This window comes from Rissa tridactyla, chromosome 1, assembly GCF_028500815.1.
Source record: "Rissa tridactyla isolate bRisTri1 chromosome 1, bRisTri1.patW.cur.20221130, whole genome shotgun sequence".
NCBI lineage: Eukaryota > Metazoa > Chordata > Aves > Charadriiformes > Laridae > Rissa > Rissa tridactyla.
This window is the reverse complement of record NC_071466.1, coordinates 135,897,584-136,035,827: the sequence shown is the minus strand read 5'-3', so window position 1 is coordinate 136,035,827 and position 138,244 is coordinate 135,897,584. Positions and strand designations below refer to the sequence as shown.

The following is a 138,244-nucleotide window of genomic DNA, read 5'->3' as shown; positions in this document are numbered from 1 at the left end:
GGAGGCTGGCAGGAGATAAGGAGGAAGCATAGCGAGCTCTCACCCTCTTCTCACTCCTCTCTGTGCTGTCGTTTTGTGGCGTTAGGGCTGGCAGTTATTTCCCCCATTTGCAACCAAGCCAGAAGGAGGAAGATCCTCCTCTTCTTCCTGCAAAGCGAAGCTCATTTGACCCTATCGTGGCGGTAGGTTGGGAGGAGCCATGGCTACACAGAGCCCAATGGAAAGCCTGCATAGCGAAGCCTCCTGCTCCATCTGCCTGGGTTATTTCCAGGACCCTGTCTCCATCCACTGCGGTCACAACTTCTGCCGGCCATGCATTGCCCGCTGCTGGGAAGGGCTGGAGGCACATTTCTCCTGCCTGCAGTGCAGGCAGAAGGCTTTGCAGAAGAGTTTCCATCCCGGCAGAGAGCTGGAAAACATTGCTGAAATCACCAGGCAGCGGGCAGGACGAGGAGGAGGAGGACAGGAGGATGTGTGCAAGCAGCACCAGGAGGCTCTGAAACTCTTCTGCAAGGAGGACCAGCAGCCCCTCTGCATGGTGTACGACAGGTCTCAGGCTCACCGCTTCCATGCCATGGTTCCCGTCAAAGAAGCTGCTTTATAAGGTAAAGCCTGGGAATGTGCTTGTATCTCCCCGCCTCACGGAAAATCCCTTTCCAAGGGCAAAGTGCAGTCGTTCAGCTGCATCTACTGTCTGTGGCGCAGCTGCAAACAGGGATCTTTGGGTGTCATTTACCCATGTGCTTCCTGTTGGCATTTTATTGCATGGATGTTTGGTTTTTTGCAATGATCCTATTGGGATTTCCCCCCCACCCCCTCCCTTAATTTATTCATCTTTGCCAATAGCCTGGGAGAAATGAAAAAAAACCTTGTTAGCTTTTTTCCTCTTTGAACTCTGCTATTGGCTTGACTGTACTGAAATACTGAAAATGATAAATATTCAAAATCTGTAAAAATGCCCAAGAATTTTTTTTTACATGTTTACATCAGTTATTGAGGGTAATTTTGCATATTTATTCTCCTATTCACTGTTTCTTTAGTTGAAAATACAGAAAAATAACTTTTTTCTGTATCTTCCCTTTCTCTGCTCCTTTTCTGCTTTCCTGCTGATCCAAACCTGTTTTCATCATCTTTCTTAACAGAAAATTGAGCATGTGGCAGAGCTGTGCAAACACAGAGCAACACTGTGCAGCATTAATGGGAGGAACTCCTTGCTGCAAGACAGTGATGCTGAAGGTTTCTGTGGATTCAATAAAGCACTTATATAAAAGAACAGTAAATAAATCCACTGAGGGTTATGAAATACAGAGATATTTATCCCAGAGCTACCAATTTCTGGAGGCAGCGAGTGTTTTTGAGGGACATAGTGCTATGCACTTATCTTGCTCTTGCATGCTTCCCTAGGCTATTGATTACTGTTGGTGTTTTGCTCTTCTGCAGAATTTTTCCCATGCTTACAGGTTGCATTTTCTTTGCCCAGCTCTTCAGAGCATCATAGGTTGCTTCTGGACATTCATAGAATCATAGAATAGTTTGGGTTGGAAGGGACCTTAAAGATCATCTAGTTCCAACCCCCCTGCCATGGGCAGGGACACCTCCCACTAGAGCAGGCTGCTCAAAGCCCCATCCAGCCTGGTCTTGAACACTTCCAGGGAAGGGGCATCCACAACTTCTCTGGGCAACCTGTCCCAGTGTCTCACCACCCTCACAGTAAAGAATTTCTTCCTGATATCTAACCAAAATCTCCCCTCTTTCAGTTTAAAACCGTTACTCGTCATCCTATTGCTACATGCCCTGATAAAGAGTCCCTCCCCATCTCTCCTGTAGGCCCCCTTCAGGTATTAGAAGGCCGCTATAAGGTCTCCCCGGAGCCTTCTCTTCTCCAGGCTGAACAACCCCAACTCTCTCAGCCTGTCCTCATAGCAGAGGCGCTCCAGCCCTCTGATCATCTTCGTGGCTCTTCACTGGACTCGTTACAGCAGGTCCACGTCCTTCTTATGCTGACCCCAGAGGTGGACACAGTACTCCAGGTGGGGTCTCACCAGAGTGGAGTAGAGGGGGATAATCACCCCCCTTGACCTGCTGGCCACGCTTCTTTTGATGCAGCCTAGGATGCACTTGGCTTTCGTTCCTCCTCCTCCAGCTCTGCTGCTTGCAGAGGAGCCAGTGTTTAGGCGAAACCTCTCCTATATAAGACAAGGGCAGAAGTAATTGTAAAGGAAAAAGGGATTTTACTCAGTTCCTCTAAGAACATCTTTTCTTTTTCCTCAGGAAGAAATCCAGGCTCACCTACAGGCTTTAAGGAAGAGAGAGAAAAAATCCTGGAAAGCAGAAAAACAAGAGTAAGGAAGAGCTTGTACCTGGTAGGTGCCCTCCAGTAGGAGCCTGGGGAAAGGCGGGTCCCTCCACGCACCTCAGCACTGATGGTGTATTCTGAGGCTGGATCTTGCCTATTTGATTTGCAGAGTGTAGTACCATTTGTTCTGGGCACCTGTGTTTTTCTGGTGGGATTTCATATCAGCTGGAGCTGGGGAGATAACATTGCAGTCTGTACCAGACTGGGTAGAAAGTCCTCCGCCTAGTATCGAGAGATGGGCTGGATGGGTTTTTTCCCCTAAACTCTATAAATCTTCCTCTTACAGAGCCCAGTTGAGGTTGCATCTTTTGGTTTTTCTTCCAGATTAAGCCTCCTGAATAGTCCCTGCTACCACCTAAATCACCAGCAAAATGGTTTAGTGTTAAATTCACCCTTGTATTGACTGCATATCACTGAGGACATGGTATCCTGAGACCAACCTGGTGGCCTGGAAGCACTAATCTGTTTTTCCTGGGTGTGGTAAGATTTTTCTGTAGCCCGCATCATCTCCTGCCCATCTTGTGGAGCTTCACCTGAGGCTACTCTGATTCTTCTGCAAAGGTCATTGCAGCCCCACAGACTCTGTCAGCCCCAGAGATGTGCAACTAATAGAAACTAGAATGACGTAAAAATAATCCATGAGGGAAGTTTTTGCCAGTGTTTCAGGTGCTAAAGTTGTAGAGAGGTTGTGGCATGCCTTCTGCTGCGCAGGGAGGTCTCCTGCCCCTCTTTCATCCCCTTTGCCCTCATCTCTGATCCTGGCAGGAGAAAACCAAAAATGAAGGGGAAGAAGATAGTGTGTGAATTCGAGCAAAGCAGCCCAGCTCACATGGAGGTGCCTCATTAGATGAAAACATTTACTTGGTTGCACTCACATCCTACATCTGGCAGGACTGATTGCCTCCCAACCTGCTCACTCAATGCCATGTTTCCGTGGGAAGTGGTTGCCGGGCGTTTGCTTCCAGTCCTGCCATTCCTGGAGCCTGCAGGGCTTTTCCTGATGGGAATAGTTTTGTTGGAAATGAGACTTGCATCTCCAAACCTGGCCAAGTGACCACAACTGGGAAAGTTATCTCACTTGGTAGCCTTTCAGCTGGGTCACAGTGACCCTGTCTCTAAAACTCCCAGTTGCTGCCATGCAAATAGAAACATATATTTAGCCATGGAGCTTAACAAAAGAGCAGTGGGTTATAAATTGCTTGGAAACATTTCCCTGAGACCTCAGAGTCAGGACAGTGCTTCTTGGAGGGCATGTAGTGATGGGCGGCATGGCAGCACATTAGTGGCAGGGGTCCCAAGGACCCTAACTTGTCCCCCTTTGTGCGCATTGAGTTGCAGCCCCTCTTCCATCACCTACAAGGTTCTGGTTGCACATTCTCCCCCTGTTTTCTTATGCTTTCCCCATCCATGGTCCCACCAAGCCTCAAGTGCTCCTCACCCTCCCGGCAGCCTAAATGTCTATTGTCTCCAGCACTTTTGTGGGAGGGTTGATGGCTTTGCCTAGTGCCCAGCCCTAAGAAGAGAAGGACAAAAGCGGTGAGGTGACAGGCTTCAACAGGTCCCCACAATAAAAATCTGGAAGATTAAAAAGGGAGAAACATGATGCTCCCAGCACATCAGGCCAAGTGTGTCACCACCTCCTGCCCAGGAGACACAGCACAAAGAGCTGACTCGCAGGATTAATGCATCTATGCTGCAGTTTTGCCCAGGACTGGGAAGGAACAGGAAGAGAAACATCCAGCCCCATCAAAGCGATAAAAACAACAGGTTTTTTTAGTTCACTTCAGAAGAAATTCAGGCAGATATTAAGTTTTATGAAGGAAGAGAGAGAAGGTCTCTGAGGAAGGACAGCTACCCTGGAGTGCAGAAAACTGGAGGATCTGGTAGGTGTCAAGTCCTTAGGCAGTAACACACCAACTTTAGGGTCATTTCCTTAGATCCTTTTTGGTTGCTTCGTACCACTACTGTGCTGGTAAGTACACAAATATCATGGCTTTCTGCTCAAGTTCATGCAAGTGTGTTAGTAGCTTTTAACAGCATCTTTCCTCCCAAATCTGTGTTGCCTTTGCCTATCAAGATTGATTTATTTTTTTTCCCCAACAAGGTTTCTCCAGGAATTCAAGAAAAATTAATAGGGATTTGGGTTCATAGGTGATGTCCTGTGGGAAATGCCTTTCCTTGAATTCTTCACTGCTCCTTCATTTGCATCTGAAAAGGGGAGGAGAGAAGCTGAGCTCTGGAAGACTGTGCTGAGATTTCAGTCACACTGCAGGTCCCAGGAGGACATGAGTTCTTCTTGCTTTCACAGCTGGAAGACATGAAAAATGATACTGAGAAGAGGCAGGTGAAAAATGCCACCAAATTCTTGGAGGAGATTTCCTAGCTGGACACCCTGACATAAGGGCAAGAAAAGAAGAATCAGCAATCAGCGAATGAATTCATCCAGTTTACAGCTTTTCAAGGGAAAATTGTAGGGAGGGTCCTCCCCACCAGGTAGCTACTGGCTTAATATTGGTTGACAGACGAATGAATATAAGCCGGCATTGTGCCCAGGTGGCCAAGAAGGCCAATGGCATCCTGGCTTGTATCAGAAGTAGTGTGTCCAGCAGGACTAGGGAAGTGATCGTCCCCCTGTACTCACCACTGATGAGGTCGCACCGCGAATACTGTGTTCAGTTTTGGACCCCTCACTACAAGAGGGTGCTGGAGTGTGTCTAGAGAAGGGAAAAAAAGCTGGTGAGGGGTTTTATGAGGAGCCACTGAGGGAGCTGGCATTGTTCAGCCTGGAAAAAAGGAGGCTGAGGGGAGATCCTATCGCTCTCTGCAACTATCTGAAAGGAGGCTGCAGCGCGATGGGGGTCGGTCTCTTCTCCCATGTAGCAAGTCACAGGACAAGAGGAAATGGCCTCAAGTTGCACCAGGGAGGTTTAGATTGATTGGAACAGGCTGCCCAGGGAAGTATTTGAGTCACCATCCCTGGAATTATTTAAAAGGCGTGTAGATGTGGCACTTAGGAACATGGTTTAGTGGTGGACTTGGCAGTGTTAGGTTGGTGGTTGGACTTGGTGGTCTTAAAGGTCCATTCCAACCTAAATGATTCTATGATTGTATGGCTTAAACTTTACTTTCTGACATGCATTCATTCATCAGAATTTGCTCCCAAGTTATGGACCAAGAAGAACTGTCTTGTTTCAGGTCTAGAGCTGCTTGGATCTAAATTTCTACCAAAGCTTTTCATCAGTTTGCGTCAAGAACTCCCTCTTGATAAGCACAAGGTAGAAGTGTGATTGTGAGTGCAGTCTCTGTATAAAATGACATTATTATCATCAGAACAGAACTGAGAACAGAGTTCTTCCCAAATCAGTTTCCACTGCAAATAAACCAGCAAATCAGCTGTTATAGAATCAGCACATATGGCAGCAGATTTTTATTAATTGGTTAACAACTCCAATAACATAGATGCCTACACATCAAAGTCATGTAAACAGAGCTCAATCACCATATGGAACTAGACCAAGACGATAACGGGCAACAAAGCACGGCAATCCTATTCATGTTCCATATGGCTTCTGTTGACTTCTATCTATTATGCTGAAACTTCTCTGTACGCTATTATGAAGCATCACATACTGCTTTTCAAAATGGATGTATGAAATAAGGAATCCAAGTGTCCTATCAATGGCCCAAAAATATAGAAGGTAGGTAAAGAGAAAAACTGGATTTTTAAAATATTATTTTTTTCTGTATCAGTGTCATGCTTGCTTGAACCCTACTTTATTTTTTTCTGTTTGATGAAGATGGTTAAGCTAAATCTTATTCCACTACCAGGAGTGCCCTTTCTACACTAATGAAACGGGTCCCTTTGTTATAGCACAAGTATTGCAATATTGAACCTTAGAAGAGAAACACAAAGGCTGCTGGCAACAAGTACAAGCAAAGGTATCTATTTACACATTCCTTTATCTGCACAATTCCAAGTGTATAGTACAATGTAGATTCTTTTCCTCTCTAGCAAGACAGATGGACATAGATTCTTATTCCACATTGAAAGGGATAGAGAGACGTAGATACTTTGAGGAATTCACTTGGTAGAAACAAATCACTATTGTGAAAAGCCTGATACTTTTCCTGCTTTCAGCCTGAACATATATATCATTTGGAGCTAATAATTAACAGTTTGGATTTTTCAGACAGATGTGCTAAGTACACCTTTGAAAATCAGACATAGAAGATGGCCCTTGCGGAGTGAATTGCCAATGCAAGTGCTTTTCCAAGTACATGGGGGTACAATCAAAGCACAGTAGCTTTCAAGTCTGGTCTGAGTCTCAGTCAATAAGGGGAAGAGATGAGGGGAAAGCAGAAAGAAGAGCCTTCCATCTAGTGGAAGCTTTTTTTTTAACAGCTGATTCAGAACTATCTGCAATTTTAACAGCAAGCTCAGTCTAGTAACCACCACTCACAGAGCCCTGTGCTTCTGTATATCAGCAGATAACATATAACTGTATAACTGTATAACAGCAGATTGGGATGCTCTACTAATACATGGTCCAGCTTCAAACCACCTTCTCACCTTCCCTGGCATGCTCAACACATGTTAAGCAGGCAGTGTTCAAGTCTAAATTATTTCAGAAAGGAGGTGTGGGGAGCATGGTGTTGCCTTTATTTTTCTTCCTAAAATAGGAAAGTGATCCGAACTGTAATACCTGCTTGAACCTGGAGCTTTTCTTCAGAAATAGAGAAGGTCCTAGAGGCTGGCTGTTGAACCGTATCTTTATACACTACCGGACACACGTCTCATGGTTGGTTTAAGTGCTATTGCCTACTGGTGTTGTCACTTCTACTGGAGTGTTACTGATTTTTTAGCTGGATGAAAGCAAGTTTGATGTCTAGCGTCCAAAGTATGGGAAAGAGTAAGTGAAAATGGGGCAACTGCTATTTGGGATCCACTGGCTATCAGGCAAATGGGTTTTCCATCCTTCTACTGCTGAAAAATGAAGCGAGACAACAAAACTTCCGGCAGCGGGAATGGCCTGCAGTGTAGAATGAGAGAGGCATCACATGCAACTACCACAGCTAGTATTGTTTCCCCATAAATAATTACCTGCTTGAACAATTAACATTAATGCCCTGCACGTAATTCATTTTGACTCAGATCTGGTGCCTCTCCTACGATCCAGTCAAAAGAAGGTAGCGCTGCTTCTTTCCTTGGTGATCTTATAAACCTGAAGTGTGTACCTGCAAAGGATCACCTCCACCTGGAGAGGCACAAAAAAGAAAACTGGTCTACGCCATAAACCGCACACCACTGGGCTTTTTCCGCTCTCCCATCAACGATAGCCTTCCAAAGAAATAGCAGCGGAGGACTTGCATGCTTCATTTCCCTAAACAGATTTATAAACCGCAGCAGCACCCTAGCAGGTGCTGAGGTTTGAAGTTTCCCATTTGCCTTTTTTTTATCTTGAGCAAAGGCAGCTGGTGAACTACAGGGAAATTGCAAACTTTTAAAGAAAGGGCTTAATCCACCATCTGAAATTCACAGAAGCATTAAGTCATTATTCAAATGAAAAGCTGCTTTTACCCATTAACATATTTTTGTCAACAACAAAAAAAGCAAGACGCTGATATGAGAGGAGATATGCACATTCTTATTTATATGGTAATTGAATGGTCAGGGAGTTTGTCTGTTATTTTCCTAAGACATGGTACACGTCAATTAAAACTATGTTGCGCTACTGTTCTAATGGAACCTGGCACCATTAAGAAATCTTTTCTTCTTCCTAAGATGTGATGGGGAAAGAGGCATTGAAAGTCAACCAATTTATGCAACCTACTTTGTAATGTGATTGCTGGCTTTTGCCTTTCTACAGACAAAGCAAAATTAATAATTCTTCTCTGTAACAAGTGACAAGAGAATTATTTCTGTCTATCAAACCCATCGTAAATAGGAGTAAGAATATTGCTTCCCCTCCCATAAATTTGCATATTTAGGGTGTTCTTAGTAAAATCTGGTGTGTTGTAATTCAATGGCTCATATTCTTTGTCAATCAGGCTTCTTTCAAGAGTGAAAATATTTTTAAAAGCCATCGTACAACTGCAATTCTCTTTCGTCCAAGCAATGCATGCTGTAAATCACAGTGCAAAAAAACTCTGGCTTCATTTAGATGGGCAGAGTTCCAGTGACGCTGGTGGTGCCGCGGTTGGGCTGAGCTGGGTCCAAGAAGTCCAGCAAGCTCCTCTGCAAATGCATCATTAACAGAGATAATTGTCAGTGCTGAAGAAGCACCCTGAGAAGACATATCTTACTGTTGTTTAAGTATCCTTTTAATACCCTGGCTTCATCACTCAAGCTGGAGCTGCTGCTTAGCGTTCAAGCCAAGGGAGCCATTTGTCACTGTTTTATGCCTACCTGTCTCTCGATTTATGCAAATTCCCCAGGGCCTCACCAAAAAGAAACCAAAAAGACAAATCACTGTCCAATGGTGTGGGATGATTAGCATTTTTTGCTGAATGTGCTTATACATATGGCACTAGTTTTCCCTGCCTATGCAGCCTCAGCCTGAAAAGGGACAAGTTGAGGTGCAGAAAAGTAAATACCTAAGCGCTATCAGGAATTACAGAGGTCAAACCCATCATTTACAAAAGGGTTTGAGGGGCTGTTGTCAAGAAAATGTGTACAACTTGTAATAATTTTCTGAAAGGTGAATTGCCTAAACCTCAAAGTATCATGTCTAGATAACAAAGATAATGCAAAAGGACAAAGCTCAGGCTCACAGGCTGTTGAACACCCCTCTGCTCTGGACAAGTTTCCAGCATCCTATAAGGAGGACACATCAGAGCATGAGCGTGGAAGACACATTGTATAAACACTTGTCATGCTAAGCACAAGACCAGTCCCTAAACACAGACTCTGTAATCCTGAAGGGGAGAATAAAATACCTTCCCATATAAATGTGCACTGAATCTGTATGCTGCCTTTATCCCATCACACATTTTGGCCATGGAACATCTTTCTGCAAATGTGACTTGCAGAAGGTTTTGTATTTGGGAATAATTGGGGTAGAGTGGCAGTTCTGGTTTTCTGGTATGCATGAAAGATAATGCAGTATTTACAAAGCCCAGTGATGCTGTCATACAAGTTCTCAAATTTGCACCCCTCCTGCAGTGCCCTAAAACATATTCGTTTTTTATTTTTAAAAAAGAGGGGATTCAGAAGACAAAAAGTATTCATAAACCAATGGAATATATGTACTTAAAGATAAATGAGTTGGCCAAAGCAATGCTACACAGTCTAATGATCTTGTAACTGTGCAACTGAAATACTGGGGAACTCGAGAGTGTGACTGATAAGCAAGTAGACTAACATGGATGATATCTATAATCCATCAGTGAAGAAAAAAAGGACCAAGGAAAAGCTATGCTAGTCCCTGAAGTTTTGTAGGATGAGGAGGCGCAGTGGAGGAAGTCGAGATATTTGCAAGTTGATTTGAAGTGTCCGCAGTGGTTAAAGGACTCTGGTCTTAGCTGAACACGTGATTAATGGAGTTAGGACTTCCCATATGGATGAGGTAAGCAGCCAATTAACAAGTGCATACAGAATGATAGAATCATAGAATTGTTACGGTTGGAAGGGATCATCTAGTTCCAACCCCCCTTCCAGGGATGGGGCATCCACCACCTCTCTCTGGGCAACCTGTTCCAGTGTCTCACCACCCTCCTGGTGAAGAACTTCTTCCTAACGTCCAGTCTGAATCGACCCATCTCTAATTTTAATCCGTTCCCTCTAGTCCTACCATTACCCGACATCCTAAAAAGTCCCTCACCAGCTTTCTTGTAGGCCCCCTTAAGATACTGGTAGGCCACTATAAGGTCTCCTCGGAGCCTTCTTTTCTCCAGACTGAACAACCCCAACTCTCTCAGTCTGTCCTCATAGGAGAGGTGCTCCAGCCCTCTGATTGTCCTCGTGGCCCTTCTCTGGACACGTTCCAGCACGTCCATATCTCTCTTGCAGTAGGGGCTCCAGAATTGGACGCAGAAGATGGTGGCACTATGATTGCTCTTTGTATTAATAATAGCAAGTACACAGTACGTGCCCCAGCTTCAAGGGCTTATGGTGTTTGACACTTTTTATACACATAATTGGCAAAAATGCATCCCAGAAAAATGACATGTAACTTCTTACTAATACTAAAAAATTGTACTGCTTTAACTGTATTGATATACTTATTGCAGGACAACTACCTACAGAAACGGATGCTGATGCAAACAGGAATAAGATGTTCTGCCCATGTACTGCCATTTTCATTAATGACCAGGTTTTCAACAAAAGTATTTGGGGTTACCAAAAAAAAAAAAAAAGAAAAAAGAAAAGTGAAACAAAAGCTTAAACCAGATTCATGTATTGTCCTTCAAGAACCCTACTGGTAGTCACGCGTACCAAAATGAGAATGTGTAGATTTAAGCTGGGGAAAGAGGAAGGGAAAGGGGAAGGGAAAGGGGAAAGGAAAGGGAAAGGGGAAAGGGAAGGGAAGGGAAGGGAAGGGAAGGGAAGGGAAGGGAAGGGAAGGGAAGGGAAGGGAAGGGAAGGGAAGGGAAGGGAAGGGGAAAGGGATGTTGCACAGATTTACACTGCGATTGGAATTCTCCCAAGTTACAGAACTGTAAAATTTTATAACATTTACATTTTTAAATCATAATTCATTGAAAAGCAAATGAGCATTGTGCATTGTTCTTGAAAACATTAATTCTGAGTTGCATACTATTACAGAAATATCCCACTTTCCAATACAAGAATTTTTAATAAAAAATTAATTTGTCAAGCATTTCATTTCATTTCATCCATTTAATCACGATCTGAAGATACCACTCTGGAAAACAGAATAAGGGCAACACAAATGCAAGAAAGAAAAATATGAGTACATTTTTCTTACTCAAATAATAATATTTTTTTGATCAGGAAAAATAGGAAATGCTAGCTGAGGAGATGCAATTCTGCCTTCCTTTCAGTTGATGAGGGAAATATGTTTGTTCTATACCCCCTCAAACAGGTAGAGGCCGTGTCCAAAGACAATGTTGGACATTAGAGCCAGTGTACTGGAAAGAAGCCTGCTGACGGCTAATGCTCATCCATGTCTGCAGGTGGGGTGGGGAGGCAGCAGGAACATAGGGACAGAGATTGTGGGCAGCTGCTGAAGTTTTCTATGGCTGAAAATCATTTTTTATAACCAAAGAGCTCGTGGGGAGGAAGGGGCTTCTGGACCAGAAAAATGATTGCAGCTACAAAGCCTGGCAGCGCTGGGGGTGGGTTATACTTTATTCATAGGAAGGTTTGAGAAATCAGTGGAACAAGACAGGGACTCAGAGAAGACAAAATAATGCCATAAAAGAACTGAATGTTGAAAACAAGGAGTTTATGTTTTTTCATGGACTTTTGCATTTTTCATGCATATTTTCACTCTAAGCCCTTGCATGCACTCCTAGAAATCTGCCAAGACAGAAGAGAATGAAACCAATACCATTTTCCCACCTCAACCCTGTGCGAGAGGGTTGTTGTTTTTTTTTGTTCCTTCTGTTTTGATCCCACTCTTTCCTAATGACTTATTCTTCTCATTCATCATGTATGCCATCCTGCCTGCCTCTTGTTCATTTATACATCTCATTGCGCTGCACACCTTCCAGGATACAGAGGTTGCCAGAGTGACGGTGCATATTTCGAGGGTGACAAAAGAAGACATTCATTTAAATAACACACCAAAACTTGTGCTGAATATTCCCAAACACATCAGTACGTGGCAGATAATCATTCTCCTTGACAGCCTCTGAGTACGGAGGTACCAAGTGAAGATTATTCAGAACAGGCTGTGAATGCAAACTGAGTTGTGTTTGAAAACCAGCAAAGTCGAGGCAGCTTGATAACGTATAGTTTGGAGCTCCTGTAGTTATAAGACCCCACGGATCAATTTTTGGAATCCCTGGTCCCATTATAAATTCCACAAACAATATTCTGCTCCTGGATGTTAACATGCTGAGTGTAGCAAGGAATCTGTTTACAGAAGTCCCTGTAGAGACAGCAATGATATTACAAGCATCTGTTGTATTTTCAGAAGTATTACGCTGCCTTTTCTCTCAGGGGTTATTACAATGAACAACCACTGCACATGAAAAAGCCAAAAGCCACTGGAAATAAAGCAGGAAAAATTAAAAGGAAGGTGTACAGTGCTTAGAAATTCTTTGAAAATCTACGTACTTAGGCAGAAACTTTCTTCAGAAAGTCCCAAAAGGGAAATGCTAGATATTCTATAGATTATTCAACCCCTGGGCTATAGCCTTTCATTTCTTTATACGCATTGGAGGAACTCAAGCCTCAGGCTTCACTGTGTTAGGATCTTCACAAATTCAGAACAGAAGGGAACCAGGCCCACAAGAACTTACAATCTAAGAAACGCGCAAAAATCAAGCAGCAAAGCAGAGGCAGCAATGAATTAGGCTATCTTACTAGAAGGTCTTGCGAACAGCGCAGGCCAAGTACTATCTTCTAGCTCATCCTACCAAAAATCTCCAAACCAGTACAATTACAATCAAGTAACTTAAAAAAACCTTTTAGCCTAAAGGAAGGCTCATCTGTGTGTCACACTAATACTCCTTATCCTGTATGTGTGCCTGCATTTTAGCGTATGATAGCAGTTCATCGTTATTTTTTTAAGGTTGATTCTAGCAATAAAGATAGCTGGAGTCTCCAGTGATAGCAGATAAAAACAAATAGCCTTTCCAGTAGTTGAACAGCATGTCTGATGAAGATCTTTGCACAGAAGAGAAAGGATTTTCCAAATCTGCTTATCGTGATTAGTGATAGTTTTAGAACCTCTTATACAGGGTCTTTAGAAGCTGTAAGCTAGATAAATTCCTTGGTACCCAAGCAAAAAGGCCAAAACAAAAAGCAAGGCTGCAAACTTGTGCAAATGAGCCTTTCACTTTGCACTAAAATCTCTAAGCCTACACCGATAATCAAGCATTGTATCGTGAGTTTCAATTAGATTTTCATTCAAGATTTGCCTAGTATGCTTTGATATATTTTCTTTGTGATACTTTACATTTGATCCATCTTTGCCAAAGAGAGGAGGGAATTTTTGGGCACAGTGTGTACTTAGCACGCTTCTCTGTAAGCCCATCAATCAGTACCTATTGTGTCTGTTGCCAATTGGGTATTACTGCTAAATAATATATGCACGTTAAATCCTCTGCTTGGGGAAGTCATTAAAACTGAGATGATCAAAAATCTCCAGACCTACAAGCAGCGCTGCAGCAGTTACTGCCCAGGAGCTTTATCAATAGAAGAGGATTGATACATTGGCTATCTTGCCATCTCAAATTGCCAAAGAGCCAGCACCGTGTGTGCTTCCACACAGAGCAGCTGAAATCTTTATAGAAAGTAATTGGTGGCTCGCCAGTTGAAGCTTAGGTCAAAATCAATGGCGCTGCCAGCTGTCTAGGAATTGCTGCTATCCATGGCTGTAAATTATGATCGGTCACCTTGAGAAAAGCACTGAAAGTTCAAGAACGGACCAAAAGCCTATTTAAGTAGCTCATCATTAATTATATTTAGACAAAACCCCCTGTACTGAGTTCACCCATCTTTCAAGTAATGTAAGTAACTACGAACAGAAAGGGGTCTGTAATTATTTAAAGCTGAAGTGCATCAATCCTTCATACGTTACATAGATTCTACTGAAACATTGGGCTTGTCCCGTTCATCTGTGTTACCACTTGGTCTCTCATTAATGCTTTAAAAGGACAAGACTCCATGTCTCTGAATATCTTTTTCCATCTTTAAGAAGAAATGTGATTTTGCTGAGGACGTGGCTTGTAAGAGAGGGCACACAGTGCTAGAAATGAGCATCCAGCAAGAGAAGAGGAGTGCTATCATTTTCATACAATCAATTTCATTTAGCTTTGTTATTTTTTGGCAAGACACAGGCACAGTTGAAACACCTTGTCCCAGGATGTAAAACGTTAATATCTGTTCACATATTGCTGTTCCAGGGGTATTTGTTTTGCAAAGTAATCTTTAAAAATAGGAAAGTGAGTACCATGAAAGGCAGCATTATTCTGAAGCCTATTTAAGAAAAGCAAATTTCTTTGCTGGAACTCATCCTGCATCATTACCATGATCAAAAGTTAGAGGAGGCTTTTTGATGACATTGCAAATGCCTCTGGCAGATGTGAGACATTGTAGAAAGATGAAGTGTTGTTACAAATAGAGTGATTCCTAAACATTGGAGACTGTCAATTGCCCTCATGTCAAGTGAAGTAAGCCGAGTTACACCAATTAGTGCTAATAATAACATCCTCATCTGGCACAAGGTTTTTAATGAATGTTAGGATAGCAGTGCCTAACAAGCACTCAGGGACAGATCCTTGCCTTGCAAAGTACTCTGCAGAACACACTTATAACCCCGTGGACTAAACAGACAAGGTGATGGCAAGCACCAACTCTACGATTATTACTTTTTCCTCTCATGGGTTTACTATGGAGGTGAAGCGGTATATGGAAATCAAAGCAAAAAAGAAAGGGAACGCTGGAGAAATAAGTGCAAAGAGAATAGGAGATAGGGGTTGAGCAACAGCCAGGTAGCATGAAGGGAGAGAAAACTGAGAGCGAGCTGTTAGTTGTTTGTGGGTTCCTGCTTTCCCCATTTCTGTTGACGGCTGGCGCCGCCTGGCTCTTCCCTCTGGTGTTTCACCACCACCACATGGTTGACGAAGAGACTCTTGGATGCTGCAAGGGAAGCCCCTTTCCCTATTGATGGTTGGAGAGACGTGGCACCCCTCGTGCCGTGCTTACCCTGCTTCTTTTAGAGCGGCTGCAGAAGACAGTAACAGAGGGACTGCTGCAATGCTGCTGGGGTCTCACTCACCCTAACGCTGGAGTAACAGCCTCTGAAAACTACTACCCTCACATCATCCAGACTGTGCTTCATTTTAGCACGTGGCGGGTGGCCTGGGTACTGCAAGCTAGAAAGCATCGCTCAAAATTAAATAGCCTTCACTGGCGGGGGATGGCTCAGCATCTCCCTGGACTGAGCTCAATTTTGCTTTGTAGCAAACAAAGCCAGATGAAAGTAGAAGTCAAGCAGATCTTGCCCTCCAGGGTAATCAAATAAAATAGACTACGCGCAGCTCGTGCTACAATAGGGCCAGTAAAACCAAAAGTGTCAATCAGCTGTTAAGGTAATATATGAAGAAGCAATCTTCAAAACTGAATTAGGAAGCTAATGCATGCATTTCTAGGGAGGGGAAGAAAGGGTTTACTGAGTAGTCCTGAACTTCCAGGTAAGCCCTGGAATTCAACCAGATCTCAATTTTCTAATTGCATTCCCCATAAAACCATATAGTGTTAATGAAAAACAAAGAAGTAATAACATTTGTACTGCATTTTACATCTCAAGATCTAAAACTCACCATCTAGGATTCTAAAATTTTAGTATTTTTTTTTATGCCTCAAAAATTTAGTTTGTTTCATGTTATTGTTATCTATTTCAGAATCAAAACTTATACCTTGATTGAAGATTCTTTGTGTCAATTCATTTGATGTTTTCAAATTCTATCTGGTCTGAGATTGTTTCAATACACAAAAATTTGCTTTAGCATTTCGAGACAGATTTTTATCTTCAGTAAATCTGCCTTTGAATGTGCAAGGTCCACTAGGTGAATGCAGAGTTAGTATCTGGAGCTGCTCGCCAACAGCATGCAGAACGCCGCTGTGGCTGTGAATGTTGCTCAAAGTCCAACATACAAATTTTAGAATACCACAGTTCTGTCCGCATCAGGTATCAAAGCAGCAAACTGGAAATCCAGAGTCTGCCACGCGTTAAGAGCCTGTATTTTCTTTTGGGGGTGTGTGTATGAACTGTAATCACAGCTATTTGCTTTGCGAAGAGCAAAAAATAATCTGCTGCTCTCAGCACTGCAGCTCATTGAATTTCCTCTCACGCACGTGCATTCACATACCCCAACCTGACAAGGCAGAGTTACCACTCTGTATTTATTAAACAAAAAGATAAGGACAGTTGAGCTGATCTCAGTGTTTAAATACGCCATACCGTTTCAATGTCTATAAATCTTGTGAAACAAAGCTGAAAAAATTTAACAGCACTGAATTCAGCTGTTTACACTGGGGCTAAAAAAGGCTCAGCTGGTATTTCCTGACTGCAAGGTCACAGGCACTGTGGTTTCAGAGGAGGAAAAAAAAACTTGCAGGAGCGGGAAAGAGGCATTGTTTAGTTGCAAGACAAGAATATACAGAATACACACTCTAGTAGGGAAAAAACCCAACATTTAAATTAAACTATTCATAACTACCTAGTTTATAAATATGTAACCCGGACCCTTCTGCCTTAATTTTCTTCCCGTTTTTTGCTGTTGCATTTTTAGCTTTCCTGTCTGTAGTCAGGCCCTGATAGTGCAATGAAATCCAGAGCCTACCTTAGGCTCAGGCCTTTCACTCTTAAGTATCTCATTTAAAGAAGGACACCAAGATGTGAGATTTTAAACAGATTCGGTCAAACCTGTGCAAAAGGCTGGCTGGGTGCTTATTTTGGTTGAAACCAAGTTTATTTTTGGTTCAGCTGATATGAGTCAGAGGCAGGTTTGCAGTTTGCGGTGATCTGGCATAAACTAAAATAATAAACTACAGCGAAAATTAGAATTTTAAATGTTAGAAAAAAGTATGCACTTCGAACTGGTAAAATTTTTCTTCTGGTCTACAAGACTTTGATTAAAAGATACTGAAAAAAGAGCTGGGTCTTTGTTATTTGTATAGCTAACCCTTATGTACAGGACATAGGATACACAAGAGCAAAGAGGAAAAAAAACCAAACTCCAACCTGTAGAAAAACTGTTTAGAGGTAGATATACAGTCACAAACATGGTGTCTCTCTTGAAGGTAAAGAAACCTGCATGAGTAAGGACAACAGGCTATTCTTTTTACTATTCTTTTCAGTGCTGTAACATCTTTGAGATGCCCTTAGTGCTTCGCAGTGATTAGGGAAACGGGCCGTTCTTCACTTATGACCTGCAAAGTCTTAAGTACCCTGCAGGAGAAGCTCCACAATAATACAAATACATAAGAAAAGCATTTATGGTCTTACTGAAATACATCATTTGGGCCAAAGAAGCTGAACATCTGCATACGCCTTAACATTTTTTAAATTACTCTTTCAATGTGGAAAAATGAAATCTGCAACATTCCCTTTGTTACAATGGGAATTAGCATGGCTGCTCTCGGTCCTGTGAAGGTGCCTTCAGATTCCCCAGCAATTTTGTGTGGTGGGTTTCTTTCTTTGTTTCTCTCTCAGGGGTAAAACAAAACAATTATCAAGGCTGTAAAGAGAATCTTTGCTACTTTCCTATCTTGAGAGATTCCTTGCTTTGCGGTTTACAACCCCCATTCTGAAGTTGTTAGGTGGTGTAGGTCAATATTGCGGAGTATGTATTTATCTTTGTGCTTCCCACAAGCTGAGCAGAGATTTTTTATCACATCCATTTCAAATTGGAGGGTTTACCCATTTTCTTTCAGAAGACAGAGAGATTACCAAGGACAAAGAATTGTCCAACAAAGTTCTGAACAGGATTGCTACTAAAAGGGGATTTTTTTGGTTTTTTTTTAAAGATGAAGTGAGAGAAGTATAACTAGAGATGGAAGATGAAAGCATCTTTCCTGCTTTGGTGATGAAAGGGAGATACAGCTTAAGAAGTTTTCTGGAGAGGAAGAAGCATATAAGAAGAGATAAATACTTTTTTACAAAAAAAAAACAAACCACAACCCAAAACATTGCTGTGCTTCTATGTAGAGATCAAAACCAGGCCTGCTATTTAGAAAAAAACAGGCAGGCAGGGAGCTCCGTGCAGGCAGGGAGCACTGGAGCCTCGTCCTTTGAGCCGATTCTTATATGCTCATGTTAGTGCTGGCGTGTTATTAGTGCTAACAAAGTTTTCCAAATTTCACGCCTGGCCTGGGCTTCTTGCACGATTCTTTGCACAAACATCAAAGAATGGGATTTTCTTCCTCTGCATAGTGGCCGTTTAAATCTTGCTGGCGTCAAGAGGATCAACACAATTTTTTTTTTGAAGTTTCCACTATTACATGCCCCGGTTCATGATTGAGGAAATGCATAAAATAGTTTGTTTCTTTTTTCTCATAGATAATGTACTGTCCATTTAGAGTCAAAGCAGGGACTTCATCCCATAGTTTGCCAGAAATTTTTGGCAAAAATTTCTCCCACCTTAACATTTCAATTTACTTTTTGTTCTCAACAGGGCAACTTATCCATACTAGTGAAAATTATGGTTTGACCCCATTTCTGTTTCTGCTTATACTTTCTTGAAGACTAACCTTAGCCCAGGGATGCCATGTTTTCTGTACTTCTAATGATCCAGCTCACCATCTGTAGGAGCCTAACAGCTCTGGATAGAAAGCTCTATTGGCTGGTAAATCAATTTATTGTTTCCACACACACCTCCAAAAGTCAAGTCAGCTATAGCATCTGAGAGCTTTGGCTCAGGGACTATGTAAGTAATCAGTACCACGATATCAACTGGAAAAGTGAGACATTTAATAAAATCTGTTTTGGTATCAATCCAGTTCTAGAAGGCCATATATACCTTATATATATCATATATACACCATATATATCTCTATACCAAGAGAACCTCAACCAACAGCTCCTGCAACCAGATCAGCAGGGAGACAGGAAAACAGACAAGGAAAAACAGGTCTCTCTCTCCATGTTCGACCGATACAGTCTGGGCAATGGAAATGAGACTGCCGCTCTGCTATTCTTCTCTGGAGAGAAATTTTAGTTTATTTCTTCCTACCAAAGGACAGAATTCACACTAAGAAAAAAGACCAACAAACAAATCCTCAAAGTGATGAATTGTCAGCAAGTTCTTTGTGGTTGTTATTTGACATATAATGTAATACTTGCAGAAAATAATTTCTCCTTCCCAATCATTGTCAAAAGTCACTAAGCCATTTTTATGGTGTCTTCTACTGATTCAAAAAAATCTGTACACAAGAGACAGCCTTACAGTAGGATAATCCCAACACATGGTAATTTGCTGTCAAATATTTAAAGGGCAGGAGGAAGGGCTGCATAGCACATAGCAGGAGAGAATCCAAAAGGGGATCAAGCTTTGATAATATCTCTCCCTGCCTGCAGTCTGTCTCCAACAGTGTCCCTTCTTGACAGTGTTATTTTATCTTTATAGAGTGCTTTTTATTTTGTGGAGATGAATGCCCAGAGACAAGCCCCCGTGAGTTCAGGGCACAAGGCACCAGCCATCACCATTTAACAGGTAGAAATACGGTGGCATCGCTCTGTAGCTGGAGGTCAGTGAGTCGGCACAGAGCCCCGTGGCAGCGCGTGTCTCAAAGCTGTGCCTGTGCTGTGACACACCGCACCTCTTCATCACCCCTTACGGATGCTGCTAGAGCCCAAGAATAAGGGGGAAGCTCTGCTCTGGGTTATTTCTTTTTGTTTTTAAAGTCCTCCCTGGATTCCTTCACGTTATCTTGGTGTTATCATTTACCACGTTATCACTTTATCATTTGTTATGCCATGTAAGAAGTACTGAGTTTCCAGTTAAGGGTGGACTAACTCTAGACAGCATAATCAGTGCCAAGCTAGAGTAATGCAGACAGCTTGACCAATTCATTTAAAAAGCAAGTGATCTGAGCACGATAGCTTTGTGAGAGAAAGCACGTGCATGGCAGGGGTGAGAAAGAGCTTGTAGACTTGAGGGCAATCCTACTAGACAAACGCACCAGTAGATTCTCATTTTCAGCTATCTGAGGCACAATCAGTTGCCTTATCTGACTTGTTGGTGTGGGACCGCTGGGAAAGTCTCGGGCTGGGTCTTATACTTGAAGGGACATGCATTTTTATTTCTATTCAGGACAGAGCTTTAAAGCGTTGTCTGTGCCTTTCAGGGAAGTAGGTTAAACAGTACGAGGATCCATGAAGCAAGCTAGGTTTCCTTTTCATAGCTGTTACTGAGGAGGAAGAACATACAGGTAACGCAGTTGTGGGATTCAGTCAGTTCATCCAATGTCTGTCCCCATCAGCACTGTTGCTTGTTTTCAACAAGGGCCTACACAAGATATGATTTGGGCCCCGAGTGTAGGGTATTGGCTTTCCTCTCTCCTTCCTGCCAGTCAGCATCCTACTCTGTTAATAGCTGCACTTTCATGAGACAGGGATGTTGCCAGAAACAGTCTAAGGTTTTTCATGGTCGCTCTTGAAGGATAAGCCTTCTGCAGTGGAACAACAAGGGGAAGGAAGGCAATAGGCACCCCACAAGATTGTGGTGGTCTCAGTGGGATCCCCGTGCAGTTAGAAATGAGATGCAGGATCCACCACCCAAGTTTGTCTGTGACTCTGAATTGCTCCTTCTCTTCCACTGCGCATCCAAACCATCTGCCGAGAATAAGCATCTAACTTCCATGCTTTTGAGATACTGGGTGAGCTCCTGCCCCACCGTGGGTTTGCTTTAAAAAAAACCAAACCCAAACTAAAGGCGTTTTACTATGTGGAAGTATGGTGTAACCAATGTGAGTAGAAAACTGGATTTGTGCCTCAAATAGTTCCTAAATACCATAGTCTCAATCTTCATTTATTAACTGGTATTAGCTAGGGACCTTTCACCATGGTTTTACCTCTTGTTTGTTTGCATACAACTAACCACACAACTAAAATGTATCTCTACCTTTCTCTCTCCTAAAATTGTTACACCTTAAAACATGACAACTTAAAACGGGGGGGCAGGAAGAGTAGAAAGTAGAATTAATCCACTGACTTCTTGAGTTGGGTTAGGAACATGCCCAGGCCATACAGTTTTATTTAGTGTTACTAATTAGCAAGGTACTGATATCTTTGCTCACTGGCTCTCAGATTCACGGGATGAGGGGGGACTTTTTTCTTTAAAGGAACTTCTCTTCAAGCCTTCTATTTAACTGGGAGAACGTTTGCAGCCTGCAGCATTCATTTCTGTATCACTTCTTGCTGCTAATCCCAGTGGGAGGGCGGAGAACTCATCTATTTGCTCTGTTATTTCACTGTCTCTAGATCCCTTTGCGCATCCCCACACCGCAGTGCCGCTTAGCAAGCCTTACAAGTGCATTTTAGTGAAAAAAATTCCTATTTTGAATCCAGGAGACCCCCGGCATCTGGGGAAAGAAAAGCAGTGGCAAATACCAAAGGTTATCTGCAGGGAACCCTTGGTTAAACTTTTGGCACTAGCTTTCTAGGGGTCCACACATTCCACCTACAAAATAGTAAGCTGGACGCTGCTGAAGAAGAATACTCTCTAGTTCAGAGAGAGATTTTCCTCAGAGGGTGTTTCTAGGCAGGGAGAGAGGAAGATGTTTTGGGGGAAATGTGGCTGGAAAATGTCCTCCCAGAATCCACATCTGTCTGCAGCTGGCGTTCCTGCCTCGACCAAGATGCCGACAGCCTTATATGCTTCTCCTAACTAACAGCCAGTTTTGTTTTTACAAAGCCTTTCATGGTAATACCCAGCCCCTGCCAGATATGACACATATTGAAACGACAATACAAAAGTGTTTCCTTCTCTGACTTAAGGACCGGATAATGAGTTTGAAGAGCTTTGACCCAGTGCTGCTGAGAACCTGAATGATTTGTTAGATTCCTAGAGAGGGAAAGGGAGCCAAGCCCCTCATTTAACCACATGACGTTTCAGAAGTTGAAGAAATGAGAATTTAAGTTCCACATCTTGTTCCTCCCCCTTATTCAACTATCAGTCACTGATTGTTCCTGCCTCAAAACAGTCTTCACATTTGGAAACAGAAAATAAAACATTCTACTGGCTATACCCACACACATCTCCTCTCTATTAATGCTCAATGGAAGTAAAGAGATGAGACCAAGCCACTGTGGATTAGAAACCTTAGAAAAATCGCCCCTGAGAGTTACTTGCTCTGCTCCAGATGAAAAACAAGAAATACTGCCACTCTGCTCTTTTTCGGTCTCTTTAAAAATCTCAACTTAAAGTATGATCTTATGTGCATAGCTTTGAGTTCCCAGTGTACTCCTACTCCAAGGCTATCGGGGTACCTTACTTCCACTTGATATTCTGCCCCTTTTTGCATTTCTCATGCCCGGTTGCACAAAGTCTGTCAAAGGGAGTGCAGTTTGATGCCGCTGCTATGCTTTCCCTGTAAAGTTATGATTAAACACCACTGTCCTTGTTTGTTACAAGCTATTTTCTCTAGTTCACAAGGTTAAAGAAATTCCATGATATCAACTCATGCTGTTAATTAGTCCAGCGTACAGCAAGTGCTTGTAATTAGAAGGTTTTTTTCAAGTGCTTTCTAGAAAAACCCTGTTTTAAATTCCCTTGGAAGTACAAAGCAAAGTGGCTTTTGTGGGACCGCCTGATTCCACGTGGCCTAATTCCAGACCTTCATACAGCCAGATCACTTAGCCACAAAAATAGTCTGTGTCAAGCGTTGATCGCATTTCTATCAACAGCATGCATGATGCAGAGCTTATGCTAGGTTAAAAGGACCGACAAGCCCTGCTCCACCTTGCTTTTGTCTAGTTGATTTATAATTACTTTTAAAAAAAAATGTGACCAGTAGAGTGAGTTTGTTAGTTCAGCACTGTGCATCTCATGACGGTGGCAGTTTTCATCTGGCCCTACGAACCTTACAACTGGACATGCTGTACTGTTGAACCACAGAGAGCTGAAAGCTGATAAAGCAAGCCTGATAAATCCTCCTGTGATTATTGTAGGAAGTTTTTAGAACAGCTGTCTGTTTTTCCCCCCTTTTCACCTCATTCTCCTCACACCCATGCTCTTTCAGCAGGGAATACATTCACATCTCAGTTGCTTGAGCCCATTTAATTTGAAACAACAAGCTCCGAACTGGCTACAACAAAAGGATTTGTTCCTTTATAATATTGACTACATCCCAGAAAGGAAGAACAGGAAAGATCAGTTTTGCCTTTGCTGGATACCTTGGAGGGTTCCGAGATCAGCAGAGAGGTAAGGAGGAGAACAGGACGTGGCTATGCCTTGAACGGTGGCAACTCTTGTGGGTGGGGAACCCAACAGAAATTTTTCTAGTACATGTGTGTGTTTGCAAGTATGGGAAAAATGCAATAGAAATTTAAAGAAAAAATTCATGCAAAGCAAGAAGTCTAAGTTATTGGGCAACAAGAAATGGCCATTATCTTGGAAAGGACCTTATAATCTTCTTATACACAATTATTTTTGCTCACATGGGAGGCTGGCCCATGTCTCTATGACTGAGTCTCTATGATTCAGTCTCTCTCGGAGTGACTGTGCAGGCACAGTGAACTTCCTCTTCTGGTAGATTCCTCCTGCCCAACTTGGATGCAGCACTGGGATCGAGGCAAGACAGATACAAGAATGAGAAAACAGCTGTGGAGGGTTATGATGTCTTCATGGGGAGGAAATCAAACTATCCCCAAGATTAAAGCCAGCCTTGTTCTATTAACTTTGTCTTCAAAGCACCTCTATACAAGAACTGGGTGCATTTCCCAGACGACAGCATGAAGGCACACAAAACAAACCAGGGATTTGGTTCTCTGGAAGAAAGAAAAAGAAGTTCAATTAAAACAAAGCCATCTCTTTTGGAAGTGTACCATTGTTTCGCTTTCTTTTTAAATGTAGATGGTGGGAAATTCCAGCCGAATGGAGTGTCCACCAGCCTATTTGGCAATCCTTCTTCCAGGGATGGTCCTCCTCAAGGGCTTATCTGCAACAGAGGGTAGGCATATTGTTACAGAGCTAAAGAACCTGCTTCTGAGAGCAACCTTTGAGGCACATTTCCCAAAGAGAAACCTATTGACCAGAGACTCCCATTTATGCCTAAGAAGTGCTCAAGAGCTCTTTCTTACAACCACACGTCCCAAACTGATGAGATGCTGGAAAATCAATCAGTTCTTATGTCCTGACTTGTTCCTGCACCCATGCAGGAACGGCCTGATGCTTTTTTGGCTTGGTGTATGCAAAGACCTCTCTTCCTGCCAGGACATTGTCCCTGTTGCCACCTTTTTGTGCCCAGCACTGCTATTGCGTCCATCCAGTCTGTGACCACACTCAGCAAGGCTCTCTGGGTAGCCTGGCACTGGAGATGGACGACCACTGAAGCTTTGAAAGTAGCTGGGCAAAAGATAATCTGAAGCTTCAGTTAGACTGTTTTCTTTGTAGTTTGGTTAGGCCTGTGAAGGAAGCAGCAGGCAGGGATCAAGGGGAAGCTGTGATTTGACTATGTGCTTGGTAAACCCTTTTTGCTGCTTAGGTGCACCCACACACAAGAGATTTGGATCAATAAACTCAACATTTGGGTCGAGCTGAACTAAGCCTGACTGAGTGGTCCTTCAAAAAATCAAGGGTAGAGGCCCTTGCATGACCTCCAAGTCCATGTTGCAGAGGGCTCCTGAGCTGCACTGAGCCAAGATCCCCAGATGGGTGGCAGACATGGGATGAACTGGACTGCTTTTGCTCTTTCAAGGAAAAGCAACCCCTGAAAACCTCTTCTGTAAGCAGTGGTCCTTGCCATGGGCCTTGGACAATAGCCAGAGTTGGGGACGCATTTTGTTGCGGGGCTGAAGATCCTGTTTTCCATCTTCTCCCAGACCCCCAGCAGAACTCCTCAGCATTGGCCTTTCTCAACTCTACGCTAAGCATCTCTCCAAGTGATGATATCACTGCATCTCCTTAGGGAGTCCTCAAGGATGACTGGACTCCATCCTTTTCAAAAAGGCCTGCGTTCTGTCTCTCAGACAAGCAAATACTTGTAGTCCCATGCCCCAACTCTGGTGGTCCTTCTCCAAGAGGACTCAGAGCCACCTCTGTCTCCTACAAAGAGGGAGAAAACCTTGCCCTGAGATATCTTGGGGCATTCTCACTTATAGCTGCAGGAGGTCTGTCTGTACAATGTCCCCTCCTGAACCGAGAACAACGATGTTGAACGCTGTCACTCCAGCCTGGTGAAAGCCATTTGTGAAAGTCTTCATCCTCTGCTCTTCCTAGTTGTCCTCATGTGGCGCAGGACAGAAAAGAGCTTGAAAATGCTGTCTGCAAAGTAAACGTGCTACTTCAGGTTTGGACCATTTTGCTTGGCACTGCGAGCAGAAACTGCACAAGCAATGCTCAACATAGGCTCTGTCAGCCAAAGTGCCCAGGCACTGCAAACACGTGGAGCTGGCAGAAGCATCTTCTGGCACTGTCTGATGCAGCTGCCTTGTGCTACCTTGATGTGAGCCCCCACCACAGCTAGAAAAAGGAAGGACTTCCAAAAGGGTAGAGGATCAGGATCTGGTTTTCTAGGAATTAGTCTCTCTCCACTGATGGGATCTCCTTGCAATTCCCTTGCAAGTGTCCTCAGATTTTCACGTCTCAGGGTCTCATTTGTGTCTCCCAGCTCTCTGCTTCATGCCTGAGTCTGGACGACTGTGTGTTCACTGGGCTATGAAACGATCTGTTCAATGATGAGTTTAGATACGTTCTTTTTATAGCCTTGGACAAGCCCTTGAACTTCTGGATCATTTTTGCTGGTTACTTAAGAGGAATAATAGAAACTCCCAAAGGACATGATTAATATTACAGTGTGCCTAGGCTGCAAGAATGCTGTCCCAGGTTACCTCTAGAAACTGTAAAATGGCAGCAGGGATCTACACCTGCCCTTGCCTTTACCCATACCTTCCTTCCCCTCATGCCTAAAGATTTAAAAAACTGAGCACAATATTCACCTTCATAGTATATGAAATATGTTGATCCAACAACACCAGCAAGTTAACTGTAGTTTTGATTTTTAAGCTAGGGGTGCAAACCAAAACAGCTACTATGCACTTTAATATATTACCACACTAATGGCATATAAATAAAAGCACAAAACCTATTATCTCATGCTCTAAGATTTATATTAAATTCAGTGATTCATCAGACAAATATTGTAGGCCTCTTTTTGTATCATAGCTGGGAATAGCAGCATAGATCTTTTATCAACAACAGACTGTTAAACCTTCTTGCAAGCCTAATTGAATCATCCAAACCATCCCTGAAAATGACTGAGCAGTTATATCAAATGGTTTCCAACAATCATCACAGATATTTGGCAACTTGTAAAGCTAGGTTACTTCCTACCTACGTTGAGGATATATTTTTAAGATACAGATTCTGTTTGAACTCAGCGTTTCCTAAGGGCATTTTAAATTACAACTCAGCAATGACTGCGAAGCTTAACTTTCATGTTTGCACAATATATCTGGGTTTCAGTGAAATAAATACACATTCTACCCTTATTTCCTAAAATAACAGTGCTGGAGTATATTGTACAGATAACTGTTCTTGGATTCTCTGTACATATCGGTATCTCACTGCTGTTCATTGGAGTGCAAGTATTTTTAAATTTAGCCAAGGTCTTGGGGCACAGTGATAAAGCAATGAATATGTCCTGCTAGACATGAGTTAAGTGCCTCAGTCTGAACTTGTTTTGAAGTCTGCCTTGCCTTAAGACTAGCTATACGTGAGCTAAACAACCTTAAGCGATGATAATCACCCCCCCCACCCCCGCTCCTTCTTGCATGCTCTGGGAGTGGGTGTCCCTCAGCTGTGTGGGACCATTGCACCACCTGAAGCGAAGCAAAGCTCAGCTCTTCTGTTTTCAGGGCCACCTCTTCTCCCACTCCCGCAGCTGTACTGACTCTGTGCAAGCGGCCTTGTATCCTCCTCATCTCTCGGAAAAGCCACCAAGGAGGCTCACCAATGCTAAGGTTTTCCTCATCGTTAAGGTTTTGCTCAGCATAACAGAGTCTTTGATGGTGATCTCATTGTCAAAAAGGTTCTTGCAGTTAATATGACAGATTTCAGACACAAGCAATCAAGTTAATAATACTCATGAGACGAGCGGTGTCACCAGAGGAAAATAGGTAACATTCTGTGCTGAGCTGTTGGGTATAAGCAGGGAACAGATGAGATGGGAAGATACAAAAAGCCCAGCCTAGACACCCAGAAGCACAGAGGGCACAGCTCTGGCACAGGCACACAGAAAGGATGAGGACTAAGCGCTTGGCTGAATTGCTGTGCCAGGCAGAAAGCACAATAAAGACCACTGGTCTCACATACACAAGTAGCAGATACACAACTATGTGTTTCGAGTAAAGACGCTGTGAAGTGGAGCAGTGAACCACCTCATGGCTGAAAGCCAAACCTACCTTCGTCATTTATAGGAAAAGTGTGTCATTTGAATCTGGGGAGATCAGGGGAGGCTTGACTCTCAGAGGCAAGGTGCCTGCAAGCTTATTAATAGTATTTTACATCCCAAAAACCTCACGCACAGGAAGGAACTGCCTTGATTTATTACTGACATTGGCAGGGCTAATGCCTTCTAGATGGCGGGCCCCTTTCTTACCGGAGGGCTGTTGTGGAAGTAGTGCGCTCCCTGAACTGGGGTGCAGGTCTGGGATGTATCTCAGGACCTCCCCTGAGACTGCCTTGCTGGGGACACCCTGACCCTCGGCTCTCAACCCCATCCCAGGCCCTCCGTGCCTCTCTGTAACCTGCCCATTTGCTCTGCTTGGGACCTGTGGAGGAGTCTGCAGCGCCATCCCCGGACACCTTGAATGTGCCAGAGAAATGCCTAAACTGTAGCTTTAAGGTGATGGACAGGATATAAAACAAACTATATCTGCAAGGCAGCCGATCGAAAGTCACAACAGAGAGTCACGGTCCACCGGAGAGTTATGACAACCGAATAGCACCAAGGCAAGACAAAGAAGGATTTAATTTACTGGATGATTAGAGACCTCCAATATAAGCACAAGCTATGGCAGGTCAGGTCTGGGAAAGCTCCCATAATGACCCCAGAGGAGAAGCCATTGGTGGACCCGAACACTGATGGTAGAGGTCCCTGCCTTGCAGAATGCCTGAGGCAGAGGAGCTACATCCCAGCTCTCCACATCTCAGGTGATGTCCCTGCTATGATGGCTGTATTTGGCAGCCTGGACTCTGCCTTTCTGTGCTGCTCCTCTGCTGTTTCTTCCTCTCACCAGGGTCTTTCAAAAGAGCAATTACTTCTCCAAGCTGCTCAGTCTTCTCACCTTCACCATGAGATGAGAGACCATGGCAGAAGTGTTCTTCTGAAACACCAGGCAGCAGTTCTTGCCCAGCTCATGTACGTGGCCGAGTATGCCACAGAAACCAGGGCCTGAGGAAATCAAAGGGTGCTAGGGTGGTTGTGTTTCTCAGTCCCCGTCAGCCCACAATTGAAGACACAAGTTTGATCAGAGACTGATCTTCTTGCAGCAAGCTCAGCATGTTGCTCCTGCTCTCTCAAAGGGACTTTGGAAAGTGTGGACACAAAAGGCCTTTTATATACAGAGCTGGCTCCTCCGCTCTCAGATGCTGCATTTATTTGGAGCAATGGTGCAATCCAGTGGCCAGTTTGGATAGTAACACAATAATACTGTACAAGCTCTAATCCACTGCAAAACTAGGAAGCACCTAAAGGGAGCTGCAATATCAGTGAGCCTGCAGAGAAGCACTGATGTCTATCCATGAGTGATCTCAAGAGATGCACAGAAGATCCATGTTTCTTGATAAGACAGGATCAGGACTGAGCGGTTGGAATCAATAAATGGGGTGGCTCTTCTTTAGGGGAAGTAGGGCCTATCCTCACATAAGTGTACAACCCTCACTAATATTTTTCTGAGTATTATCTCCCTGGGGCGCTAAGCACAGATGCATGCTGGCACCAAGTCCAGCACACCACCACTCTGGAGTGGAAAGCACATCCCAGAAGAGGACCTGTACCCCAAACCAGGGAGCACACTTACTTCCACAACAGCCTTCCAGCGAGGAAGGGGCCCACTGTCTAGAAGGCATTAGCATTGCCACTATCAGGAATAAATTAATATTTTAAATACGTTGCTTTTCTGAGGGCCAGCATTTGGAGGCAGGAATGTGGATTAATTTGATCTGTTGCTATAGACTAGGCATTTTGGCCTGGAGAGCGCATGGAGAGCAGCAAAGAAGCGGACCTGCAGGATCCTTTAATCCCACCAGGAAATGGGGTAGGCTTGATATCACTGCTCACCCAAGGAATCACAGAGGTGAGGCCCTAGAAATTATGCAGAAATAGGCTGTAGAAAATCTTAGTGTGAAGACTGACTGCTACCCAGGCAGTTGTGAGGAAGGATCCCCCCCTCCAAGAATTGCCTTTGGACTCCTGCGCTGGGAAAATGTTGGCTTGTGGCAGTGACTTGCGCAAACCTTGCAGTGTGTAGCCCTCTTCAAAAGCCTCTGCTGGAAGGGAAAGCTTTTGTGTGTAGTAGACTCCTTACTCTGTGTAGTTTTTACATATGCTTTAGTCCGGAGAAGAGAGAGGAGGTGGTGTTGCTGAAGGAAGCTGTTCATTTTGACCATATGAAATTTTCTTTCTGGCTTCTCCCTCCAAGGAGATACTCAGCTCTGGGTGCATCTTCTTGCCATCCTCACCTCCCTCATCAACAGGCTCCTTGGCCATCATGCAAAAGGAGCCAAAGAAACAGATCCTGAACCCCAACAAGATGATTGCGGTGTCTGTCTTTGTAGCTTGCAGAATCAACAAGATTGGTCAGAAAGGCAACAGCAGCTAGATTAATGAGGGAAAAGAGAAATTCTAGCGGAAATAGCAAACGGCATAGCCATTTTGAGTCAATCCTATTTACAGTTATGTGTCCCTTCTTAAACATGCAGCCTGGCCACTGGCACATCACTGAGGGAGCATCTCCTTACACAAAGCCAGTGGTCAGCTTTTGTCACAGTGTCACAATGAGTTAGCTGGCAAGGTTACTGTAGAAAAGACAAAATAAAATCAGTACAGTCATCTGTATTAAAAAAGACAGGGAGACAATCCCAGTGCGTGCCAAGAGCAGAAAAGCAGGACTTCAGGTTTGATTTAAAGCAAGCATCCTCTGGGAAAAAAACAAACAAGTAAAAAAAAACCCACTCACCACACATAAATCCCTGAACTCAACTAGTAAGAGGAAAATATATGACAGTTTCAAGAGCAAGGGAAAAAAATAATCATATCTTCTTATATATGAGACTGTTTAGCAGTGACTTGGTGCTATATTTGAGTATTCCTGCAACCTGAACAATGACTGATATATCTGCTGCGAGCATCTAAACTGCAGCATCTAAACTGCAGCATTACCAAGCCAAGAACCTCTGCCCACACACGACATTTAAGGAATAACTTTTGGAAGATGCAAAAGGTAGAATATCAAACTAGTTCTTCAGAGTGGGCAAATCATTAAGCTATTCTTGTTGACAGAAAGTTGGATTCATTTGAATCTGCACAGAAACCACGCGCGTGGTCCTTTCAGACTGCACATGCCAACTGAAGGCATCAATGTGCAGTTTCTTCCTCTGCTAAGTGTGGCATCAGTTTTCCTCTGTTTCCTCCTTGTTTGCTAATTCCCGACTGACAGGGCCAGATCCTGAGCTGCGCTGGCTGCTTGCAGTCTCCAGTTGCAGAAGGCTCCCTGATGCTCCATGCGGAGCTTACTGGAAGTATCTGGATGGATCCATACACTGTGGATGCATCTGTAGTACCTTCCAGGGCTTGACCCATACAAGGCCAATTTCAAAATGTTAGAGCTGTTTGTCAACAACCAGTAATTACTTGTTCATAGGAAGTAGAAGAAAAAGAGGAGGCAGGGGGTCTAGCGCTGCCCCAGATGCGTTTGGCTGTATCTGACAGAGTAAAACTTCAAATGCCACCTTGGGTCTTGCCATCCAAATGCCATTTTGTGCACAAACAGTCTCCTTGGTGTTTGACCCAAGGAAGGGAGAAGTGAATTTAGAAAATAACTAACATCTCAAGCCTGTTTTGTTTTATTTTTTCCTCAGCAATGCCCATCATATCCCAGCGAGTGCAGCCGATGGCCTTCCCCCTCGCTGTGCACAGCAGCAGCTGGGGAGTTGCAGGAATGTTTGCGCAACAAGCCCCTTTCTTCCTCCTCTCAGTCACCGTGCCCTAGAAATCTGGAGTTTTCTTCAGACAGCTTTTATCCACTTGAGTACTGCCAGGATTGCTAGCGGTTCAATGTACTCGACTGCCACCACTCCTCACTCCTGGAGCGGATGACACAAAAAGCAGTTAAAAATAATCTTAAAAGACAGTTTTGCCAAAGATTGGGAACATTTGTATGACAAATTAGGATTTAAATTGAACCAGTGAAATTGAAAACGTTTTCCACCCTTACCCTAATTCCTCCCCTCACAAGCCTTACAAAATTCTCCAGAGCTCTGTACAATTTTTTCCTTCAGAATAATTTCTGTTCACCCCCTTCCCCAGGGAGGCTTGAACAAGGTTTAAGAATAGGGACATTACACAGCTGCTGGCGCAGATGTGGAGTGAGATCTTAGCTGCATTTGAAGTCAGTTAAGTTTTACCATTAAGCAGTTTGCACTTCTGTCTGCTCCAGCACCCACATGCCGTTCTGCTGCTGATTTTTTGGGTGCAACATTTCCATTTCCGTTTTTACCTCTCTGTCTTACCATGTAAAGAAATTGCTTGTGGATACTCCAAGAGGTTACCAACTTCTCCAGCTTCCTGTAGTGTTTTACCATCCCAGATGATTGCATACCCGTTGAGGTTTAAGAATGAAGTGGCTTCATAATTTACAGTAAATGGAGTCTTTTACGAGAGACAGACGTTGCTGAAGAGAACTGGAGAGCACAAGTACCATACCTGTGGTTTAACATAAGCCTGAAGGTACGATCCAAACACTTGTAAACTAGCAACCTTTACCTCTGTATCTGGGAAAAACAGTTCAAGTGATCATGAAGAACAGAATATTATGATTTTAACTTTCCACAAAACTACTGCAAGTGGAAAGATAAATTTTCCTCTTTGGAAATCAAGCCTAATGCCTTCCAGTTTTTCGATTGAAAGAGATGGGTGAAGCATCAAGCAAAGATATTTGTTCCTGGGGTTACTGAGTATATGCAGGACAGAACATGAGGAATTTCAGAGAGACCTAAGCTATTTAGAATTATGAGCAATAAGAAGCTTGATGCTGATAAGAACAAAGTAACATGGATTGAAGGAAAAAACCACAAAGTGCTCAAAGCTCACAGGGTATTAAAGAGAACATCAGCTAAAGAAACAGAGCCTAGTGTCATTGTAAACACGTGAGTGAAGATTGCTGTTGAGGAGGAAAGCCAAACAATGCACGAAGACAAACAGGGAATGGAGCGTAAATAAGAATTAATTACCATGTACAGACTTAAATCAGTGGTGCAGTTACATTCAAAGAATATGACGGCAACAAAGTTAAATTCACAAAAGTTAGGGTTGCATAGCTAATTTACATTCAATCATTCTCCAATACACTGCCTCCTCTCCTCTTGTGCATGCTTTATCATGAAACCTTTAAGCAACAGACAATCCACTCAACAATTTAAAATGTAAGAAAGACAGATAAGAACTTTATCACCATGTTCTGAAGAGGTACAGCGCTATTAACTATCTCAAATCTATGCAAAAAGCCCACGGAGGACACGGAATTAACCCATCCCAGTCTCCGAGTTCCAGCTCAGCAAGCTGATCCCAAGACTAATCTTCGTTGTAAAGACAACAACAGTGCCCTAAGAATTCCCTTTGAATCCTGATTTCCAAACCCAGAGTTCAGAGGGCTAGGGCTTATAAAAGGAATGCATTTTGCAATCTAGCTAAAACTCTGCCTAAGACTAAATATTTGGTTTTCAATGAAAAAAGAAATAATTAGGAAATAAGTATGTTCTGGAAGAGTTAGCGATCTTGTGGTGAAAATGCTGACGCAGACACTCAGTAATAGAAGTATAAACTTAGCCCCCGCTACCTCATTTTATAAAGGCAACTAACTAACAATAAATTTCTGTCAGGTTTATTATCCCAGCAGTTCCACAGCTGCTCACACACCCAGTTTTCCCTTCCCTCTCCTCTGGCTTTGGCAGAGCATCCTGGCAGTTCCTCTCTCAGGTAGGAAATCCTGCTATAGGCAGGCAAGCAGCCAACTTGCTAATCCAATTATGCACTACAATACCTGAGGGGTGCACCATTTGTGAAAGAACAGGCTATTTTCTTTATTCAATTACTAATCGAGTTAGCTGCCTGAAGAATATTAAAATGCCAGCGTAATTATGACATTATGATAGTAGGTAAAAGCTAAATCTGTTCTGGAGATCTTCCCAAAATGTGCCTTCTGAGGGCCAGGTAGGGGATTTCAGAGATGATGCATTAGCCTAATTCTGAGTCTGATGAAGCCAATTGAGGTTAACCATCGGTTTTGATGGGACAACGAGGCCAACATAGAAGACCTGGTAGAGTTTGTGTCCACTTGTTTGTGGTATCCTGGGACCCCACAAAATACTTGAACCACTTTCTGGCACATCTCTCAATAGTTTAGGGAGTTCAGTCATTTGGTATCATCTCCGTCCCTCTGAGATCCCTAATCTGTCAGTAACATCAGAAAACAGGCAGGAGCCCAAGACTCTCCGGGCCATATGGAGTGACCAAGGGCGACCCTGGATGCCTCCAGCAGCTATTCCCTGGCAGCTCTTCTCCACCTCACCCTCCTGGGAAGGGTAGGCTGGCGGCTGACCCTCAGTAGCTCAACATCAGGTGGTCTGTGGTTTTCTGAAGCCTGCTGGCAGTTTATTTGTCTTAACTGGTTCAAGAAGCTCTAACCCAAGTTGGATTTTAGAGGACACAATGGCATAGCTGCTCTCTTGGCACCTTTCACCCACATCATCTCCAGATGCTGGTCTGCTCTTCCAGCCCCAAGCACCATCTCCTCCCTTTGCAGCGGAAGAGGAGTCCAGGAACTTGCAAGCCACTGAGCGCAGCAGCCTGCTGCTGCTGCTACTGCTACCACACCACATGAAGAGAAAGGGATGTCAGAAGGCTCTTCGTGGGAAAATATATTTATTCCCCTTTTAGAATAATGTTTTTTTCCTTTGTGGAAAGGTGCAAACAAGACTTCAATTGCAAAACAAGCGTTTTATTCTCCTGGAGAGCACAGTGTCAAGAATCTCTGTATTATTGAAATGGCTGTGTGTTATTTGCAGGACTGCTAGCTCGATTGATATCTGGGTTTCTGCTCCCTTCCCTCAAAATTCTGGTACTTTTGAGAAAAGTTCTGGAATGACAGTCACACCTCTGCAGACCAGAGCTCAAAAACAACAGTAAAGGCTTTCTGACATCTTTATTTCCAAGGTGTTCTTACAGGATATTATCCTATTAAAGGGACAATCCATATATCTCTAACCAGAACTTTATAGAGATATCAGGTATTTTCATATACTTGCATGTCTGTATGGTGGGCCTAGAAGAAGGTGGCCCATAGCACTGTCACCACAGCTTAGCGGTTCAGATGGTATCAGCAAACACGTTTGTTTTAGTCAAAAGCACTATCAGAACCAGCTTGCCAGGAGCTAAGTGAATAACGGAAAGTAATTTTCCCTATTTCTACAAAAAAAAGGCCGCTGTTTGGGCAGCATTATTTGCAGCCAATTATTCTGCCATTTCCATTTGTGCTCCAGGGAGCTGCGTTACTTCTCCACAGAGCTCAGCAGCTCTTCATTAGGTTAGTCTCCGAGTTTCTATTGCTTGCATAACGTTCACCCTGCAGTGCCTGATGACAGGAGCTTTAAATGCTATCTGTTGCTCTGAATCTCCCTTGTAGGGTTTTGGAACCTGTCCCAACCAGGGAAAGAACAGAGAGCTTTTGACTTTTGGATTAGGATATAAAATGCCACAGTTTATCATAACAAAGGAAGGGTTGAGAGGAAGAACAGGCATACTGAGAATGCCCCCTTAGGGACAAAGTTGGAGTACCACTGGGACGCTGCCATGTAGCAGCATGTGAAAGCTGAAAGCCATCACTCCATAAATATATTTTGGCAAGAACCTGTACTCTTTGATACACATTTTTCCTTTGTAATGACTCCAGGATTTGTCTCCAAGAAGACTACATCCCTGACTTGTCTGCCTTGGGATTACTAGCAGAAGGATCACAAATTAGGGGAGTCTCACATCTGTGCAGCATTTGAAGTCATTGAACACCGGCACACTGGGCTTTGATTGCCTACGTGCACCTGGCTCAGCATCATTGGCATGACCCTCCCAGGACTACCTCTGACTCCATGCCCCTCTGCACGTTCATAAATAAAGCACGATCACACCCATGGTCTTGCAGATACAAACCAGACCTGCTCAAAGGATAGAGCTAGAGCACAGCTCCACCTACATCTTTCCACAGAGTACACAGCGCCTCCAGTCATGCCACTTCTTGGGGAATGAGTTGATGGGAAACTTCATCTCTGAGGACAACAGAGATGGTGACTTTCACAGGAGTTAGCCAGACCACCACACACAGTTTTTCAGTTTACAGTCATGTCTGCCTGCACATTTTAATAGAAACTTGAAGGACAGACAAAATGCCGCCCTACCACCATTGCGGTAGGGAACTTAACTCTGACTTAAGATTTTCAGGCTCTTCATGGCAAGCCTGCTGAGTTTAAAATGTTTTCTTTAATTAAAAAATAGCCCTGAAACTGCAGCTTGAACCCTTAGAGTCAGAACGCACTTGTTCCTTCTTTAGTCATTACTCCAGCACAGCAGACAAAACACTTGTGAATGCCACATTTGCTAGCAGAGAGGCAAGTTTAGTTCAGCAAGCTCTACGCCACAGCAGCAGCAGAGCTCAGCATTACAGCATCAACAGGTTAACTTACTTTAATTGAAGCCAATTGAGATCCTCTTCATCCTGAAAAGGATAAATATAAACCTTTTACTTCAGCTCAGCAGCACAGAGCACCCCAACACCTAACAACAAGTAACAAACCCCAACAGGCCTGAACCCAACTTCCTTAAATGCTCATTCAACCCTATCACAGCTGGTAACCACAGTTTTGGGGACAGGATGGGGTGGGGCTCTTCTCTCCTCTCCTCTAGTGTGGTCTTGGTCTGTATCTGCTGAAAAGGCTATGTGCTGCTAAGGAAAGCCTATGTTAGATCTTTTCTGCTGCTAGACCTTTGTCCCTAAAGAGCCCACTTTAAGTGCCAGAGTTAGAAATGTAAAAGCCAGACTGGGGGTGCTGGGCTGCAGTGCTACAAAGCTCCAGGACAGCTGGTTCCCCACGCAGTGCATGCGGGAAGGCGAAGCGTCCCAGTTCAAGCTTTTACAACAGGCCCCAGGCTGCCTGCCTTGGCCAAGAGGAAACGCTGAAAACAAGACTATTTCCTAAATCCTGCTCCTCACTGAGGTTTTCTGAGGTGGCTGTTAGGAATACTCCTCTTATGCAGTCACTGTCCTGAACCCAATGGTTAAATAACCTTCTAAAACAGCTAAGGGAGGATTTTCATTCACTAGCTCCATGCAGGCAAGGTGGGAAAGGTTAGTTCATTGCCAGCATACCAGGGGATTCAAGGTCTCCTATGACACAGGAGGTCACTAACCATGCAAAAGCTCAGGTGGGAAGGGTCCTAGCAGTCCCTTTCTCACAGTTGAAACTGTGCTTAAATATTCTCCAATAATTAAGTAAGCTTATGACTCTAATTATATTTAATGTTCCCTACGGGAAGAAGGTGTGCAGAGGCCCTGATCCACTATATTTTTAAAAACTTCTTGTAGGGGTTTCAGTCTATCTTCTCCTCCCCTGCACTGTGTCCTTAGAACAAGGCTGCGGATACTGTTTTTCTCCAGCCTAAATAATAATTCAGGAAACAGAACAGTGTTTGTCAGTAGGAATGAGGGTGGAGACTGAGGGCACCAGCATGGGGGCTTGTACCACTTTAGGACACTTTTGGAAATCACTGATCCCATCATCTATTGGATCCAAGTTCAGTGAGGCCTCCTTCTCTCCTGTGGTTTGCACAGGGCCAAACGTGGCAACAAATGTGCCTTGAGACTGAGGGCTCATCATGCCCCCCAGCTAGAAAAGAGTGGGCAAACACTCATTGGTAGCACCGACGTAGTAGGAACCTGATAAACCTCAGATGTGGGCGAGCTGCCGACATACTCAGCTCCACCAGGAGTGAAGTACTCCTGAGTGTGCCCTGGTGCACAACTGCGGGATTGTACAGGCATCGCCATGGCCAGGAAGCAGCCAAATGGGTGACTTTTATTTGAACATCCAGAGGGCTAGTTAGGTGCCTGCATCCTAAGCCGTTTCAAAGATCCCCCACAGGCACCGGAGCTGCTCTCCGCTCGCTGAGGTATGTTCTGCTGCACCTGCGTTCCTGCCAGTTGGTGTTAAGACCCTCCGCACCGACTCTGCCCCTCATCGGATGGTCCCATCCAGGTGTGTTCCCTGGCTGTTAGGTTTGAGACTATTGGGACATAGAAGCAATTCTTTATCTCTGGGTAAAAGAAAATTTTAATTATGACCTAACATAAGTGCCTATAGGGGACTGCAGAGCCGAACATGCCAAACACAAGGAAGTAAACCAGACACGAAACCCCTGCCTCATTTACAGGGCTCCTTCCTCGTCTGGCTTCTGAGGTTCTCAAATCAGTGTGTTATGGGGAGCCTGCACATCGATCCAAAAGCTGAAATCTCCAGCAGTGAAACAGGGTGAAAGCAAAAGATTTGAGCTAATACTTTCCAAAAGATCCAGTCACGAGGCCAAAGGAAATGAAGTATCAGAAGTGGGGCCTTGAGCCTAGAAACGTAATCAAGGCCTGGGGAAGTGTTTGGCGAATGTTGGGATCAGCAGTGCAAGTGCAGAGAGAAGCTGGAGAGTCCTTAAACATCTGAGCTAAGTGCCAGGCGCTGCCAGACTGAACTGACAACCAGTCACTGCTGAGCAGCTCAGGAGTCATCGACTGACTCTTTCCTCCAGAGGAAATGCCTAGAATGGAGAGACCTGAAGTAGCACTTTCTTCACCATAAAACCACCTGATCAAAAAACCTATCACGCATCATGATTTCTACTTCACCGTAGTATCACGTGCATCAATCCCCTGTAAAACCACTGACACAGCTCTTACAACGCCGTGTTACTGCGAGGGAGAATCAAAGAGCTGGGAGCGCTCAGGATGAGAAGAGCTGCAAGGTTCGCGTCCCCAAATATCAATATGTAGTTGACAGTATATGCATTATTGTATTTCTTTAAGAACATAAATATATAATGAGGATTTCCACTGAGAGGCCACATTTTTATTTATTTAGGAAACAAGTAAGTTGAATTCTGCTGGAATCTCTCCATACAATGGATGCTCCAGGAGTTGACAATGCACAGATTTCTTGGAAGTGCCACATTCAGAGCAAATTAACACGGCCTTAAAAGCCATTTTCAAGACAACTCTCTCACAGACACAAGGTATTGGCTGTGAAACAGAACATCAGACATGAGGCATCGCATGACATCAGGTAGCACATTTCTGTTTATTTGCCTTTCTTCAAGAATTCTACCTCACCATTAGGCAAAGGAGGACATACAAGATGTACAAGAAAAAGACTAAAAGAGACTTCCTTATCACTGTGTTCTGTGGCATGAAGGCACACAGCCTCTGGCTTTTTTGTTTGTTTTTTTTTTTAAAGGACATGTATTTACTCTCGCTGAGGTGTTACAGTTCAGAGAACAACCTGCCGTCTACAGGAAATCTCTTGAGAAAATTAAAAGTGAACACAGGTATTTGCTAGGCTGTTTCACTGAACGAACACTGCCAGCTGCACTAATAGCATTTTACCAGACACTTGTCAGCTTGTGAACCTCCATGTTTATAAAGACAATAGGAAATCCGACTCCAGAGTGACGGGGACAGGGAGAAGGGGTTGGATTTTTCTTCCCCCCTCACAGCAGATTTCCGCCTGCTGTAAACTTGTGTTTGTGTACTTCAGTACCTCTGTGACGACCTACAACAGAGGTTCTTCCCTAGACATATACAGTTTGCCCGTAGTCTGACTCAATGCGTTAGTAACTTTCATATATAATATTAAAATCCAAGGTTTGTCTCCCAATGTCCTTCACATGATGCTCTGTCTGTTCACGTCCACGTTGTATGCTGATGAATTGGAACAGCCTCGGCCAAAATCAATAAAAATGCCTTCAGAATCAGAGTCGATTGACTCCAAAATTTGATCCACTATGTTCTCAGGGCTGGAAGAGGGAACTGGAATCAAGGAAGGGTCCCTGTCCAGCTCAAAAGACCTATGTGGGTCATCCATCGAGTGGAAGAGTCCTTTCTGTTGCTCAACTGTGCTGAGTTTGCTAGAGCACTGCACCGACCCAGTGCTGGGCCTCTCCTGGTCTCCTGACAGCGAGCTTTTCGTGGCCGTCATGGAGCTCTTGGAACCATTGTCCATGATGGTGGTGAGGTTGGAGTACCCCTGTAGCTCCAGGCAGGAGGTCATTTCCGAAACAGAGTGCCTTCGGATGCCCGTTCCATTGGCAGCCATGCCCTCGGTTTCGTACTCGGCCACTGGTGTCAGCAGTGGGTTGTTGTAGCTTTTTGATCGCACCACGGGGTTCTTGGCAAGGATGTCACCCGATTTTGAACGCCTGAAGAACCGCTTCTCTGTAAATAGAGAAAGATCCGCAGTAATATCTACAAAGTCTCCCATTTTTGTGCTACTAATAGTTACAAGTGTTCAAAAGGAAAGTCCAGGCCTTAATATTCATGAGCTTTTCTTGAATGACAAAAACTTTTTTAAAAGAATACATTTTGCTGGTTTTATAGATCCATAGGATTCAGATTTCCTAGATTTCTTTAGTGTATTGAAGGCCCCAGACACATCTTTACAAATAACAGCTAAGATGCCCTTATATTCGTACAACTTCAGCAGGTGGAGTAAAGCAGTAAATATTGTGGGAGACCTGTTATACAATTGCAAATACTTTCTTTAGACAAGAACAGAAGGCACTATTCTGTTATTGTTCAGGCTATAAAAGTCATCACTAATTTCTAGCAGTTGAAATCTAACTTTTCCCCTCACCTTGGGAAAATCAGGTCTCTTCAAATTTGGGGCACAGGTATTAAGACAGGCAGTCTTACTAATAATTCTGGAAAAACTTAGATGCAAAGCATCGTCCAGAGACCACACAAAGGAGAGAGCACCAAGAGTGTTTGGAAACGTTGAATGGAGGGCTGTGCCCACGGCAACCTTTTTTGGGGAACAAACCTGCACTGGATCTGGCAGTGATTGTATGAATGCTGCTCGTAACCAAGTGGGCTCTTTCCAAAGAACGAGCAGCAGGTGGCAGCAAGTCAGCACAGAGATCTGCCAACGGTGGTTTAGGGTGGGAGCACTCTTCGGCAGCTAGACCAAAATGATCATCATGAAAACTTTCTGCAGACTTTGCTGTTCAGACTCACGTTTGAAGGTTTCTCCCTGCTACTCTGATTTCGCCATCCCCATGAAAGGGGCATGGCTGGAGAAGAGAACTGAGTTACACTCTGGAAGTCAACCACAGCCACTGCATATAAATTGTTGGCTTTAAGTTAGGATGCTGGTATATGTTCCCCTCCAAACCACACCATTTCCTTTACAAATATGAGCCTATCCTAAAATTATACTTATGTATAATTATGTGCTTACCTAGACACAAATTTCAATCATATGTTGTACTAGTAAAAAGCCCGTTTCTGTACTGAAGATTGTATTTTGCAGTTGTTTCTGCCTCAGCAGTGAAATCAACTGAGCCAAGTTCACTTCTGGACTTTTTCTTTGTTAGGAGTTTGACCTGGCAAACAGAAAAGGTTCCTTGGGGCTGCCCTAACACGGGAACTCTGGCTTTTTGGTCACACCAAGGCTTGCCTGGAGGGGAAGGCTGGGTGTGCTGGCCAGATGGGGAAGAAAAGGGGTCAGAGGCCTCGCCAGTCCCAAGGAAAATATGTCAAAGCTTTAAATAATACTACCAAAATAGCGGGACAGAACTAGATCTGTTAGTTTAAAAGCAGCAGAGACTGATGTGCTCAACTCCCTCAGATCCAGGTTCACTGTTTACAGTAAGACCTATCCAGGGATAGAGACACAGACCGCATCAAGGGCAAGTGCCCAGTCCACCAAAACCTTCCTATCTTCTGCAGTCATATAATACAACATTTATTTTCTAATAACGCACTTCATGGGAGTTTTATTCTCTTTCAGTGCATTTTTTCTGCCCCGAGATACAGAAGCTTGTATTCAGAAAATGTCAGTTTGGGGCTCCATTTAAATGCTTGTGGCCTTTTAATGGCAAGCAACGAATACAAAGTAGTAATCCTGAACCATTTTCCATAAATAAATGGCCTCTACTTATTCACATGAAACTGATTTGTTTCTTAAATGCCTACTGCAATAAAACCATTTTTCCATTTAGCTGTCGGGGAAAATCAACTACCTTATTGACCACTTCTGACAAGCAAACAGATTGACTGCATAGAAAACACACCATTGAACTTATTTTCCTCTCTATTTTCTCTATTGAAGCAGGCCATCACAGTATTTATATTAAAATACTCAGTTACTACCACATTTCCCTTTAGATTTATGATGGTAATTTTCGACAGACTGAATTATTACGCAGGATATTCAAAAGACCTTCATCTCATCCAAATTTTGCCTTCACAGAAGTCATTGAATGCTTCAGAACTCAAAGAATCATAGAAAATATGCTGGAAGGGACTCAAGGTCACTCACTCATCCTCTGTCACCAGGCAGGACCATGTTTACCCACCTTGCTCCTTTTGGATGCCTATGTATATGACACATATATAGCGCCTCTAGCAGTGAAGATTCAACAGCCTCCAGAGGCGTTTTATGTACCATTAGAGATTTTTCCTTCCCTGTAAACTGAATTTCCCCTGCTACGGGTGGTCCACTCTTTTTCTTATCTCCAGTGGGATGGAGAACAGCTTACTACCTTCCACTCTGCAGAAAGCTTTTACATGTTTGAAGGCTTATCGCTTTTTCTTCTCTAAGACAAATTCCTACTCTCTTCCCTGCTTTAAACAGCCTTGTATGATCTTTGTGCGCTAATGAACAGACAGTACTCAGCACTCTAGAAATGGCTTCCTGCTTCAAGCTCTCACTGTCCATAAAGTGTCCTGTGTTAAACCTCTGACATTAAAAGGTAGAATGGAACGCTAAACACACTCTAGATGCACAGATTTATTAATGACCACTGTTACAATGATCTGTTTTCATCTTCTGCCACTGGCAAGTTTCACTGTGACTGTGCCTGTTGCAAAGAGCGTGTCCTTAGAAAAGGAGCCTGACTGCATTGTGCCAATACTGGCAGTCTCCTCTCGCGTGGGCCCTGGCCCTGTGCAGACCAAGGTTTTGGTGAAGCCCTCTGGGCTGTGTTAAATCGAGTCTCTGTTATTCTTACCCAAGATACAGGAAGAGTGCGTGAAGGGTCCGTCACTGGAATACAGACCGTATGTGCCCAAGTAAGGAGAAACAACTTTCTGGATCAGGGATTCCAGTTTCAAATAATCTTCAGTCACACCTTTCGACTCGTGAACCCCCTGAAAGAGAGAAAATACCCAAGATGAGCACTGTCCCCTCCAACCACAAGCCTTCCTTGCTCCCCAGGGCAAGCAAAGAGGCAGCAAGCACTTTCACTAAGTTCCATAGCAAAGATGCACCGTGATGCGATACTGGTTTGTTACTACAGCCGATTCTTCTTACTGTAAAGCCAAGAGATGTGAGTCGAACCAGAGAGACTCACTACGCAGGCACTGCACAAATGCTTGGAAAGAGGCAGCAGCTATTTCCAGGACATTTAAATCCAGAAAGGTACATCCTGCTTAGCGCAAAGGCAGTCAGGGAGGATGGAGGATGCAGTCTGTGAAGATGAGTTAGTAACGTCCCTGGAGTTTTTGTTATTGCGATCTTATACTGGCTTCCTGAACGAACTACTGCCCAGTGCTGCACCAGCAGCTGGTACCACAGGGTGTCACTGCAATCTAAGCAATACCAAAGAGGGTTAAGAAAAAGGTGAAAGTGAGACTCAGAAGTACTTGTTCCAGGGTATTTTCAACAAGAAATATTTATAGTGAAGAGGTTTGTATCTCTTTCTCACCCCCTTCCCTGGCATTTGCCATTATCCAGGCAAAAGTCACATTATAACCAGCGTGGTAAGATTCACCCACAGGCAAAACCTTTTGCCCTTAGCTGTTAACTCTGCACTTCCACCCACAAGTGGGCTTATAAGGCTGCAGTGGTGACAGGAAAAGCCTGTGGAGCTGTAGTCTCCTTTCCACTTACAGCTGCAGCGCGCGTGCTCCTGCCTTGTCTGAGCACAGCCCTGTGTACGTGTGTGTAGGATTCCTCTTGCAACTTGAAGTAAATTCACATTTTAGTGTATTGCTATACAGCCATATGCTTGACATATCTTATGGCAGAATCAAGATCCTGAATGCCATGCTCAGCAAGAAGTTTGCTCGAATTTAGCAGAATCCCAGATTTCATAATACGTCCCTGAACTATGGTAAAAAGAAACATGTTGGGATGAGAGCCTATGGAGAGCAATATGCAGATCAAACGAGTAAAACTGCAACACTTCCCTCAGAGTGTGAAAGGATCCTGATGTTCAGGATGTATTCGCTGCTCAGTATGATTCACCAACCAGTGTCTACGGGTGACTCTCAGCCTGCGACTTGTTTGTGAATGGCTCAGTTCACCTCCCGGCTGTTGCGCTGCCTGAATGCCGCCTGGCGTTACTCAATAAAAGTTTATGAATGGAAAATAAATAGTGGCCAACAGAGAACGGCTAGAACTTGGACTCCAGTTCAGCAGGTTTTATATAATGAATAACAATCTTTGGAGATGTGCTATGTCCTGTAAAACTTTGGGAGAGTCACAAATACAAATATGAACACAAGGACATATGCAGTGAATCTGAAAGCTGGCAAACACCAAAGTAACAGCAGAATGAGCCCATAGCTATTCAACCAATTTAAACCAGACAGAAATAATGTAGGAATAATTCAGAAGACTTGCTGAAGGTGCACGTATTATTTCCAAGTCATCGCTGGCCTGTATCAGAGAAAATGTTTCAAAAAACAGGAGGAAGAGTCTCCATTTTTATCATGTTGAGATCTGCTCCAGGGTCTCTCCTCCTGTCTTGCTGGGATTTAGCCAAGATCTTTTCAGCCCTCAGAAGGACAGCATGCCTGCTACCTTACTACAGACTCACAATCGCATCAACCTCATAGCCCACTGGCAAAGGCCAGCACGTTAGGCCATCCTCTTCAGGCTCCTACACCAATTACCTCTGGAACCAGTTTCCTAAACATGATACGTAATACTAGTAGCAAAAGCCATTGCTTATCATTGCTCATGCCCAGCCTTTGTGGTAAGGCTTTATTTACTTTGCTGCCACTTAAGTATTTTTGATACCTGTGAAAGAGGGTAGCTAAATATCAGCTGTGGAGAATGAAACCCAGTAATCCACTGTACCATACTGCCCACCAAATAATTCTTACCACGAGCAGAACTGCGACACTGTATGAATGCTAAAAGTGTCCTCGTCCAGTGGCATCTTAACACCATCTGATTTCCTATTGGCCTTACATGCCTGAAAAGTTCTTTTGGTTTCCCTCTTGGTTTTAAGTTATCATCTGTTCTACTATACACTCCTTCTTCCCTGATGAACACCTCAAAAGCCTGAGCCGTATTCTGTGTTGACTGCTGCTCTGGAGGGGTTACAAGGAGGCTTCCAGCAGCTCTGTTGGGCTGGGGTAGGCTCCGGGAGTCAGCTGGGAGGATGGAGACTCGGACGCCAAGCTCCAGCTGCTACAACACCCCTCCATCATGGGGCCAGGGAGCAGAAGCTGTGTTGGGACACAGATTCACCTCGTCCCCACCACTGCTGCCCTGCAGCTGCCGTGCCCGGAGAGCCCGTTGGTTCACTGCTCCCAAGAAACACCCTCTTCTCTCAAAATCCCAGCTCCCTAGCCACTTGCATCACCTCCTTCTTCAGTCTTGCCCTTGACCTTCACTCCCGCTCTCCCAAGCGCAGTGCTAATCTCTAACCCCCTTTTCACTTCAGCCTCGATTGACTCCCACCTTTGAAATGAAGAGGCCACAAAATACCACCTTTACAGTGTAAAACCACCCTGTATTAACACAGCCTGCCATTAGTCTTATTCCTCAGCTCTGCAATCATCCATGGGATGCTTTGCAAAACATACTGAAAAGTCATAAAACATCTGGCGTCCGCTGGAGCCATGGTGCCTTCTCTTGTGCTCTACACCTTGCCAGAAATGTGCCGTATCCACCTGCAACATCCTTCCTGCGTTGGCCATTGTTCCGGGCCTTCCTGCAGGCGCCGGACAGGGCAGTTCCCTTAAACCATTTTCTTGGTGTGGACCTAATGTGTGAGCAGGAGAGTAACAGGCTGCAGACCACGTCCTGCACTTGTAAAACAGTGTTTTTCCTGTATTTCTTTCTGTTGTGTTATTCAATGACAAACATCCTCCGGGCCTCTATTTAACCAAATACAAGTACATCCCAATATTCAGGAAGGACTATCCCAGCTTTCCAAACCCAAACTTTCCATAGGACCTGAACAACACCATCACTTATTTACAACTTACCCCAGCCCGAGTGGCCCAGAGGACTGCCTGCAGGCTCAGAGCAAGCTGGGGCCACCTCCACCTGGCCGGAGCCCCTGACAAGGGGCAGAGTGTCACGGCGCTGCAGTCACTGTGTGCCGCTCTCAAAGCCAAATGTCCCCTGACCTAGAGCCAAGCTGGTCCTTGCTTCAGCTGTGTTGACATGACACAGCTGGGAAGTGTCCCGACCCCAGGGTCTGGGCTGTAGGCTGTGAAAGGTTGAGTCAGGGAGTGTAAGGCAGTCCCTGCTCCTCTTCATGAGCTTTTAAGATCATGGCCCAGGAAGGAGGTAGCTGCAGGTTCATACATCAGCCCACAACAAGGTAGCTGAGATATACAAAAGGTAGTAATAGGGGCAGGGGTGCCCCACAACCCTATTGAGAAAGCGGGGCTTTCCAATTCTGCAATTCTTCCAATTTAACTTCTTTAGTGAACCCCAGGTGTGGATGGTGCTGCACTTGGTGACACTGAAGGGCAGCCTGAGGGGGGCTTGCTGTGGCAGTGTCACCTCCGAGTCAGCCGGGAGTGGGACACGGGGAACTGTAAGGTGGTGAGCACTGGAACAGGTTGCCCAGGGAAGCTGTGGATACCCCATCCCTGGAAGTGTTCAAGGCCAGGCTGGATGGGGCTTTGAGCAACCTGGTCTAGTGGGAGGTGTCCCTGCCCATGGCAGGGGGGTTGGAACTAGATGATCTTTAAGGTCCCTTCCAACCCAAACCATTCTACGATTCTATGATTCTATAACAGCAAGCCCACAGCAACAAGGGCTGCAGCAGCCTGCAGATCCCATGGCCCTGAGGGGGCTGCAGAGTCCCCTCAGCGATATTAGTATCCAGCATAGCTGGGTTAGAGAAGGGGTCTGAAATGGCGACTGGCCTGCCAATTCTTGTTACCGCAGCAGCATGCAAACCGCACTTTGGAGGGCACTGTAATTCCGCACTGTATGGGGCTGAGGAGGGCAAGGAGCTTCAAGGGGAAGGATGGACACCTCCTAAAGCAGATCTGTTTTAGCAGGCTGGGGGAAAGTTTTGTTTTGCTTTAGCTGCCAGCCCCAAGGGGGCATTTAAACTCTTCTCCCCACCAGAGGTTTCCACCCCGTCCATTGTGCCACATGCGAAATCACCTGTTTGTGTGACACCACATTCAGTGGCAAGGCACTTCTGCTGGAAGTTTAGGATGGAGCAAAGTATAGCTATAAATGCTTCATACATCTGTATGTAAATGTAGATAGACACATATACATGCATAGACATCTACACATCTATCTATGTGGACATCCACATATACTTAAAGATATATGAAGTCCTTTTCAGACCCTTTCCCAAATTTGTAAGTGATTTTGCTTATAAAGGCAAAATTAGCTTTAGAGTAAAGCCAACTTGGGATTGTTATCCATGTCACAATAGTTTCTGAAAAACTTTCGGCAGGACTTAAAAGTCACCAATGAAATAATTTAAAAAACTTATTTTCCTTTTACTTTGGCAGTTCATGGTTCTTGTAATTAATGCTTGATGCCCTACTAGTTTGGTATGTCACTATATAGCAATAAAGCAAAAAGCCATATCTAGCAGGCTGGCTGCTTAGCTTGCAGGAAGCTATATTGTAATTTGGAGGAAGAAAGAAAACTTGGAGCAATAAAACAGAGACTCTACCCTTATATTTAGTGCAACATTTGCTCTGCAGACATGCAAAAACTCACTTTAAAAGATAACCGTGACCTTTCATGAACCCAATTTCATTTTAGCAGGAGAGCTTCATGCTTCTCAGCAAGTGTGAGATGTATCTATTAAATTCCTTTCAAAGGCCCTGCCTGACCTATTTATTTCTCGATTGAGGGCCAAAATAGCCCAATATCAAATAGCTGCAAGTACCTCAGTACTTCTGGAAGAGTGTAGCTGCTCGATCAAATCCTCATCTTGGTCACACTGTTTTGAAATGCAACAAGAGTCACCTCATTATCTTCGGAAGGATTATAATGTAATATTATGACAAGATTCTGCCCTACTCTCAAGTGATGGATAATGGGGATTTGAGTCCTGAATATGTGAATACCATTGAAAGTGGAAAACTATCCTCAGCATCCATAAGAGAGACATGTATTTCTTCATGTGACACTGTATCCAAGTCCCTGACTTCAGTAACCGGTAATTAAATCATTTAGAAACGGACAATTGTATATTGTAGTTCAAAAGCATTAAAAGGACCATATGCACTACTCTTTTTGATATGTAAATCTGTAAGCACTGTCAGAAGGGCCATATATCCTAAAGACTACAGGTTATTGAGGTAGCCACTTTATGAAGTTACTGCCCCATCTGCTGAAGCGTGGCACCGGCCGCATGTGTGCCCCCCGTTGCTGCATTTGAGTATGTTGCTGGAACAAAGCATTCCTTGTGTTTGGTAACAAAGCCCCATGAGTCAAAACCATGTCATTCCAGCGAGAACAGAAGCACTGAACTGCTCAGGTTTCCATCTCTGTTAATTCTGTAAATTAACCACAAACTCCTACTGAATTTTTAAAGGGCACAAGGGCTTCTTCTGAAAGCGCAGAGGAAAGAATAAATTCGTCTTTTGGCACTGCAAATAAACAGACACCTTCAGAAGAATAACTGGGAGTTTTGTAACCCCACGTAAGGCCACAGCCTCCTCTTTCAATATGTAGGACTTCTCTGAGCCTCAAAGTGCTCCTAAAGTGGAGGCCGCTCCAAGCAGGCATTTAAGAACTTGAGGAGTCCTCCTCCAACACAACCTTAAAACCTGCCTGAGGTTAAGGTTTATTACTTTAACCTTTTGCATGCTGTACAACATAGATAGATTGCTTTGTAGATGAACATACGTTTTAAGGAAAAATACTATTAAGCCATTACCAACATTGTATCTAAGCACAGGCTACGTGACTTGAAAAGCTACCAGGAACCTAAACTCTATTTTGGTAACATTTGCCACAATTTAAAACAAACAAACAAACAAACAAAAAACTATCAGATATCCTTGCTTTATTTTACCATGGCAATGAAATAACCACAATCACAACTCTTTATTTCTGTGTCCTATTACATTAATTTTTCACACCCTGCTCTTCTCTTCATAGGCAGGGAACAGCGATAGTGGCACGCAGGGCGGGCAGACCTGCCATCGACCCAGCTCGGTGTAAGATGCAAACCTGCCTGCAGCCTCTGTCCCTGTGCAACCAGGTGGTCATGGCTGCATACTCCCTGAGGCTCCACCTCTCTCTTTTTATTCATCACCATAAACGAAATCCTTTCATTTTTCGGTAAAATGAGACACCTAAAATATAACCGGACAGTATCAGCACTTGCAAACGAATGCTCTGAAATGACCATAAACCCCGCTGCGCCAAGCCCAGCCCATCGGGGAGGCGTTCAGGCTGTGAGTTGCGAAGGAACCCAGAAATGAATCATCCCCCTCCCACCACTTTTCACCTGGTGTCGGCTACTTCCCTTCCGCAGGCTCTGGTAAAAACCTCAAGACATGAAGCAATCCCCAAAGACAGTCACAGCCACGAAAAACTATTGAGGCTGCTGATGGTGCAGTATGTCTCATTAGACAGCCTGGCTAAATTAGGATGTAGAGTTTTAGGCTTCCCAAGCTCCTGCGTGCAGATGTAGGACATCTTATGGAAAAGACCTGGGGCTCATGAAACCCTGGCATGTGGCAGAAAGGGAGTTGGTTTTGCATATCGTTTGCTGCTTATGCCTCTCGCTTCTCACCCCAAAAACTGGATGCGAAGCTGCACGTCTCCTTTTTATGTGTATTAGGGAGCAAAGAGGTGGCAAACCCTCATTGTTGCAGTGGCAAAAACTGGGGGCAAATCTCCACTGTTAATAGCCTGCCCAGGGAGACCAATGATAAAACAGCCCCTGGAGCTGGGACTGCTCCGGGGCCTCAGAGCAGGTTGCATCAGTTTCTGCCCCATCGCTCTGTGAATTACAGTCTGCTCACAAGCGCTTGTTAGCACAGCGCTAAGTAGAAGAAAGATGAAATTTTCTTCTCAAGGACTCCTGGTGAGCAGAGCAGCCACCAGCAGAAGAATGGTATCTTCACCACTTCATCCAACTGTCTTGAAATCTTGGGAATTGGTGGGTTACGTTGGCTGAAAAATGATTTACCCTAAAAATCCTGCAACGCATTGCCTGCCCTCTTAATGGCAGGCGAGGCACCAGCCCAGAGAACCGAGCACATAAATCACAACAGTTGGAGACAAAAGAGCTACAGCTACAGCTGTCGTGTCCTCTGGCTATCAGGCACACCTGAAGGGGATGTCTCATGCATGCCAAGAGACTTGAAATAAACCTAGCTGCTGGCTGTTCTTTTAGCTACCTGCTTCTCCTGGCTGCTCTTCATTGATGCTTGGCTCATGTTATTGCACTTCAGCATCTTAGCTGCATCTCCACGTGGCCATTGCTCTCTCATGCTCGACTCCTTTAGTTTTAATCCTTTGTTCTATCCCCTTGACATCTGCTGTTCATAATACCCCCACATCCACCCTGACCTCGTCTTTCAGGCCCTGGGCAAGCCCCCCGTCATCTGCTGAGCTCCTCTGATGTGTGAGCCTCCCTGTATTCATCTTTACCGCAGGCTGCTTCAGTTGTGGCTGGACAACTGCAAGTTGCCCCAGGTAACTCCTCACTCATCTGTGTCTGAAAATAATCATAAACCACTATTAAACAGCAAACTGCTTTTAACTGACCATCAGTAACTTAGTGTTTTGCTGAGTACTTGTAAAAGGGTATAGGTCCTTTACAGTTTCTAATTCTGACTAATAGCAGCCGCCACTAGTAACATCCAGAAATGGTGGTCTCACTCAGTTGCTTTTCACTTCCCTCTTTCGCACAGAGTATTACAGGACCATTTACCTAATAAATTATACATGAAAAAGTTATCTCCAGCGTCTAACTGTACCCTAACAACTGGACATAACGATGAGAACTACTTCACCCCCACCTGCAACTGCAGATGTGCTGAAGTATACACTGGCCATTTCAAGAAAGGATGTAGCACTCAGCTTCAGCTTTAATGTTTCAGCTGAGCAGCACGCTTACACGCGTGTAAGTACTGGTGTAGAAGACTGCCTCCTCTTTCAATTGACAAACTGATGGATAGCTTTTAAGTGAAAAATAAAATAGAATAAAAATTAAAATAAAATAAAATAAAATAAAATAAAATATTTGTCTTCCCCCAGGTCAAGGTGGGCAAAGCAAGCAGGCCTTCTGCAGCCAAGGCCAGCACCCTGCCAGGAGCGGACATGGCACAGAGAGAGGCACAACGGGAGGGACAGCATGTCTTGGTGCTTGACATGGCAGCAGCTCTACCACAAGGGACACCAAGCAGGAACAGCCGTGAGCCAGATACGGGTTTACCAACTTCTGGACTCAAGAAAGAAATGAGTAGAAGCCAGACTTCTAGATGATTTAATGAAGTAATTTCAGCAATCATTACTCTTGGTGACTCGATGACCCAGAAGATCAAAGTCCTCTGCCCATGGGACAGGAAGCGCCTGTATACAGCTCAGTTCATGGCCAAATAACACCCGCTTAACCTCAGCCTGGGTCCTCTGGGGTTTCTCAGCCTGGGTCTGCTGGGGCGTCCTTAACAGCTGGCCTCCACCCTGGTCTATCAACAAAAAGCCATGACCTACTGCTGACGCAGTCCTGATCTGGTGCTACATGAAATGAGATGTGCTACAGGAAGCGTTTACAGGGTCAAGCGAGGTCCTGGCCTCAGGTACTGCCCTATCTTAACCACACAGGAAAACAGCTAAGAAATGTAACTATTTTCTGCTTAAAAAAAGCCGATTCCTTGGAGGAAAGAAAAATGTATTAAGAAATGCATTTCTTTCTTTAACTGGCAACAGGTCAGATCAATATGACTGAAAGAAACACACACGCAGCGGCGATAATCTGACAAATACTGGGTAACAATAGTTGCCTGACTACTCCCAGGGAAAACTGAAATTAAAAGTCACAAGACATACTGCAAGGCAGACACAGAATAGTATCTGTAGTGAAAACACACATTACTCAGCCAACACTGCTGGTGGAGAACTGATAAGGCTGTGCAGACTGCAGTGCACACCCTGGTAACCACAGGAATGGCAAGATCTGCTTCTTATTTTAGTCAAAGAGCAGCCTTGCTTGTAAGACATTTGGAAACCAGTGCCCTTAACAGGCCGTGACTACTTGTTATCCCACTTTGGCGCCTGTAACACCTTTCATTGCGTCACATCTAACCTTCTAAAACTTGAGCAACACAGAGCAACCTGGACTCAGAGCAGGCATGAAATCACTGCAAGGAGGAACTGGGGACAAACGGGCCACCAGTCCCCACCACGTGTACCACTGGCAGCACAGCAGGTGCTCCCAGGTACGCTATAGGTCACATTCTGGATTGAGGTCTGCATCCCTCCATCTTCCTTTGAATAGGCAGATGCGCATACTTAAATATCATCTAACATCTAATCATCTAATTTTTACTGATCTTGCAATGCCCACGCACAAACCTATGGCAGTGAAGTTACGTTACAGCTTACTTGCTTGAGAAGAGGCTTCGGGATTGGTCCCCAGGTATGCTGAATTTTTGGTTTCTCTGCAGCACTCTGGCCCTTTCATTGACCAAGCCCACCCAGGCCCATGCTTTGGAGGAGACCCCAGTGGCCCTTGGAGCAGCAACTGTTGCCCAAACAGCTGAAGCTGACCCTCCTGTGCACAGCTGCTCAGAGCTGCTGCTCTTACTGCAACACAGAGCACCATCGTGGGAGTCTCACGCTTGCATTTACTCCATCTTCAGCTGACATGCACAACACGACTGAAAAACTCAAAGATCTCACTCTTATAGCCCCTGCAGAAACTCCTTGGGCTCCCACACAAAACCAGAAAGCTCAGGTAGGTGGAGATATTGGGCTCCCTCACCTTCAACTACCCACCTTGTTCCCTGGGAGTCAGCCCTGCAGAACGAATCCCCCAGTATTACAGAAATGGAACTACGTTTGTGGAGCAGCATCTGGCCTCCATTTACACACGGAGTAAATGCAAACTCATCAGTAAACTCATGGAGATATCAGATATGATAACCGATTCCTCTCAACCTTTGCAACGTTGACACCAATGGTAGAATCAGCTGTGCAGTGTCAAACCAAAAGTTAACTAAATTCAACATTTTCTTGCTAATAGTGATAGCAGAAGTGCACATGCTCACAGTGAGGGCTTTCTTGTAGAATGCATTGGTGCTTCTGGCAAATAATGATGTAAAAACTTGCTGAATGGGACTTTGCCGTAGCCCTTAAGCATAAACAATCTGTCCTAGAAACTAACCAACAAGATGATGATCATCAATAATTGACAGGATAACTAGTTTTCAGAAATAAAGAACGAGAATCGAGTCCTCTGAAAAAGGGGGAGGATGGATTTCTTTGGTACCTTTGCTACGTGCTTTCCTTGTGTAGTTGCAGCTTTCCTGCTTCAGAGGTGAGCAAGTGCATGCTGAACCCTCCTGCTGTCTGACAGAGAAGGACCAGACTGTTGGCAACAATTACTCAGCTGAACTCTGAATGTTAATTGCAGTTAAGTGGAACTATGCTGACTCACATCAACTGGCGGTCCAGCCCAAGCCAGGAAGGGTGGAAACAGGGTGAAAACAGGTAAGATATGGAGAGTGTGATGAATTTTTCCATTTATATTGATGAAATCCTGATGTTCACTGAATCACAGAATGGCTGATGTTGGAAGAGACCTATGGAGGTCATCTGGTCCATCCCCCCTGCTCAAAAAGTGCCACCCAGAGACAGTTGCCCAGGACTATGTCCAGACGGCTTTTGAACATCTCCAAAGATGGAGACTCCACAACCTCCCTGAGCAACCTGTGCCAGTGTTCAGTCACCCTCACAAGGAAAAAAAGCATTTCCTAATGTTCAGAGCGAACCTCCTGCATTCCAGTTGTGCGCACTGCCCCTGGTCCAGGCACTGGGCACCACAGAAAAGACCCTGGCTCCGTCCTGTTTGCACCCTCCCCGCTTCAGGTATTTACATACATTGATAAGATTCCCCGCCGAGCCTTTTCTTCTCCAGGCTGAACAGTCCCAGCTCTCTCAGCCTTGTCTCATAGAAGAGATGCTCCAGTCCCTTGACCACATTCATGGACACAGCACTCCAGGTGTGGCCTCACCAGCACTGAATAAAAAGGGGAACAACCATCTCCCTTGACCTGCTGGCAATACTTGGTCTAATGCAGCCCAGGTTACCATTGGTCGCTTTGCTGCAAGGGCACGCTGATGGCTCATGTTCAACTTGGTTTCCACCAGGACACACAGGAGCTTTTCTGCCAAGCTGCTTTCCAGTTGGAAAGCATATGCTGGTGTCTGCACTTGTTCCTCCCGCAGTGCAGGACTTTGCACTTCATACACTTGTTGAACTCCATAAGGTTCCTGTTGGCCCATTTCTCCAGGCCGTTGAGGTCCCTCTGGATGGCAGCATGACCCTCTAGTGTATCAGCCACTCTTCCCAGTACTGCGTCATCAGCAAACTTGCCAAGGGTCCACTCTACCCTGTCATCCAGATCATTAAGGAAAGGCTGGACATAGTATTGACCCCTGGGCTACGCTGCTAGCTACTGGCCTCCAAATAGACTTTGCACTGACAATCACCACCCTCTGGGCACGGACATTCAGCCCATTTCCAATTCTCCTCATTGTCTGCTCATCCAGCCCGTACATCAACAGCTTCTCTCTGAGGATCTTTCAAGAAGCTATGTCAAAGGCCTTATTAAAGTCCAGCTAGAACCGTTATTCAAGCAGGACTGAACTACTATCACTGTCTCCAAGAAATCACACTACTTCATCAACCACAACAGCAGGGATGCCACAAGATGAAATCAACTCCAGGGAATGCCAGGCTTAGAGAAAAAACCCCAAAATGTAACAGTAAGTAGAAACAGGGTCACTAACACTGTGTGTCACCAACTAAAGTTCCTTGCGCACTTTAAAAATTGGAACAGAAGTCCCAGTTCCTCAGCTATATTCACAGAGCATCCATACGGACAGCTCTACATTTTTCCTACTGGTTTGTGCCTCAATTTTTGCTTGGAGCACAAGCATCAAACAAAAGGCAAGTCCAATAAAGAGGTCATAGACAGGCCTAAGATTTCAAAAAAAAGGAAGCCTCACAGGACATCCAAGTTGTAAAGAAGCCAAGAAAAAGTTTTAGGGCATGCTATTGAAAATAAGGTGGCTGGTGGGCTTGTTTGCAAAGACTGAGGACCTGCGTACACAAGCACCTGCCCACCCTCCCTCCTTTCTTCGGCAAGTATTTGTACCGAGAGGCCACTTGACTCGAGCCTGCAGACCTACTCTTCTCCAAAACCTTTCCTATCTCTCTGACTCAGCAATATACAACTGGCAAAAGGGACCCAACAACCCCAAAAATAGCCTGGAGGTGCTAGGCACCTGGGGCACATCTTTCTCCAGAGACACACACAGAGGCAGGCAAGCCTCTGGATGGAGACATTCAAGGCCAGGCTTGATGAGGCTCTGAGCAACCTGATCTAGTTGAAGATATCCCTGCTTACTGCAGGGGGGTTGGACTAGATGACCTTTAAAGGTCCCTTCCAACCTAACACATTCTACGATTCTATGATTCTAAGCCCAGAAACAGCCAGGGCACAACAGCAGTCACATGTTGCCGCCCAAGCCTTGCACTTTCACTACATGCTCTGCCCCAAGGCAGACATGTGCTTCCAATTCCACTGCCAGCTGGACAGAGAAAGGAGATGAGCAAGAAACACGTCCAGAGAGGACACATGTAGCTCAGCTGGAGCCTGCAAGCTGCCACGAAACACATGGAACCACAACATCTGCTTGGAGGTGTGCAGGAGTGGCAGGTATTTTAAGGAGAAACACTCAGCTTTGCATCTCAAGCTTTGAAAGAGGTTTGCAGCTCATCAAACCAATTATAAATATCATTATTGTTCAAAAAACAAATGTTACTAGGAGGCCTAATCTCCATCCCTTCTGACAGAACCATGCTGCCCTGATGGCACAACCCCCCAGAAAAATTCTTCTCAAGGGGGAATTATTTCCCTTCCACCTTCCTCTTCTAACCTGTTCTCCTTCATGGACACAGCTGGAAGGGGCATCATTAGGGACCATCGGGATGGTGGCTTTCCCCAGTGTTCCCTCCAACAGCAAAAACTGCATCAACAGGCATTCTCTGAAGGTTGCACCTGTTACCAACCAAAACCAAGTATGACTGGCAATCATCTAGTTTCATCACGAAAACCCAAGTGGTTTTTGTGCCCAACCCATGCGGTTTTGGTGCCCAACCCAAGCTATACCCAAGTGGTAGGCAGACTTGCCATTTACTTTCAAAAAACACAACAGAGGTGAGTTTTAAAATTCTTGTGTGGAACACGACAGCAAGAAACTACCATTTTTTTTTAAAGGTGAAATTACAAACATTAGAGAACCAGACAAATGCAAGTCAAAACGAAGTTAGAATTATCAGGCTGTGCAAGCGGTGTTTCCTTTGATGGGAGATCTGCCTGCGCCGTTGGATCTGTCTGCTCCAGGGCATCTGCTTGCGCCGGGGCATCTGTCTGCGCTGGGACATCTGCCTTCGCTCTGCAGGGCTTGTCCTGTCCAGATAGACCAGAAAGAAGCCTCCTCCTCCTCCCTCTCCACCTGAGGTGTGGCTGGCCATCCTTGCCGGCCTTCTGCTCACGCTCCACCAAGGCACACGGAGAACTAATCGATGGACCTTCTGGGGCTGAGAGCTCAGCGGCTGCAGCCTCTCTCCTCTGCCACTTGTGAGTCCCTGGTGGGGAGCCGGACTCAAACTTGCTTGGGGCAGCTGTTCCTCTGCCCTTCCCTACGCAGCAAGGCTACCAAGGCCACGTGGAGATGCCGACGCCACACTGGTGATGCCCCAGGACACGCGGAAGGTGTGGAAGTGCTGCTGCAGCTCCTGGGTCGGGGAACCGGAGAGCCACCTCTCTCGCCTCCTCCCACCTCTGCGGTCGCTCCAGGAGCGCGGGCAACTGCCAGCCCAGGCCCACTGTGATGCGCCAGGGAGCAGAGGCTGCTGGGAAACACCGCAGACAATGGGCTTCCGCATGCTAATGAGCACGGTGACATGGGACAACGTCTACCCAGACGTGCCAGGGAAGCAGAGGCGTGAGGAAGAAACTCTCTGTTCAAGGCCTCTGGTGCAGGGCAAGGATGAAGCCTGAACTCCCCTCTACAAACCACAGAACCCACCTGGAAAAACACACACAAAGTACCCCCAAGCCCAAACTGCCCAAAAGCTGGTCCTTCCCCAGCGGGCGCAAGACAAGGGCAGCACCTGGCAGGTGGCATCCCTTCTCCTCTGTGTCATACACAAGTCACCCCCGCCTCAGCCTCAGTGCCACTGGCTACGGAAACCTAACATGCAAGTGCATGAAACAAACCTGATGAAAGATTTGGTAAAGTGGCATCACCATCCCCCTCTGTACAATGTCACACTAAGGTTTATCAGACATGTTTCCCCACGCTGCCAACCTCCATCCGATCTTGGGCTGTTTCAGAGATGTTCCCAGCTCTCGCTATAAGCCTTTGGAAAAGGCCTCGCAAGCGACCGGGGGATCACGACAACCAGCCCGGCTACCCAAGCACGACAAGGGACTCTTCTGCAGGCTCCGCGGGGGGACTGCCGAGGCATTGCTGCCCGACAGCTCAACCACCACACAACCTGCTCCTCCCCGTCCCCTTCCTGAAACAGCCACAGGCACGCAGGCAGGAACAGCAAAACCCTCAGCCCCGGTTGCCTTCTCTTCCTCAGGCCTTACACAAGGGGTTTGTGCTTTCGCCCAAAACTGACCATGACTGACAATAATTGAGTCTTACCACCAAAAAGTGAAGCAGTAAACAAGCCCTAGACAAGCAAAATAGCAACAACATACTGGAGTTTTAGAAGTCTGGCTTTTCCTACTGTATCGACAGATACCACATGCCACGGCAAGCCATGCTGGGGAAAGGTTCTCCAAAGACACCAGAGGAAACCCAGTGGTGAACCCAAGTGCCATTTGGCATTTGAACCCAAGGAGAGAAGTTCAGGAAGCCCCTGCCTTCACTGAGCGCCTGAAGCAGACGACATGCATGTCGGGGGGACACTCTCGTCCAGAGCCATAGGACAGTCCCACCCGGCCCACCCCAGCAGCAGCAGGATCTCCCCCAGTCACCAGTGGGACCCAGCATGGGAACATTCCCCTCCACCTTCCTGCCCCTGCAGCACAGGCCATAGCCAAGAGCATGAGGCACAGCTAACACACTGCTTGCTGGTCCCTACTTGGCCTGTCATCCTTCTCTTCTGCCCACTACCATCAACTCATTGCTCATTGTACTGTTTTCAACTCAGAAACATCACTTATACTGAGATCAGTTGACCAAAGTCTTCTCAGTAATTACTGTGAAGTTTCTTATGCAATTTTACAAATGCTAATTGAATTTCGCTTCTCAGAAACTTTTGCAGAAAGCACACACTTCAAAACACCAGTCCATCCTCCCAACACAACAACCCAGCAACTAAGCTTTCCCCCCAAGTCAAGTATCCACGTATTGGCCAAAGAACCAAACGCACAGAACGATCGCCAGTAGTAATGCACGCTTGCCATGCTGCAGTAATACTTCACCTGCGTCTAGAAGGATTATCTCCAAAAGACTGAATAATCCAGACTGATCCTCTGCTAAAGCTGCTCCAAAGGACGGTACCAGCCTGCCCCAAAGAAACAGGGAGCAGTTGCTTCAAGGAGTAATGCAAAAAGTCCAAGTATACAATAACCCTGGCTCTGTCCTCTTTGCCCTTGCCTCTCCGGGTATTTATGAACATTGGTAAGATCCCCCTGAGCCTTTTCTTCTCCAGGCTAAATGGTCCTAGCTCTTTCAGCCTTTCCTCACATGAGAGATGCTCCTGTCCCTTTGTCATCTTCATAGTCCTTTGCTGGACTCTCTCCAGTATGACCATGTCTCTCTTGTACTGATGAGCCCAGAACTGGACACAGCACTCCAGGTGTGGCCTCATGAGTGCTGAGTAGAGGGGAGAGATCACCTCCCTTGACATGCTGACAAAACTTTGTCAAATACAGCCCAGGATACCATTAGCCTTCTTTGCAGCAAGGGCACATTGTTGGCTCATGTTCTTCTACCAGCTTCAACGGGGCTCAGCATTTCTGGAGGACTCTCCATCTGAGAGCTTCAAGTCCCATAGAAGTGTTGAGTTAAGCCGTGGGAGCTCACTGAGAGGGACTACAAGATCAATTGATCCATTTTAAAGAGACATCTGGGTAAATGAAAGGCTCTGCATCAAACGAACTGGGAGCAGAAAGAGGTCAAGGACTGGGAGTTTAATCTTCCTGTTCCTGCTTCTAGCTCACTTGTCTGTGTTTGCCAGGATAGAAAATTTCAGGTACTTCCTCCTGGGTTTCCCTGATGATTCATGCCACTTTCAACCCAAGCAGACAACTCAGACATTTTTTAGCCTTTAGGAAACAGACTCAAAACAGGATCAAAACTGCTTCAAGCAGGGACTAACTTTTGCTTTGTCCAAGCCTGGGTTGACTAAGCTGAACCTGATCCACTTAAACTGTGTGTGCCCTCTTCCCTGTGGGGGTTTCTCTGCAGCAGCCCAGAGGCAGAATGAGAAAATGTGCCTGGGCTGAGGGAAATGGAGGCAACACCTTTGCAGACTGGAAAAAGCTGGAAGAAAACAGCTTCCCCCCACAGAGGGCTATCTCAGCCTGGTGGAGAGGCCTAAGAATTCATAGAGGAACTCATTTTCAGTAAACTTGTAAGACTATACTATGTGTATTCGCAATCAGGTATCCCACGGTGGGAGCAAATGTGAAAAGCAGGACTTGGACATCAAATTCTCAATTGCTTTAAGTCAGAATAACTCCTGTTAGGTTAAAAATTTTATACTGGTTTGGAACCAAGGAAGGCCGTGCCCTATGCATTACATGTCTGTTCCTATGCACCGGTATCCTTTTTGCATGTGTTGGACAAATGCAGCTGCACAATTCGTGGTTGTATTGTTATAAGCCCGCGGTAGTGTTGCCTCATGTTATTTTTTTCTCTCTTCATTTAATCCTAAGACACTGGCATACTGGTAAAGCCTAGAATATTTGAAGGGTTAAACCATGTCTTGTCTCATCTCTGCCTCTTACTTTTCTCATAGCAACAGCACTCACGGGAGGGAGAGGCAGAGAGGCTTGCCACTGCCGTATTGACAGAAGTCAGCACTTCAGATCCTTGTGACTGCCTCAGAAATAAAGATCTTGTCATATTCGCTTTAATCTCCAGCAAGTGCCAAGTTATGTCAACGTCAGCGTGAGAAGCTGCTCTGTTTCTCTCTTCCTTTCATTGGTGGCACTGAGACACAGACAAAAGATAAGGAAGACAAAACACCCAAACACGGTTTGTGTTCAGCTGGTGAGAGTTTTTCAAATGGCTCGGCTGCGGAAAGACAGCAATAGGATTTTTCTTTCCAGAAAGGATCAAGCACTGAGAACAGGCTAGTCTTCCCCTGACCCACAGAAATCCAATGTATTATTTTTCTTTAAACTGTTCTTAAACATTTCATACGAGACTGCAAAAGACAAGGCAGAAGATGAAGGCTGAAGATGAGTAAAAGATAAGATTAGAAGTAAGGAAGTTACTTTGAGGCTTTAAATACAGTGCTTAGGATCCTGCAGAAGCTGAACAGCCACTTTGCTAATCGAGATCCACCAAAACCAATGGTATGTATTTCTGCCTTTCATAGTTTTAGGGCTAGAGGTTGTCTGATTCCCAGCTAAGTGAATCCCCTGGGCCCAGACGAGAGCTGCAATCATCTCAGTCAAATAAGCTAATGTGACTTTGAAACAACCCACCAAATGAATCTATGCAGAGGTGAGTGTCTCTGAAGAGCTGTTTATGGAATAAATTTGAGCTGGAGTTAGTTTATCTGCATTTACAAATGCTTTGGCAGTTCCACATCACACTCACAGGCAAAAACACACGTGCAGAGAAGCACCATGTGCAGCCCCATGCAGAGATCACCCTGCGAGTTACCAAATAATTAGATGTGATGTTTAATGTCCAAGAGAATAAAGCTTCTCATTTCTTTTTAGGCTCCCTCCTGAAGTTCTTGCTGATCTATACACATTAAGCTCATCTAACCTTGCCGCTGAATTGATGACTTTTAACTCTTGAGCATTCAAGTCTTTTATCTAGTCTTGGCTCTGTTTTCTCATTTAACAGGCATTACAAGAAAATCCATCTTGGATTTATTTTCAGGTGTCTACTCAAACAGAAAAAAGGATGGCAGAGCCCTCCCTTAGTGCATCCAGGCTCTTCTGAAAAGACATCCAAGAAATGCTTTTGAAGAGCTGCAAACATTAACTTGACTGCTGTTACTTACTTGTGAGGATTTCTGATACTGCCTTTCACAGCCACTTCCCTTTTAAATCATTAATGAACATTCAACCCTCAGCATCCTCCATGCGGCTTCATCCTTCGCAGGTGACTGAATCTACTCCACAAATTTTCTTCATTTCTGAAATACACTTGAATAGACTGAGCTGATGTGTCAGCTGTGCCTTCTGGATTTTTAAAATTTTTGCTATTTCTGGTAGTGACACAATTTTCACCACCGTCAACTCATCCCTGTGAGCCAGAAAGCAGCAGAACACCTTCAGATCACCTATCTATCCTGGCTGAAGGAGGTGTGTGGTTCAGACACCACCCATGGGCAGCTGTCTGCTCGGGCAACCAGCCACTGAGGGCAGCTGCTTGCCCTCAGCCTGCTGCTTGTGCAGGCAGGGAGCAACCCGTCAGGACAACTGGGAACTGCGCAGCGCGCTCCTGAGCAAGCACTTCGTAGTTATTCTCTTGCAAGAGGAGGCTGAGCTTCCATCAATCCCAGAAAACAGAAGTTAGGGAGTCCAGGTGCCCGGCAGCCTGGGCCTGCAGGAGCCCTCCTGGCTTGCAGCAAAAGCTTTGCTGAAAGCAACACATTTCTACAGAACAATTAAATTTCAATTAAAAAAGTCTTTGCCAAATCAAAATACGTGGGAAGTAACTGACTGTACCTAGAATGGAAACCCTCTCTCGGCAACGCAATGTGCAGAGGATAAAAAGGACACAAAATCTTAGTTTACAGCCAGAGAGCACTGAGCAGTGTACTCCCCAAACACAAGCAGTGCACGGATTAGGGATGTGATCGCAGAAGTGGCTCTGAAGGGCTGACCTTCCCTCCTTCATCCCCATCACCCGTCAGGGACATGCACACTGGCAACTCCATGCTCTGGCAAAATTCCTCAGTATTCAGCAATTCTTGCAACAGCCATGGTAGGTCTACATGTAGTGGAAACCTGTGTGGTTGAAACCAACAGACACCCCGACCTACCTCTTGTAGGTATGACCCTACTACTGAAACAAAAGTCTGGGGTTTTTTTCCCCTCAAAGCTGGCTGATGCTTTAATTGAATTCACATAGTATCACACACCCACGTCCACAAGCGAACCTTCTCCTTGCTTCTGTTTTAAATGTTAATAACACTGCTACATAGATAACAACATTCCAGAACTTTTCAGAGAAAACTACTGCCCGATTCCTCCTCTACAAGCTTTAGCAGAGCTGCATTAGCTTTATGCTGCCTAAACATCTGTCCTTGTGTGATTCAGACATTTTGAGAAACAGTGGAAATACCCCACTGCTTCTTCCAAGGTTTTGTTCTCTTCAACTAAATAAGGAAACCACAAGAAAAGCTCATGAGTGATACAGGAGGAATGAGGGATTTATTTTTCTTCTTGGAGCCCAATAGGCAGCCTACAACATTGCCCTTAGTCTCTAGAGGACAGCTGGACCACTAAGACCCACACTATTTGTTATAAAATCACTTCTAGTATGTTTGTCTCCCTGTATTCCCCATTTGTTTGTCCAGATACACCTACTGTCTCTTGCATCAGGCTGCACGATCTTTAGTGCAGAGATATTTTCATGGTGTTTATACAGTGCCCAGCGCATAAAGGCTCTTGTCTATCCATGCTAGCAAAAAAGGAGGCTTGGAGATACACGGCATCCAGTAATAGAAGCGGCTGGCAGCTCTGAGCTGCTCAAGGAAAATAAATTTAATTGGGCTTATGTGAAAGCTACTCTGAGTGCAACAGCTGTATTTTGCAAAATACCTTTCTGACAGATTTCAGCCAGGCTAAATGATGACTTTTCCTCTTGCCAGCATCTGCTTGATTGCAACACGCTTGCTTTTTGCTTTGCATTTGGATCAGACACCACTGAAGCGCAACCCTCTGCCTAATGACTTCAAACCGGAGTCCTTTGGAACCATTTTGAAGAGCACACACGTCGGGAGCAGTCCCCTTCCCTTCCTAGACCCCTGGCTTGCCCCACCGCAGCTCCCACCCCTCTTCTGATGGATGGTCGCTTCTCAGCAAAACTGTGCTGTCACGGCCAGCTGGGTCACTCAGAGCAAAGCCATAACGTACCAGGGATGCCCGGTGTGACTGCCCACATGCCTGACTTGCAGGCACAACCTGCCACATCGTTGTCACCTTGCGCTGCAGAAGTTTTGCTGCAACCACCTGGTAGCTCACTGGTAACCAGAGAAGACTCCCAACAGATACCGGTTTAAATCAAATAGCATAATCTGAATCCTGTGCTGTCACACGATTAACTGTTTACCTTTTAATTGCCTGTAGTAATTGGGTAGTGGCAAGTTAATGAATTTCACAGTCCCTGTCGCATACCACCGTCCCACATAGTTGTTTCTTCTGCAGCCACTGCAGAGCTATGGGTAAGACTGTGAAATTACTGATAGAAGACAATTAACCCTACCCACTCACCCTGGGAGAAAGGATGCCCCCGAGAGACTTGTTCAATCACCCCATTATCTTTTGCAGATTGCAATGCACAGCTTTTTTATTTTTGGAAGAATTACACCACAAAGCAGTTACCCTCTGCACAAGTCTCCGTGCCACCAGCCTGGTACATGCTGTCCAAACTAGCAACCACACTAGCAACCAAAGACTGGGAGAGGAAAGGTCTGGAGACAAGGCTCGGGTGGCATTCCAAAGCAGGAGCTTCTATATCCTTCACAACTCTTTCCATTCTCTAACACACCTTCTAGGGAGAAGGCGGAGGCTAGGACATTTTATAAAATTTTTTTTAATAACCATGTCAGCTTCAATGGAAGTACACATCTTCCCATAATAACAAAATTCTATATTATAGATGGAAAAACAGGAAAACATCAAAACCCTGGGAGAAATCATTCCTGACGGAGAGCAAAGAGCTGCTAGAGTTGCTTCCAAACAATTCATACAGGAGACGATTCGTTTCACTCCTCTCTAATTATAGGGGACTTTTCACATCAGTGTGGGCAAACCTCTCTGTGCCTGCTGACAGGGGACAACCTCTTTCTAAGGCAAGGAGCCCTGGCTGTGCCCCCATCTGTCCCCAAACCAGATGGGCAGCTGGCTGCCTGCAGGATACCACAGCCAGCTCCAGCTCCCGCTGCCTACATGGCAAATGGAGCTTCACAGCATCTGCATTTCTACTAGCTGCCACCCGGGTCCCGGTAACTCAGTAACTCGCTCAGGTCACCGCTGCCTCCGGGAGGACTCAGCAGTTCGGGCATCGCTGAGAGATGCCAGTCAGTCACGACCATCTAACGGGCCCATGGTGCAGGCAGCTCCCCACATTGTGTGTCCTGACACTCTACAACCAGCTGCTACTGGGTCTTGACCTGGTTTACGGGCATAATCGCAGTCAGGAGGGGGAAACTGAGATCAGGGAAAGAGCTGCCTGCAAGGATGAGCTTCCAGCTGTCCTCCATGTGACTAACACGCTGCCAGCTACTTCCCTGTCTGCATTCCTCCCTTCTGCCCTGTGGGAAAATGAAATGGGCTCGCGGGAGGAGAAGAGTCAGAAGGCAACATATGCAAAGGTAAATGGTGACAAAGCAGCCAGCAAGATGATGGGAGAAGAAGCTGTGCTACCAGCAAGCACCAGCGTTCAAAATCCTGTGAGCACTATGCAGCCCTGTGTCTGCCGCAGGAAAAACTCAAGGAGCCGGAGAATGAGCACATGGGCTGCTTCTGAAATCTCCTGGTGGGAAGCTTCTCTGATAGCCCCATGCCCAGCTGGAAAGCTTGAGGCAGTGAGACGGCAGGGACATGGTGGTACCTGCACAGGGGTATCCAAGCCGCTCCGCACCCAGCTGCAGCTCAGTACAGAGCTGACTGGAAACCGATGTTGACTCATCTCTGAAAACCACAGGGAAGCTCATGTACACAACACTACGAAACAACCCTGCACAGTCTTTCTGTTGGAAATTACTTTTGCCGTTCTTCTCGTGAGCAGGGCCAGGTGAATCCCAGCAGGACAGAAGAGGAGGTGATGCAGCAGCAACCCCAACCACAGCACTGGCTGACCTTGCTACTGCATGGACACAACTCAGTCACAGAGGGCAAACAGTCCTCCCCTTTTCTGCCAGGTGCCACCACTGCTGCAGCTGGTGGATACCTGGTGGAAACTGGGATGGCTCCCAGGTCTGTGGTCAGCCATAACAGAGGAGAAGTAAGTGCCCCTCTTGGGGACCCCCCCTGTAGAGCCTGGGGCAATTCAACAGCTGCAGTTCTCCGGTGGCTTTGTCTACCTGGGGACATCCAAGGAAATGAAATAATATTCACTACATTAAGAACAGACATGTTCAGATAAATTGTGCTTAGGCCTCTGATGTAGAATTCAAGTGTCATTAATTTAACTCGCCTCCCATCCTACCCCTTTAATTCTCAGAATGAGTGTCCATACAGAGTTTTAATGAGGTTTAATTAATCTTCTTTAAAAGGTAGCTTAGATTAACTTTCTTATGTTCCCCCTGTAGACAATCCATGAATTATGGTATTAAAGCATCCTGCCTCAAAGGATTCTTGCACCATGGGAATGTTTCGTGCTTGGAGTTTTTGAACAGTCAAAATTTCTATGCTATCTTTTATGCCAGTTTTAGTCTATTGGCCCAAATGGGTCCATGAAAGACATTTGTACGAACTAATGCAATGAGTTAAAACCACCTTCCTCTTACCTGATAAAATTATAGGGTCTGCAGGGACATTCTAATTCAAGTTAAGAATGATTTTATTGATTTAACTCTATTTTGCTAAGAATTAAGGATTTGCCTACCAATGAACCGGTACTGGTTTTAATAAGCCAGTTTCATTAATGGAGGCAAACTCCAGGACAGAGACATATATTTTAGTAAGGACAACCCGGCTTAGTTGAGGTTAAGCATGGATCTAACTGACCTGAGCTGAAACCACTCGCACTTAGGTTGCACAAGTAAATTATTGTGGGCTAAGGTAGTCTCAGGTGCTGTAGGCAGCAGCTACACTGCAACTCCATGCACGCCCACTCTAGCCCCAAGGCAAGCATTGAGTAACTTGAAGGAGGCCAAGCACTTCTCACCTATGGGCAGCAGCTGCAGAGGACCTCATGGACGGTAACAGCACAACTCAGGGCAGTCTAGACAACTGCAGTGGCGTTTGACCAACTCCCATCTGAAGCCGTACCTCTGGTTAATAACTGGTATCCTTCACAGAAGTGGCATTTTACTTAATGCAAAGTACTCTTAAAATGCACTATGAGTGCACACACAAAGGCAGTTTGCACAATTTAAATTACCTCCTAAAACAATTGTGTTTAATTGGTATGGACAAGGTTATGGTCATGTTCCCTTGAAGACAGTCTTTCTGTTAAGAGGAGGGACAAGATGCACATTTGAATTACTATGCCATGGTATTCATAAGACAGGTTCATACGTAACAACGCAAAACAATGACATTTTATGTTGCCTTCCTGTTTTTCTGCTGCTTAAGGTCACAGAAGAGGTAACACATAGCGTTGTCAAATATATTAAGAGCTAGTTTTGGAGAGTACTTGATTTCAAAATGAAATCTGTTCTTTTCATATGGCAATGGATTTCCATTGGCCTTTGTTAGAAAGAGGGTCCACATGAGTGCAGATCTTTCAAGGTCCGTGGTGCAGAAATGCTGGCTGTGTTGGAAATACTACTAAAAAAGCCCAGTGTCAGTCAGGTTTATGGAATGGTTAACAGCAACCACGCTCGCTCACCCTATCTCTTTCCCTAGAGAAAACATACTTGTGGTGAGCTGTGAAATAAGTGCCAGGTGGAAACAGAGCTAAAAACATTATAGAGGGAAAATGCCTCTCATGTGGTTTCCCTCCTTAACTATAGTCCCACAGCTTGTAAGTGGAAAATGGATAGCCACCGACTGCCACTGACTCACGTCCTTACCGCTTACACCAAGGTCCCCAGCCACGTCAGGGAAATTGCCCGTGACTGACACGCAAGCAAGCGAAGGTGGTACTTTGGTTAATACAGATAGTGTTATTTAGCACTCCCACCCGGCACCATCATCCGACCAAAGTGTCAGCACTGCTGCAATGTACATTTAGACCTTTCTGGTTCCCCTTTGTAGCACTCAGGCTACTGCTGCTGTCACTTTTTTGAACTCTCCGGTCAGTTCCCAGCTTCTTGTGTCATTAACACAGCACATCCCAACCTACTTGAGGCAATACCCCAAGATGTAGATGAGATAGTTCTAGCATTTTTGCTGCTTCCATGCAGAAATGATTCCCAGCACCAGAAAACCAGCACAATAATAAAAACCATATGAAGAAATTAAAACCCAAATATGACAAGCACTCCTCACTACCAAAAAGGTGAAGATTTTCTTTCAAAAGGATCTTTTTTCCTACAACAAAGGAATGCTATGCCTTGTTACAAATCATGGCAATACGAATTCATTCCAGGATAACAAACCTCTGTCAATTTAATTACTGCAAACTGCACTTACTAATAGAAACAATAAATAAGACAGAATAAGTCAGAGGATATTGCTTAGAAGAGAGCATTGATTCTACAAAATACTCTTTGAGGGTCATATTCTCAGTTTCATGTATGTCAGCCCAAAGCAATGGAGGACTCTTCCCTTTGTGTCAGGCAGTTTCCCGGCTGTAATATCTCTTACCTGACCCCTTATGTGCCTGTGGGGCTGATGCAAATGACACAGACAAGCCACCTTTTCACCAGGAATGAAGAAAACACATTTTTGCACAACCCAGAGGAAGCACAGGCTTTTGATATGGTGATGTATATTTAAATAGGCTCCACAATACATTTATTTACTGGTTTCTGCTTTTTGTGTCTTATAAACCAGGAATTCAGAAAAAGGTAAAGAGAAATTAAAAGCATGCTGAAAGCTCACACCTACACCACTTTGTTCAACCTATGCTTCAGGTCTAAGAGAATTAGTAAGACAAACTCTCAAAAGCAGCCACCGAATTCTAAATCCTATGGCCATAAAGAACTGACCGCAGTTGACACACATTGTAGCGTTACAGTAAATACGTTGTTCCACAGGCAGGACCGTGCAGTTTTCCGATAACAAAGGGTATTTTTTTTTTTTAACCACTACACTGTCTTTGGTTTGCTGTGTGGCTGCTGAGATGGAAAAATAGCACTCTGCATTTTACTTTCAGCTCCTGCAATGTGTTTTTCCACCCCTTTAAAGTGCAAGGAGCTGAACCCACATTTAGGAACTTTCCAGAGATAACAAATAGGTCCCACTGGGCAGTTTTATGTATTTATTCTGTCTTCCTTTACAGAGAAAGACAACAGGCAAGGGAGTTCAAATGAAGCTCAGAGAAACCAAAAAGGAAACCGCAGGTTTTATTTTTCTCTTCAGAGCTTATGTTTAGTGAGGCCTCATCCCTCAGCATGAGAGACATTGTGCTGTGCTTTTCTACAGATTTTAAATACCTGGGGTCACCCAGAGAGATTCTGTGAACTCAAATAACACTGATGTTAACCAAAAGATGCAGATAAACACTCTGAAATACTTCTTTTCCAACTTTCTCAGACCTCAGGAGAGATACCTGGAGATAAGATGTTCCCATTTCAGTGGCAAAGGTCCTCTTTGACAGTAGGTTTGGGCAATAATTCAGATTGTTTATATCCTCTGATGGTAGTTTTACTTTCTTTGGTTCACAGAGCATAAAGGAGAAAATTATTCTCTAATCTCTCCTGTTTGTTCCTCTCCCTCCAGCTTCCTAATTTCACCCAAAAAGAAAGGTCATCGAGGCAAGACTGACAACTCAGTGTGGTTACGTGAGCTCCTGTGCATTGCTCTGTGCTCAAAAGCGGTTTTAATTCTTTTACTTCGCTCTGTCATGACTCTGCTCTTGAAGGCCCTGCAACTTAAACAGGAGCATCCTGGAGGCACTTCAGCTTATGGCGCCTGTAAGCAGCCACAAAGGATTAACACTTCAGTTTGTGCTTTGTAACTGGGTCAGGCCATGCTGGCAACTGAAAGTTTGACTGGTATAAGGCACTTTTTCCAAGCCATGATAAAACTCCCACTGACTTCAACAGCACAGGAATATCACTCTTTCCGCCAGTTCTGCTTTCCCAATAGATCATTGGTTTGTAATTAGACCAGGTAATAGCACTGGTGAAAAGTGGCTCTACTGGACTGGAGAACCCAAGTCTAATAATTAACCTGAGGACTCATTTCTGATCCTTTAGATGAAGAGTATCTTACAAGAAAGTTTCAGATATACAATCTGCTATTACAATACTTGTAGCTTTATCCCAGAAATGGGGGCTCTTTTTTCCTTCAAAAGGGGACTGCATAGAAAAGACGCAAGATTTCCCTCCCCCTGCCCCCCTTCCTTTTTTCCCTTTTTTTTTTTTAAAAAAAAAAAAGGGAGATAACACACACAAAAAAAGAGATATTTGGCTCTCTGGGCAAATTGTGGGGTATGTGTCAAGTTGGTGACCCCTTCTATCCCAATGTATATCCTCTATCGCGTCACTACATGCCAGAGGACTGGTGTGGGTGCTATATTGCATGCTAGGGTATTAAATGCATGGCTGGTAGGCATACATACAGCAAATATTTACTGAGGACAGGAAAGAAGATTTGATGCAAAGAAGGAAAAACAATCAACTAAACAATGAAGTAAGGGATGCAACTTCATCTCAGGCCCTTTTATTCAGCTCTTTGGCAGGGACTGTTTTATTCTCCTTGCCAGAGCATGGACAGCTGAGCAAGCAAGGAATGTGTGCAACTTGCAATAGGTCAGTAACTTCACAGAGGTCAATGAAATAGCTTCATTGGCTTCACCATGTGACCGAACTCATGCTCAGGTAAAACATGGGTTTACTGAGTTTTGCTGAATCAGCACCTACCTCCTGAATAAAGTCCAAGGATTGCTGCAGCTTCCATTCCCTCTTTAAAAAGCTTCGCTTCCCCTCCATAAAGAAAGTGCCTTCTCCTGACAAACTGACAATGAGCTCTTCCCCTACAGCCTGTCAAGCTAATACATGCGCCATACCAGATGCACCCTGCATTAGTTACCAAATCTCTGCCACTTTAATCCAGTCTAACAGGACAGACTGGCGCATGTCAGCGTGGGCCTTTGTCGACCCATGGCCTTCAGCTGACATTACAGCTGCTGTCTTGAAGAACATGACCTACTCCTTAATTACGTAACACAGCTGCAGAAGGCTGTCAAGGACAGAAACAGGGAAACTTAGCACCAGCTTCAACGCTTGGTCCAGGGTCGACATCACTAGACTCATCCTCCAGCCGTGGGAGTCTGCTCCAGTGTCACCAAGTTTGTTATGGAAGAGATATCCGCAGTAGACAGAAATAGGGATTATGTAATGTCCACACCAAGACATCATCTCTCAGTTTGGGAAATCCATGCACACAAGCCCACCATCTGCTCTTTGGACAGCTGAATTGTTATGCCTCTTCCAGCTCTATTCACATGTTGAGTTAATCTAAGTCAAGGAAATGCCATTATTATGCCATAAAAGTATAAAATTTGCTTTTGTTTCATGTGACATTTGAGTTTGGGAAAAAGCCTTTGCTCTGAAATCCAATTATTGACTAACACTGCTAAGCATGTAAATAGCTCATTCCCAGATCCTATTCTGACCTTTTCCACTAATTTCCATTAGATTTTAAGCCCCAAGTTTGGCAGAGGTATTGCCATGAAAGGACCCTACTGCACAACCATAAGTAACGTATGCAGAAATAAACGCCCATGGAGAAACTCCCTCTCACTTAGTTACTGATTTCCACCAACAGCTTCACAATGAAAATGGATTTGGCCTTTCAACCTAAACAGGCATCCACCTTGTTAACACCTCTGGTTGTTGAAGAAAACAGATTTGCAAAGAAACTGTTTCTTGTAGCACTAATCCTGGCAAATGACTCCACATCACCTCCTATGAACTTGCTAAATGAGGATGTTATTCAGTTCCCAGCTCACCACTGAATTCATCTGAAGCCAGATCAACACAGACTCTCTAAAGAAGAGATCACAAAAAAGCTAGCAGATATGTTAGCAACGACACTGCTGAAGCCTGGTTTAGAATAGACAGTTTACCTCACATCTAAGAAGGGTTGAGGCCTGATAGACAACCTTCCTGTGATTCAGGTTTTCGTGATGGTGCTCTCTCATGTGGAATCTCTGGTGTCTATTAACACAGCTGGGTTCACAGTTCAATTACGTGAATTCTTTGATGTCTCATTATGCAGTTAAGCCCATGCTCCAGTTTTTCCCTGAGGCTCCTCTCCTCTCTCCAGACACTAATTTCCACAAAACTCCTAGGAATCTCAGTATCTCCGATATTGCTGTCACTGTGCCATAACCAGCCAGCAGTTTCAAGAAGCATTCGGCAAGTTGGAGGTTCAGGAGAAGTGAGACAAGGGGCAAGCAGGCAGTCCTATCACATAAGCATCTTTTTCTGAGAAAACTAGGTTAAACACACCGTTATACACTCTAACGAATATATACTGTGATAGCAGGGGGGAAATACCATTTCTTGACCCAGGAAAGAGAAGCTTACTTGTTGCTCCATTTTCATCACTGGCCTTTAGACTATCCTGCTCTTTAAAACAATTTCAGACATGGAACTAATTCATATAGTGATGAAGAGCAAAAAATCATTTTAAGTGTGAGAAACTATATCCTTTCATTTGCTGTAAATCTATTTGTTTATTAAAAAAATAATCGGCCAGGAAAATCTCAACTTCCTCACCCCCTAAGAATCCACTTCTGGCTCACTCCCTCCCTTCTGCCTCATCACCCTTCTCCTCAACACAAGCTCATGCTTTTCTTTAATTAAGCAAAAAAAATCTTCAACTTGCCTTTTGCCTGCAGTTCCTCTTTTTGTTCTCCTCACTGCCACTAAAAAAAAAATAATCTAACATTGAAGGCAAATACTGGCATCTCCCTGGTCTTAAAGTTTTTGTGTCAACAGCTTTGATAGAATTTGGTTCCAGTGACCAAATATGACCATGATTCAACTATAAATTGCATATTCACTTTGTCGCCTACTCCAGATGTGAAGCTTCATATCCAGAAGTGCTAATCCAGCATTTCATGGAAGTCGTGTTATTACCACATACACTGGTCTGCTTGCAAAACTTCGTATTTCAATTTCAAAGTGGATTTCAATTTCACAATTTCAAAATGAGTCTTTACTCTCAGACCCTCTGGATCTTAAGGCATGAAATCTGAACCTCTACAGTCTCTACATTTAGATACTAGGACAAAATTTAATTGCACAGAAGCTCTGGCATTCTGGGTAAGAAGTTCTCAATGAACGAGCAAAATCAGAGACTGCTTAAGAAGACTTCAGCAATACAGTACAGAAAGACGGGTAAAGAAAACAGCCTGAGAAAAGTAACCAATTTACCTGGAGTATTAACAGCATCTGAATAATAGAAGGTGGAACTCTGGCTCTGGAACGTGATAATGCATCTTCCAATTTAATGTTGAGGGTAATTATATTCCTAAAGTGCAGAAGAGCCAGCTGCCGAACCGAGGGCTCCTTCCCCTTAGAAACAGAAGCAAAGCAAGATGGATTATGAGCAGTGTGAAAATGAGTTTCAAAATCCTGTCAAAATTCCTTCCTCCTCTTCTGAGGGATTACAAGAATGGTAAACCTGAATGAAAAGCAGAGGAAACATAACAAAGGACACAGAGCAGCCTACAAATCTGCACAGTGAGTGTGATTTGGCAGTAAGGAATGCTGCAGACAATGTTTCTTGACTGTTTATGAAGACGATGAGGTTGAGGTGGGTGTGGGGATCGTACTTCAGCGCAGACTATATATGAGTATTTTGTACTTTAACAATAATGACATGTATCATATGTCAAAAAAAAAAAGAAAAAAACAAAGCAGGGCTGAAAAAGGGTCGAATTTCCATTATTTCTCAAGATTTTGTGTACTGGCTGGGTACTCTCTTCAAATACGGTGGGAATCCTGACTCAGCCCACTTGTGGATCCTCCTTTTCTCTACAGTTTAGAAGATTTCACTATAAGGTAGAAGCAGAGCTGAAGTTTCATATTGGATTTTCAAAGGCATCTTTTTGTAGTTCAAGCATTACTCCTCATTGAAAAAAATCTCTTCTGAAGAATACAATGCTATCTCTGCCTGCAAAGATTAACACCACTTGCCTTGTAACCGAAGAGGAGTTGTAAAACTATTGCCAGCATCAGGGCTTTTTCCTTGGGTATATATGGCTGTACATATATAGTCTTGCCTGCAGTTCTGAGTGCTGCCAGCCAAATATTAACCCTCCTGGAAGGTGTGATATTCAGGTGGTATTGACTTACCTTAGTTTAGAATAAAAATACCTGACCCCCACCCCACCCAGTCCTTTTCACTTTGTTAATCATGTGTACTGAAGTAAAGAAGTCCAGATCTGCTTCAGTTGCTAATGAATAGAATTTACAAGAGCAGATAAGCACCAGCTGGGCTTTTGCAAGTATCCTTAGAACATCAGGCACCTAGATCTATTTTAAATTACATGGGATTTGGGGTTCGTACCGCCTCCAGGTTCCTTTGAATATTTTCCACCTGAAAGGGTGTTGCTAAATTATTTTCAAAGGCCTCAGGAACACAACAGTGAAAAGGGACATCTGGTGCAATTTTCAAAAACATCTGAGTGAGTTCTAATCTGGTCAAGTCAGCATGGAAAACCAGGTTGAGAGCCTGCCTATACCTCTACATTCCCAAATGCCTTGGATTTAAATTACGTGGCGCTTAGAAAAGTCTCCCATTGAGTTTGAGTAGGTTTTTAATACCATGATTATGTCTATAATTTTAAAGTTTCTACTGGTAAGACGCAAGTCAACAGGTGAAGTAGCTTTTTAGAGTTCTCTTTCAGAATCAAATTCTGTGTAAAGTTGCAGCTTTCCCACTGGTTTCAGATTTCATGCCTGTAATTAACTGCAGATGCAAATGGTAATATTGACAACATTTGGACAATCATTTTAGGCATGAAGTCCACTTGGAAAAATGGGAGAAAGTTTCCAAAGTTTCCCCAAATATGTCACCAATCTCCCACTAAAATCTGTAGGCATTTAAGAGCAGCTCTGGAAGGTCACTTATACCTATTTGGTACAGATTTCCTTGGGACTTAAGTGATAAACAACTCTGTGGTCATCACTAAGCCAGAAGAGTGAGCCTCATCCAAATCAGATCAAGTACCTACCGTGGATTTAAAATCAAATTTAAAGTCAAATGCTGTGCCCATGTAAACTGGTCTAACTTCACTGACTATTACTGTTCATTTATAGTAGCGTAGAACTTGACCTCGGAAATACACTTCCTTTTCAAAAGTGGAGACACTTCAGAGATGAATTCACATCACAGAGAAGGAAATGTATATTATTTAAGTTAACACAGCTCCACTTATTCCAATGTGTGCATATTTCAGTTTATTATTCATAACCTTTTTTGACTTTTAGTGTGAGTTGACAAGGACTAACCATCATCCCTGTACTCCTGTTTTCGAAGTTCCCCTTCATCTTTTTCACCCAAGCACTTCAAACTGCTGTTTGCATAAGTCACTTATTTGCATGACATGACTATACAGAACAGCTGCACTGGGAGGTTGGCCCAAGGAGAGAGAGTTAAGGATTGCATCAATCTGTTGATGAACCCGTAAAGTTGCTTTTTCCAGTTTTTCAAGATTCTATAGTAACAAGAGTAATATTTCACCTGCACAGGATAGAAAATAGCCTGAAGCATGGGCAGGACATCGCTGAAGAAAAAATCCCAAGTTTCAGCTAAGGTATCCAGTAGTTTCTGCCCTGCAAAAACACAAAACAAACTAGTGAACTGTTAAGGTTGTAATCAGCTAACTGTAAAGACTAAAACACGCAGAAAACGATGTGGACCTGCTATTATACGCAAAGATGAATCATGCAACAGCTACTATTAAAAGTACGGAATTAGTATTCCTTTCACTGTATTGGATCATTCAGTATTTGTGTCTTTTCAGATGACACATCTAATGTTCTTAGCAAGCTCAGAGACTTTGAGGTTAAAGCTTACTCAGAAAAACCCTGTCAAGAATAGAGAGTAACAGCTCAGGTTACCTCCTCCTCTTCTTGCAGTACTGGACAAGACTGCGGAGGAGAGCAGCAGGAGGAGGACACAGCAGGTTAAAGGGGGAAACATTCCTTCAGAGAACTCTCCCCCACCATACTCCCCTCTGCCCTCTAAGCTGTAAGCCAGCGGAGCAAACTGTGCTCTGTCGGGATCCTCCACAAAGCATCCCCTCAGACCGATCCCTTAGCTTCCCTGTATCTCCACTTACATAGAAAATCTCAGCCAAGATCTACCGAAACAGAGAACAGTGTTGTGGCTCTACTTTTTACTGTAACTTTCAAAGGATGCAGTCAAAACCTGCTATGATGTGAGTTCCCCACGGCCCTCACAGAGAGGCCACCCCAACTCCTTCTCTATTCCCTCCCCAGCTGCAGCCGCCCAGAAGCCTCCCCAGTGGAGATCGGAGAAGCTCAGGCCAGGTCCTACAACCAAGTTCGACACCGAGTTCCTCACAGAACATTTCACAAAACACAGAGGCAAATGCAGGAGCCGAGATCTATGGGAGAGGAAGTCTGGCTCGATAGCTGGATGCTGGCTTCAAATCCCTGTTCTGCAAAATGGCCTGTGTGACCTTGGGCAAGCTCTTTAGCATCCCTGTGCCCCTACCGCAACTGTGAAAGGAGCGCAATGCCACTACACCTCCACCAGCAAATACAGAGATAAATACATCAGTGATTATGAGGCATTCAGAAAAGACAACATGACTTATCAGGAAGCAAGTTCAATTGCAATCAATCAGTATTACTACTGGTGTCAGAATCGGATACTATTCTTAATTTTGGTATTACAGCATTACTTAGGGACTCCACCAGGGAACATTTTGCCTAGAATTACACACACATCACAAAGAAACTCTGCATGAAAGGATCTATACTCCAAGTTAGCAACTGCCAATCTTTATTATGGGATACTTGATCTCCCTGCATTTTTCAGCACATGACAAATAGCACAAGCTCTGGCCCATCTGCAACTCCTGAATTATTCCAGCATTGATGTCTTTTAAGTGCTTTTAGTGACAAGTGTGCATCACCATGCTATACTGCATCTGCTGGCTTGTGAACCACGTCAAGGTCTTTGTTTCTGCCACCAGGCAGGAGCTCTCTCTGTCCTATTCCCTCGTGCACAGGACTGAAAAGGGTGTTCTCAATTTCAATTTTTAAAAAAACTTGTCTTCCATTAGTTCTAGTGAAACACATCAGGGAATCGGGTCCAAAATTCCTACCAGCTGTAGCAATAATAATAATAATAAATACTGTTGCATTATAACCTCCATATACTAATGTCTGAAACACTGAAGTGTTTCAAAGATATAAATCGGATCCTGAAGAAGCAGCCCAACCACTTCCTTGAGGGCAGAGTTTTAAAAAGAGTTAAATACGTTAGTTGCCCACAAGTTGAGGTTAAGTGGAAACTAAGCCCTTACAAATCTGGCTTCAGATGTGCATGTGAACATTGGTCCTTTTCAAATCTTGACGCTAGAATTGCATGGAGTCAAATCACGCTGTTGAGATAAACATGCCTTTACTGTCACACACTCCTTTCATCTTGTGGGCAGCTTGTTTTGTGAAGTGATAGGTTTCTGCACAGCAGGTCAGAAAGGCTGCAGAGTTAACTGCCTTTAGCCAGGCAGGCCTGTTCCTCAGCCCTGGGGGCTGTGGAAAAATTCCTATGGTTTGCTGATGATGAGCATCTTTCACATGGAGGAACATGACTTCCATGTCCTTTGAAGAATATGTTTCTTTTACTGTCAGGGAAAGATCCCTACATTTACCACAAGCACTTGCCAGATTCCAGGAAGCTGGGTTACTCTAAATGCTCATTTTAATGAAGCACAATATAGTCAATTTTGTATGACATAACCACGCATATAGTACTTTTCACAGTGCTTCTAAAAGTAATTGAAATGCCTGAAAGGAATATTAGAATAGAAACTCATCGTTTCAAAACAAAAGCTAACATTTTCAAAACCTCCTGCACGAAAAAAACCCTCCAAAGTGGGATCTGAAGTGATCTCTTTTCTCTTTTGAAAACTTCAACACCAACTGAATAGGGAAACTCAAACCATGGGATGCGGGACAAGCTAAGATTTGAGGGCAGGACCACTGCTCCTGCAGACCCAGGAAGGGAGCCCTGCTCAGAATGGGAGCTCCCAAGATTTCTGTGCTCCCGACTTTGTCTCTGGTGTTCTGGGAGCCATGGGGTCACTGATGACTGGATGGACTCTGGGGTGCTGCTGCCTCTGCTGCCAGAAAACCCAAATTCCAGCCTTGGACACTCACATCCATCGGCAGGTCCTCAGGCAAGCTGACAGAAAGCTTGTAAGAAGTCTGTCACAAAGACCTCTACCTCTGAATGAGATTCCTAAATTACAGCTACCCTCCTAAAAATTGGCAGTTTTAGTGAGTTGACATTTCCAAGGACAGACTTGGAAAAAATGTGACTGATTTAATTCTCACCATACCAGCATTTCTGGGGCAACCACAAAGTGACACATCAAATTCAAAACCAAAATGAACTTAACAGCTTGCTGAAATTCTGTATTTGCTAAACATGCTCCTACGTTTGCAAGCCAATTAGTGGTCTAACACGTCAATTTTTCATCTCAGCTTTGATCTGAAAGATCAGCAATAATATCTGATTTTCAAGCTAGTAAAACCAGAAGAAAAAGGGGTTGGACCTTTGTACGTCTCTGCATCTTATTTGCTGATTTGATCCTTAAAACCCAACTTCCTTTATGATTTACAGAGCAGCTATGAAGGTCTCAAGATCCTTACCGCTCCTCTTATGGTCTCCAAGCTGTTATTTTATATAACAGAGGAATTCTGTGTTCACCTTAGATGAGTCTGGATATTGTTTTGGGGATATTTTTTTAATGTGAAATTTGTTCTCTTTTTGTGTGTTCAGGTCTCTCGTCTTTTCATCAGAAAAACTGGGTCCCATAGCACTATCTTAATCTGATCAGCTGTACTGTCAGTAATGAAAGGTCACATTTAGGATTTATAGATCGCTGAAACTAATAGAAATGGTTGTCTCCAGGCTACTGCTTAAACAGTATATTCAGACTAAGTGATATGACTGCACTTTGGAAAAGGAAAGACACGTTTCTTTAAAATTGCCTCTAGACTCCCCAGAGATCTTCAGACTGTTTATACACAGGCAATAATTCTTGAAGATTTTCTGAAATCATTTCACCTTCCAATGACGTATAGAATCATAGAATCATTTAGGTTGGAAAAGACCTTCAAGATCATCGAATCCAACCAAAAACATAATACTGCCAAGTCCACCACTAAACCATGTCCCTCAGCACCACATTTACATGTCTTTTAAATACCTCCAGGGATGGTGACTCAACCATTTCCCTGGGCAGCCTGTTCCAATGCTTGATAATCCTTTCAGTGAAGAAATTTTTCCTAATATCCAATCTAAACCTCCCCTGCTGCAACTTGTATGCCTACACCTAGGACAAAATGGTGTATTTAAGAGCACATCTAAGTGCTGCATAATAGCACAGGACACAAAATGAGGGTGACTGTAAAACAACACATCTGGTGGAGGCTATCCTTGATGTTTACTTCCAGAAGGTGACACCTCCAGAAGGTACAGACAGATAAATGGTGCTTTGACTGTAAAAAAAGAGACAGTGTCTGACCCCATTTATGTAAGCATGAATCCATAATAGCTCTTAAAAATACCTACAGCACTATTTTGTATTTAGCCAGACACTTCCACTAACTGAGATCTTAATGCTTATTTTTTTGTTTATTAAATTATCTCACTCTGATTTTTCCACTTTTCCTTAACATTGAGCAGGCTATAACTGAAGGAGAAGGAAGTGTCCATGCTGGAGGTAAACTTTACTTTATTCCCTCACTGCTGCTCTAGGCAGTCACCTCTCCTTGATGAAAGCCAATGGGAACACCAAGGCAAGACACAAGAAGAGACTGCAGGAATGAACTGATGCAAACTAATTCATAGTCCTGGGAAGCATCACACCATGTCCAGAATGCCTTTGCTAAAACTCCTGTGACAGACATAGATAGCCATGCCAAAACTGAAGTTACCTTCATAAAACCGGATCTTGTCCCTTAGGATCACCATGCCTTTTGTGAGCAGCTGATTCTGTAAATAAAATACAGACTACCTTTACTCAATTCTGTACTTCCCTACAGCCATCATATTTCACATTTTGTTCATTCTTAACTTTTGTCGATAAAGGCTGTTTTTTATTTTAATGATTAATCATAAAAGGACTCCTGCGTCCATCTTGCTTCAATCACTGGGGACACTTGTCAAATGGTGATATAATCCCCTACTACTTTCAGGACACAGCATGTATTCTGTGTGGTACAAAGTGCTTCTCAAACGTCAAATGGCTGATCCACAAAGCATGTACTCTGTCTTAGAGAAGCAGAAAGAATACTGCTTCAATAGACAGCGTATACTTACTGCTACATGTCTTTCCTATTAACTACACAACAATGAACTTAAATGGTTTACTCAGGAACTTAAAAGAGAGAATGTCTGAAGTCTACTGAAAGACGGCAATGTCATACAGAAACACAGCGACCGCACAAATCTATTCCACATCTTGGGCTTTCACTATCTAACTATATATATATAAAATCCGAATCTCATTAGTCCATAAATGACAGAATACAGAGAAGTCAGTGGATAACTCTGAATGGTTCCAAGAGACTCCAGATCAGCATTTAGAGTGGGTGAAATGATTTTGCTCAGTAGCATATAATGAAATCTGATCTAAATGAAAGAAAACACATGCCTACCTGTAGATATTCAGTGAAAAAGGATCCCAGTTCTGTTTTCAACAATTGCCTGTATTAAAAAGAATAAGAAAAGGATCTGTGTAATCAGCAAATTGTATTAGCTGTGCACTGCATGGAAAAGGCGAAGTCATTAATAGCAAAATATTTTCATATGAGCACAGAGCCTGTCAATAATGCCTAACTACAAACAGAGCAAACGGGGTCAACAATACCAACACTCCCAGCCAGCATCTCCTGGTGTTGAAAAATACCTGCTGTGCTTTTAGATGGCTCAGTTGCAAATACATATGAAAAGAAATTGAGACTCGATGAGAGGAGGATGCTTTCCATCCTACATCTAAGCTTTTTAAAAATTTCTCCTGCTGTGCCAGGGTTTCTCTGGCACCTGGCATTGCAGACGTGGGAGAACTCCTGGTGCTCTCTGCCCATCCATGCATTTGAGCCAATAAACAAGCATGTGACTTGGCTGATGCGTGTTCGGGGCCAAATCATCTCTATCCTGTGTAATGTAAAAAAACCCCAAGACATAATAAAATGTTTAGAGAGAAACCTGAAGCAGGATGATATTCTACAGGCTTTTTTTGCAGGCATGAAACTTGACCAGTTTTCATTGAAGGGGTCATGATCTTTCAGTCATGAGACCCAGGACAGCTGAAGTTTCATACAATTTCAGTGAAAAAGCAGGTAGGAATTTAACAATTTAGCTCTGTCTTTCATAATTCCTCTATACTAAATCCTACAACGCAATCTCAGAGAGCAAACCAAAATCACATGCAAAAAAATTCCCACAAACAACCCTCAAATTCAGAAACTGAATTCAACCCGATCCACAAGCCCAACATTGGTATCCAGACAAAACTCACTACATTTTCTAAGAGCTGTATGTCATTTAAGTCTCAGATGTTGGATGCTAGATGTAATTCTCTGCACTCATGTCGTTATTTAGAAGCATAAATGAGAGCTCGGACCTCACAAAAATGTAGTCCCAGCTGGGTTTTCAGAACATTTGCAAATCTGGCCTGAAAGCCATGAGCTCTTTTGACATCCTGACCATGTGTGACCACCTCAGGTCCCACAAAAAAATGATGTCAAGCTCGACTTAAAATCTAAATACCCACTTCAGTTAGGGCAGTTGTGTAAATTACACATTTGGTAGCATGTTATCATCTATCCTTTTGGGTTATGTCTTTAAGTAACAAATAACTGATTAATCAAATTAATTATCTAGTAAACAAATCCAGATCTGGTTTAAAAAATCCCGCGTATCCCTACACTCCATGAAAAAGTCTGCAAGAGTTGGATCCAGTGCTTTTAAGATCACATGCTTCAGCACAGCCTCTTGAGGAAAGGAGGAGCAGGTCAATCTTTAGGAGGCCGAAATACAATATCTTATTTATTTATCCTTAAGCACATGTCCACACTGACCTCATAGCACTCTGTGGAAACACTCTAGGCATAAATGAAATAGAAAATAAACAAAAGGAAGGGGGTTTTCAGATGCTCCTAAACATCAAAATCCTTTTCATCTAGAATCTGATTAATTCAGACAAACTGTCTGCAGACGGAAATTTTCAAAGCCAGCTCAGGCTTTAGCCATAGGTGGCTCGTTGCCATGAATAACTATTGTATAGTTAGCCCCCTTGGCATGCTGTTGCAACATATGGGAAAGGACAACCTTCCAGTGCCCTGAGATTCCATCCTCAATGGTACGCGCTGACAAGCCTCTGGTGGGGGCTAAAACCCACCTCCCCCGAAGATTGTTACAGTCTTAAAGACTTAAAAGTACCTCAATGAGTACAAGGATGCTATAGCCAAATCACGCCATGCTCACTCAAAGTGGTAATTTACTGTCCAAGTGATGTGATTTTTTTCTTGGTTGCAAGCGATGGCACTAAAGGTTTTTCTTACTTTGAACATGGATAGGTAAACCATTTTTAGGTTAAAATCACAAGAAAATTGCAGTTTTGAATTCTCCCGTGACAGAGACAATATGTTTACATATATCTCTTTGTGCCACCATTTCAAAAAAATAGTGATGCTTTATGCTGACAGGTTTTGCTTAATTTTCTGCCCTCTCCTCAAGTTAGCAGCTCTTTGAAGTCTATCCTGGATTCCTCATAGTCTTGAACAGGTGATTTGCAAATACTTTCTCTTTTCCTATATTACATTTTACTGATAATTCCTGGCATTTAGGGCAGGAAATACAAAATGATGTTCTCCTTATTCAATAAATAGCCCTCTGATAAAACAAAATCCCACCAAATTTCCATTTTTTCAGCTGTGAACGAACTAAACAACCAGATTGTAGTTAATTATATGCACTGGACTGCATCACACCAAGCAGCACTATGGCTACATTAGCATCTCTGTTTACAGGGTAAAAGAAGAACTGACAGCACAATTTATGCATCTTCCTCTTTGAATCCCTAATAATACAGATACTTCACGCTGCTTAATTAATTTCTCGTGAAACAGTGAGGCCCTCAGGCCACATCAGAACACTGGTGTTTGATGTTCTTTGTACCCATATTAATTTAAAAGAGATCCACAACAAAACTGAATCCAAGACATTGCTTGCAATTTTTTTTCATCCTTGCCTAATTTCCATTAAGAAAAATCAGTTAGGTTGTCACCTGTCAGATCCTGGACCATTCAGATTACTGAATAACCTTATCTACGTATGTAGACATCATGGGGGAATCCAGGTAAAAATCTGATCAAACCTCAAAGGCATCCCATATCAGATAGGGGACTTCATTTCAAGTGCATCTGATTTTGAAGCTAGTAATTTTGCACTCTTATGAAGCTTGTATATCATTGATATCAGGTCTTCATTGCCTATTTAATGACTTCATAAATTGAGATGATAATATAAATTCACAGAAAATATGCTAAAATAGCTCCTGACTTTTTTTTTTATTTTCCTGCTGCCGTTTCTTTGGTTCATGTTAAAATTAACTCTTGCAACATTACTCAGAATGGAAAGTCTAACACTGTATGATATCTGATTTTAACTTTATTAGTTGAATAAAGTTAAAGGAAGCAAATGGAAACAAGTGATTTTACTGGGTTTGAACTCTTGCTACAAAGGAGGAAATGCCACTAAAATGTGCTTTGTTTGCATTAAACCAGTATCCTGAAACTCAGAAAAGAGGCAGCTATAAATATGTATTAACTTTAATACAGGATATCCTGCTTCCACTGTGTTTCCCTTTCCTTCTTTTTCTTCCTTGATTTACAAGTGATGTAAATAAACACTGACATATGGTGCAGGAAATGAAAAAGGAAAAAACACTATGTGATTACTAATATCATACACATGCACCAAGAGAAATACTAAACAGTAAGTATATGCATATAGAATTTTATTACTGACTTTTAAATCAACCCCCAATTAAAGCACCTAGTAAGGGCTCAGAAGAAGTAATGTACAGGCCATACACTGGTGATACTCCCAGTTACTGGAGATCTTCTCACCACCTTATTGTACATCATTAGCTTTAGCACAGTTATTCAGGAGTTACAGTAATATAGAAGAGGCTGAAATCACACACTGGTTTTCTCGGTAATAGGCTTTCCGAGTGCTATGTAACTCCATATTTAAGGCCACTTACTAATGCCAGAGGAATGCAAGAATGGTGTCAAAAGGCATTGGTGTATATGAGCGGCAGCTTTTATGAGGCAAACCTAGAAGAAAAGTAAATGGTGCTGTACAAATTTGTACCCACTTTCTTAAATCATCAGGGCATACACAATCAGAGTTCAAAGCCTCAAGATGTGTGTTCAGAAAAGGAAGTTATATGTATTTGTTTGCACGTATGTGACATACGGTAGCTGAACATACGTGACATTCCTGAGTCAAAACGATGGTGTGCAAATATTGCAGGCATAACCTAACTGTTCAAATATTTACACTTGGTCTGTGAGACAACTTGGATATTCAAGCTTTAATTATTAAAACTATCCCAGAATCTGCTCTAATTAAAGTGATAAAATAAAATAACTTCTATTACTGCCCTGTAACTGTTGAAAAAAGTTATTGATACTAGCCATTTACCTGAACGCCCAGTGGAAATAATGGCTATTTGTTTCATTTTAATTAAGTACTTACGGGGAAAATGCATCTAAAACAATCGTAAGGCAAATATACACTTGTTCCACCTCTGAGGTCATGTTTATGAATCATGCATTTTTGCATTCAATAATAACATTAACCCAAAGAAGGTTATTTTGAATTAAATGACAATAGTAGTAAGCCAGATATTTTTGGTATGGGTCAAATCAGTAATTTCTTAGATAAGTTTTGAGCTGAATTGAAGTGAGGCAAAAGATGTTTGGTTGCAAACAGTCAGGAGGCTCCAAAATGTTACTGACTGTGGATGGCAGTAAAATGAAGCACAGAGCAGGAGTGCAGTAGCTTCTGGGAAGAGGCTGTGGCTGGACATGTTAACAGGCGTGTTTAAAAAATACCACTACCATGCTCTCCTCTAGAGACAGATCTTTCAGCTGTTGTGTCCTCTTTGCCCACTCGCAGCTTTCTCATCTTAGCTTTTTTCTATGAATGAAGCAAGCGGGACACACATGAGAAGCTTCAGAAAAACAAACTCAGAGTTGTCACCGAGAGGATGGACAGCTTTAGGCAATAAATTAGAAGGCTCTTGAGGGCAAGTCGGAGGCAAGAGGAACAACCTCTGAGCAGCAGCAGCCAAGAACCAGTCTCGAAAGCCACGCTGCATCTCGCCAAATGCTCGCTTATCCCACGAGAGTTATGCTGCTGATGCCTCGTTTACAACAGCAGCTTTCTAGCTAGGTGTAGATTTCACAATATTTTGTCCATCAGCTCATGTGTGAGTCACCAGGCGTTGTTCTCCCCCAGGCAGAGCAAAACCAAGTGATCAGCCGAGATAACAACAAAGCAGCGTTATACTTACCCTAACAAAAAGACATGGGCCTATCATGCTGCAGCGAAGCCCATCATAAAATGGAAAAAAAAAATCAGTCTATTTGTAGTCAGCTTGCCTGTTGGGCTGCCTGGGATGTTACAACAATTCAACAGAACTATATTAGCAAGCATCATCATGCTGCAGGGTTTATAACCAGGTAAATGAAAGCAAAATCTGGGCACAATTCACCAAATAACATCCATCCATCCATCCATCCATCCATCCATCCATCCATCCATCCCTCCCTCCATCCATCTACCTACCTATCTACCTATCTACCTACCTATCTTCTATTTGTTGGTTCATACAAGATTAAATTTGTCTCTGTCACATCAGCAGATAATTTTTCCTCTTCTGTCTCTCACCAGCAGACAAGCATCCTGTGGCAAATGCATTGGGCCAGGAAATCTTAGCCCAGAACTACCATTTTTTGACATTCAGATAAAGCTGAAGAATCCTGACTGCACTTACAGCAATAATGATCAACCATTATTCCAATAACTAACTCAAAATGATTGATGGATCATGCTAACTGACAGCCATCCTAGAAAAGCTATTCTTTGTATGTCATTTTCTCCCCAGAGAAATAAGAAATAACTGGAGAATAAGTGTCTTTTAATTTCAAAAAGGAAGAGAGAGAGGGGAAAAAGAGAGATTACAGGCCAAATTTGCCCAGACTTCTCTGAAGATACTCATACAATTAATGGACCCAGCCTGGGCCAGCTATCCCAGACTTGGAACCCGACAGGGACAGATAATCCCAGAACACCTGGATATTCTGTGGGTTTTGTCAGACTCCGGTGCCCAGATAGACTGAGAATAAGCAGTAAAGGAAAGGGAATCACTGAGGCTCTTATCTGAAGACAGTCAGGGAATGTAATAAGCTGTCTGTCTTTTGTAAGTGCAGCCTCTTTTCCACCATTTATTCTTCAAAGCCTTGGGACAAGTTTCTAAAAGGAAATCCACTACCCTGCCCTTGTCAGTGAGAGAGGGTTTAGTAAGTAAGTGCTAGAAATAGTAGTAAAAGTAAAGTGAAGTGCTGTAAATCCAGATATCAGCTTATCTCTTGGTAAACTTTTTTGCAACTATAACTTAAATTACTCATGTGGCAGGATTTTCACCTCTTTTTTGTTTTTTTGTTTGTTTGAAAAAAGAGTTCCCATTATACATCTCACTGGTCTGTATTTATTCTGTTGCAAACAGTATCATCACAGAATCAGAAAGAAATATGAACCTTGAACTGTGTTACTAAGGTCATTGTGCTGACAAGACAGCTTTGTAACAGCTACAGCATATTCAGCCTACATGGAAGGAGAAGCTAGATGTAAGGGACCACCAGGCAGGACGTATTTCCTTATCGTGTTGCACTGAGTGCTTGAAGGCTTTACATCCTCTGTGGATGCAAGGGAAGCAACTCAGAGTTAGGCTTGGCACCTATGGAAAGGATGGCAGCATTGCAGTGGTACAGGGCTGCAGTACTACAGGGGTCCACGTTTTCCCTTCCTTAGTTTCAACCCAGTACATCAGGACAGACTCTGAAAGAATCCATCCTCCTCATGGCTGGATACCTGCCGTGCGGAAGGAGGAACGCAGCCCTCGCCACCCAGTGAGGTGTTGGCACACATCGGCAACAGCTATTGACTGAGGCCAAACTGACTGTACCGGTTGAAACTAACACTGGGGAAAAAAACCTGTAATACTGCTGTAGAAGCTTTCAAGTGCCAGTGCTCACTAACAGCATTGTGCCTGCTGGCTAATAACACCTTGCGTAGAGTTGAGTCTCTTACCTGACTCCTTCATTGAGGTTGTAAAGTTCATGGTCCGGGAGACCCTTACGCTGGAACACTGCTATTACTCCATTGTGGATACTGAAAGAGGACAGTAGGAGTCATTAGCACCCGATCACATTTTAGAAGGCTATCACTTCCACAATAAGCCGAACATCTCTGCCTAGACACTGCAGGACCTTTTTAAAAGTCATAGATGGCTGCTGGTACCCCATCCCAGATGCTTTAAAGGGAATTGTGCTCTAGAAAATAGATGAAACCTTTGAAAATCAGTTCTTTTTGATTTGTTCCAACTCGGTAACTTCAGCAGTTGCACATCTGAAATCAGTCATTTCAGAAAACTTAGGCTTATATATTTTAGGTACTTGAAGTATATTAAGTATAACTTTTAATAGATTCACATATTAAGTATATTTGAAGTATTTTAAAGCATATTTTTGTCTCTGTGGCTCACCACAAAGAAAATTTAACAGCTGCACTATGAGATCAGTGATGATATTCCCAGCATTGTTGGCATACGTTTGTCTGAGCTATGGTTACTTGACTTCTTTATCAACAAATCAGCATTTATCCAGGCTGGACACTGTACCTGAATTTTAACCCACAAATATAGCATCCCTTTACTAGAATGGAATCCCAAGAATGGTTAGTTCCTTAAAAAAAATTAAAAGAAGACTGGCTGATTATGAATTTTAAGTCAGTTTAACCAATCTCTCATTCATTGTCAAAAATGAAACCACAGAAATGAGGCAATTGCTTAAAAAGACTGTTTCCTATTACCACTTACTCACTTCTCAAAGGTTTATGCTCTTGCTCCAGCTAAAGGAAAATCAAGGCTGCACTGAAAGAACAACAGGTCTAGAGTTTCAAAGGCAGACAGCGAGAGAGGCAGCAATGCGCTTGGCACAGGCCAACCATCTGTCCTACAAAAATGCTCCCTTTTCACTGTCAATGCCATTTGTAACCGTTCTGCAAGCAGGTGTTGCTTAGAGGTGGTGACCTTCTGCTGCAATCAGAGGCAACCAAAGATAGGACTGGGACCACAAAATTCTCTAGCTCAACAGAAAGTCCCATACCCAATGCTGCCTGTCCCTGAGGTGTATGGCCACCAGCCCACTGAATGGCAAAAACCTGCCAGGTACTGCAGGAGCCTGGCGATCCACATGCTTAGCAGGGATGCTATCCAGTCCCATGAACTTAACAAGACCGCGCCTCAAAGGGTTACTGAAATGAGTATGTGGTTCAAGATGAAGCTCTGAAATGCTCCTGAAATACACCTCACACAATTAGTGTGATGACACATCAGCCTAAATCACTGAGCTTAGGTCTGAGGACAAAGGTAAAGAAATGCCAGTGGAAGGTGAGACCAAACCTGTTCCAGCATTAGTAGAAGGGAGCAGAAATGTCCTTCCCCTTCCCCAACCCAGTGCCACCTTTTGTAGCCTCACAGCTTTGACTTCTAAAGGAAAGAAGACTCATGCAGCTTCATCAGCTCATCCTCACTACTCCACTCTTGGAACCGCTTGGCAACTTCTACCACATTTAACTATGCAATGGAAGTCCCAAAAACCTTAAGGTCTTTCAGATTTCAGCTGGGGTAGAAGGAGCATCTTTTAATGACCAAGAAAATACTGCAGGGTGAGCTCAGCCTTTATTCGACACGCACACAGATGCTTTAGCTTCCCAATGCTAACGCACAAGGAAGCAGCCTTCATCAGCTCCACTGCTCATACTACTGCCACTTGGTTTCTAATATGACTGCTTTTACTGAAGTGACTGTTCCCACTGCTGGCAATGACTGAATTGCCTCAGTTACCCCACATGTAAAAAAAGATGATGACAGTGATCTCTAAAGGGTTTTTAAAAATATATTTATGAAAATAATAACAGAAGCAATGAGTATAATTATCAATAACAGTATTAAATGCTATCATTGCCACTGTTTTCTTTCTTCTTCCTTCACAATCCTACTGACTGCAAAGGGAAAATACAGATTTTGGCATGTGGTTCTTCCTATTCAAAGTTGCACCCAAGAAGGGGAGATGACATCTTAAGACGTATTAAAAAAACACAGGGCAGAAGTCTTCCTGCTCTGCACCATCTCCTTGGGTATCTCATTCTGCATGCCACCTCCCAGCCTGTACTCAGCAGGAGCAAGGAACAGTAACAATCAGCCTCAGAGATACTCAGGACGTGTATTTAGGGGCCACCAACTTGAATCTCACCTCTAGAAATCTACTGAAAAGATCTTCCAAGAACGAGAAGCTACAGCATGTACAATCCCTCCTGGGGACCTGATTTTACCAGTGAGGCTGTGACACCATTTTTCAGAGGTTTGCCGATGACCTGCCTCTGCTCACATTGCGCTGCAGTCTGGTACAATGGAGCAGCAACTGGCTTTGGAGCTCTGGAAAGCAAAACCAGCACCAGATTTGCCCATCCTGGAGGTACCAGAATTTGAGGTTGCCCTGTCTTGAGAAGAAGAACTAAAAGCGATATCTGTTCATAAGGTCTCCAGAGGGAGGAAGCCTGATTCCTACTGGCGGATAAGCTTGGTGGGCTCAGGAACAGATCCAGCCACGTGCGGCTGCTCCCACCACAAGGGGATGTCATTGCAGGCACCAGGCCAGGTGGCAGTGGAGCGCAGGTGGGGACCTCAGGCAACTCACATTAAACCTTCCAAGGTCCACAGTACGACAACACCATTCAATACTTGCTGGGAGCAGAGGAATGGGCTGGAAGGTAAACATGACACTATTCACTGAGATTCAAAATGCAGGCACACAATGCTGAACAGCAAAGAGATGCACTGTTAGAAAAGCTCAACCACATTCATCTGTGGAAAAAGGCAATTAAAAGTGGCAGGTGAAGGATACGACCTGCTGTGGAGAAATGCACAAGCAGATCAAAATAGGAACCATTATCCTCTTCTCTCTTTTGCTCTTTTGACAATGTTTCCAAGGTGTTAAGCACTCCCACCACCACCAGAGATAAAAAAAAAAAATAGAGGTGGTCCCTCTATTTCTCCCCTACACCCACGTGCACAGACATACACTCATGATCTAACCCAGCTTATTTTGGCTGGCTCAAACAGACACACTCAATTTACGATCATTTGAAAATTGGCAGCTAAATGTCTCTGGTATACAGTGAAGCGACTTGGGTATTTTAACATTATGAGTAATATGTGAAGTACGATTAATGTAGTGAATAAAACAAGCAGTCTTTACACGCTCTTCTGATTCGGAAATGAACTTTGCAATGTTCCCTGCCAGCCTTCTGCAGAGAAGAATGACTAAGTATTTCTCATAGAAGTCAACGTGCTCTCTCTCCTTCTCTCTGGCACTGCTTTCTAAACGAGGGGGAGGTTTTCTCTTTGCAGCTTAACAGGTCCGTTATTAATCATCAAAGAAATAAGAGAGAGCAAGCTTTTTAAGAACTAAGGGGGACAGGTTGTGAGCATTTAAGTTATTGCCCGTGTAGTAGAACTGCACCTACATAAAACATCCTAGTGCTGACCTTTTAATCTGCCTGGGATCTCCCTTGTACAGAGGAACAACTGCCTTGTCTGGAAACTGCCTTGTCTTGGCCCCACTATGTTGACCAGCAGCATTTCCTTCCCACTGCAGGCAGCAGCGCCTGCCTGCAGGGTGCAGGCATGCAGTCCCAGGAGGGCCATGCAGATCTGGCCCTCCACACATGCTCAGGAGCTGGAGGAGCTCCAGAGGAGCTGGAATAACCGGGATGTTATTGGGGGCATAGGTTGGTGTCAGGATAATGAAAAGCTCACTTGAATCTTCTTACTTACTTTAAGCTAATGAAAAAAAACGAACCCAACCCTTGCTTAAATCAAAGTAATGCTATGGTTTCTGTAATGAACAATTGTTTAAAAGGGTTTAGTCAGAATGGTACAACCTTTTGGTGTAAAGAAAAACTGAGCTGCTGCTTACACACAAAAGCCCTGCAAGATGCTTGAGGTGGGTGGATCACCTTTACTTGTGCCTGCGACCAGCCTCCACCAAGGCTTAAGTCAATAATGTATGTAATTAAACTTATATTTTAATAGTTAACCTGAACTGGAAATGCTTTGTAAACTCCCTTCTGTAACTCTTTTACAACATGAAAGTTAATAATGGGTGCACTCATGCACTGATATTAGACCGAACACCTTCCCTGTAGTTGCCGTGTGTATAAAAGTGTGCTCAAGGTGCACAAGAACAAGCAGGGCAGAGGAGACAAAAAAGAGCCCAAAAGAGAGAAAAAAAAAAAAGTCAGCTCCCTAATTGCCCATGCTCAGTATGGATTAAGGTTCCAGTCTTCAATTAAGACTAGAGCCTATACTGTATGTCCAGGGTCATAAAAGCTTCTGGTTTGCTGTATGTGTACAGACACATTTTCCACAGAAGTGCAGATGCGACCTCCTATTCCTGCAGTGTTGCACTTTCTCCTGTTGAAGGAAACGAGCAATTGCTAACGCTCCCCCGTCAGTATCTTCTCCTGGAAGAAGGGGAACCTGGAAGCTCTGTGCACCTGAGCAGTGCACCTTTGAAACAAGCTATGGCCACCCTCACACTGCGAGAAAAGGCAGATCTCCGAGTTACAGGATTATGACATTTCTTGAAAGTACAACACCAATTCATTAGCCAGCTCCTCAACTGGTGTTAATCAGGGTAAATCGCTGTGGCAATATTATTTAACCTGAATCCAAGCACTAAGATACATTGTGCAGGCACCTTCTCACAAAAACATATGCCATGGGTCACTCTTGGTCTGAGTACTATAGCTAGAAGACAACATTTTGAGAGACCAGCAGCGGGGCAGAAAGAAGCCTGGAAGGAGGTTTCCCATGGGTGAGTGGTGGGGGGGCAGGGAAGAGAGAGGCACAGCTAGAGCAGGTTGGCTGTAGGAGGGGAAATCAGGATTGGAAAACTGCCGAGACCAGGTCTTTTGGGGTGGTTTGCCTTTAGAATGAAGACAAAATGTCAGGTGGCTCCAGCAATGTATTGTACTTATCTATTCTACACTGGCCACAGATTGCCAAAAGGAAACTACCTACAATCAAGGCGGCACTCACAGCAACAAAAATCAACCCAGCAGGCTAAGAAACTTCACCTCTTTGGATAGACTACTCATTCTAGATTTGTCCGATCCTCCAGAAAAGGTGCCGGCTCCAGAACTCACTGTTCAGCTGCCTGAAACATGGGGAATGGCAGCTGTAGCACACACAGCGCAGATCGTCCCCACTGTTTTCTTCAGCACGAAGGGATCTGGAAGGTGTAAATCCCCAGAGCACAAAGCTGGATGCTCACTGACGGCACTCCCAACCAGCCAAACAGCGTGAGTGCCAAGACGGGGAGGGTGGGGTTCATTATTTTGATCTTTGCATAGTAGAAAGCCACTGCCTTTGTGGCCTGATACCACCGAAGCATACGCTTCCCTTGAGTTGCTAGTTGTGCACCCAGACACCACTGCCTTCGGTGGGTGGGAGGCTGGCTCCCCCCAGCACTGCAGTACCACCCCCCCCGTTCTTTCATTGATGTTTTTAAGAAACCAAGAAAGAAAACCTATTGTGATTAAAACATTGGTTTCTGCCAGGTCAGAATCAGTTTGTCCACAGAGTTGAGGAACAATAGCAAAGTCTGGCTCGCAAGTCTCTGAATCCTGACGTCTCGTTTGCTTCAACCGTGGCCATGGCCCTCCCAGCTTGGCACTTCCTGGCATAGCAGGTGGAGCGACACACATTTTCATTTGTGCACAGCACACAGGTAATTGTGGTTCTCTAAAGCAGTCACTACCCTCACATGCAAATAGCATGAGTGAACATATCATGGCATTTTTATTTAGTGTTTGCAAATTCTCCCCTTTCCAGAGCTCCAGGTGAAGTCCATGAGCAAAAACAATGCTGTGGGAATAATCACACCCTGCGAGTACCAGGTAGTTAAAGACAACATTTTAATTTTCAAAAGGGACTAAATGACTTAGGGCTCATTTCCTCTGGACAGTTATGGGAATAGCTAATTAACAATAACTGACCTGATATACTTGCATCAAAACCTCCTTTAAGACACCCTTGCTCCAGACTAAAACCTCATTTTTCTGAATTAGCTTAATCCAATGGGGAAGACCCCATTTTTAACACAGCTTCAGTCTAGCTGCAACTCCACAGGCTTTCCATGAGGTCTTGACCCTTTCAAAATAAGCTTGCAGCTGCTAGTTCACTTACGTTTCTGAAATTTCGACCCAAGGTAAAGCAATCTGCAAAGAGGGATAGGCTGCAATTATGCACTGGATCATACAAATGAAAATAAGCTGGTCTGCAAAACTCTATCTTCAAAGAGTTTGAGAGGCATCAACTCACAAACTTCAGCAACTATAAACAATACTCTTACGTAGTAAGAAGTTGAGACAGACAGGTGAAGGGACTTCCCTGAGGTGTCACCAAGAGTTAATATCTCTGCAGCGTGTAGGACTATGGAGATTTTGGCTTCAAATTATATCTGCATTCAAGCAAGTATAGATATGTCTGGAGGGCTACGGGGAGCAGCAATTCTCCACCACCACCACTTTCTATTACTGTAGTCAAGGCTGGCACATGTTCCATGCTGCAGTGGTGGCTTGACCAAGGGGGAAATCCCCTTCGCCCCGTCTCTCCTTCCCACCCCACAACTCGGCTCTGTCTGCCCCCATGCACACACATGGCCAAAAGAAGGTTTTGATTAAAGGGTCATGAAAGAGAAGCTGATCCTCAAGGCAGTGGAAATATTTTAAACTATTTCTAAATAAACACTAAATATTGGAAGAAAGAAGACTTCAAAGTAGACGTACTAGATAAATATGCTGGTCTGGAATGTTTCCTCCATTACAAAAGCCTCACCATGATCTAAAAAAACATTCATTTTTAATTAGAAGATGACATATGGTTCCCCTGACTGTAGAAATGAATTTACAGCAAGTTATTGTGCTTGTTACAGCCCTGTAAAAATTAGCCCAAACCATAAAACTCCTGATCCTGTACGTCTCCTTGGATTTACTGCTGATCTCACTAACATCACAGGCATCTCACCTGTGTTTTCTTCCCCTTCTCTTTGCTATCTCCTACTCTTCCACATTTCTGTGAATTTTCCCCATTTTCTTACACCAAAGAGGATCTAAGTGCGTTTGACTAGAGGCTTTCCCATGCCACAACTCAGTCAGTATCAGCTCCTGATTAGGCAGTCTGTGCTAGCTCAGTCAGAGTGAAAACCTTGCAATGGATTTTATTTGCCCAGAGAGCGCCCCCCCCCCCCACCCCGCCCCAGCTTGCAAGCTCAAGATTAAAAACCCTGGGTTTCTCAGTCCAATTGGTTTAGTCAGCATTCAGCCCTCATTTTTTGCCTGAAGCAGAAAAGGGGGGGGGGGGGAGGGGAGGAGAAAAGGAATTGAAGACAATGCTAGTGAAAAAAATCTAAGCTATTTTAATCCAATGCAAATTCTGTGAGCTGTAACGAAACGGTATTGTTCCACTATGTTGCTGTTGGTTGCTAGTTAACGTGCACTGTCGGTGTGCTGCTGTACAGGTCTTTTGGGGTTCATGGGAAAACAACCTCAGAAAAAGCTGTGATATAAAGTGTAATTTGCATAGTAGCAGACAGCACCTTGGCACCGATTTCCCTTTGATCTAACAGTGCTGAGAAGTTTTACAGCATTTTAGTTTGGGGGTGCAGGAAAGTTATGAGGGAGGAAGAGACCTTCCTTGCTAGCACTGAGTTCTATGTGCCCCCTGCACACCGAACCCCGCGATTAAGCTCCTGCAGTTTGCCCTCCCTCGGTGTCAGAAAGCAGCAGGCATCCTCTGATATAAACGGTCTGAAGGCTGCGAGCAGTCCAAACGGAGTGGAGGGGACATCGCTGGGCAGCCAGACTGCAGCCACACACACGCCGCATCTTCCTCAAAAAAAGCCCACAGTGACAGAGCTGCTACCTCGCAGAAGACCCCACCAGCAAAACTCCGGCTTGGCTGTGTTTCAGCGTGGTCCCTGTCAGGGCCGAGGCAACATCCTCACTCCACCTCAAAGGGCTGACTTTCAGCGCAGGATTGGCATCAGCAGTCTTGTGTGGGGCAGAGCCTGCTGTGGGGTTGTGCTTCACCTCTCCGCACATCAGTTTTGATGAACTTGGTTCAAGGCCTCTTTCAAAAGCAGATACACACATGCCACACCCAGGCACAGCTGCTAACATTAGGCAAGAACCCAGCAGACACTTAAATATAGAACAGCCAGGCATGGTGAGAGGGAAGAGCTCTGCTGGTGCATCTCGACTTCCTTGATCAGCAAACCCTTATGCTCGATATTGCACAGAATGAAACAGCACAGGCAATTCCTTTCATTTGGAAGAACAAATATTCCTATAAACCAAAGTATGGTATGCTAGCCCTCTGTTGGGGTGTTTTAATTTTACAGGGGAAAAATAAAAAAACCTTCCACAGCCCAAGATTTTCAAAACCCATCCGAGATTTCTGGTGAGTCAAAGTTTAGATGCCCAGTTTGTGACACCGACATTATGGTTACGTCCAGCAGAGCTGAGCACCAGCTCCCTCAAGACCAGATCCTGCTACACATGCCAAGATGGGCACACGCTGATGACAGGCAGAAGCTATAGTGGATAACTTCTTAATACAATTAATCCAACATCATTTAAGCCCTGACTTTCCTGAGGATAAGCTCCAGTTCTACAGCCTGTAGAATATCTGAGTTTCTTAAAACCAAGAGAGGTTTTGCACCTGAAAGAAGAATTACCCTCCCTCTCTCTTTCACTCAGGAGAAAGCCTTGCACTGTTAAATAAGAAATAAAGGGCCTTCCCTTTGCCCATGCAATGCAACTGGCTCGTCATCTGCAGTACTTGCCATAGCTGTAGGCAGCTGTTAGTGCAGGCACATGATGCCCACTTGACTTGCCACCGCAGGTAGCACCAGCCTGCCACCACAAAGCAGCAGCTCTGCCAGTGCTCCCGAGGCGTTCTGGAGGCACGTGCCACCAAACGGCAGGGACGGCCCGGTGATCCCTGCACAGGGAAAAGGCAACCCGTGGCAGGAAAGCACGGTTAGGCCTGAGTTCACGCAAAGCCGCAACAGGATGACTCACGGACACCTATTCCAGGAACAGGCGATGGGACAGTTGTCTAAGCATTTGGATGGAACACGCAGAAGTCTAGCTCGCTGATAGACAACTACTTCTGGCCAGAGCTACACCCGTCCTGCCCAAATTAAAAATAACAAACTCTTGCTCGTGTCACTTGGGAAAACCCTCTGGTTTAAATATCAGCAGCCCCTAAGCCTGGAGCACTCCCAGCAAGGCCCATGCTTGACCTGGTCCCCATTCGCATCCCCCTCCATGGCTCCCTTCCTACAAGCAAGACCTGGAAACACTTATCCCTGCCAACTAAAGCCGTCAGCACACCATCACAAAAAGGCTTTGGGGACCATATTCTGTCACCTTGGTTCACAGCAAGGAGTATCTTACTCCCTGCTGCTTCCTATGAGGCTAATGGCCAAGTGAAGCCCCAACTGGCATAAGCCAAGGTGGCCCAATCAAGCCTTTAATTACCACCACCACCCAGGCCTCGGTGGCAACTCCGGGTCACATAAATAGCACGATATTTGAACAGAAACTCAGCCTCTTTTGTGACCAGTTTCAGTGCTTGGTGTGTTGCTGGCATCAAACAACTAATTCATAATGCAGGCATGAAACCACAAATCCAGTGGAGAGAGGGACAGAAGACGTGATATTTTATAATTCTTCGGTTTTGCTCAAAAAAGAAATACCTTTAACAAATGTGTCTATAGTTCACTGGTATTTTTCTTCCTACAGCTGTACCACCATACAATTGTAAAACATTATAAATGACACTTTCCAAGCTGTGACCCAGGAGATGACATTTTCATTTCATTTTCAAAAAGGACATAAGAATATAATTCCTAACGACTTAAGAGACTTAGACTCGTCTTTAAGAGTGTCACCAAAACAGTCATTAAGATGCTTTCTGAATATCTGTGCTAAGTGACACATTCTCAACAAAATGTTTGCTTGTTTGCTGTTTTTTTTCCAAACAGTAATAAAATTCAGATGTATAAACACAATAAACAAAACAATCAGGGCTTATTTTGTCCTGTCCAAATGCGTGTGCTTGCACATGCACGTACACACACACACAGAGAAATTTGTATTAATGTGAGTAAATTGAGTAGGCTTTGTCATATCTGTATCAACAACCAGCAATATATATAGTTATGCAGATAAAAATAATGTATTTTAATAGTTGTGTATAAATAGATGTTTTTAAACTAAAATAAACCAAATGAACCTCGAATGAGAATATCTAGATAGACACAAAGACATATTTGTAGCTGGACCCTGTGAAATAAGTCCTTACCCATCACAAGGAAGAGCAGGCTGAGCCATCTGCAGTAAAGGCTGTTTGCTATCATCCTTCAGGGAAAGGTTAACACCAACAGGAAAAAAAGCCGCTCCCGTCTTTTTACTTGAATGTGAACTCCGGTACGTGTAACGCACTAATGCAGAAGCCCGACGCGCTGTAACCTTGCCGAGCCGGGTGCAAGGCGGCCGAGCCTGCAAGCCGACGGAGCGGCTACTTGCACGTTAATCACAGCCAGGGGAGCGGGGAGAGGCTGCGGGGGAGTCGTCGCATCATGGGAGACCTTACCTGTTCCAGGTAGCGTTGGAGCAGGCCCGTCGCTGCTGGGTCCCCCGCTCATCCAAGGCTGCCTGCTCTCTCTTGCCCAGATCACTGAGGCTGGGCGAACTCATGAACTTCAACCTGCGAAGAGTCCTCATGGTCAAATGTGTGTTTGCGCGTGGCAGCTACAGATACACCATCCTGTTTACACACACACACACGCAGCTGGAGCAGCAGCAGCGGCAGCAGCAGCAGCAGCAATGCGAGCAGTTCCCTCCGTTTGCTGTTCAAAAAAGAAACTTAAAAAAAAAAGAAGAGAGAACCAGTCTCTACGGAGCACACCTCTGCCAGCAAGAAAACAAACCTTTAATCAGATCAACTCTGACGTCATCAACTGTGGTTAATAATTTCTCCAGTCCTTTCAAAAAAATAAAAGTCAAACTTCTGGCTGCTCCTGCAGCACTTTGAAGGGGCCCCTTGGAACCGCAGCTGCCCCGAGAGCGAGGGCTTCCCCTCCCCCTGTCCCTGGGCACCACAACCCGGGAATCTCGACCCGGGAATCTCGCTCAGCGCGGCAGCTTGCTCCACCTGTCGTGGGAACTGTTCCGGCTCCTCCAGCGGCTTGTGGGGGGGTGGTGTTGTCTGCTAGCACTTCTCAACCTGTCCCTCTCTCGCTCTCTCTGCACTCATAAATGGAAATGAAACTGGAGGGCCACGGACAGAAAAAAAAACAACCCAAACCCAAGCAACCAATACTGACGTACTGAGACTTTATTGGAAAGTTTCATAACTGCCTGTGCCCTGCCACGTTACGACACTGCACACACACGCTCTCGCTCCCTCGCTCATACATATACATATGCACACTCCCATAAGCACTCCCTCTCTCCCATACGCACACGGCACAGCCCTACGGCTCGCCTGGGAGGCTGCTTCGGCTGAACGTGTCACACAAGCCACAAGACGGAAAGTATTTGCAAGCAACACAACTGCAGAACGAAAAGTGCTGGTTTGGGTTTTAGCATTTTGAGGAATTTTTGGTGGCGCATAGAAGAGCCAGACACTTTGTCTTTCTCTGGCTGTTTGATTTTTTTTTAAAAATCGAGATAACAGCTGCACAACTTGGGGCATACTTAGTTTCTACAAAAGCCCCAGGTGTCTTATCTTCAAAGGAAAAATCTTTCTCTCTCTGACTGCAGCACTGGAGCTGAAGGATATGCTGCTACAAGACTCCAGCCCAGGCTTAGCTCGCTGCCACTCACTCGCGGTTCTGCTTTAAATTCAGGAGTCCCTGGCTCATCTGCTGGGAAGTAATGTAACAAAACAGTGATTAGCTTTCTCAGAAAAGAAATTGTTTGCAATCGACTGAGCCAGAGTGTAATAACTGTTCCGTCTGTGGCTACGGCATTGGTCTGCAAATAGTCTGGTAAAAGCGACAAGGGCTCCTTGCAGAGTAAGCTCCCACTCACTAGACGGGGGCTGCATTACAGACGAACTTATCCTTCCTTTTTTTCCCCACTTTCTACTTATTCTTTTCATCTGTGATAACCTATTGTCTAAATTTGGGCTATAATGGGATTTGTTTGTGTCCAAATAATATTGCAAAGCTTACATGACAGAAGAACTGAATCTCTCACCGTGAGATCTGCCCTACATGCATCATTTACTGACATATTTCAGTAAAAACTGATTGCTTTCACTACTCACCCAAACTCAGCTAAGCTTATTTCATATAAATATTTACTTCCAAAATTTATATTTGGTATTACCTACATGGGAAGCAATTGCAGAACTGCCCAGGGAAATAAATCCATTTTTACCTTGCGCTAGTTTTAGCAGCAGCAGTTTTATCCAGCTGCTTGGATTAGCATTACATTGATTGTCCTTCCCACACCAAAACCCTCAAGTATACAAATGAGCATCACAGTAGATGGCATATAACATTTCACTTTGGAAGGGACCTGCAGCTCTTCATCTAACCTATGTACAAAGACATGGCTATCCCTGGTCTCTTCCAGATGTTTAAATCCTTCAAACAAACGAACAACAATCCACTATGTGCACAGCAGCAAAAGGAAAACAAACACAACAATATATGGCTGTATTCTAAGGAATGAGATGGCTTCTACAGCATACAAATCAGTGACCAAAAATAGATACAGCAGAACACTGCTTTGTTCAAATCGGATGAAGAGCACTCCATTTCTATGGATAATACAGGCCGGGAGAGCAAGGGAACACAACTCAGTCTGAGCTTCTGCTGACGGCTCAGATAAACGTGCGTCTACCCTGTTATGTGAAACAACTAGTTAGATAAACCTGTGGCAATATAATTCCATCTAATTTTATTTTCCACCTAGCTCCGTTGCTTTTCTGCATCTCACTTGCTGTGAATTTGACAGGCCTTGCAAAATGTTATTATACTGGATTAAACCTTTGGAATTTTTAACTCTTTGATCGCTGCGCAGTACTGGAGACTTAATAAACTGTACCCTGATGATGCTAGTATGTCAGCAGCTACATAGTAATATTTCACCTGCTTTCTTTCTTAAAATCCACAAGTTGCTCAATTGACTGAACCCAAGGAGCTGCTGTGTCAACCTTGGATATACCAGACAACACTGCCAAAAGCAGTACTTGCCTTCCTCATAAAATACCGAATCCCAAGAGAAGGAAAAAAAAGACCTCTTTCCCTCTGTATGTTGAAATATTACACCTATAAAAGTCAGACTATTTTTATGCCACCCCATCAATCTCAGTAACCAGTACTAGATTCAGAGTCGACACATGCACAAAGCACATGGGAGAAGCAGCATTCCAATCTCCTGAAACATTTCAGATTGAGGTAACAGAGGACAGGCTTTCCCTACGCTTCTTCCTACGATTCCACCTGATCAAATGTTGATTTATGATAAAATTAATCCTTTTCAACAAGGGTTACCTCCACCCATAATTACCAAGTAATACTTCGCATTTACATTGCGCTGTGCATCCACAGACATCCTTGACTTCATGGCATTCATTAATTCAGCCCTGAGCAGCTCTTGGGTATGAAGGTAAAAGATACAATGCGCACTTCAGCATGAAGAGGGAAGAAGAAAAAGGTGATGTGACTTGCCCAGGCCACCCTGGGAGCAAGTGGCAGAGATGTCAAGAGACTCCAGGACCTCTACCTCCCATTCCAGCATGCTACCGAGGGGATGCTGCGGGGACTGGGGAGCCGGAGACTCCTTGGGCCTGTGCGGCTGGAGGGCGATGCAGAAGACAGAGCTCCTCACCAGGGCTTGCGGTGCGGCTGTTCCTCTGTAGCCACTTGTGAAGAGAGTTGTCGCAATACAGCACTGCTTCAAGATCGAGAGGCTAAGCAGCAGAGATTGCTTGCTATTGGTCATGGAGAGGGATAAGAGCACTGACCGGACTAATAGGGAGGGAGGGGAGGACAGGGGATTGGTGGGGGCCCTCTCGTAGGCTCAATAACGAGCACTACAAGCTTCTTTAATAGAACAACTGCACTCAGCACATTTACAGAACCAAGACTGTAAAGTACTGTTGCGTTAATTCATTTAATCCCAACATGCCGTACACGGTGCTAATACCAGTATTTCACTCACAAGAAACCTGCAGCTCAAAGGTTAAGTGATTTAATCAAAGCCACACACCCACCTCAGTGTGGAAGGCACATCCAGCCCTAGCTCCTGCTCCCTCCCTTCCCCTCCAACATCTCTCCTCATAAAAACAGGCCTGTCTCTACTAGAAACCGTTCTTTCATCTGTGGGGCCCACATCCCGCGGGTGACTGCATGGCAAGTCCCGGAGCTGCCACGATGCCGGAGACGTAGGGGAATTCTGCTCACCTGGACTTGCTTGCTATCTTGAGGCCTAAAACAATGTACAGGTACATGAATATAGGCTGACAGCCCAAGAGGTTTTATGCTGTTATTACAAGATGACATCAGCATACAGATCCAGGACCTTGTAGCAACAGGGCTTTTAAAATCATCACCAAGGGTAACTCTGTAGTTACCTCCCGGTATGCCTGTAACACCTGCAACGTTCTCTCTGGGAGCTGTGGTTTAAAGACCGCATTGCTGCCCCTAGCAAACGTTGAAAAAAAATCCGGGCAGACCTACCGAAGCATACACTTGGTTTCAAACGAATGAGATTTGCTAAAAAAAAAAAAAAAAAAAAGAAAAAGAGGAAATTGCCCTAAATCTCATTTACATTATGTTAATTTTCACAGTACAATCGTATTGACTTCTTACAAGTTTCTTTTTGACTGTGATGAGAGGGGAAAGGAAGCAAAAAGTAATGTTGATGAATGGGAACTTAAAAAAAAATAAATCACAATATATAAAATTCATAATAAAGCTGCCAATGCTGTGACTGCTACAGGTCAACGTGTCTTCGGCTACACCGTCCTGCTACTGCAATGACAGGTTAACACTGCAGCAATATTAGTGTCAGTGGTAGGATTTGCTATGTCAGCTTTATTCACCAGAGCTTTGCCATGTAAAAAACAACTCAACAAATAGAAATTTTAATTGAAAAAAATAAATAGCTTTATCTCTCCTCCCCTTTTGGAGAGGAGAGCAGAAATCCCCATGCTGAACGGAAATGCTGAACGGTGTACACTCTGCAAGTGAATAATGAAGAGGTAAAATGTATCTATGGCAGAAAGGAGTTAAAAACCTCCCTAGACCAATGCACTTTAGTTTTTCATAAACCACACCACAAAACTTAGGGCATGCCTCAACAGATGCCAAAGCTCAGGAATTAGTCTTCTGAAAAACCACATTTCTTAAAGGCACAGCACGTCCTGCTGCGCCAGCAGAGGAGGGGCAAGGCAGGAGGGAAGAAGGAGATGAGAGTATCAGGAAAAAAAATAAAAGGAGCGGAGGGGGAAATGAAGTTGCAAACCTTATGACTCATCAATTCCTTTGCTACTGTATCCACATAAAGCTCCTTTATCATCAGAAAACAAAGAATAAAGAGAATAAAGAAAGTATGAAACCAAACAGGCACTATTTACACCCTTCCCCCTCCATCCGACTGACTCTCTGCAACCTCTGGAGATAAAGGCACTCTCAAGGACAGTTTCTGCCTGTCCTTTATTGAGGCTGGCCACAGGACAGCCTTCGTTTTGCTAGCCCTTTGCTGCGCTTCTGCTCTCACCGCAGCCAAGCTGATTTATAGGAGGCCACCTGGACTTAGTGGGTCATCTCCCCAACTTCTGAAACACCTCCCGTGTACTCCTGTGCTTCTGCATCCTGTGACCAAGAGTGCCCACGTGACCACAGTTGCCTCCCTTTAGACAGAGCTGGGCTTTCTGCTCCTTCGGCTGCATGAAAGACTTGCACATGGGGTTTCTTTGTCTTCTACGCTGTGAAAAAGAAGAAATGCTCAAGACCGAGCATCAAATGCTCCTTCCTAAGCAAGCAGAAGGTGACCCCTAAGAAGAGTCCTTTGACTACTGCTAGAAAGGGATGCTCTGCCCCCCTCGCCATTTCTGCAGGGACACCTGCAAGTGCAGCCCATCCTAAAAAGCTTCAGACCCGACCCACAGGCAGCCGCGGCTGCTGCAGTTCCCACTGCCTGCTCTGGAGATACACTGGCTTGCATCAAACAAGGACACTCTAATCAACTGCAGCCTGCGGACAATCAGGGCCAATTTCCCAGACCTTCCCTTCCCAGTTTTGCTTGGTGTGAGGCAGAGCAGCGTGAATGTGCCTAGGAGACTTTCTCAGCACAAAGAGAGACCTGCATCTGAGCAAAGGGCCATCTGGACAGCAGCAACCAGCCGTGTCTAGTTTCTTTCCAGTTTTCTGCTGGACGACATTTCTTATCTGTTCACTGTTTGAGCATCTCAGTCTCCCCACCTTGCTCCCTTTCTGCTTCTCCATCACTCTTTGCTTTTGTGCTCCCTCTTCCTTTTTCATCTTTCTTGGTTAGCTAATTCTTCCTCAGGAAAAGTTTTTAAAAATAAAGGAAAGGAAAAGGAAAAAGGAGACCAAAACGCTGGTACTAACAGCGTTTGCAAACCCCTCTTCGGCGGAATGTAAGGGAATCAAGTCTTTGTCTTGCCTGGTTGGACTGTGAGCTCTTCTTTACCCTTTTCACTTACTGTTTGTACTCTAGCTAGCAAACAGGGCCCTGAGCTGAGAATAGGCCCCCAGTCACAAGCCTAACCTAACACAGGCCAAGAATCTAGCAATACCTCTGAGGAAACCTTTGCTCAAAGCATGCATGAAAACCCATCCCCTTTGCCAGCAGCAGTTTTTGGTTTACAGATCATAACAATATAAGCAGTTCTTAAAATGCAGTAGAAGATAGCTAAATTTTTTATCCTTGTCCTTCAGGACGTGGGAATTAGGAGAGAATTAGGACAGGAATAGGCCTGTTACACCCTCATCCACAATATCAAGCTTTCCATCAAATGGCAATTCCCCAAGCTCGCAGTATCATTCCTCATTATCTCTCTATAGGTTTCTGGGAATTAAAGATAGCACAGTGACCTGAACGAGCATGATGGTTATGTTGGAGGAGGCAAAATCAATGCTCTGGATCTGTGCTCAGGATCAATGCTCAGGACATGTGGCATTACCACCTTTTCTACTCACATCACCTCCAGGCAAGGAGGTGGGTTTCCCAGCATCAGACGTTCCAGGTTTCACTGCTGCCCACGCACCAAATTCACAACCCACTGCAACCAGCATATACTACTCCAAGACAAGCCCACAACTTCGCTGTTAAATGGAAGTCAAACCTATAACTGTGATTTAGAAAGGTCTCCAGAGTGCTGATCAATAAGCAAATCAAACGTTTAAAACATTTTGTGCTCTTATTACAAGATCATGAGATAGTGGAAAATTAATCTTACAAAGTAACTGAGCTTATAACGCTCATGATTTTTTTTCCTTCCTGAGCTCTATGTGAATTCTTTCCTAAATTGCCTATCTTGCATAATTTTAATTGGATCCCAGAACACCATGACCTTGATGCAGCAGCTACAGTATCTCAGTGCTGTCTTCCACAGTTATATATGGTACAGCGCCTTCCAAATCTGCGAACCCTGGGAGATCAGAATTGTGCGCTGCACAGTGCTATTTTTCTTATATCCAAACATTTCTGATTCAAGGTCTTCCAAGAAGGCTCTGATTGCCTTGGAAGGTCACCAAGATAAAGAACCCACTTCGGTAACTAGCTGAGTTTCTAATAAACTGCACTGGTGGCCAGCTGTTAGTTATGAGTGATATCCCGGCTTAATCTCAAAGCCAGGATATCACTTGTGTGGTATTCTCTGTCCATGAGAATGTGAGCATGGCTGGAAACATGAGCCATGCCTTGAGATTACTGCCACCTCCTGTGCATAAGTCATGGAGGTCACTTCAGTACTGAGCAATGCAAGAGACAGCACTGCAAATTTGGGGGATCTTTGACTCTGGTGGTACTAGGCTGCTGTTACTCAAATGGAACTATAGGTCTCTGGAACAAATCTCGTGGTCCTGCAAAAGTCACAAAAGCCTGGCCTTTGATACAAATGGATTCTTTCAGAAAATTTATCATTCTCCCTTGGCATCACAAGGATATTTTTCTGAATGGAAAAATCACCACAGAGATTTAAAGATAATCCAAAAATTGCAACATTTAGTGAGTAGTTGGACTCTGTAGCGTTCAGTATGGTGGGGCTTTCATTAGGAACTTAAAAACGGGGACCTTTTGCCATCTTTTCATAAACATATGCTGAGACAGTCCCTGCAGACTGCGATACCAGGCAGTGGAAACAGCAAGGGTAAAAAATGGCTTCATCACACAAATTATTTTACACTTGTACATTTAAATCTTCATTTTACCAGGTCAGTAGGTCCACCACTACGCCATCCCAGTATGTATCACGTCAGTGTTTTCTCAGGATGCTCTGGGAAATAACTTATCTCAAAGGGCACAGTGCTGGAATTTTTTAGACTCCAAAACAAGGTTTGGAAAAACTCCTTTCACTCTCCAGCCCATTAGCCAGTCTCAGTCTTCAATCAGACATCAACGTGACGCCAGCGTTCAAGTTATCACCTGGAAGGAGTGCGTCATTATTGAGGACATAAGGCAAATTCCATTACACTTCCTTCCATTCCTTATATTTCTTTCCTGTCTCTTTTTCCTGATAGAGTCCTGCTCCTCCAGCTTTCTTGTTCACCAGGCTTCCTTCAGTCATTTCAAATAATCTGCTCTCCAAACGCAGGCTATATTAACGTTTCATTGCAAAATAATTCAAGTTCTCTGAATGTATGTAAAACTAAAATTCCCTTTTTTTTTTCCCCTCTCAGAAAACTGCTGGGACCACAAAAGTTTTAGGCTTCCTCTGGAGCTGTGAGCCATCCAGGGTCTTTCAGGCTTGCTGCTCTAGAGCCAGCAGTTTGAAAGCCCACACACGCTGAGCTCCCCCACTTTGAAGCAGAAAGGTTGAAGGACTTCTCTCAAGCAAGGCTCCCAGATGCTGGACCTCTGTGGTCTTGGTACTGAAAGCCCTGGGTCACGTCTCTAGGATGCACAGCTCCTTCATACAGAAAGCCATAGGCCATGTAGTCCCAGGCTTGCAGCCAGCACTTGCCTGAATTGCTTCTTGCAGACCATACTTGATTTGGGGAATGACATTGGGAAAAATTAATTGAAAACCTCTCATGAGCGGAAAATCCTGCACTGTGGTCAGTTCCACACTCAAATCTATCTCCAGTCCTTTAGGATACTTTCGTGTTATAAATAGGTTGGTACCAAACTTCACAACATTTTCACGGTGAGATATGGCGATCGCTGAGGGGAGGATCACGGGAGGACGGACAAAGCCTGGCCGTCCACAGAGAAACTGCAGCCTTTGCTCACCCTGACTTAAAAACTGACAAACCCATTTGTATCAGCCTGCTTCTTTCTTTTTTTAATTTCAAGCCCATCTGAGCCACATGCCAGGTTTCAGCCTGATGAGACCTGAAGGGATGAAGACCGGAGGTGACGAGGATGCCAGAGAGGGCAGCCGGGCCTGTGCCTCCCCTTCAGCCACACGGGTGCTGCTGCCGAGTGCCCTCACCCACTGGGCGCATGGGGAAAGAAGCCCTGAAAACAGCCATATGAAACACAAAAAGGAACCAATAAAAAAGGCACCATAACATCTGTGAGGGTGTGCTCCCAGGCACGTTGCTTTTAACTCGGTTTTCAACTTTTTGACAGAGCCCCTCACGACTTGTTACGGCCTCCTTCGGGCGGGATTACCCCCGTCTGAGCCGAGGAGACGCTGCCAAGGAAGCCGCTTCGTTAACGGTGCCCCGAGGCGATCGATGGCCCCGGCGGGCCCTGCCCTGCTCCGCCCCTCGCCCCGACACCGGGGGCCGGGCGGGGAGTGCCGGCCGCCGCCGCGCCCCCTGCCGGTCCCGGTCCCGGTCCCGGTCCCGGTCCCGGGGAAGGCAAGACAAAATGGCAGCCAGGGCGGCCCGATGGGACCCCGCCACTGAAACAGCTCAACCCCTGCAAACATTTGTAAATCGACAGCTGTTCCATCACGTTTGGGCGCTTTTTTTTTTTTTTTTAATAAAAGGAGTCAGTCTTTTGGTTTTCCAGATGGCATGAAAGGGGCAGCGGCAGCAGGGCAAAGACAACAGGCAGGGCCTGGTCCCCTGCTCCCTCAGGCAGCCCCCAGGAGCTGCGGTGTGTCACCCCCTTTTAGAGGGGGACAAAAATCCGAGACCAGGTCCTGAGGGGTCTCCTTGGTGGGAGATGCTTCCCACAGGACTCTCTCGTGTCCCAGGCAAGCAAATAAACCCTCCTTGCCTCACACTTTTTTCTTGTTCCCCCTTCTTTTGCGCCACAGCCACCACAAACAGCGGCGGGGAGGTGGGTCAGAGCAGCAAGGCCCACCCATGGCCTCAAACCAGCCAGGCCGTCCGGGTGATGTCCAAAGCACAAAGTTAAAAGTTTATCAAGAAGCTTCAGTTGGGACATGGTTGAGACATCACAGAAGGTACCTAACCTTGAATAGGATGCAAAATGAAACAACGCGTCTTAGGCGTTCTTTTGCGGTTGATGACTTAGACATAAGATAGCAAAAAACATTACTTCTGCACCAAAGTCGAGCGGAGAGTGCATCCCAAACTAACCTTGGGTAATTGTAATGCTAAAATACACACCTCTTTGTGAATAATGAGCATGCTAATCAGGTAACCTCCCTAAATGTTTTAAACGTGAGCTTAGATGCATATGTATAGTTAGGAGTGGTGAATGAATCATTATTAACCAATCATCTGTATTTTATCATTACAAATATTGGGTGGTTTGAAATGTGAGGTGTGCTGGCTATTGCTAAATGCCTGACACCCAATCCTGCAGAATTGAAATAAAAACAAATATCCCAGCTTAGTGTGGCGACTAGCTCTTGCACAGCGGGTAAAGAACCCCTATTTAGGGACAACACCAGCACATCCAGGCGGCCGCAGGGTACCCCCAACCCCACTCCAGGCACAGACCTGAGAAGCGGCTGTAGCACTGTGAGTCTTACAGTTTTGCCGTTCATCTGCTTTTCACCAGGACACATATCCATAAAGCTTTAGTCCCTGCTGTGATATTTTGGTGCTTGCAAATTGTAAGGCATCAGTCAAAAGACAGAGGGAAGCAACCCTTTTTTTTCCTTCCTTCCCCCTTACGATTCAGAAAGGTCAGATTTGGAATTAATTTTGTTCTGTGTAATGTTTTGGCTTGGTTTGTATTTATTCCAAGTGAGTTCAGCCATTTCTACTGCAGAAATAAAAGGTCATGAAACCAGTGAATTCTCTCTCTCCTAAAAGGGGTGAATCCCTTCTAGGTAGTGAATCACCAATGAAGTGTAATGCAAGAAAAGAAAATGCAAAAATATATTCTGTGGGACTGTAATCAGAGCTGGGTGCAATTATAAAATGCACAAGGGCACTTTGGATGCCATTTGCTTGCATCAATTTTTAAGTTGACTCTTTAATTTGACCAATGAACACAAGGAAAAAAGTAAAACAAAATTTTTACTTTTTGCAAAAAAAAAAAAAAAGGGCAAAAAATAGCACACCATCTTCCTTTCTGCAATATTTGGCTATGCAGCAGTACGAGCCAGCACAAAGATTTGGGCAGACTGGGAGAAGGGAGGAGGACAGGGAAAGGAGGAGTTGAATCACTTTATTCACAAAAATAAAACCATCCTGGCCCTCAGCTAATACGTTGCATGTCAAAAAGAAGATATGTGCGTGTATATATATGTGTGTCATTATGTCATTTTTATTAGTCATCTGTTTTAGAGATTGGGTCCAACAGAAAGTTTTAGATCCAGATTTAAACACTCTGAGGAAGGAGAGTATCCAGAATTGAACTTTTGACTCAGACCAGCATAAAGATAAATGGCTTTTTGAATCCAGGTTTTCAGTTCATTGACTCCGTTTGGGTTTCCTTGGTTTGTTTAGTACAAGAATTTAGCATGTCAGATGAAACGTAAACACATCTAAACTTACTCTGCTGGAATAAAATAGAAATTTTTACTGTTCATTTACTGTCATGTATTGCTTCCTACCTATGCTTTCAACAGAAAATCTTCTTGGTTCAAATGTTTTGAAGCATCTTTTTTTGAAAGGCAAAAGGCTTTCCAACTCTATTGTTGGTACCTAGTAGTGTTAAAAAAAAAAAAAAAAAAAAAAAAAAAAGGAAAAGCATAGGAGCCTTAATTTTTAAAGACTGAATCCTTAATACTGTGTAACAACTTTTCCCTATAAGAGGGCCAAAACCAAAGGCATCCAAAATGATTAGATAGTTTATTAAGTCCTAGTTAAGAGGTTTAATGAAATTGTTGTCAGGACCCACTTGCCTTTATCTACATACTTTTCTTACTACTTTATCAAGAAATGCTATCTAGTCTTCAACATCAGGTGCTGAAACAGTCCCATTTCAATTCAAAAGCAGAACACAAGTTCTAAAGAAATAAAAAAATCATCATTTTTCAAGCTCACATCATGATTTTTTTGTGCCTAGTATAGAATTCTTAAGGCCTTATTTTGATAATTCTCATTCTTTAACTTTCAGAAGAAGTGAGGTGACCTGTCCTCCTCTGCTCAGCTCTAAGAAAGTGGTTTGGGTTGCATTTGTGTGGAGTTGGGGAAAAAAGAGGAACGAAAGATACTATTTTCCTTTACTTATAAGAAAATTAAATGTAATAAATGAAAGACGTCAGCTGTTATAGAGTTGACAGTTATTTTACATAAAGTTAGATAGACAGATCAATAGATAGAATATTTATGCTTTTATCTACACTTTCCTAGTGTCTGTATTTTACTGAGATGGTAAGTAAGAAACAGGAAGAAAACTTTGAAGTAATTCCTTCCTTTTGATTAAATTCTCCGTAATTGCTGTGAAGAGAGAGAAGACCTTCATGACTGCAGTGACAGCAGCGTAGTGACCTGGGAGGTCAGAACTGGAAGGTGCATAAAGTTCAGTCACTCTAGCTTAGACTTTCCGTTTTTTAAGCTCATTCAGCACTAATTACTAGGAAATGAGGTAATGGCCATCGGGAGTGGGATATGTACATCTCACAAACAGAGATGTACAGGAAAATCCAGACCTCATTCCATGGTTGCTGGAGAAAACTGGGCACATCCAGGGTGCACTTCATCCCATCCTACAAAGAGTGTTTAAATCTGTTCAGGAAAGTCATGCTGGGGGACACGCCTGTTTTCTCCAACTATAAAGAGAACATAACGTGAGCAGTTCAGATATGGATATGGTATTCCAAGATGTAAATACCTAAAATTAGATGAGTGTCACCCCCAGTCTCTTACTGCCTGGTTAATCATGACAGAAGTGCAAATAATCTGGCATCCAACTAATGAATGTTTCATTTCCTCAAGTACATGCTGTGGCCCTAGATGAAGAGACCTTTGGGAGATGCCTTTGGCTTACAAGCTCAGTTGGTATTTCAAGTAGGGAGATATTAAATTAGGAGTATTTCTACCCAAGTCTATTGTCAACCAAAGGCATTGCAGGACTGAGAAAAAATGGGCAAAGTTTGCAGCCTTTGTGGGACAGCCTCAAATGGGATTTGCTGCTTAAGAGCATCTTCTGGCTAAGAAATCAGATGAAATTTTAGGGAAGAGTTGAGCTGAAAGTAACACTCACACCAGCAGTGGACAAGGAGAATTGAAGAATAAATAAAGATACTGTCAGGTTCTCCTCTTTGTATTGGAGGAGGAGAAAGAAAAGGAGCAAACAAAGAATTACAGTTTTGCCAGGAATTTCTCATAATAGTAATTATGAAAAGATCGAGCGCTTATCAGCTGTGACAGTAAACATTGCTCACCTCCTTTATTATCTCAACACTCTCCTACTGACTTTTGTCTCTGTGTGAGCACAGCAAGCACAATAGTTTGCTGTTTCTGAGTAGGCCCCTGCCATGCCAAGGCTTCCGTACGTGCTGGATTTGAAACCTGTGACATTTCCATGGAACAATATGGGACTCTACACATCCAGAAAGTAAAACTTACATACAACTGTTTGCAAAGGCCAAGGCCATGGCCTGCAGATCTAAACTATTGGAGACCTGAAACCTTCCATACGTGTTTTCTATGGTCCCTGTTACAGTAGGGCCAGGCTCCTAAAACCTTTAAATTATATCATGCCACAACGAAAAGCAAATAAATGTAACTGTGAAAATATGCACACTGCTGGAATATAAAATTTGAATACAGTGCTGCACTTAAAACCATAAGCATCACTTAAAGTTTATTATATTGCCAGCAAGTAAGAAATTACGGCTTTTGCAAAGAAAAAAAACAAAACGAAGTGGTTATAAAATGCTGGGTTTTGGCTGGCAGGCAGTGTTTTCTTTTCGTAAGGCATTGGTATTTCTACTCAGCAAACACTCTGTCAGGGTGGTGGTAAGTCACTCAATGCATAATGTCTAATAATGCCTCCTCGTGTGGTGAGAACTCTGACCTGACTGTCCATCACAGTAAGGTTACAGATTACATAGTCATCTATAAACAGTTTACAGTGGGATAGCTTGCAAAGGCTCTGCTAGAAACAGAAGGCATGCATATGTCTCTCTGTGTACTCTGCAGGGCAGTTATTTACAATACCAGGAATAGAAGTTTAACAACAAACAAAACAAAGATGGGAGTGTTCACAGTGAACTTTTCAAAATACTTCAGTGAAGCATCAGAACAGTTTTTAGTTCTGCTGGCAATGGCTGAATCCTCCTAGCAGACGTGTTTGGAGTTGCTGCTGACAGAACTCACGTTTGGTGATGGATTAGTTGGTAGGCTGCTAACTTAGTTAACAGCAGACATGGGTATTTGTTTCAGAGGAGGTTGTAAAGTTCAGGAGCAGAAGATTTGTGGGTATGCTCGAAATAATGTAGCAGGGAATTCCTGACTGAGCTGTACCCAGATTTTTCCCCTCACCTTTTCCAAAGGAATCGCTTATAAGGAGAAAAGTGATGCCCATACTCGTAACTCTTCATGACCTGGGACTATCAAGTGCTCATTGTACAACATCCCCTTCTCTGCTACTGATACCACTAACTCACTTCTTGGGGAATCCAGAGAGGCAGTAGCTAACAGCACCCCGGAAATCCTTGGGGAAAAAAGGGCAGTGCAAGTGAAAATAATTTCTTTCCCTTTTAAAAAATCTGTGCCCAGTTTAAAGACAAAGCTGAATTCTGCTGTAGGTCACAGCCTTGCACTGGATTACGGTGCAGGGCCCTGGTGGGAGCTGCAGATTATAGGGGACCATTTACCCCTGCAAACCTGAGATGAGACCAAGTAACCACCGTAACAAAATCCGGCTACCACTGCAATAAAGTAGCATGGAATAGGCATTCCCATCATTTACCGCTTGATACAAACTGGGAAGAAAGCATGCATTACTGTCAAGTAAATCAAAACAGAAATTTTCAAGAGCAAATGCTTTAGAAAATACCTCTTCCCTTAAAAAACACAGGAAAAAAAAAAGTTGAAGCCATGGCAGAGGTTAGATTCTGCAGCTCAATGATAAAGTAAATAAATCTTTAAGAGAAAATAAGTCTCTTAATACGTTCAGAAAGAAAATTCTTTTGGAGGAGGAAACTAGCAATTGTTTTCTGAGAAAATTTCTAAGTTGCTTTGCAAAAATAAGAGCTACTACATGTGATGATAATGTTAAAAGAAAAGCAGAACAACATCAAAGACGGATTAAGCACATTTACTTTCCTTTCACATAAATGCACGCACACACCCCCATACACACTCTCCATTAATGACTAGAGTTTACTGAAAGTGATTTCAAGAAATCTGTAAAATTTCCTCCTTCCTAAAAAACCTTGAATTCTCAAACGCGGGTCTAATTCCAGCAATGAATATTAAGGGACTCTGGAGGGCTGCGCCAAGCACCTCTGCAGAAATAGCTGCAGCTGTGTAAGATATTACTACCCCTCAGCTGTTTGGTGCCGCTTCTTGCCACACCCACGTATACATCAATCATATATAATCATATATAGGTCATTTGAGAGTTCCTCATACGCTTCAGTGCACAGTCAGCCGGGGCGGCTTAATTTGTTTCTGCAACGGTTGCCCGGCCATGATCTTGGTGAACAGTATCTGAACCCTCTCATTCAGCTGGAGGTCACCATGGCGGGTGACACCCCAGCTTCTGCATCACCCCACTCTGGCTCTCTACTTCAGGGCTTTTCTCCCGCCGCCCCTCCAAGGACATAAAGCTATTTAGAGGTTCCTCTCAGAGAGCAGAAATTCAAGCAATTTTCTATATTGCTTGCTCACAACCCTGATTCAGCTGTAAATAGATTCACAGCTGAAAGTTCACGCATACCGTTTTTTAAGCTGCGCTAAAGCTAGAGGGATGTAGACTGACATGAGCTGATGTTAAAAAATCCCGAAGTACTGCACTGCTGTTCAGATATTTTTCTATGGCAGAAAATAAAGTGGGATCTGTGGGAAATCTCAGAAGAGAGATGTTAACCCTAGTCAATCCAAGGGAATGAGCTCTCCAGGTGTCTGAAATTGGAAATATTTTCCAGTTGCAAATAACGTTGCAGAAATATGTGCTTACCTGCTCAAAGGAGAAGAAAACAGGAGTGAATAGCAAATAGGGAAGACTGCAGCAGGTTTCCAGGAGTCACATGAAAATTCTTGACAGGCGATACGATTTGGTTGGAAAAAAGTCAGCCCCTTGCAAAAAAGGCAGCTCTGCAACAAAAGATGCACAAAAAGTAGTATTGCACATATTGCTATTCTAGGAACTGTTTCTCAAGAGTACACTAATGAGCTCATAACACACGCAGAAATGAAACAAGTGCTGTTCCCTCTCATCACTGATAGAAATAGACATTTCCTTCTTGCCTCTTTTCCCTTTTCTGTTTTGTTTTCTTTTGGGGGGAGCGACTCATTGACACCAACACCAAGAGCTACACCCGTCACTTAAGAGGATAAGAGAGTTTCCATGAGCACACACAGTGCAAGTGAAAATGGTTTCAAATATGCTGGACGATCGGCGGTGATGACTTTTGGAGAGCAGCTGACCTATAAGGCCCAGAAAAGTCTTAAATGCATAATTTAGAAACACTGGAAAGTCTTTCTTTAAGGCTGCAAATGATGGTCGTAATATCGCTGCCTGTCCTGGGCTGGTCTTGAAGCGCCTCTCTGAGATGACTATTAACACAGCAAACAACGCCAGAGTGGGTATCCTTGGTGCAGCAGAGGATTTATAATGACTTAGAATACAAACATCTTCATAATTTGAAGATATGTATTTTTTTAAAAACACCGGTCAATAAATATAAAATGCTATTAGGGAAAAAAAAAAATATATATATACACATACACACACATAGACACACCAGTGGTATTCACACACATCTGCATCCACATTCTAAGCACGGTTCTTCGTGGCTTGCACTTTGCATAGTCCTTAGTACCAGCTCTAACACACTGCTAAATCTAACTAGGAATACATAGATCTCCCATTTTACTCAGTTTATCTTGGGTACAAACCACTCTTGCTTTTGTTTTGTGGCATTTCATACCCACTTTGCAAGGATGTAAATAACTGCATGTGTTTAAAAAAAATACATATTTTACGGTTAATCTTTCCTGCGTTTAAGAGAACAAAATAATCCCCTTATACTCCCACCTTTTGTCTGCTCTATGGCTGTGAGCTTCATTCCTTTACCACTTATTTTAGTCAAAATCAGAGGTGTTGGTTTAAATAACAGCGTTGTGCGAAGTCGGTGCATTTTGACTGCAATGCGTTAAGGAGCGCGCACACAAGCAGCTCAGCAGCCAGCTGGCAGAAGGGGAGAAACTATCGGTAGCTTGTAGGCTAACAGAGCCACGAACCGACATTTTGAGTACCTGGGGGCAAGGCAGGGAAAGCAACCTTTTCAGCAACACGCGTGCATCTGGGAGATGACACACGCACAAATTGGAAGTGAGGGATGTATAGCAAAACCACAAGATATGAGAGTAGTACACTGGATAGGAACACGCTAGACCAACAAAAACTCCCGTGGACATAGCTAGACGTTATACTAGTACAAAACTGCTCTAAGCAAAGCGAGCTGTTATCAGAGTAGAGCTTTCTTGATATAGCTGGGTTTATATTAGGAGCGTCTGCCAAAACTGCTAGACTGGACAGGACATTGAGGTCTTCCAAAAGCTATGACCAGCCAGTCTCAGCTGGAAGTGGATATTATCAAAGTAGGATCTAAAATAACAGATCTTGTCATGAATTTTGGCTTTTTCCCCCTCCCTGCTTAAAAGGCAAACTGAAGAAGACTCTTAATCTTCTAATTTAAAGTAGATGAGAAATCCCACAAATTTTAGCCAGAGATTATGGACTGAAAGTGCAATAATAGCCATCCGGTTCTCAAAAGATTAGATGCTTACGGGTATGAAAATAGTGTTTCGCTTGGAGATCATGCTTTGACATTTCCATGCTAGCAGATTAAAAAAAAAAATAAAAATCATCCATTTTGCCTATAACCTGTGATAATTTGATTAGCTGGGATAATAAACTAACATTACAGTGATGTTTTTCAGGATTTGAGGGGGTTATTTCAGAATAAAACTCCATTGCCTTTTTTATTTAAATCGACCTGACTTTGATGATGAAAGCTCAGCTATTCCATCAATGCATGCATGAAGTATAAATTACTATTTTTTTTTTTTAATTTGTGAATTACGTTTATCTTGCTTTCATCTAATATCCTGTATACCTTAAACTATTTATAGGTTCAGAGGAAAGGAAAAAAGAGAATGTCTGGAAAAAAAACCAACCCATGATGCTGTTGTACAGACGTTCCAGGACACTGTAATTAAGCATATTCCTCACACCAGCTGAGCAATCAGTCTGTTATTTTGGCAGGTAAAGCAAATCAAGGAATCATATAGACTTTTGTTATCAAGTATTGATACCATACCTTAAACCAGGCAGAATTTCAGAACTGCTTTACAGTTTTCTCAGGCACATACTACTTACCCATCCCTCGCTATAGGGAAAGCAGCAATACAAGTCTCAGAGGGCAATCACAGTGAAGGACCAAAAACTTTTGCAGACATAACCGTCACGTTGTGGCTTTAGAGACCTCCTGACCAGCATTAGATGAAACACAGTTCCAGAGGTTCCTGGACCCCAAAGCTGCCACAAATCCAGATTCAGCTCAAACTGCTCTGAGCTACAGGGCAGTGTAATTTCTAGGTATATTCTGTGTGTGTGAGGCAGAGGATGAAAAGGTGAAGCGTGGCTGGTGATGCCGCTTGAAAAAACAGCTATTTTGGAATTTGCTCAAATCCAAAATGCTATTTCTGGCAGAGAGGCTAGTTGTCCAAGTACTAGTGAGTATTCAAAAATACGAGGTAAAACTCAGGATCGTGCATCACAGGTGTACGATAACTAACACATTAATATAACTGCCCTTCTTTTCTAAGTGACTGTATTTTAACTTATTTGCAAGTGCGGGTGAAATTAATTTTTCATACAGCATGAATGTGCTCAGCAAAGGGACTGCCAGTTCCTCCTCAGGACCGACAACAAGAGCTGCTGTACATCAGTATTTCAGTGGAGCTGACACAGTTGCCCACTTACACCTACAGCTTAGCCAGCTGCGGCCAGAGAAATCAGTCACACGGACTCTAATTTCGGGTATTACTGCATATGTCTTTCAATTCAGCCGCGAGTGGCCGGCAAATAAACTCTATCATTTCAACGACTGCAGTCTACAAAGGCGCAAGCCAAGAATCAATGCACTGGCTGGAAATGGGGATTGCAATTAAACTACAATCAGCCTGGCAGGCTGACATGATCAAGGTCTGTTGCGTGAAAGCCCACAGCAGCACTATTACAGACCTTTTTCTATTGGGAGATTTTAATCTGGGACTGTGATGACCAGGAAGAACATCGATGGCTGGAAATTGCAAAGGCTTGGTCACTACTTTCAGAGTTTTGCAAGCTCGGCTCAATCAACCAGAAGCGTAGAGAAAAGTGCATAGGAAGAATGAGTTGAAAAGACTTTGTTATAAAACGTACCATCTGTACTCTTGGCTTTATTCCTCCAGTAACATGCGTGTAGATTTGCCTTTGGGCTAGCTAAGTCTTACTTCAATCTATGAAGCAAGTGCCCTTTTGTGCTTTTGGCCTTCCCCTCCCCAGTCATTTAACAAGCCAGTCTACAACTGGTCTCAACAAGCAAGACCACGGGGTTCGGCCTATGTTATTGCTGGCGTCCCAAGCACCTCGATTCACTCTTCTTTTAGACTTGTGAAATACTTGCAGGTCTAAATACTTTTTTCTCTCGTTTTTGAGAGAGATAAAAACATGGCAGGATGTCATCTAGGCTTTACTTCCCTGATCTTTCTCCTTAAAAAAAAATATATACAATTTCACTTTAATGGAATTAAAACTCATGCTATAAATTCAAGTTATAACTAAAAAATGAGTTCTGATGAATTCTGGCTACAGAAAAGGATAGGAAAGCCTGTGCTGACTTTCCCTGGGGCAACATTGTACCTCTGACAAATAATATGATTGTTTTTAATGCTGACTTCTCATAGCTGATTTTTTTTTTTTGCTGACAGTCGGTTTCTGTTGCATGTATTGCTGAGTTTCTTTTCTGCTGCAATAGTGACACTTAATCTGCTTTTTTATCTCTGAGGACATCAACTTATGAAGATAGAAACCTAAAGGCGATAATTTCTCCTGAAAATCCTTGGTGTTACTCTTCTAAGTAGGATGAAAAAGTCATAGAAGCTCTGCATTAAAATGCGTTAAATTTTACTCCATGGAGACAAAGAAAAAGCTAGAACGTACCAAAAGCAAAAACAAAATTTTAAGGGGCTCATTATAGGATCAACCAAGTCTAAAAGCACCAAAAGATTTCCCCTCTTATCTCAGATTATGACTTTCTCCACACCCAAAACTCCTACTTAAAACCCCTCTCCATACTCAAAACTCCAATAATTCATATTTTAAACCTCTCTCATTCTTCATTTCCCACAGACCAGATCTTAAACTTAAGGACTAATTGATGGCATGGACAAGTGGTGCACAGATTACAGCATGCGTGCTTGCACAGACGTAGGCGGTGACGCTCCAGTTCATAGAAAGGACCCTGTGAACTGGATTTCGCAGCACCCCAAATGTAATTCTTATTCAGCTAAGTGAAAACGTCTCACAAGCAAAGCTTGCAAATGCAACTGCACATGGCCAGCGTTTTCACGCTGCGAGCGAGCTGTGAATTTAATCGTGGAGTTAAAACACTAACACATTTTTCAAGGGATTACTACCACTTAACAACACAGACAGAAAAAAAAAAATCCCTTTAAATCTTTCTGCACTGCCCTGGTGCTGCTTTAATGAAAATTATAGAAAAATATTCAACAATTTAATCAGGAAAAGACTGGAAAATCCTATTCATAACAGGCAACATTTTAAGCTAAATTCATATTTGACATGTTAGTGCCTTGGTTTCACAGACTGCCCATTCAGTGGTCTCACATGAAAACCAACATCCCCCAGCAATTTCAATAAAACGTTAAAGCCTCAGGGAGAAGAGTTCTTGGATGTGGCAAGGCAGCATAACTAAGCACTGAAAGTTCCCTTTGAACTTTCCACGGGCTTTTTCAGGACAAAACAGAAAGGTCTCTCCTTTGCTTCCATTAAAGCACTCAAACACATTAAATTTTGAAGCAGCATTGAAGGGTTTTACTAGGAAAGGATGCAATGAGTGTAAACGAGGGCATTTTGGAAGAATTTCAGTTGAGCACCCCCTAGGTCTCCTTTGCTGGCTCAGTCACTTTCAATAATCTCATGGTCAGGGACTGTCAACTGTTTTACCCCTACATTTGAAAATTGAGCAAATCCAGGTGGGATTTTTTGCCCAGCAGCCTGGCACAATCTCTGCAGCAACATTCCTCAAAAAAAAAAAACAAAATGAAGAGAGGCATTCCCCTTCAGCTGCCTTTGCTTTAGAACTCAAATGCCAACATGTTTTATTAGCCTCCTTCCTCATTCCCAGGAACTGTGGGAGGTGGAAAACCAAAAAGGGAACCAATTGTCTTCCTATTTATAAGCAATTCTTGCACCGCGGGGGTGTCCTGTCCACAGCCATCCTCACCCCGGCCCCTCTCCGAGCCCACTGCTCAAGCTCTCTCTGCAGAGGTGCCTGACCATGTTTAAGGCAGCTGCTTCTGAAACCTATGTGAAAAACATTCACCATGAACAGTAGCTTCCTATTAAGAACAACAGCAACCCTCTATGGAGAGATTAAGAGACTGAAGGATGCTGGGCAACTGAGACTCATAACCAGCTTAGAGAAACAAATCACACCCTTCTCAGCCAATCCATTGCTCCTGGCATGGCCAGCGATAAGCAACCTTTGGAAGAAGCAACAGGGGAGGGAGAGAGAGGCATCTGGCAGCAGAGCGGAGCCAAAAGTAACTTCCAATGCAGCAAGAATTTAAAGTCTACATGGAAAAAAGGAATGATGAGGTCACGACCCACAACCTCCTTGACAACTTTATCTGTCTCTTTTCACAAATCTGTAGACTTTGCTGGACACGCTCTAAAGCCCACCAGCATTAATGTGGACATCTCTACTCAAACGACCAAGCTTCTGGCTCAGCACCCTTCGGGCACACACCAGAGCAAAAGCCACTCGCGTTTCCCTATTTTTAGAGCAGAGCTGGGGTTACTGATAGCAAGGAATAACCAAGCCTAACAATGCCAGCATTGGCACCAGATTAGAGCCATATGCAGGACCTGTAGTGGAGTTTTACAAGAGATGCTCACAAGGCCCCGGCTGCAAAAGCAAATTTTGGTTGGGCGGCAGGTGTTGGGCAAAAGGAATACGAAACATTGTAATTCCTGATTTCCAGGATCACTATGACTGCAGCAGGAAAAAAAAGAAAAAAAAAATAAAATAGAAAAAAAAAAAAGAGTCCTATCCTTGCATAGGTAGTATTCTATAGTCATACACCCTCAAAGCAGAAGTAATTGCCACTTGTATTTAATAATGCAAGGGGAAAGGGTAAAGGAAAAAAAAAAAAAAGAAAGAGAAAAAAGAATAAGTAGGCAGTTCATTCTAATGTCATTATGGAGCTTTTCCAAGTCTGGGAAGAGAAATTTAAGAAACGATGACACTACCACTTCTGCCCCTTCCCCTGCTTTACCAAAGCAAAGTTGGCAGAGATGTGATACACTCTGTATCTGCTTCTGTGCAGAATCCAGTGGTGTCAGCTCCGCTGCCACAGACGGTGAGGTTCCGGTGAAGCTGCCAGATGCAATACTGAGATACTTTCTGCTCTACCAGCCTTGCACATTTTGAAGAAAGGTAGCAAATAGCTGGAGGCAGCGACTTCAGCGATTTCCTCTGACGTTTCCACTGCACTCTCAGATGCAGCTTTTGACTCCGCATGAGACGGCAGCTGCTTAGTCAAAAGCCTCCTGAGAAAACCTAAGTAGCACAAGAATACAGCTCCACAGCCCGCATCTGCTGCCATTCTCAAAGCAGATATTGCTGCCTGAACCCCTTGAGAATAAAAGGAGAAAAGGATATAAAGCAAGTTTTCCACTCTTCTCTAGTGAAGACGATATGCCTGGATAGCACAGGGTAAACTACTGTTGGAAGAAGACAGAGCGGGTCTCTAATCTCTCAGTTGCCAAAATTTGGGGAGATGTGAATGTTGGTCCTGGACTTAAACAGAAATTGGCAAGTTCATAGCTCCATCGATCCTCCGTCACTGAAACCAGCCAGGGGCTAGATAAACTGTGCACCCACGTCAGGACTCAGTGTGCTGGAGGCAGTACGTAGGGAAGGGTTTTGTGGGAAACAAACTGACTTCAAAAATGAAGAGGTAAATAGAAGTAGCAGCAATTACAATGCCTTTTTTGTCACAAAAAGCACCTGGACTCAACTCAGCTACCATTTTGTGCTCCTGCCATCAATAATTTAAAGTCCTACAGCGTAAACATTAAGGAGCTTTAATGTCATCCCATCATCACCTCTCTGAACAGTTAAAAGAGACACATTGAGCTTCTAAATAATATTCAATTTTTCAATAATGACTAAAGTGCAGAGCTATTCTTGGGGATTAACAACTGCCTGAATGGTCCTTCAGGCTCAGGAAGGGACACTTGCCAGTGACTAATCTCTGGAAAAATCTCTATGATCATTAGTAATACCAGGAGAGGAAAAACAAAAATAGTGTTGTGCTGGATTTTTTTTTTATACTGGGTACACAAGGTATTTTTCCATTGATGTAAACAGATATTGTATTGGGACCCACATTGTTATGGGACACACCCCCCCCCCACTCCCCCACCGCGAAGAGCCTCCAGGAGAGGAGAGGTGGACTCCACACACACCTTGCACTGGGAGAACCCCTCAGACACCTCTTGAGTGCCTGACTACGCTTTCAAGAAACATACCTAAAGCTATTCACAAAAGCACACTACACCCGTGGTATTTTTGTTTAGTTTCTAGTATTTGTTACCTTGAAGTCCACGTTTGCCCATTTGCCATGTTTCCACAGCCATAAATGCAAAATACGTATTCTTCACAAAAAAGGAGACCATCTTCCACGTGCCCCTGGAGCTGGGACTGCCAGGAACTGCGCAGCCCCAGGTAGCAGATGGAGGCCCAGAGCTAATGAAGCATTTAAGCACATTCTTAACTAATTTTAAGCACAGAAGTAGTCCCGCCATTCCCCTTTGCTTCTAGACAACCTTTTAATGTTCCAAAACTGATCGCGCTGCATTCAAAGGTGTGGGATTTGATCCAGAAAAAGCATGACTACTGAAATTATGTTTAGCTCCCAAAATCTGGGAAAATCTTCGGTGGAGAGAAAGGATAAATGAGAGAGGAGAGGGAGAGGATACCTAAGGTTTTCCAACAGCTAGAGGCTCTGCCTCAGGGTAGTTTATTCTAACCAGGCTATTTACTAGTATTAATCTTCAGTGGCTTGTGTTCACAATGCAAGTCATTTGGCTGTCTGCACTGGCTGGAGAGACAGCAACCTGTCAATGGCAGAGCAGCTGCGCGAGTCGCAGAGGACAGATGGCGAGGACGCAGCTCAATTCTTTCCTCCCTATACTTCCCTCCTATAATTTTCTCTTCCCCCCCCGCCCCGCTGCCCCCCGATTCTTTCAGTGGGGGGAGGGAGAGCTACTTGGACCTCAACGTGCTTGAAGAGCAAATTAAATTCACCTTATAATTACTTCCTGAGCCTCTGTACTGGCAATCTGTCCTCACCCCAGACAGATGGCAACTGCTGCTCCACAGCTGGTCTGGCACCAGCAAAGCCAGCGGATGAATGGCAGGCAGGTGGGATGCTGTTTTGGCTCACCAGCTGCAAAGAAATCAAGGAAGAAAACCCAGCCTATGGGGTGAGGAGAGCGTGATTTGGAAGCATTCCTGCAGGATGGCTGGTGGTTTAATCAGAGAAAAATCTAACATATACTTGTCCATTAAGACTTTGACCACGCTAGCTGGCACGGGGCATTTATCGGAGGACTGAAGGAGACTCCTCACTGGTGCTGGCTCTAGCTATCTTCTCACTCCAAGGAATTCTTACCAGACCTCCTCTTTTTCATTAATTTAGAATGCGTATACATATATATATATATGTGTATATATATGCATTTTAAGGTCTATTTCCATGTACTTCATGTAAAGCCTAATACAATGGTTCTGCTAATCATTTGCTTAAGGACAATCATAACCAAATAACTGCAACAGCAGCAATATCACTAAGAATCTCCCTTCATCATTCTACAGCCAGAATACAATGGCACTTCATTAACCATCATGGCAATGCTTTGTCCCAGCCTGCCACTGTTGTAAGCATACAAACATGAAAGCCTCAAGACCATCTTGAGGGCTAAAGTGGTATCAGCTGCACTTAAAAGAAACATCCTTACTACAAAAAGAAGAAAAAAAAAAAAAGGAATCTTGATTCATCAATAATAAGAAAAACCTAAAACTTCTTCCCCATTCTCCTCTACTTGGTAAAAGCAACGAGTTATCCTGAACTACCCAACTTCTTCCTAACTTGGATAAAGTTCTACTCAACTTTAAACTTCTTAAAATAAGACCCTTTTCAGTCTGGGTGGTGGTATCTTCCTCTTCTCCATTTTAATTTGCCAGGTTCTCCTGAGGGATTTTCATTGTGATGTCTTCATTCCTACTGAAATTTCCATGACTGTTGAGATTTTTTACACACGAACGGATGGATGGGTTTCTTTCCAGCAAAGGAAGAGTTACTGCCTGCTGAGAGACCACAAGCAACCTGCTACCTGGACCACGCTCTGTGAGCTTTGGGAACATGTACCAAGACACATGGACAAAAAAACTCACTCATAAATGAAAGCCCCAAGCATTAGAGCCCCTCGCCAGGCAGAGGAGAGGAAAGGAGCTGCTCGAAAACCAATACTGGGTGAACATTTTGCAAACTAACACGTTAACCAGGCTCAGAGGAACGCTCCAGTTCTACCAGAACACGATTGCTACACTAATGTTAAATGGATTTATTTAAACCAGTCTAAGCTTCTGCTTCGATACTGTCGCACTGTGCAAACAGATCCCTTTGCGGATGCAAGCGGGAGGGGTAAAGCAGTCCCCAGCTCCAGCCATCCTTCCTGCCTGGGGCAGAAGGAAGATGAGCCGCACCAGCACTGAGACTGCCATCCTCATTTAAGCATCTCCCCATTGAAGTTTAACCTGAGCTTTCCGATCTTGCCTGAAGTAGGTTAGGGATTGCTCACACAGCCTATTCTGCTAAGCAGACACATGTAAGACTAATCGCTGGCAGAGGGGCAGTACCAAAGAGCTGGGGCAAAGGGGGCCTCTCCAGATTTTAACTGGAAGCAGCAGTTTGCAAAGCGGATGGCAGTGCAGCGTCTTTGCTGTGCCTTATCTGAGTCATCCAGTAAAGCGCTCAGTGCAATTTTCTGCTGGTGCAAGAAGAACGCAAACCTACGAACTTTTTAAACGCTATTTCCACAACCCTTTCGTAAGCAGGTAACAACCCTATGCAAGTAGAAGGAGTCATTTAAAACCTGAACAAAACTAGTTCTTCAACAAAAGACTATATGGTTGGAGGATTTTCACGCTTCCATGAAAACAAAGGAAACACGGGAGATCCAGTATCACAAGTAGCTGGAGCGCAACACGATTTAGATTTCAGATCCAGCAGCACAACCCAACCAGAAGATCTTGCTACACATGAAATCAAACTTTGGGAAATCTTATGAAAACTCTGCATTCCAACAGCAAAAGTAGGCGATAACCAAAGAGAAGGAAGAATGTGGATATCAAGGAATATTGTGGAGCTTGTCAAATTTGTGCTGGTGGACAACACCGCCTGGTAATGGCTTTGATGATGAATTTACCTGGAGTCTTGTTTGCCACTGTTCTGCATTATACAGAGGCAGAAACACATGCATAACACTTCTAATGAAGAGAGAGAGAAGAGGCTTTTGCCAGTGCCACAGTATTTACACTGTAGCATCAGTCATTCCACTTATGAAAAAAAAAAAAAAAAAAAAGGGCAAAAAGAAAAAAGTGCAAATCAGAAGAGAGAACCTGAAGAGCGATGGCCAGCTTTGGTAACGCTTACCTTCACTGGTTAAGAAACAGGCACATACGACGGGGAGGAACCACAAGCTGAGGCACGTGGCCGGCTGGGTGACTCTGAACCTATCCTCAGCCGGCATCTCTAACCTTTACCAAACGTTATCGCTCGATCTCTGCTGAATTAGCGGTAAGAGAGCACCGCTCCTCCACTCCTTCACAGCAGGTCGGAGAACAATGCTGGAAAGTTGCCAAGGGTGCAGACACAAAGAGAACGAAGAAGGGGAAACCCCCAAGAATCAAACCCCAAACGTGAAAGCTGCTCGAGAGACTGCACAAGCCTAAGCATCGTTTCTCAGGCTTCTTACTCGGGGAAAACTCTCTCTGAGCTTCAAGGGCAATCACACCTCAATAAAAATTAACTACAAGTCTGAAAATTTTTCCTCCAAGCTTTATCAAGCAGGGTCCACCTACAAAATAGCATAAAAGCAGTTGCATTTAAGGCTTTTTTGAATTATTATTTGTTGGGGTATTTTTGCATTATTCTCAAGCTGTGGAGCCTCAGTCACAGACTCACAGACCAAAATCTGACTGAGGTAGGTGCTGTGGGAAAGCCGCACAAAAAAGATAATTAAGCATAAGCAAAAGCAGAAGCATATGTTCTCTCAGGATATGTTCTCAGCACAATCATTCATGGGTAACTAAAGAGCAGCTAAAGCATTTCCACATAATCTCATAGCAGCAAGCCAGACGACTCAAAAAATTCCTCCCTGTTTCCCTTCGTTTTCAAACTGTGAGGGAGAAAAAGGCTTTTACAAGACGCCACAAAAGGCTGGCGGACCCCATTTGTTTCACACAGCGTTGGTATCCGATTCTGAATACTGAAGACCTCACCGAGATAACTACAATGCAGTGGTCCCCAAGGAAAGATGGTCTGGGTTGTTGCTGCTCCATTCCCCACGCAGAGCCAACGCAGCTTTTTATACTCCTCAGCGCTTTATTTAAAGGTAATTAAAAAATTACTTCCCTGCCTCGAAATTAATTCTGAAGCCTCAGAAGAAGTTGAAAGCCTACTATTAATATTATATGACTGCTATAAAATCCTGGGTTTTTTCCTTCGTTTTTTTTAGTTTATGTATACCCAGGAATGCCCTGGTTTTGTTGAAGTATTTGCGGGATGATGTTTGGTAGCTCTCATCTGTTAATTAAAGGGCAGGAGAAGAAAAATTTCTGATATGATAGTGATGCTCAAATAAGTGGAAAAAAAAAATACATGAACGAAAATGACTCTTAAAAGTGAAAACCAAAATCTAACACAAGGGAAGGCTCCCTTCCCCACAGCCCCCACAGTGCATTTTCTTCAACGATGGAGCAGCCTGCAGGCAGGCCTTCAAGAGCTGAAATACTCTGCTGCCTTTCTAAGGTTGTGGGATTTGGCCAAAAGCCTACAGGTTTTGCTAAATAAAGAAATGCGAGAGCCCCTCTTACCTTGCCTGACTTACTATGGTCACGGAGACTTACAGCCTGCCCTGGATCTGACTTTATTATTAAAAAAAAAAACACAACAAACCCAAACAGAAATAAAGAAGGGCATAGGCCCATTTGGTTCCCTTTTGCAGTAATTTTAATATCTTGAGAACTTGGGTCAATCCCCCCTTATACATATTTTTACCAAATTTAACTTCCACCTTGGGAAAAAGCTGAGAAAAAGGAGGCGGCCAGAGGCTGGAAGAGAACGCTGAATCGCCTGGAAAATGAGAGATTAACACAGATGCCTTTGTGTTAACAGAAAACATACAATGAAACGCGACAGCGGAGAACACTGACAGGGAGCCATGAGAGCACAGCAAATAAGATGCTGCAGCAGTCAGCCGGCAAGCACACCAGAGATGGGGATTTTCGGTTCAGGAAAAAGCTCTTCTCATTTCTATTTGAATATAAATGTCCTCTGTGGAACCAGAGGACTCTCCAGGCTTGGTATCCCCTCCCCGTAAGAGGAAGGCTCTTCCCCCAAGAAGGCACTAGCCACACTGACTCTTTAAAATAAACAGCTAGAATATCACCCTAAGGGCCGAATACAAAGGGGTTTTGGTAGCTGAACCAGAATTAGCTGAAACGAAGACCAGATTTCTACTCTCCGGCAAGGGCGGTGGCTTGACTCGGTGAGTTTTTAAACTGCTTTAGCTTCAGGGTGACTTCACATGGCCCAGGTTTTCCTGGAAGGGAGGAGAGAAAACTAGGTGGTCATTTCCTTTCTGTCCTCGTTCCCTGCTGCCGCTGTCCCCCGTTGCACAGCCTTGCTGGGACAAGGCACAAGGTCTCAGCTGCATCAAGCAGTGCCGTGCCGAACATCCATCCATCCTCCACTTAGGTACCAGGGAGCTGCCCTGCCTTTCACTGTACCGAGGTACAGCCGGGCTGGCGAATTTGTATCCTCCCCTCAAGTTATTCCATGCATAGAGGCTGCAGTAAATATTTCCCTTGTATTTCTTCAAGTTTGCAATATTTGCTCTTCCACTTAGTAGAAAGTAAAAGCCCCTAACATGACCTAGTATCCTAATTCACGTGGTCTTAATCTTTTAGGCAGTTGCACAGCTCCATTCAGTAAAATCAGCAACAGATAAACACAACCCCCGAGAGTAATAGGTTTACTCTAGTAATTTACAGTTCTTAAATAGAAGAAACTGAAAAGTAATCAGAGGGGGTGGGGAAGAAGGAGGAATGAGAAACAGGACAGCACACAAGACTTGGCTGTCAGCGCTGCAGGCATCAGCTACCGCGTGAGATAGTACCGCTCGCATGGAAAAGCCCCAAGGAAAAGGACACGTGGTGCTGCTCATAGATCGTGTTCATACCTAAAAACTCAACGCAAAATGAATCGATACCTTTAGCTGCTCTAAATGCACAGGCATTACTCGGCTTCTCCACACTTGTCCACATAAACCCTGCACTTAGATTTCTTACTCGAGTGCTCTCCCAGAATTCACCCAACTCCGTAACACGACAGCATAAGCCCTGGCTCATCACACCCTACTCAGCAGCTACAAAGCAAGCCATGAGCACCGAGACGTGTTTGCAACAGCACCGGACTCACCATTCCCAGACACCTCCTGCCACCACCCAAAGCACCACAACCCATTTGACTTCCTCTCGGTCAGTAGAAAACATGATAAATTAAGTACTAAACCAAGCGTTGGCCCGAGAGGGACATGCATCACATCCTAAAGGTTTTGTACTTTGTTTCCAAGGAGGAAGATGGGGGTTTTGCTGTAGAGTCAGCAAAACAACAAGGTGTTTTTAAAATGTAAGCAAAGTGAGTTTCTCAAATTTCCCATGACTTTGGGGACGCTGACCAAGGGCACCACCATCTTTCAGCTTTATTCCAGCACACCATGCTGTGTTCCTCAGAGGTCAGAACTGTCTTCCAATTCCACTAAACCCACTGTTATTCCCTGTTCTTTAATCAATCAGCTTAATAAATCTGCTCCATTACTGTCTCATTTGTAAAGACAGGCAAGAGACTGTGGAACACAGCAAATGCAGAAATTTTTAAAAATAAAAGGCAGTGGGGGGGAACCTAAGCAAATGGCTTTTATTTGCTTCTATCTGGGATCTCTGAATGTGTGCACGGAGCTGCTGGGGCCAGCCAAAGCAGCAGCAGTGTTGCCTAAGCTGCCCACGCACCCCAAGGAGGGGTCCTCCTAATCCCCGTGGCCATCTGAAACCACAAAACGCCTCTAGACTTTGTATGGGATCGTACAGTTGTAGAGAGTTGGGTCATACACAAAGATCAAACCACAGGGGATCCTGCCCCGTGTTATGTAAATACTGCTTGGTAGGACTTGTGGATAGAAAGCCATTCTGAGCTCTTCAGGATTCTGCCAGAAATATCTCATCAGGCTTTGGAAAGCTCAGGTTGAAAGAGTAGGAATTCCAATAGATGTGTCAGCTGTTTCACTGCACGTAGCATTCCTCACATTCTGCATGACAGCATGAAGCAAAGAGCCTTAAAGGATATGACCTAGCAGCGTAAAGCCGCGTCCATCCTTCCTAGCGCCTGCTGGTGATGGGATCACCACACAGAAGCCACCCAGGGTCTTCTGGTCATGCCTTCTCCTGGATCAAAATAACGGCAAGCCTCATGCACTTTTTCCACCAGCTGTGTCAATGACAGAAAGGCAACATCTAGATACCCAATGTGTCTTTCTGGGAGTCACATTCCATTTAATTCCCCGAACAAGGTTACAGGGGGCACCAGGGAGGACACACCACAAAACCTGCAGAGTGGTGGCCACTGTTTTCGGAGCAGCAGATCCACCTTCATGCTCCGTCTGTTAAACATCGTGCGTCTGTGTGTGTATCTCTACATATGTCTCTGTACGTATGAGCGCCTGTATGGAAAACCAAAGGAAAACCAAGGAACGCTTAGAAAAGAGTCTAGTTCAGTTAATGCCGCTCTGACTTCCCCAGGCTCTGCCTCTGAATCTCTGCCGCCTACAAAAATCACCCTCCGGGCTAAAGTCTTCAAAGGGTACCGCGTGATCCACATACAGTAGTTTGCGCTCAGCAGTGCAACGACTTCTAATTTCAACGGGCTTTTATCATTCTTCTTGCCATCACACATTTTAGGGCTAACAAGGATCCTCTGCAATTCAACCATTTCTGGGGGAAGCAGAACATCCTTTTTCACAGGATTATGCGATAACAGAAAATCTTCATTTTTAGTTGTGATTTTCTTCTCCTGTTGTTTAACACTAAATAGAGAAGCGGTTGAAAGAAGCGAGCAAACAAGACAGACAACAGGAGGGGCACATTTTGCCTAAGCATTCATCAGCCCATTTGCTCGAATGAGAGGAAAAGCAAGGCAAAGAAGAGAGGAAAGTGCATCATATTTTTGCCTGAGCACACAGATGAAAGGCAGGCTTTATAAACTTAAATTCTTCACAGCTTCCATCAAGCACAAGGCTTGTTTCTGCAGTAGTGGTGCTCAGTTTTAAGTTGTTTTCTCCCTAAGCTGGAGATTTACCTTCTAGGATATCTAAAAGCTGCTAAAGTGGCAACTGAGAGTCTGGAGAGGTCTCAGTACGGATCAGTTAAGAGGAATCGCCCTCATTTAGTCATAAGAACAAAGCGTTAATGTGCAGGGCAGGGACTGCACTTTGTTTTGTGTTCGTACTCTGCCTAGCACAGGGTGGTCTTAGCTCCTTAACCCAAGGGTTTTAAGGCAGAAGAAAACCCAAGTCACCAATAAACAGTAGATACTAAGGCAGATAAACGAGGGACTGGAACTATTTGTTAAAAAAGCATGGCAAAGGCTACCAGAATTAGCATCTACAGAACGTTCCATATGCTACAAAATAATTATGAGGGCCGGGATTAAAATGTGAATGATCAAGAAACCTTCATGGGAATTCAAGAAAGACCTCGATGTGTTCAGGGGGAAATAATAGCTGTGCAATTCAGTTGCATCTCTCATTAAACATTGTTAAAAACTCCATGAAAGGGAAATGAAGTTAATTGAATTTAAATCAGCTAATAAATATTCTTTTGGATACTCTTTTCCCAGCAAAAGAGTAAAAAGGAAGGATGCCAGCAGCATATTATCAATGCTAAAAACTTGACCCTAAAAACAGCAAAAGGAAGAGGAATTTACTACACAGGAGTATGCTAAGCATAAACCTTGCATCTGCTCCTAGCTGAGACCATTCTTCAAATTAAATCTTCTGGTAAACTTTGAGAAATGCTTGATGACTGTAACAAGGTCTACACAGTGCTGTAGATGGGAAAAATTTATCTTCTAACCTGCATTAATATTTTCTGTGCTGTCTGTGTAACTGCAGACAATTCTGGTAGTCATACAAACACATACTTAAGCCTGAATATCTCCAGGAAATTGTTTAATAATGACAAATGAGCAGAAGTCATGCAGAATAAAATGGAAAATCGACTCATGCTGGAATTAAACATTACAGAATTAATTTGGGAAGCATGCTGTAAAGCCAGACTTGATCCACGCAAGCAAATCTCACAAGTTTGGGCCAACATCTGGCTTCTTATCTGAACTTTCCAAGCTGCTTCTCAGTTATACAAAATTGGCTTGGGTATTTTATAAGAACAAGCTCTCTCAAATTTTCCAATACTTTCTATCTTCAGAGATGCCAGAATTACCACAAGAATGTCTTTTTCCTGGCACTTTGAATTGGACTGATTCAGACCTCACATAGGATACACGACAGGATAACTTATACAAGGGACAAAGCTTTATTTAGGAGTAGAGGTTTTGTTATGCCAAGCCAACCCAATCATCTGTTAAATCTCATAACCTGCTGACAGTGGCTTTGGCCTAGTCCTCCAAAGCAAAAAATTAAAATAAATGTAAATAAAACAAACAAGAAAACCCCACCGCAAACCCCAGCAAAACAAACAAGCAAAACCATGACCACTAACCACCAGTGGAGCGCTCAGGAGTCAATCGAGACTCTCTGTGTGTAATCCTTAGTGCCTTACTTTAAAAAGTAATTGATACTGTAAACCCAAGTCATATCTATGAACTAACGCAGCCAACAGTGGGTGTTCTGCTTACAGGGACAACTAGATGCAAACTTAATTTACTCATTGGAATCAATGAAAATCACCAAATTCAACCAGTTTGCTGGTATTTCTCTAGATCAGGATATAAGTAGTTAATCAAAGGAAAAGGAGTGGCCCTCCATTCTTCTTGGAGAGAACCTTAACAGAATATTTTACAGAAGATTGATATAGTGGCGAAAAGAAAACCAGCAGTACTGGCTTATGGAGGGGCCAGATGAGCACATCCAAGCTGGGTTAATGCAGTTTCTGGAAGAATGCTTAACTTCTCTCAGTGTTCTAATGTCCTTTGCAATCAAGACAACAAAATTTCATAGCTTCTTTTCTTCTGACTTTCCACTTCAAATGGACAACACAGAAAGTAAGAACCTAGTACCAAGTCACCAGATGAAGAAATTTTGGGACTCAAGTTACACTTAATTAAAGGAGAGTCATCCTTAAGTCAGCGTTGTAAACGTTTGTCAATGTTTTCCGTGCCTACCGTCCAATAAATCATTCATGCTGAAGACAGTCAAGCTGCCTCCAATTTTTAAAGCAGCCACTACGAATCAGAATAAAAATATTCCTCCCTATCTAGCAACAACATACCATCTTGGAGCACCTGTTCTGCAGTAAGACCATGCCTAATTTACATAAACTCTGGTTTATTCTGGGATACAACAAGCAATCCAGCGGAAGAAAGATTACATGTTAGGACATCAAACCACCCGGGAGAGACACGTTATTGTACTATCATACGTCATACTATTCAGTGGTCTTTTTAATCAGACTTTTTATGAACTGACCCACCTCAAATCTGAGGAGAGGAACAGGACAATAATCAGTAGGGTACAGTAATACCATGAAACTAATTAAGTTCAAAATTGCAACCTCTTTACATTCTTGGATCGCATTGTAAAAGACAGCTTAAACCGAAATAAATTGATTAAATCCAAACATAAGCAAACATGAGATCTTGGACTGAAGAACTGCTGGAGCTGACCCAAAGCAGCAGACTCTTCCCTGACTGCGGAGCATTTTGGATCACGGCCCTCGGCCCTTCTAATCTGTTTGTGCATCGCCTGCGACTTCAGCAGAGCTGCTCACCCCTTTGAAGTTGCTGTTCACATTTCAGTAAGTATGCAACGTTGTGTCTATTACAGGAGTCAGCAAAGGAAGAGGTACCTACTGTCCAAAAATATCCTTTGAATTTTTTTGCCGATAATGGCTGGAACTTGAAGCAGGAAAACACCCTGAGCCTGTTGCATTCTAACTTTTCCTCAAAAGGAGAATTCAACATGGACCCAAGGACACAAAATAACAGAGATAACATAAACCGAGAAATATTTCTAGCCCGGCCTGCTGTGCTCACCACAGGAAAAGTGTCTTCCATCACATCCTCCCTCACCGCGTGACCAGAACAACATAGGAGACGCTACAACATTTGTTTTACAGAATAATGGCATGCATTTCAGCTGGCAGCAAGGTAAGCGTTCGTATTTTCCTGGCTCACGGGCTCCTATGAGTTAAAGATGGAATAAGATCTATTAATTCGTTTCCCTCCCCGTCAGCATCTAATCCAAGCTAGCAGAGCATGACTCCGTCCCTTCCAGCAGGCCACACAGGGGAGTTGAGAAGCTGACTCCAAGCAGAGGAGCTGGCCTGCTAACTGAAGAGCCTTGTTTCTAAAACCTCCATCCTAATCCGCAGACACAGTTCAGCCAGGGGAGGTGTGACCCTGAGCTGCCAGCCCTGCAGAACATTTTCCAGGGCTCTCTACGAGCTTTACAAAAGCCGCCATCAACAACGCTACCGGCATTTTTCATGGAAGATTATTTACCTTCATTCCATCAAGAAGGTTTTCTTGATGTTCAAGTCACCTTCTCTATTGCAGCCCATTAAGTCTTGCAAAGGTTACGTGGCTACGTCTTGAGTACCCACACTTGAAATTGCTGGTATCTCTGCTTCTTAGATAATCTGGTGACATTAAGCATTTTTAATCATTCCTCAGAAATCAGTCCCTTCGCTCTCCTCACCAGCTCTTTCCCTTCCCTTTCAAACTTTCAAAGGGCAGGTGTCCTACATTTAAGGCAGGGAGGCAGATGCATCCACACTGCCCATGTAAAGCCTGTTATTCTTCCATTCATAACCAGGATATCACGGACAACTGAGCTGCCCTGTACTACTGCGTGCCCGACCGCAGGCCCTCGGTTTGTTTCAGCCCTGGGACTTTGCCTGTGCTCTTTCACACCCAATACACACTTTAACCTACCGTTCATCTTCTTTTCCCTTTTCCATCCCTCAGTCTCCTTAGATTGTTCTGCACCGTTGGACTGTCTGCAGAGGCAGAGTTCATTGCCAATAACTGCAGACACCCAAGTTTTACACATGAAAAGGTATAATGCACTGAGCTCTTCTGATGCCTTTCATGTTTTTTCCTCAGTTGTCACCACCCTGGCTTCTACATCATGCCGCCACTGAGCATAAATACATTTCACTCTTATACAGGAGCTGCATCACCAAGTTTCCCCAAAAGACCTGCTGCTTCGTCTGCTCGCACAAGCGGCACAAAGGGTACGTACCTCCCTGGTGATACCCAATATCTTTCTGATCACAACTGTGCCCCGAACCACTCGTCAGCCTCCCAAGCAGATTGAATTTCAGCCTGAGCGCCACAAAGGAGTATATTGTGGCTAGCTGATGGGCAGGGAGGGATTTGGGGTTTACAGTTCCTGTGAGTCTTCCAGCAGTCACAGGGTAATGTGACAGAAAGTAAACATCTTTCAATGATGTCCTGTTTTTTTTCTGCACCTGTCTCTGCTTCAGATCCATAATCACTACAAGAAACAATCTTCAGCTCAATTGTCCGAGCAAGGGAATGCCCGGCATCGTTATGCGGCATTTTCCAAGTCAGCTGTCAGGTTGCATTTAGCATTCTGCACTGGTCCTACAGTTTGGCTCGCCTGGAAATTTTAAATGCAAATGTATTAGCGGGGTGGCATGCGAGAACAATATCAGAATTTTACCTCACACCACAGCTCCTCGCTCGGCTCCATTCGACTCCCTTTTCCTCCCTCCCATACACACAGATTTGCAGCTGCTAAACAGAAGGCTTAAACAAGAAAATCTTTACCTACTTTTTTTCCCCCCTATTGAAAGACTTTCCCTGGCCCTTCTGCTTAAAGAGACCTAAACCACAGTTTAAATAATGCTTTAAGGTCGCCTACGACTCCAACACGAGACACAGAGCAGGCAAGCAATTTCTTTAATAGCGGGGAATAACAGCACTTAATTCAAATCATCCCCATACAGTATTTTCCGTCTTCCAAGGGCTAGAGATGCACTAGCTAATTAATCACCTTTTTCTCCACACCCCAAACTCGCCAGTCTTATCCTAAGAAACCAGAGGGAAAGCAAATGCCACCGAGAGGACATGCTTCTGGACAAGCATTTGTCATTTTCTTCTCTTCTTTGTGCTCAGCGTCAATGAGTCCCGGGACACAGATGTAGGCAGATAATTACGAGCTCTCATAATTCAACAGTTCCTCGAGAGGCTGTGGCCAGAGCTATTGGAGAGGCATATTTTTCATTGACCTTAATATGAAGGCATTTATCCAGCAGTGATGTTGAAATGTTTCAAACACTGTTAAATGATCAGACCCAGACCTAATTGTTTCCTTTCTGGTGCAAGGATGCTCATGTCCATGTGCGGGACCAACCGCTTTGGTAAATCCAGGCACAACCTGAATACAGCTCAGCAGCTTGCGCTGAGCTACACAAAATCAGAATGCATTCTAAAAATTATAGTGCCACTACTGCGTAGCAAAAAAGCACCGATTTTCCCTTAAAGAACAGCTTTTTAGTTTGCATTTGTGGTTTATTACCAAACACATGTGCAAGAGTGATACTTTGAAGGAAAAAATAAAGAAGTAGGCCAGAAGATCAGTGGCTACGAATGGTCAGAGCCTCCAGCTCTGGACCAATCTACCTTGTTGCAGTTAATATCCATTACAATATTTAACTCTATTGTTGAAACGGGAAATACTATTTTTAGCCATTACCTGTTATTTTTGTTCAAAGATTAAGTGCCACTTACAGTTCTATTACCAATCGTGCATTTTATCACGTGTATTTATGGAGCTGTTCATTAATCCCACTGGCGTTTACATTAAAAAAACCCCAACAATTAAAGCAATTTTACTGGCTTTCTTCATTGTGGCCACTTTTTATAACTATAATTCTATCTGTCATAAAAATCAAAAGGAAATGCCTTTAGAATAGAAATGGGGGGAGGTATGACTGTAATGCAAGGACCAGATTTTTTGAAGTGCTTGGGGCTTGATTTTCTTAAGTGTTGAAGACTCAAAACTTGGCTTACACGGAGGTCCCCCAAAGAACTCTGGATACAGAAGTTTGAGAACTGAAAAGAAAGACTCGAAAATCTAGCAATTTACTCTGGAGCCTAAACACAGGCCTAGAAGTGCTTAAAATCTGGCTCTGTCTTGGGTGATGAGTACTTTTGGAAAGTCCTCTTACTCTGTCTGCTTTGCAGTGTCTTTTTACTGCGTATCCACTGGGAACGTGTCTTAATTCCATATTCCTTCCAGAGTCTTCCCCTAATTGGATTATTAATGAGAAAAAGAAAGATGAAGCATTAAGTCATTCAATCAATGGTGTATATTATAAATATGAAATCCCTGTCAATACACGTTTCATAGTAAGTCACGTATTAATAGACTATCGTAGAGACAACTAGGGTTATACGCAGAATTCATCCTACTCCCAGAACTAAGTTTTAGATACACTAAGCTTTGGCGATGGGAGAAGTTATGAACAAAGAACAGTTTTGCTGGGCGGTACCACAGCTCTACATCCAACTATGCACTAGATGCCAAGCGTACCCATTATGCTACAGCTGGCCTGTATCGAACTATTCCTTTTATTCAAATTGAAAGAAGGCTGCCTAATCATCACCTAATAGTCTTCTTTTTCCTAAAAGCTAATAGGTGTGCAAGACAAGAGAAATGAAAAGCATTTATCTTAAACGAAGCACCAAAATTTAGTTTAGACCCATCTTTCCATTATTAATCAACATGCTGGTAAATGCAAAAACTGATTGTTTCCTGCAATTTAAAATGAAATGTTTAAAAGTATGCTGGCTGGAAGTGATGAACATTAGAAAAGCTAAATCATTTCCTCGATCCTTTTCCTAAGGCTGCCTCTCTTGTTGCTTCTACAATGCTAAAACGTCGGCACACATCCAACTTAACGTATTCTTGAAGAAAACGAAGACACCGGACCTTCACCAATGACCACTTACGAGCTGCCAAAATTAACAGCGACTGCACGCACGCAGACAAAAATTGAACCGGGCAAGCCCACCTTCTACAAAAGCCATCAGAGACCATACGCTTTGGGGTGGAAACATGCAAAATCATTCTACAAAAAAAAAAAAAAAAAAAAAAAAAAAAAAGAATTCTTACTCATGCATATAGCTCTTACTTGCGTGAATAAGGCTTACGGCAGTCAACCCACAGGAATCACATTTAGAGTCAACTCCAGTTACCTGAGATAGCTATTTCAGACTGTAAAAAAAGGAGATGAGCGTCTGCACAAACACGAATTTAATATTCACCCGGTGTGCAAAAACCTGCCAGCCCGAAGTCTAGAATCAACAGAAATCACCCCAACGGCTACAAGGCGCCTTATTCCATCGCCCTCCACGGGAATAGGCAGAGCCGGGAGCCCACCTCGGACCACGGGCACCGCTCCTCTGCCGCCTCCCCTCCCTCAACACGGCCCCCCGCCGCCCCACGGCCCCTGGGTGCCAAGAGGGGGGTCCCCGCCGCCGCTCCCCAGGCCCCCCCACCCCCCGCAGGCGCCGTGTCCCCCCGCGGCGGGGGGGACACGCAGGGACAGACCCGCTTTCCCTTCCCCCGGGCTGGGCGCGGACCCAGGCGCAGCGCCCGGTTCCCCCAGACCGAACCGCCGGGGGTGCGCGTCTGCCCCCGCCGCAGCCGCCCCCCACTCACCGTGCGCGACCCCGGCCGCCGCGGGAAGGAGCCGGAGGCCCGCCTCAGGAGGGTGGAAGGGGAGGAGGAGGAGGAGAGGGGGAGGGAGTATCCGCCGGCCCCGCAGCGGAGAGGGAGAGGGGCCGGGACCGGCGCTGCCGCCCGGGGCAGCAGCACGATGCACAATGCGCGGCCGCGGGAGCCGCCGGCGGGGCGGGGCGGCCCCGCCTCACCGCCGGGAGGGGCAGCGGCGGGAGGGAGCCAGGGGAGGAACACGACCACCACCCCCCCCCACCCTTCCCCCTCGAAACCCCGAAACCGCCCAGCCGCAGACCCCGGCAGCACCTTCCCTCCCGCGGGCGGCGTCCCCCCCGGCCCCCCTCCGCCCGGGAGCGGGGACTCGGCGGCGGGTAGCGGCGGGTCCGGTGCCAGCGGCGGCCGGTTTGGGAGCGCTGAGCTCGTCGGTGCAGCCTCCCGAGTGGTTTTGCGGAACAACCGCCGAGCCGAAGCCTGGCTGATGAGCCCGCTCCAGCGAGCTGCGGGGTTGCGGCTGCTGAAGGGGAAGAAAAGGGGGAATGGGGGAACGGTACGCGGGCAGCGAATCAGACCTTCAGTTTTCCTACGAGAAAGGTGCGGGTTGAGGCTGGAGTTGGACGGAGGGAGGAGTACAAAGGAGCCCGTCCACGGGTGTCAAGTCTCAAGGAGAAGAGATGCTACTCCAGGCGCTCCGGTGCCGGCGGAGCTGGGAGCCCACTGGGAAGCATCCTGCCTTGCGCCATCGGCACAGGGACTCGCGTGTGCAGAGACCCCGGGCAAGGGTTTCGCTGGAGCATAGGTTCCCGCACAGAGACAGCAA

At 44.1% G+C, this 138,244-nt stretch overlaps 1 protein-coding gene across 5 annotated transcripts; it reads right to left on the bottom strand.

The window, feature by feature from the left end:
• Nucleotides 1-37,625: 37,625 nt before the first annotated feature.
• On the bottom strand, nucleotides 37,626-137,792 carry PRR5 (proline rich 5). 5 transcript variants are annotated; one of them, XM_054202394.1, is made up of 11 exons: nucleotides 137,410-137,475; nucleotides 136,880-136,962; nucleotides 113,797-113,933; nucleotides 97,739-97,852; nucleotides 87,040-87,120; nucleotides 80,310-80,358; nucleotides 79,587-79,644; nucleotides 75,130-75,221; nucleotides 72,816-72,956; nucleotides 42,750-42,888; nucleotides 37,626-39,954 (listed from the first exon to the last, which is right to left on the bottom strand). In XM_054202394.1, the coding sequence occupies exons 4-11, from the start codon at nucleotides 97,840-97,842 to the stop codon at nucleotides 39,404-39,406; spliced, it is 1,215 nt and encodes a 404-aa protein (XP_054058369.1). In that variant the 5' UTR covers nucleotides 97,843-97,852; nucleotides 113,797-113,933; nucleotides 136,880-136,962; nucleotides 137,410-137,475; the 3' UTR covers nucleotides 37,626-39,403. The 5 variants fall into 5 exon arrangements, with proteins under 5 accessions (XP_054058369.1, XP_054058399.1, XP_054058388.1 ...); XM_054202424.1 differs by lacking the exons at nucleotides 136,880-136,962; nucleotides 137,410-137,475 and adding an exon at nucleotides 137,734-137,792; XM_054202413.1 differs by lacking the exon at nucleotides 136,880-136,962 and having other exon boundaries at nucleotides 137,410-137,548.
• Nucleotides 137,793-138,244: the final 452 nt, after the last annotated feature.

Bases quoted from the DNA above. Each gene is read 5' to 3' on its own strand.
- PRR5 (XM_054202435.1), bottom strand. From the start codon at position 97,869: ATGAGGACTCTTCGCAGGTTGAAGTTCATGAGTTCGCCCAGCCTCAGT. The intron at 79,645-80,309 runs GTAGGCATGTGT...TTTTATTTACAG, and splicing joins TTTTCACTGAATATCTACAG to AATCAGCTGCTCACAAAAGG. The intron at 72,957-75,129 runs GTGAAATATTAC...TCTGTTTCTAAG, and splicing joins CTATTTTCTATCCTGTGCAG to GGGAAGGAGCCCTCGGTTCG.